Genomic DNA, 144179 nt, shown 5'->3' on the forward strand with positions numbered 1-144179 from the left:
CTGAGTTTGCAAAGGCACAACTCATATGCTGATTCTATGTTACTTGACACATACTAGTTGCTAATGCTCGACACATATAGGAAAACTGGCTCACTAGGCTCCTATAGTAATTCTATTTCACTCAGCATCTATAGTGATTTTGTTTCACTCACCATCTATACTTTTCTTAGCACTTGAACTTTGCTCAACATCTAAAGATTTCACGGCACCTAAAGTTCACTCATCACCTATTGAATTCTCTAGCTTGGCATACACTATAGCTCAAATTTTGTTTTATACTCAGCATCATCTTGAGAATTTGGTTAAGTGTGTTGACACTCAAATGTCAAAACCAATCTGAGACTAACAATCTCCCCCTTTGACATGAGTGGCAAAAACACTTAAACATTGTAAATCTGATCTTTACAAGTATGCTACAAATCCTATTTGACATATGTACAATACTTCAAAAATTTATTGAAAATTTTATATACCTCAAAATCTTGTGACTCCCTTTGAGCTAATGTGCCATTTCCATTCCTGTAACCAAAATTCTTGTGTGCTAATTGTGTTTCATGCTGATGTATCTGATACTCTTTGCCTTGTCTTCTCTTGTTCTTGTATCTATGTATCATGTTTTTGCTTCCTGTACTCTATATCTGTTTCTTATTCACATCTCCCAAAACATTATATCTCCCCCTTTCTAATTACACACTATGTCTCCATCTTTATTATTTCTCCCCTTTTTGACACTTATGTCAAAGGTTCCTAAGGGTGAATAGAATACTTTGCCAAAAATGTTTTATTTACCTCCATAATCATCTTGAGAGAAGCATCCCAATTATCTAAAGCAATTTCCAATGACTTGTGTTGGCTGGTTATCTCTACTACAAGTTGAACAAGGCCTTCTAAAGTAGAAAGATTAGGATCTTTCTTTAGAATAGTTTCTACATAGGCATGTTCCTTATGGAGTACTTCCAAATGTGGGGTAATGGAATATTGAATCTACATCAATTTGGCCTTGATATTGACCTCTTTTGCTGTCAACACAGCTAACTCTTTCTGTGCATGAAGCATAGCTACAAAATTCTTCTCACTTTGAGCTAGATCTTTAGGTAACTGAGTGCTAGAAATATTTAGATTTCATTCCAAGTTTAGTATGCTTTGGCTAGTCTCTTGTGTGAAGTAAGATGAATCACACAACTTGGTGTACAATGAGAATACATTCTCAAGTACTTTCTTCACTTTTTCAATCTTCTTTGCTAATTCAACTTGTGAAAGAGTTATTTCACTAGATATCTTCTCATTCACTTTCATCTAAAACTTCTTCTTTGACCATTCTAATAATTTAAGATTAGTTTCTAGGTCCTCATTCTGTACCTAGTCCACTATGTTGGCCAATTGCTCCATGATGGGCTAGGTTTCATTAAGTACTTGCAAGCTGAAAGCATCAAGAAATATGTCCTTGATTTCCACATGTGTTTGCTTCTTCTTATACTCATTTTTGAGTATCTCTTATCTCTTCATCTTCTCTAGTGCCTCTTGCACTTCATTTATCTATTGTAGGTTCATAGTTCTTGATTCATAACTAGGTATGGCTATCTCTTCATCAAGTGTAGGGTCTCCATAGTGAAGTACCCTTGCAACCTTGGTGGATCTTGAGCCTAGTGTTGAGATCTATAATGGGACTACATTAGTGCTTGGCTTCTTATTAGGTGTCCCCAAGGTAGGCAAGTTCACCAATGTTTGTATTGCCTCCTGTTCCTTAGGGGTTTACTCCACTTCTTTCTCCTCTTCTTTCCTGCCTTGATCAATAATCACAATTTGAGGAGGTGCAACTTGAATTTATGTAGTAGGAACATCTTGTCCTATTTGTTCCTTTTCTTGCTCCTCAGTAGTTGTTGTGACTATAATTGTACTGTCAATCTTAACAATTTTGTCTTGTTCCTTTTTCTCTTTGGGTTGATATGCTATAGTTGTGAGAAGTTGTGTAGATTGTTCTTGTGTGCTCTCTTTCTCCTTTTTTATCTCTACTATAGCTCTCTAAAACTCATCAACACTCACCAAAATTGGATTTGTACAAAGTTGTGCTTGCAATGAAGATTAGTGAAGGATCTTTTTGAGATCCTCTACAGTTAAAGGATCGATGTTTTGAGCTAAAGTGTTAGGAACATCCTTTACAATTACTGTAACTATAAGTATTGTATGTAGAGGACTTGGTGGTGGTATTTGGGTGTCTTGGACACTCTATTCATTCTATTGATCTTCAATTGTTTCCTTTTCACCATGTGTCTTCTCCACTGTCTCTTTTTCTCCTTCATCTTTTTCTTTCTCTCTTTCTTCTTCTTTCTCATTCTCTTCTTCTTCATCATTTCTACCCTCAAATGGGTCTTCCTATCCTTCCTTCATAGTTTTCAAACCATATATCAATTTCCACATTTGTGTAGACTTTTGGGCAACATCCTCTATTTGGTTTTGCAAAATTTTAAAGGCTCTATATTTGGGTGCAAATTTTCTCCCATGTTTCTTGCTAGCCTTTGTTATTTAACCTTTAGTAAGGTCTAGCATTACATGAGCCAATGTAGACTCCCTTATTTCTTTCTCCATTTTGAGACAGTAATGTCATTTTTTCTCAACTAATGAGCTTAGCTCCTTAGGCATTGAGTTGTCTAGTTCAAGTGGGGTGGTCTTGAACTTAGCCATCATAGTGTAGATGGACTCTTCCACTATATTATGTTGTTCCTTTGACAACTTATTAAAAACTATGGTCTTTAGACTAGTTAAATTTTCATTATCTCTAATATTATTGCAATTACCTTCCAATTTGGATGTGGTAGAATTGCTTACCAGTCTAAATTGATCTTCATCAGGCTCTATTCTCTTTTTGTTTGATTGAGGAGGTGCAAAATACTTTCTTCTTCTCTACAAGTCCTCCTTGTTCTATTGCCTTTTGTTTCTATTGCACCTTTTTCACTTGAGTTGTAGCCCTAGTATCTACCCTTTTAGTTGGCTTGGATGGGCTTGGCTTTGTAGCTTTCTTCTTTGCCTTGGGCTATGCAACTAGTTCTTTCTTTGCCTTTCTCTTCTTTGGCTTAGCCTTAGGTGCTTCCTTCTTGGCATCATCCTCTTCATCTACATCCTCCCCCATACCTTGGGTTAAGGCAAGTGGTCCTTAACCTTGTTCTTCTTCATCACCCTCGGCATCATCACCTTCTTCTTCTACTTCTTCTATAGTACCTTCCCCAAATTTAGCTTTGAGCTTCTTAACAAGCTTGTCCTTCTTTTTCAAAGTGGAGGCATTTTTCATTTCCATATCCACTTTTGATCTCACCACGTTATAGGTTCCAAAATGTGGTGCATCTTTGTCTATTTCCTCTACCAATAATGCAGTTATTGCTATTGATGCGTCATCTATGTTTATTTCATACCCAAGAGGTCTCAGCTATCTCACTCTTGGTATGGTAGCCTAAATATATGTATAATCTATTTCTACAAGAAAACATACATTATTTACATGCTTCTCCACTAATGAAACTAGAATTATGAGCCTCTACTTCATTGTCTTCTTAAAGTCCTCAAAATAGCTACTCATTAGGGTCTCAAAATTAGCTCCCATCTACTCTGTGTATTCATTGACTTGAGCTATTATTGAGCTATTAGTTTTCCATGCCACTTTACTAAAATAAGGAAATTCATTCTGAACATAAAAGAAAATACATGTCAAAATAGCACCAAATTTGCATTGGGCTCCCTTGGTTCTTTTGATTGCTGCTATATTTTCCTTGATCTGTTGCAGTTACAGTGCTGGTAGATCATATGTGTGATCCTTCTTCACCAATTTGTAGCCTACATCTACTGCAATGTAGGGAACACTGCTAAGTCTATTGGATTGATAGAATTTGTGTGCAATGACCCTAATAGCAAAATCAACTAGAGGGTCTTGGATAGTGTCAATTGTCATCCCTCTCTTATTCCACTTAGCACCTATATTTTTCTCAATTGCCTCCTTGGCATCATTCTTAAGAGTCTTTAGGAAATCTAGGGTTGGATACCCTATAACTCTATGAACAATTCTCTTGGTGATTTTTATAGGGACATCCTCCAACCATAAGCTACCATCATGCATTCTTCTCAACACTAGCCTAATCCATTCTGTCTTGAATACTATGGGAAATTCTAGGGCATGCGTTAAACCCTTATTTTCAAAAAAATTATACTCTTCCTTCAACACTCCATTTTCACATAATTTCTCATATGCCTCCCTCATTTCCATGTCACTTATAGCTCCAATCTTGCAATTATAGCATTTCCTAAATTCTGATCCATTATAACCTTAGGGGGTATGACGGATAGGGCTCCAGCTAGGTCATTTTTATAAGCAACTTCTGGGATTGGGTAGAAATCAGGTTGTCTGACCTCTTTTGACATTAGCTAGACTTCAAATGATTCCTTCTCTTGAGTTTTTCTAGAGCTAGAAGCCATTTAACACAATCTAGGGTTTTAACATGAAGAAAACATGAAATTGTGTAGCTTGACACAGCCATAAATACCTTGAAATTGATGGAATCATGTTGAAATGCTATAGAAATCTTCTTGTACACTAGATTCTCTACTTTGGATTATCTCTGTGTTCTTTCTCATCTTTTCTCTTTGTTCACAATTAGGAAAAATGATTGAGAATGAGATGATATACCCCATTTTTTCTACATTTAATGCTTAGTGTGGATATAGCTATCCACTTAGCTTTTAAGGATTACTACATTACTCAACTTCTATTGCCTTTTCATCACTCAGCTTCCATAAGAGTATTCTTTACTCTACTTCCTCTACCAACTTAGCTTCTACTAGTCATTCGGCTCCCATTATTTTGATAGTCAACTCAGCTTGTACTTGATTTTTACTCAGCATCTGAGGGAAACTCAACAACACTTGTTAAACCTTGAAATTTTAACTTTGCATCTTTGTTCATGTTGATCTCATCCTTTTAGTTCTTGCTTGTTTAGGAACTGATGTATGATAAAACTTTGTAGATTAGTTCCTCATGCCTTCTCTTTTTCTTAATTTGATGAAGTGTGACCACTTGACTTATTAGGTAAAGTGATCCCTTCATTTGATGTGCTACACCCATCTTTCTTCTTCCATGTCTTATTCATTTGTCCTTTGATGTGTTCAACATCCACCTTTTCTTTACCTTTGTCATTCTTTGAGTTGGGTACCTTTGACCTAGTTGGGACATTCTTGCTGATATGACCAATCTTCAAGCAACTAAAACATGTGATTTGGCTCAACCATCTATTGTAGTTTCCTCTAAAATGTGTCCTTATGCAATTTTTAGGAATGTGTCCATATTCCTGACAATAATGATAGCTATATCTAGTGTTGTAATCCCAATTGTAGTGATGTCCATTATTTTCTCCTACTGGTTGATTTGGTGTCCATATAGGCTTTGATCTACACTCAAAAGCTCTATGTCCATACTTCTTGCAATTGTAGCAATGACCTTCAAATCTTGGTGTCTTGATAGTCCTAGTCCTGCAGTCATGTGCTTGATGTCCTTGCTTTTTGCACTTATGATGGTAACTTGCATTCTTAGGTTTGTCATCTTGATGGGAATTTTTACTCCTGCATACATTTGAGGTATGTCCCTTTTAACCAAATTAATGACAAGTAGGTTTATTTTTCTTACCTTTGTTACTCCTTTCATCTATAGTCTTGGAAGATTCTCCTTGTTTAGTGCTAGTGTAACCTAGTCCTGAAGTATCATTGCTAGCCCTTGGTGATTTTAGTTTCTGCTCAAAGTATTTGATGGCTTCATTAGGTTTTTTGAAGCTTTCTACAATCTCCTTTTCTCTTTTTAGGTCATTTTGTTGTTGATCATTTTGCATCTTCAGTGTGGAGATCTCAATATCCTTGACATTCAGTTCATGATGTGCATTCATCATCTGACTCAAGGTGTCTAGCTGCATGTTTGAGATTCTTGTAAGATCAATTGATTTTTCTTCCAATTTTTTGGCAAGGTTTCTCTTGTCTTCTTCTAGCATAGCCTTGTCTTTAGTGGCTCTTTTCTTTTGTTTAGTTACCTCACAGAGCATCATGACTTTTCACTCTTGTTCAAGCTTAAGTGTTCTGATTTCTTCTGCTTGAGCTCTATTCTTCTCCATTAGGTTTTCTATTGCTACATCAAACTCTTTGAAATCTCCATTTGAAAATAGATCTAAGGTGTCAATCTCCTTATAGTGTGTGTCATTTTCAGCTATGGCAACTCTCTTCTTCTCTTTAAGGATTTTCTCAACTCCTCTCTAGCTTCTTCCAAGGCATGTAAAGCAAGTTGTATAGCAATTGCCTGATTCTCTATGATCTTCCCAAGTTTTTAGACTTCCATTTTCAGATCTTTTCTCCAAGTTGTAAGGCTTCTTCTTGGGAGAACTTGGCTCTAATACCAATTGTTGGAATTAACAAGTGGAAAGATTAACTTTGAGGGGGGGGGAGGGAAGGGGGGATGAATCAGTAGTAAATAAATTTAATCTTTTCAAATCCTTTTACTAAAACTATTTACATGCATCTAATTCATCTAGTAAACATGAAAGTAAAAGCATGCATGAAAATAGATAACACACAAATTTGGTAACCCAAAAACCCTCCAAAATGAGAAGGTAAAACTGGGGTGGGGATGACACCCAAAAAATATCACTGCAACAATGTGTAACTATTCAAGGTTAAAATGTTTGACCACTTCCAATGGTCTAACCTATGAAAGGCCTATCCTATTAAAGACTTTACACCCTATTAAAAGTGACCTGGTTAAAGGATTTTACTACCTTGCTAAAAGTAGGCCTGGTTAAAGGAGTTTAGTACATTCACTTGGAATACCACCCTATTAAAGGATTTACAAATGGTTGCTAGGCCAACCTAAGTCCATAGGATTTCCATTATCTAATACAATTGCTAGAAAGTACTAGAAAGTCTTTGACCTAATAGCTTTGCAATCTTCAATTGCTGATTCCAAATCCTTGTTCTGCTCTGACTGCTTTGATCCTTGCTTGATTTGATATGTCACTCTTCGTAACTATGATACTATATTCTTTGTCAACTAAATTTTGCAATGTTGCTCTATTCTTCACTAAGTCTTTAAACTTTCCTCTAAATTTTGCTATAGTTCACCCATACACTTCTCTCATTCGTGCATACAAATGGGTTTTATCCTCTTTGTAAAGATTTTGATGACTTGGGGTTAGGTACGAATCTATGATCAATATTAAATCTTCATTTCCCACTCATTACTTTCATTTTTCCTATTCATTAGATGTCTTCTCCATTTTTCTTATTGGTTGCATGCTGATTGCATAGGTAATGCCAAAGATTCATTCTAATCTTCAAGATCCTTCAAGATTCATCCCATGTTGGTTCCAAAAAAATAGTTTACATCTGAGTTTGTGAAGGCACAAACTCATATGTTAATACTGTGTTACTCGACAGATACTAGTTACTGATGCTTGGCACATATAGGAAAATTGGCTCACTCGGCTCCTATAGTAATTCTATTTCACTCAACATCTATAGTAATTATGTTTCACTCAGCACCTATACTTTGCTCAGCACTTAAACTTTGTTCAACACCTAAAGATTGTTCGACACCTAAAGTTCACTTGGAACCTATTGAATTCTTTGGCTTGGTATATACTGTAGCTCAACTTTTGTATTATACTCGACATCATTTTAAGAATTTGGTTAAGTGTGTTGACACTCAAATGTCAAAATCAATATGAGACTAACAAATAATTCATAGAAAATTACATAGATTTTCTACATTTTCCAAGGAATTCATTTGTATGCTAGGTCATATGAGTTCTCCCTCTAGTAGAGTACACTAAATAAAACATTTATACTTCCTCTATTTTTATTTGCAAAATTTGAATCTCTCGGTAACTTCACAATATGGATATTATGAGAAACTCATCTCTAGTAGAGTCACCAATCTATTGGTTCCTCAAATTGTTGATTAGAAACCCTATGAGCCTTTTTTCTCAATGCTGGGTAATCAAACACAATTTGGCCAATGAATAGGGTTGAACTTAGAGATCAAATCCTCTTCACTTTAGGATTTTCTGACCTAGGTAGGTATACCTAATACAAATCTTTTGACATATCTTATGTAGACTTATTGCTTGATTCTCTTGGGATAGATAGTTATTCCCAAGGAGAAATCAACTTTCTAGGGTTAAATGTTTTATTGAAAATATATTTTTTAAGGTATTTTGAGTAAGTATACTATAGTGCCCACTTGTAGTTTATTTTTCTATTATATTTATTAAACTCTTTTATACCTATTCCATGGATGTGTTAGTTTCAAGGATATTGGATTTATGATTATGAAATTATTTCATGACCTTGATTACACATATATCAATAAAGAATTACTTAGTTGATTTAATTTCACATTTTTATTGATGATTATGATTACTAGCACATTAATGATGCTTTAATGATGATTATTTCATATTTGTAATGATGCATAATTTTATCTAAGCATTTGATGTTTGACTTATAATTATTATGGTACTTACCCCATAATTGCATGTGTATGGCACGTGTCTGTTTTATCTTTCTATTTGTCATGTTTGATGTGTTTAAGGGAGGGAGTCATAGTCACCTGCTAGTTGGGATCTACACGATGTATTGATATATGAATAAAATGATCATTTGAGTAAGAGAATTTTTGAAGAAGTGTTTTCAATCATTTTCTTGTCACTAATGTCAAACCTACTACATGTTGGTAAGACAATTGCTTATATGTTTCAAGCACTATCACTTAGTTGATTGATGAGGATGATTTGATCAACAAGATGTAACAAAAGTACATAGAGGAAAGGTTGAGTTATGATTATGTATTGAAGTGAAAGAATTAGTTAAGATAGTGATAATATAATGTATTAATGATCTTCTTGAGGTTACAAAATGATTGGCTACACTTAGAAAGATCAAAAGAAGAAAGTTGAAAAAAAATCATTTGCTAAGCTTGCCCAAGTTGATAGAAGGTGTTGAGCAAAGTTAGTGCGAGCCAAGGAAAAAGTTAGTGCGAGCTGAGTGAAAGCAATTTCTAGTAGATGCCAAGTAAACTAGTGGATGCCAAGTAAGTTAGTAGGTGTTGAGCAAGATAGTTGAACTCGAGTGATTTTTAGTTGATGTCAAGCACTAGTAAAATCTAATAGATGTTGAATAACATAGTATGTTTCAAACATCAATAAATTGATAATGTCAATTTATTGCATTATGAAAAAGATCAAAGATTCAGCAATTAAAAGCTAACAAGATTGTTTTGTTGGAACTTGTGAATCAGGAGGAATATAATATTGATGAACTGGAGGTACAGAATCTTATGTAAAGCATTTTAGAGGTGAATTCAAATAGATTTTAGGAGAAGTTTCTAGAGAAGATAAGATATGGGGTAGATACATTTTATCCTACCTAATCCATCAAAAACCCTAATTTTCGATGGATAATGAGTGGGAAAAAGAGTTCTAATTCCCTATATGTAGGGATTTCTGGTCATGAAGCAAAGTTGGATAGAAGTTAGAGAGTTTTTGGATGTGAGAATCTGACAAGGAGAAGGAAGAGGGTTTGCTTCATCAAGTGACTCAAGTGAAGAATTCTACAATGGAAAGCTAAGCAAGAAGGCTAGAGGAGGATGAATGCTTAAATGGTGAACAAGCTATCAGAACTACAAAGATTGGAAGCCAAGCAGAGTGGAGGACTAAATAGTGATCTGTAATCTGCAAGTAAGGTTGTAAGTTGTATCAGATCAAAGCTCTACTATTACTTTCTAACAATTGTATCAAATTAGGGTAAATATTTTGGAGAAAGGTTGACTTAACAGTCATTGGAAAATCCTTTAATAGGGTGGCATTCCAAGTGAATGGCCTAAAGTTCTCTAACAAGGCTCACTCTTAACAAGGTGATAGAAATCCCTTAATCAAGTCACATTTAACAGTGTGTGTTGTAACCTTTAATAGGGTTGGCCTTTAATAGGGCATCACTTCAAAAGAGTGAAAAAGGAGTAGCTTGTTACTGGTGGTTTTTCCCAAATTGGGTTTCCACATTAAATCATTATGTCAAGTGTATTGATGGATGTGTTGTGTTTTATGCTTTACATTTCTGCATGTTAATGTTATAGTAACATATCAATTTTGATTAACACACAATGAATGCATGCATGAATGAGAAAGTTTTAAGGGTTCACTGAAATTTGAAAAGTTTTATTTTGTATATCTGGACCTTGAATAACTAATTCACCCACCCCCCCTTCTAAGTTATTCTGAAAGTATTCCAACAATTGGTATCAGAGCCTAGTTGCTTAAGAGGATTAGTTTTAAGGTACTAAAATCATAAAGGTCAAGATGTCAAAAAGAAGGGTACCCAAGTTGAACAGAGATAACTTTTATGCATGGAAAATTTTGATGAAGCTACACCTTGGAGGACTTGGATATTATGCACAATATTGCATTTTAGTTGCACATGTTGATCCTGTAGGAGCTCTAACTATTGAAGATCTAAAGAAAAAGAAAGAACACAATTAGGAAATGTTGGATATTGGCTCTACCCTAAGCTATGTTGAGTTTGATGACATCAAAGAACTTAAAAGTGAAAAGTAGATGTGGGATTTCCTAGACACCATCTATGGAGAAGACAAAAATGTTCAAAGATCCAAGGCAAAGAGCCTGAGAGGTAAGTTTGATAACATTAGAATGGAAGAAGGTGGAAACATTGCTCAATATGTTCCTAGAATGAAAGAAGTTGTTAGTGCAATCAAAGGTGCAACTAGTAAAATAGATGATGATATTGTGCTAAGTAAAGTCTTGAGAACATTGTTGCCTGTGTATTCCATTAGAGTGTCTACAATTCAAGATTTAAGATGTATGCTAGGAAATGATCTAACCCTTGAAGGTTTGGTAGGAAGACTCACTACTTTTGAGTTATCTAATTTTGACAACTACAAACTAGAGAGTATTGAATCAACTTTCAAAGAAAAATTGTTACTGAAGGACTTTGAGGAAGTAAAGCCAAAGAAGAAGAAAAGAAAGATGAAGTATGCATCAAGTGATAGTAGTACAGATGAGGAAGACATTGAACAATTGAAAGCATTTCTGATCAAAAAATTTCACAAAGGAAAAGGTAAATGTAAAGGCAAGCTGCCTATCATTTTTTTTAATTACAATGAAGTTGGCCATATTGCAGCAAGATGTATATAGAAGAAGAACTTCAGAGAAGCAAACAAGCACAAAATAGAAGAGAAGATGATGGAAGAGACTACAGAGACAAAGGCAAGAAGTCATGCTACATTATTAATGAAAATAATGATTAAGTGGTATATGTTGAAATGAAGGATGAATCAAATTTGGATGAGGCTACTACACTTATGACTTGTGTGAACAATTTTGGAATTTTCAAATGGGAAGAGTACTTCTAAGAGTGGGGGGCGAATCACAAGTAACCAATTTCTCTTTTCAACCCCTTAACAAAATTTAATTTAAATAAACATGCATGCAAGTAAATAAACATAAAATGAGAACATGCATCAACACATAATGCAAGTGATTTTGGTGACCCACAAACCCTCTAGGAATAAGAAGGTAAAAATGGGGTGGGGATGACACCCACAAAAAATTTACTACAGCAATGAGTTCAACCACTTCTGATGGTTTGCCCTATTAAAGGCCTACCTTGTAAAAGGCTTTACACTATGTTAATAGTGACCTATTGAAAGGATTTACAAACACATTACAAGAAGTGTCACCCCATTAAAGGATTTACATAAAGGTTGTTAAACCCACCTAATACATAGGATTTTCTTGACCTTCTCCAAAGGCTCTCCTACCTAGCTATTAAGCTAACCTATCACCATAAGATTTTATTCTCTAATAAAATTATGAAAGAGTATTAGAACATTTAACCTGATTGAATGCAATCTCAAATTGCTGGTTTTAGGCACTTGATCTACTCTTTCTCTTCTGATCTCTACTAGATTTAATCTTTGAATATGTCCCCTATTCTATTTTGATTAAATGGATATATAAATGCTATCCCTTTCACTAAGTCTTTTCTCTTCACACTGAAATTCCACTATAGTCTCCCCTTTTTTATTGCTTTTCTATCTATTTAATGGTACATTCATTCTCCTTATAAAGAATGTGAAGACTTAGGATTAGGTATGGATCTACGATCCAAGTTGAATCTCAAATTCCCATTCATACTTTTCATTTTTCTTATTGGTTGCATGCCTTCACCATTTTTCTAATTGGTTGCATGCAGATTTCATAAGGAATGCAAACAACTCGTCCTTATCCTTTTTCTCCTACAAAATTTCTCTAAGTTGGCTCCAAAAATGGTTTACATCTTAGTTTGTGCAAGTATAAACTTTTATGTTGATTCTGCATTGCTCAGCACACACTGTTTCTAGATTGCTCAGCATCAACTATGTTTCTTGGTTTGCTCAGCACCTAAATGATTCTGTTACTTCGCATATGAATAATTCCTAGATCACTCGACACATACTATACTATAATCTACTTAGCACTAACTATGACTCGACACCTATCAAAATTTTGGCTCGGCATCTATTGTGTACTCGACATGTATGATGAAAATGGTTAAGTATGTTGACACTCATTTGTTAATACTTTTTATTTGACCAACAATCTCCCCCTTTGACATGAGTGTCAAAAACACTTAACTAAGCATTTATGAACTTAGTCTAATTGAGTACATTCTTTACTTTCTTGGCTTACATGCAAAATTTCAAAAATTGTGAGTAGCAATATACCTTATAACTCCCCTGTGTTGATTATGCCTTTGAAATTAAAATTATGTGCCATTTTATGCCAATGTGCCTGATCCTCTCTGTCATTTGACCTATTTCCGAATTCTGACCCTGTATACTATATCTGATCTGTGTGATGTGCTTGTATTCCATGTGATTACCACAAGTTTACATCTCTTCTTCACTTCTTTATTCCTTGTCTCCCATTTTTGGCTATTTATAATCATTCCACTTTATTCTCAAAATGAATGAAAGAATGAAGTGAAAGAATGTAATCATAATGATCAAAATTTGTCAAAATATGGTAATCACCCATAGTATCTACATATCTCCTCCTTTTCTCATTACTCCCCCTATAATATATCTCCCCCTTTGGTCATTATCCCCCTTTTTGACACTAATGTCAAAGGGTTTTATGGAGTAATACCATGTTTGGCCAAAAATGAGCTATTGACTTCAAGGAGTATCTTTAGAGCTGCATCCCAGTTGTTTAATACAATATCCAATTACTTGTGTTGGATTGCAAGCTCTACTGCTAGGTCTAGAAGTCCTTTATGTATAGAAAGATTGAGATCTTTCTTCAAGACTGTCTCTACATACATTTGCTCCTTGTGAAGTACTTCTAAGTGAGGGGTGATGGAGGATTGAATTTGCATTAACTTAGCTTTTATATTAGCCTCCTCTATTGATAATACAACTAGCTCATATGAAGCATCTGAGCAAAATGTTTCTCACTCTGAGCTAGATTGATTTGGAGTTGTGCACTGGAAATCTTTAGATTTCTCTCCAAGCTCATTATTTTCTGGCTAGTCTCATTTGTGAAGTTTGAAAAATCACACAGTTTATTGTAAGGGGGGAATATATTCCCTAAACAATTTTAACGCTATCTATTTTCTTACCTAGATCAACTTATCCCAGTATGATAGTATTTTCTATCTTCTCATTGACCTTTCCTTGGAATTTTTTTTTTAACCATTCCATTAGTTTGGCATTGGTTTCATGGTTCTCATTTGTTACCTAATCAACTATACTTGATAGTTGCTCTATAATTGGTCTTGATTCATCTAGAGACTATAGACTGAAGGCATCCATGAATATGTCCTTGATTTTAGTCAATGCTTGCCTATATTTGTAATCCTTTCTAAGTGCCTCTTGTCTCCTTCTTCTATCCAATGCACTCTAAATTTCATTCAACTTTTCCTTAGTGAGAGTACTAGATTCATAATAGGGTGTCTTTATTTCTTCATCAAGCTTAGGAATTCCATAATGAATTGTCCTGGCTACCCTAATGGAGCTCCAACCTGGTGTTCTAATTTGTAGTTCTAGTGTTCTAGTGCTCACCTATTGAAGAGTATTTGTTGGAGTAACTATTTTTGGTAGTTCAACCAAAGTTTGTATTGAAAATTCCTCCTTATCTCTTGTCTCTTCTTTCTCTTCAGTTAGTTTCTCTTCTTCTACCATTCTAGTTGGGGGTGTACCTATTGACTGTACTGATTTGTCTTTATCATACCTTGCTACTGCACTCAGCTCCTGAAGTGCAACTGTGACTTCTTTTGGTGGAGATGGTGGTGGAAGAAGTAAAAGTCTAGAAGATTGTATGGTCACAGGTGGTTCTTGTGTTTGCACCTTGTTTTCTTTTAATTTAGCTACTGCCTTTTGGAGTTCATCAACACTGACCAATATTGGGCTTGAACATAGCCTAGCCACTTGTGTTGATTAGTCAAGGATCTTTTATAGATCCTCTGCAGTCAATGGATTGATGTTTTGACTAGAAGTTCCAATGCCATCTTTTATCTTGATTGTCTCTGTAGGTGTGATGGTAGAAAGAGGAGGGTTAGGAGGTGGTAGGTGTGTGTCTTGTACACTCTGTTCTTGTTTCTTACCTATCCCCTTTTGTTCTTCTTTACTAATTTCCTCCTTCTTTTCTTCTCCATCCTCCTTTTTTTCCTCTACTTCCTTCTCCTCTACCTTCTTTCTTCTTGCTTCTTTTATTGCCTTTGCTTTGGTACTTACTTCTACCTTGTATTCTTCATCAAACACATCATCAATTTTCTTGTAAATAATTTTCCATACTTTTGTGGTTTTTCTCACAACATTTTCAATTTTATTTTGTAAAACACTAAATGTCCTGTATTTGGAAGTAAATCTACTATTGTGCCTTTTGACTGCATTTTTTATTTGACTTTTAGTCAAATCGGGCAACATCCTTGCTAAGGTAGACTCCCTTATTTCTTTCTAAGTTTGTAGACAAAAATGTCATTTTTCTTCTACAATCTTATATAATTCCTTTGGCAATGAACTATCTAGTTCAAGAGGTGTATGTTTATATTCTACCATCATATCATAGATAGATATCTCTATTTTATTTTGCTCATCTTTTGTGACCTTATTAAAATTTACATTCTTCAAATCATTTAAGTCTCCATTCCTAATCTTAGCACATAATTTATCAATGGAAGACTTTGGGGAATGACTTACCACTTTCAATTGATTGTGGTCTTCTGATTCTATCTTTTCTTTCTCTGAATCAGGTTGTGCCACAAATTTTCTTCTTTTCTTTGGCTCTTCTTCAGTCTTCTTTGTGAGTTCCTTCCTCTTAGTTGCCTCTTCCTTTGTCTTTTGTGTAGTAGCCCTTGTAGTAGCTCTAGTTGTAGGCTTTTTAGATGCAAGGTTTGTCACCTTCTTTGGCTTGGGCTAAGGACTAGGTGGTGTTTTTTCTTTTCTCTTGGTGGCCTTGGTTTTGATGGGTATTTCCTCAGCTTCTTCTTTCTCTGCATCTTCCTCTTCATCTTCTCCTAATCCTTGAGTCAATTGTAGAGACTCTTGTTCAAGCTCATCTCCTTCATTGTCATCTTCTTCTTTTTCATCACTTATTTCTTCTGCTTCTTCTATAGTACCTGTCTCTCCAAGCTCTGCCCCAAATTTATTTTTGATCTTCTTAACCATTTTATCTTTCTTCTTTACCATTGTGGCTATTTTGAGGTCTATTATCACCCTTGATCTAACAACATAATGGGTTCCAAAGTTCTTTGCAATTTTATCAATTTCTTCTACAAGAAATGTTGTAATAGCTGCTAATGCCTGATCCACATCAAGTTCATAGCCCAATGGTCTAAGCCATCTGACTCTAGGGATGTCTACTTGTATATAGGTATAGTTAATATCCACTAGAAAACAAATGTCTTTTTCATGTTGCTCCACTAATGAGACTAGAATTCTCACTCTGTGTTTCATGGATTGTTTGAAATCCTCAAAATAACTAGTCATTTGGGCATGAAAATTTTCACCCATTTGATTGATGGAACCATTTATCTACTCAACAATTGTCTTATTTGGATCCCATCTCACCTTCCCTATTGAGGGGAATTCTTTCATTATGTAGAAAAACATGCAAATCAATATTGCACCAAATTTGCATTGAGCCCCTTTGGATTTCCTTATGGCTCCCAAGTTCTCATTTATTTGTTGCATCATCAATTATACAAGATCATAAGTGTGATCCTTTTTTACTGGCTTGTAAGCGACATCTACATCTATGCAGGGTACACTGTTTAACCTGCTGGATTGATAAAATTTTTGAGATATAATCCTCACAGCAAAATCTAGTAGGGGGTCTTTGATGGTGTCAATTGTCATACCCCTATTGTTCCACTTAGCACCAGTGTTTTTCTCAATTGCCTCCCTCTTATCACTCCTTACGGTTTTGGGTTGGTCTAGGGTTGGAATATCGGATCCCTATGTGTAGTCTTCTTTGTGAACTTTACTAGCCTAGTTTCTAACCAAAAAGCTCCATCATGGATTCTACTCAGCACAATGCATATCCATTCTATCTTAAAGACAATGGAAAAAACTATGGTTTTGGTCAGACCCTTCTTCTCAACTATGGAGAATTCATCTTCAAGTATCCCATTTTCACAGAGTTTATCAAATGCATTAAAAATCTCCAAATCTCCTATTGCACCTATTTTATAGTTATAGCATTTGCATACGTCCTGAACCATTACTACTTTATCAAGAATCACGAATAGGGCACCAACAGGATCATTTTTGTAAGCAACTTCAAGGATGGGTCTGAACTCTGGTTGTTTAACTTCATTACTAACTAGTTGGATTTCCAACCCTTCCTTTTCCTTTGTAGATTTAGAACTAGATGCCATCTTTAACCGAACTAGGGTTTACTATTTAAACTAACTTTTCAAACTGCATAACTCAACTCTTGAATGAAATACCTAGTAAATCGATCAAACTGAGTTGGGTTGTTGTCTAATTGCTTTAAATCACCTTTTGATCACTAGAAAATTTCTTAATCGCTCTGCTCGTCTTTGCTCTTTTTTCATATGATCAAAAATAAATGATTTTTATGTTTTATTAGGCTTAAAACCTAGCATTTATTGCTTTCATTCTTATAGCTATCACTTGGCTTCTAGAGGATTTTCCAACTCGGCATCAACTATATTTCATTCATTTGGCAGCTACTATCTCATTTCACTCAGCATCTACTGATCTTGTTAATTGCTTAGCAGCCACTAGCAAGTCTTACTCGGTAGCTGCTAGACTATTCAGCTCAACATGTACTATGGTTTTACTAGGCAACCAAAGGCAACTCGACATCATCTTTCAACTTTTATCCTGACATCTTTACTTATGCAAATTTCTTCTTTGCAGTGCTCCTATGTTCTTTTTGGGCTGATTTATGATACATCTTTATATGTATCAGCCCCATATGCCTTTCTAGTGCTTAGTTTGTTGAGGTGTGATCACTTGACCTCTTGGGTGAAGTGATTTCTCCATTTGATGTGTTGCATTCACCTTTCTTCTGCCATGTCTTCTTCATATCTTTCCTGATGTGTTCCACATCAACTTTTTCTTTGCCCTTGTTAACTTCAATTTTGGGTGCCTTGGCCTTTGTTGGACAATTCCTACTAACATGTCCAATATTTAAGCAACTAAAACAAGTAATTTGACTCAACCATCTTCTATAGTTTCCCTTGAAGTGTGTTCTTATGCAATTCTAAGGTACGTGACCATATTCCTAAAAGTAGTGACAACTTTGCCTTATATTATAGTCCTAATTGTAGTTATTTGAATAGTTGTTTTTCCTTGTACACTGACTAGGTGTCCACATAGGCTGTGATTTGCATTCAAATGCTCTATGTCCATATTTTTTTGTAGTTGTAGCAGTGACCCTCAAATCTTGGTGTTCTCATGGTCTTGCTTCTGTAGTCTTGTGCTAAGTGTCTTTGTTTTTTGCTTATCATGCTGAGAAATATTCTTACTTCTACACACATTAGAGGTATGTCCCTTTTTACCACATAAATGACAAGTAGGTTTAGTGTTTTTACCTTTGTTTCTTTTTTCTTCTGTAGCCTTCAATGATTCTCCTTATTCAGTGTTGATGTAGCCAAGTCCTATAGTGTCATTACTAGCCCTTGGTGATTTTACCAATTGCTCAAAGTACTTGATGGCCTCATTGGGTTTGTTGTAACTTTTTGTTATTTCCTTTTCTCTGTTCAATTCATTTTGCAATTGTTCATTCTGTATCTTCAAGGTGGAGATCTCAATATCTTTCATGTTTAGCTCATGATGAGCATTCATCATCTAGCTTAAGGTGTCTAATTACATGTTTGAAATCTTTTCAAATTCAATTGTCTTCTCTTCTAGCTTATTGATGAGATTTTTCTTGTCATCTTCTACCATGGCCTTATCTTCAATAGCTCTTTTCTTTTGTTCAGTCACTTCACAAAGCAATATGGCTTTTGATTCTTGTTCAAGCTTGATTAATCTAATTTATTCAACTTGTGCTCTATTTTTCTCCATTAATTATGATATTGTTGCATCAAATTCCTTGAAATATCCCTTGGCAAATACATTTGTGGTGTCAATCTCCTTGTAGTGTATGTCATTTTTAGCTATGATTATCTCCTTTCTTCTTTTCAAAGATTTTCTTAGTTCCTCCCTAGCTTCCTCTACTTTGTGTAGAGCTAGTTGCACATCAATCACCTAATTGTCAATGATCTTCCCAAGTTTGAAAACTTCCATCTTTTGAACTTTTTCTCCAAGTTATTAGGCTTCTCCTTGTGAGAACTAGATGCGCTGATACCAATTGTTGGAATGTTCAAATGGGAAGAGTACTTCTGAGGGGGGGGGGGGGGGGTGGGGGGGGTGAATCAAAAGTAACCAATCTCTCTTTTCAACCCCTTAACAAAATTTAACTAAAATAAACATACATGCAAGTAAACAAACATAAAATGAGAACATGCATCAACACATAATACAAGTGATTTTGGTGACCTAGAAACCCTCTAGGAATAAGAAGGTAAAAATGGGGTGGGGATGACACCCACAAAAAATTTACTGCAGCAATGAGCTCAACCACTTCTAATGGTTTGCCCTATTAAAGGGCTACCTTGTAAAAGGCTTTACACTATGTTAATAGTGACCTGTTGAAAGGATTTACAAACATGTTACAAGAAGTGTCACCCCATTAAAGGATTTACATAAAGGTTGTTAAACCCACCTAATACATAGGATTTTCTTGACCTTCTCCAAAGGCTCTCCTACCTAGCTATTAAGCTAACCTATCACCATAAGATTTTATTCTCTAATAAAATTGTGAAAGAGTATTAGAACATTTAACCTGATTGAATGTAATCTCAAATTGCTGGTTTCAGGCACTTGATCTACTCTTTCTCTTCTGATCTCTACTAGATTTAATCTTCAAATATGTCCCCTATTCTATTTTGATTAAATGGATATATAAATGCTATCCCTTTCAATAAGTCTTTTCTCTTCACACTGAAATTCCACTATAGTCTCCCCTTTTTTGCTACTTTTCTATCTATTTACAATGGTACATTTATTCTCCTTATAAAGAATGTGAAGACTTAGGATTAGGTATGGATCTATGATCCAAATTGAATCTCAAATTCCTACTCATACTTTTCATTTTTCTTATTGGCTACATGCCTTCACCATTTTTCTAATTGGTTGCATGTAGATTTCATAGGGAATGCAAATGACTCATCCTTATCCTTTTTCCCTTGCAAAATTTCTCTAAGTCAGCTCCAAAAATGGTTTACATCTTAGTTTGTGCAAGTAAAAACTCTTATGTTGATTCTATGTTGCTCGGCACATGGAGTATTATTGATGCTCGGCACACGCTATTTATAGATTTCTTGGCATCAACTATGTTTCTTGGTTTGCTCGGCACTTGAATGATTCTATTACTCGATATATGAATAATTCTTGGATCACTCGGCACATACTATACCTTAATTTGTGTCCTTAGCATGTATGATGAAAATGGTTAAGTGCGTTGACACTCATTTGTCAATACTTTTTATTTGACCAACAAATAAGAATGATAAATGGATCATTGATAGTGGATTCTCACATCACATGACTAGGGACAAAAGTAAGTTCATTACCTTAACGTGTTATGATGGAAATAGTGTAAGATTTGGTAATGATGCACCATGCTTGATAAATGGAAAAAGGATCTAACAAATGCACAGACAAGATTTCATTTGATAATGCTTATTATATTGAAAGATTGAATTATAACTTGTTAAGTGTGTCACAATTGAATAACTTGGGGTGCAAAGTTGAGTTTGAAAATAAATCAACCAAGATATATGATACAAATGGAAATTTGATTGGAAAAGGAGATCAAACTAGTAGTAATCCCTTCTATTTGGATATAGAAGATGCTACTTGTCTTATTGCAAAATTTGATGATTTATGGCTTTGGCACAAGAGATTATGTCATGTTAACTTGATAATCTAATTAGTATCAGTAACATGAAAAGAGTTAGAGTTTTGCCTAAGTTGAAGAAACTAGAAAATATAATGTGCAAACAATGTCAACTAGGCAAGATGACAAAGTCAAGCTTTAAAGTAAAGCTTATACCTCTAAAGAAATACTTGAAATTGTTCATACTAACCTGTGTGGACCTATAGAAGTGCAAAGCTATAAAGGAGATAGGCATATAATTTTTCTTGTTGATGATTACTCTAGGATGATGACAATCATGTTTCTGAAACAAAAATTAAATGCTTTTCAAATGTTTAAATGTTACTTGGCAAGAGTTCAAAAAGAAACAAGTAAGAGCTTGAAATGCTTGAGATCAGATAGAGGAGGTGAATTCACTTCACATGGGTTTGAGATGTTATGTAATGAAAAAGGAATCAAAGACAAACATCAGCACCTAGGACCGCTCCACAAAATGGAATTACTGAAAGAAGAAATAGATCTGTAATGGACTGTGCTAGAACACTCATGATGGAGAAAAATTTTGCTCTAAAATACTGGAGAGAAGCTATAAGTACTATTGTATACACCTTGAACTATGTGCAAGTAAAGAAAGGTACTCACTCAACACCTTTTGAACTATGGTATGGTTATCCACCTAGTGTGAAATATTTTAATGTATTAGGAAGAAAATGTTATATTCTTAAAGATGTTAGGAGCGGAAAGTTTGATGCAAAGAGTGAAGAAGGTACATTCCTTGGTTACTCCACAAGAAGTGAATCGTATAAGTGTTTAATTACTAACACTAACAAAATTGTGTCAAGTGCAAATGTGAATTTTGATGAGCTTGCAGAAGCACATGAAGTTGAAACTACAAAAGAATCAAAAGATTAGAAGACATTTGTGTACTATTATGAAGGAATGCCTACTGAAGAAAATGCTAGAAATCATCTAGCAAGTCAATAGCAAGCTTTAACAACTGTTGAGTCACATTCTATGAATGTCGAGTTGCATTCAGATGTTAAGTTGTAGAATGAAGAGAATGCACAATCTTACTTTGAGATTAGCACACATGAAAGAGATGTTGAAATGCCTGATAGGGATGCACATAGTGATACTAAAGCAGAGAGACATAATGCAACCACAAGAACTAATCTTAGACTATCCAAATATGTCAAAAGACACTATCATACAAATCAAATCATTGGAGACAAAGATGCAAGGCCAATGACAAGGAATAGATTGAGAAGTGAATCATGTTTATTAAACATGAAGGAACCTAAGACAATGACAGATGCATTGGGATTGGTACAAGGCTATGGAAGAGGAAATTTAGTAGATAGAAAAGAAAAAGACTTGGATCCTAGTTCCTAGACCAAAAGATAAGAATGTAATTGGCACAAAATGGGTATTTAGGAATAAGTTAGATGAGAACGGTGAAGTGACAAGAAAAAAAGTAACAAGTTATATGAGAATGGTGAAGTGACAAGAAAAAAAGTAAAAATAGTTTGCAAAGGATATGCACAAGAAGACGGAATTGACTATGGTGAAAAATTTGCCCCTATTGCAAGAATGGAAGCAGCAAGAATTTTGCTTGCTTATGCTATATATAAAGGTTTCAAAGTTTATTAGATGGATGTTAAGTTTGTATTTCTGAATGGTATATTAGAAGAGGAGGTCTACATAGAACAACTAGAAGGATTTGTGGATAAAAACAATAAGAACATGGTATGTAGACTACACAAAACCCTATATGGATTGAAACAAGCACCAAGAGCATCGTATGAGAGACTTCATACTTATCTTGTTAAGATTGGATTTGAAAGGATAGATGATAACATCAATTTGTATGTGAAGATAGATAAAGACAAAGGTGTACTATTATCTAAAATATTTTCTGATGACATAATATTTGGAGTCCAAAATGCTTTGTCTAAAGATTTTGCAAATCAGATGAAGCAAGAGCTTGAAATGTCAATGTTTGGTGAGATCAAATTCTTTGTGGGATTATAAGTCTATCAAATGAAATATGTTGTATATATCACTTAGTCAAATTATGTCAAGGAGATATTGAAGACATTTGGACTTGAGGATTCAAAACTAGTAAGTACACCTATGGTAACAACACTCAAGCTATCAAAAAATGATGATTCAGCTAAGGTCAATCAAACATTATATAGATCCATGATTGAAAATTTGCAATCTGTAGTACACAACAGACCTGATATTGCATTAGGTATGGGGATAGTTGCTAGATTCTCTACTAATCCTAGAGAGAATCACTTGATGGTAGTAAAAAGAATAATGAGATACTTGAAAAGAGCATAAGAGTATGTTTTATACTATAAGAAGAATGATAAGCTTCAACTGAAAGCCTACACTGATGCTGATTGGGCTAGAAATATTGATGACAGAAAGAGTGCTAGTGGAGGAGCATTCTTCTTAGGTAGAAGACTTGTTACATGGAGAAGCAAGAAAAAAAGTTGAACTTCCCAATCTACTACTGAAATAGAGTATGTTGTTGCTACTATTAATTGAATAAATATTGTATGGATCAAACAATTGCTAAAGGGAATGAAGGAAGAGATCACTGAACCAGTGACACTTTATTGTGATAATACAAGTGCTATAAATATATCAAAGAATCTTGTTATGCATACAAAGACAAAGCACATTGCAATAAAGTATCATTATGTAAGGGTATTGGTTCAAGACAAAGAGGTGAACATGAAATATATCAACACAAAGGAGCAAATTGTTGATATCTTCATCAAAGCATTACCTAAGGATTCTTATGAGTATCTAAGAGGTAAATTAGGGGGGATACCCTTGTCGAGGACTATGTATAAGACAGATGGAGTACCCTACATCAAACAAGTTGATATTCATTTCATACACCTTCATGCAATGGATCTTACTTTAGAAAATTGCCTAAGGTAATTATAGAGTTGGAATTACAAATCAATCACAAGTAAGGTGATAGAGGGAGAAAATTAAAGAGCCTGCAAGTGCATATACCAAAGATGCCAAGTGTTGAGTATATGTCTTTGTCATTGTTGTCAAAGAGGGAGAATATATAGTAAAATGATCAAGTGCATACTGATCAAGAGGGAGATGATCAAAGAAAATAATCAAGGGAGAAAGAAGAGTTCATTATCAAAAGATCAAAAGACTGAAAGAAAGAAAGAGGGAGAAAGCAAAAAACAAAAGAGCGAGATATTTTGATATTCTGTTGATCCATGATAGAAGAAAATGCTATATTTTGTAACCTAAGAGGGAGTTGTTGATAGAGAAAGAAGTGTTATTCACAAGCTTTCTTTTTGGTATTGCCTTACTATTTTGACCTAGTTAGTTTGATAGAACAAGATGTTCATCATTTGCTTGACTGGTTGATTAGTTTTGTTTTTCATCAATGCCAAAGATGGAGATTGTTGATATATGATTGAAAGGATCATTTGAGTAAGAGAATTGTTGAAGAAGTGTTTTCAATCATGCCTTGTCACTGATGTCAAAGCTGCTACATGTTGGTAAGATAATTGCTTATATGTTTCAAGCACTATCACTTAGTGGATTGAGGAGGAGGATTTGATTAGCAAGATGTAACAAAAGTACCTAGAGGAAAGGTACTTAATATGGAGAATATTTGATCATAGAAATTTGGAAGAAAATAATAAATTGAATGGTTAGGGTTTCAACTTTAAATTTGTCTTTAGAACCATGAGATTGTCATGCATTTTTTTAATATAGATAAATATTATTCTTATATCTAAAATAATTTAATTTAAAAAATTATTGAAAAAAGGAAAATGATTAATTGAGAGGAAAACATGTTGTAACTAAACTTATGCATGCGTGTGAAAAAAAATATGCTAAAAATAAAAAACTAAGTATAGTATGCTTACATGCATGTGAAAACAAATATGCTAAAAATAAAAAACTAAGTATAGTGTGCTAATATGCATGTGAAAAGAAATAAGCTAAAAATAGAAAGCTAAGTATAGTAAGGTTACATGCATATGAAAAGAAATAAGCTAAAAATAGAAAGCTAAGTATAGTAAGGTTACATGCATGTGAAAATAAATATGTTAAAAATAGAAGCTAAGTATAGTAAGGTTATGTGCATGTGAAAACAAATATGTTAAAAATAGAAAGCTAAATATAGTATGGTTGCATGATTTGAGAGATCAAAAACATGCAAAAATATTGATTGCATGTGTATTTTTATTGAATATAATTTAATTTTTAGATTTATTTATTTTTAAAATAAAATTAATTAAAAATAAATTAGTTAAATAAAAATAAAATTTTAAAATTATTTATTAATTTCTAAAAATTTAAATAAATATTATTCATTTAGTTAAAGTGAATGTTAGTAATATTAGTGATTCTTTAAGTCTAATTAAACTCTTAGTTGCATATAAATAATCTAATATTTATTAATGCAAGAGGGAAGTTAATAAATAAATATTTATAATTTTATTATATATTAAAAGAAGTGGTAGAGCTCACTTTGTAATTATTTAGTTAATAACTATTTGACTTTATGAGAGAAATTATAAATAATTAAATTAAATTTATAATTTTATCTTTAGTTGCATTATGAATTAAAGGAAAAATAAATATTAATATTAGACTTAAATAAAAGTCATATTAATATTTCAGAAATTCAAATTAATATCAATGTTTAAATATAATAATATACATTTATGTTATTAATTAAATCATTTACAATTTAAGATTATTTAAATTAATAACATAACAATATTGTATGATATTTTATATGCACAATAAGATTGGATATTTAAATACTTATTATTTCAAATGAGTATATCAACATAACAATTTATATTAACATATATATTCTTACTTTATTTCTAAACGCATCCTTAATACCCAAACTAAACAAGAGAAATTGGTAGATTTAAATCATGTGGCTGAAAACTATGCATTTTCTACTATTCTATTTGTAGTCTTGTGATGTTTATTTTCATGATGGTTTTTCGTTGTGGATTGTCTAGTTGGCCATGTTAGGATGTGAATTAGAGGCAGTTTTTGAGATTTCTTTTATGATTATTTGATTGGATGTAATGAGAACTTTATTATTTGAATTGAGATTTATGTTTTATGAGTTTTATGTTATTGAGCAATTTTGAGAACCAATGTTATTTTTTTGAGTTGCCTGTTAAGGAATCAAATTCGATCAATATTACTTTTTGTGGTATGGGACATTGTTGTGGTTTGTGATTTTTGAGAAGCTAGTTTAGGTGCATGTCTATGAGAGTGGCTTGCAATGGGGGTCGAGGCCCAAAGTGGCTTGTAGGGTAACTCATTGTAAGTTGTGTAATAAGTGATAACATATTAATTAAAGTATCTTACCTAGCCATTTTCCTTGAGATACATTAAAAATATAAGTTAGAGATTTTTCCTCATCCATGCCTTGAGTGCTTCTATAGACTAAGGATGAGATGGAGATGATTTCTTTAGAGGTATGACTAGTTTCCTCGTCTTCGTGGGAGGGTATTTTGGTTCTGCATAGAGTCACTAGAGGTTTAGGGACCTCAGAGACTACCAGGGTAACTCTAGAGTTGGCTCATATGATGGCACTCCATAGCATGTAGCTTGAGTCTCCTTCATAAATTTTTTAATATTTTCCTCTAGTGGTATACTTGTTAGATATTATTTTTTATAGTATATTTATTGTGAGTTGTTACTCATTGATTGGATTTCATTTATTGTTGATAGTTGAATTTTATTAATGAATGATCAGTTATTCATTAATGGTTCTTTTTATTGTTGGTGTTAGTAATTGGTAGTTTACTTTTATTGATGATAGTTGTTATTTTTTGGTTATTGTGCTTGTGTCACTTAACATTGATTTTGAGGTGGTTCCATATTTTTAGTTTTGGTATCTGGACGTTGACTTAGTATGTGGTATTGGTATTGGATGAGTGTTATTTCAACTTTGGTTATGTTTCCTTCTTGAGTAGTTTGTGTTACCCTTGAGGTAGTTTTCGCTATCAGGATTCTTTTCCTATGATGTTTTATGATTTGTTTATCTATGTGTGGATCGTACATTATCTCTCCTGTATGGTGGGAGTGGGAGCCTAATTAGGTGACCACGCGGTCGGGAGGTAGTGTATTCTTATCATTTGAGTCCCCCTCAGATTGACAAATGTTGGATGCTCCTTGATACAGTGGTTCCATTATCATTCTTCCTCTTATATTGAAGACTTCTATTCATTTGATGTATCTATGTATCATGAATTTTGAGATCCTATGAGATATTATATTGTATATTGATGTACTTGTATCTATTTTCACATACCCTGTGACATGTGTAGTGGATGTTATTCATTAGATGTACTTTCATATTATTAATTGTACTTATGTATTTGCTTATATTACTATGTATGTGTTTATTTATTTTATGATTATAGACAATGTAATTGAGACTTAAACTTATTAATAAAATATTCTTAAATGTGACTCAACATTAACGGACCCTTGAGGAATTGAAACTATGTTTGTAATTGACTATGTGTTCTTGATGTGTATGTATATATTGCTTCTATATTATTGTTACTTTGATGTTGTTTAAACTTTTAAAAAATAGTTCAGTAAACGTTGTAACATATTAGGTTTATTTCTTTGGGGTTCCCCAGTGGAGCATTACATATACATTGAAGAGTTACAAAGTATTTGAATATGATAAATAACTTAACCAAATTCAATTAATAATGCGCTTTATTGAGATTAACTTAGACTAGTTCCTTACCCTAATTAGGAAAAATAAACTTAATTTAGTACAAGATTAAAGACTATCAAAACTCTTCAAACACAATGTACACCAACCATCAAACACCAAACATAGAACTTGAATACAAATCCTATTTCAATTGTTTTTTACTTCAATCTCTGAAGACTAATTGAATAAATTACAAAAAGTTTGTAAATTTTAACTTATCAAAGGAATGTATTGAATTTCAATCTATCAATGGCATCTCAGATCCAAGAGGAATATATATATATATATATATGAAAAATAAAAGATAATTCTGCATAATTCTTGAAAGAAACAAAATATTTTTTATCAATTTAAAAGTTAGTACAATAGAGCGATGTGTGGTTGTGATATCCACTCAAAAGTTGCACAAATTATTTGATCCTATGTTATGCCTTGATTTGATGTCCTTGTTGGAATACTTTTAGAATAACTGGGGGGGGGGGGGGTGAATCAGTTATCCAAGGTCCAGATGTATAAATAAAACTTTTCACAACTTAGTGAACCCATAAAACTTTCATACCCATGCATGCAACTTACTAGATTATGCAATCACTAAAACTTGTATGTTACTATTAAATCAACTTTGTAGAAATGTAAAGCATGAAACATAATAGATTCATCAACACATTTTACACAATGATTTATGTGGAAACCCAATTTGGGAAAAACCACCAGTAACATGCTACTCCTTTTCACTCTTCCGAAGTGATGCCCTGTAAAAGACCAACCCTATTAAAGGTTACAATACAAACTATTAAATGTGACCTAGTTAAGGGATTTCAATCACCCTATTACAAGTGAGCCTTGTTAGAGGACTTTAGGCCATTCACTTGGTATGCCACCCAGTTAGAGGAGTTACAAATGATTGTTAAGTCAACCTTAATCCAAAGGATTTACCCTAGACTGATACAATTGTTAGAGAGTAATAGTAGATCTTTGATCTGATACAACGTACAACTTCTCTTGCAGATTATAGATCTCTATTTAGTCCTCAATTCTTCTCAGCCTTCATACTTTGCAACTCTGATAGATTGTTCACCCTTCAAGAATTCATCTTCTTAAGCCTTCTTGCTTAATATTCCATTGCAGATTCTTCTCTTGGGTCACTTGATGAATGAAAACCCTTTACTCCTTCTCTTCCTTAGGTTCTTGCACATGAGAACTTTGCTTCATGACTAGACATTCCTATAAATAGAAAATTAAGATATTTTCTTGCTCATTTTCCATCATCAAAATTTAGGGTTCAGATGGATTAGGTAGGATACAATGTATCTACCCCATATCTTGTCTCTTCTAGAAACTTCTCTTAGAATCCATTTGAATTTTCTTTAAAATGGTTTATATCAAGTTCTGTGCCACTAGCTCATCAACCTTATCTTTCTTCTAGTTCAAAAGTTTCAAGTAAACAAACTTGTCAGCTTAGATTTGGCAAATCTTCAACCTTTAACATAATGCAGTAGCTTGACATTATCAACATTCTAATGCTCAGCACATACTACATTTCTCGACATCAACTATAAAATCACTCAACATCAACTAAAGTTTACTAATGCTCAATATCAACTAAACTTTACTCAACATCAACTATCTTTCTTGACATCCACTAGAATTTGCTTTCACTTAGCTCCAATTGACTTTTTGCTCAGCTTGCACTGACTTTGGTCGACTCCTACTGTCCACTTGGTCAAGCTTTGTAGATAAACTTTGTGTAACTTGTTCTTCTAAACTTTCTAAGTGTAGCTAACATTTGTAACCTTAAGTAGATTATCACACTAGTACATTTGGGATCATTTTTTGACCCAAATTTTGACCAATTTTTGACCAACCCATTGGTCGATATTTTTTCAGTCAAAATTTTGACCAATCTATTGGTCAAAAACCTTGCAAAGTTATTATGTAAGTTCAATCAGGAATTGGTCTAAATTTTGACCAATGAAGGTCAAAATTTAGACCAACAAAGGTAGAAAAAAATTTACTCATTGGTGGAAATTTCAACCAATGAAGGTGGGAATTTTGACCAACAAAGGTAGCAAAAAAATTTAGGTCTTAGTGGAAATTTTGACCAATGAAGGTGGAAATTTCGACCAACAAAGGTAGAAAAAAAAATTAGGCGTTGGTGAAAATTTTGACCAATGAAGGTAAAAATTTTGACCAACAAAGGTAGAAAAAAAATTAGGCATTGGTGGAAATTTTCACCAATGAAGGTGGAAATTTCAACCAACAAAAGTAGAAAAAATTTTGGCATTGGTGGAAATTTCCACCAATGAAGGTGGAAATTTCGACCAACAAAGGTAGAAATTTCTTTTGGCGTTGGTGGAAATTTCCACCAACAAAGGTAGAAAAAACCCAAGCGTTGGTGGAAATTTCAACTAATGAAGGTGGAAATTTCCACCAACAGCTAGGTGTAAATTTTTTCCAAGCATTCTATAAAACAATTCACATGCCTTGCCTATGATATGACATTTTGCATGCATCCTACACTCTCTCATCCGACTGATGATGGATTACGCAAAGTGATCTAAAACCATGATTCTTAAAAACACACACAATCAAATCCAAAATGAACTTTTACTACAAATGGATTGTGGAACTCTGATATTGTTAATTTTGCATGCATTTCTACCAGGAAAAATATATGTTTAAGTTGTGATTGTCCTAGTAGACATGCATGCAATTTTACCAATATCAGATTTCCACAATCCATTTGTAGTGCAAGTTCATTTTGAACCAATTGTGTGTTTTTTAGCATCATGGTTTTAGATCACTCTGCGTAATCCATCATCATTCGAATGAGAGAGAGTGCAGGATGCATGCAAAATGTCATATCATATGCAAGGCATGTGAACTATTTATAGAATGCCTGAAAAACATTGACAGTAACTAATATGAAGAATATATAATTAGTTATATGATTGAGACAAATCATGTACATTCTATGAAGATAGTACATGGCTAACAAGGCCCACTAAAAGATAAAACATATGATAAAAATAATTATTTTCATGTTTTTAACATATGGGGTACACATAACATGACTTATTATTGCACAATTCAACTAAGTTCAATTAATTTCCACAGGGATTGTCCCCATTTAATGGTGAACATTTTGCCACATTTCAAGCCTTTTGATTATATAAAGAAATGGATAGCATGAAAAGTTTAAGTAATGTCAAGCCATTTATTTACTTGATATATAATGTGAATAGAACTATTTTGTTTCTCAACAACCACCAAATAAAATTATCATCATGTACCCAAAAAGGGATGGATGGAATGTCAGAACTGACCTCCAACTAACTACTATCACCATCCCTCTATATTATAAGTTATAGTGGTGCTCTATATTTTCTCTATTCCATCATACACTTACATATCATACACTTTACCATAGTCCATATCAACAAGGTTAGAGAGATCAATTTCATTTGACTGGTATGTGGAAGACCTTGATGTTGAGAAGTTGTGTGTTTCACGTGGAGTGGAAGGTGTTTTGGCCCCTTGGAAAGAAGCTTCATCTCTTTTACCGACTTCTTTACTTTTACTTGGAGAATCATATTGCTTTGAATTGTCTCCATGGCTCCTTGCAGATGATGCCAAGAGTGTCCTTGCTATTTTCTTCTACCATAACATAATGTTCACAAAGTGTTAGAATTGTCTCTAGATGAAAAGAAATTGTAGAGGCTTAATTGCCATGTGATCTTAGTTAATGTATTGTCTCACAATCAACTAGATGATGAGCTTCCTTGGAGCACTAAAGAGGTTTTAATCAAAATTTTGAACTATTTAAGTTTCAATACAATATATTAAAATCAAGAACAGTTTGTTGGAAAACAAAAGCACCTGCCAGAAGGACTATTACTAAGCACAATATAATAGAACTTACATTATATTAAAATTTGTGTGAACATTTACAAGTGATATCATAGCACCCACTTCCAATTATGAAGTCAACACCATACTCACAGACAGGAGCTAGACACCATTTGGTCTACAAGTACATCCAAACAATAGTTTTAAGCAAATTACTTATTTCATACTCTCTACTAACCCCAAAAAATACTTTGGATATGGAATAAAGATAAATCTATTAATAACAAACACAAGACCACAATGCAAAGAAAGTTCTAAATTGATAAACAATAAAACATTTAGCACAAAAGGAACAAATACTCTAAATTATGTAAACAACCAAGAACAAAAACTCTGTAAATTTTGTCCTTGAGGAAAATCATGAATTTAGATGAAATTTCAGTTGCTTTGCTTGTTTGGCTCTGCCAAGATCTAGGAATAATGGTGTATAATAATCATTTAGTTTATCTATTATTAACTGTGTCATGGTTAGTCTACAGTACCATGCAGAAATAGGTTAATGAAAAAATCATATTGTGAATAGTAGAAATGGGACATTACATTTTCCAAGTGAACACATTACAATTGGAATTAACTATTGTTTTTTAATAACTATTGAGGCCTGGAACAGGTCTCCCCTTCCACTTTATTTTTCTTCCAAAAGTAGTCAAAGTGAGCACTTCCTCTTCTAGCATAGCTTTCATAAACCTTTTTAGTATAATGTTGAGATTATTGATCTCCATGGCATCAGTTTTTTTTATTGTCATGTCAAGGCCTTTGCATGAGAAAATAAAGGGAGCTGGCTTTTTTGAGTGGGGAAGTTGTCTCATGGAACTGTATAGAGGAACAAAAAAGATAGAGAAATTTATAATTGTACTGATCAAACAATATCTTTGTATGGACACTAAATGTTTTCATATCACCACAAGTGAAGATGATATCATTATGTGCTCCTGTGATAGTTGAATAGGAAAATTGGTGGATGCCATCCAAATTGATGGCATAATGAGGAGGACTCCTTGCCTTTACGAATGGAGACAAAGGTTATATTGGTTAAAGGCAAGGTGATAAAGGTGTTCTTTGTGTGAATACTCTCAAATAAGCTTTAAACATGCTCACACCTAGAAGCTATAGGTTGAGGACAAAATAAGCTTAGCTAATCCTTGAACATTTAGTGGGCTAGCATTGTAGTCCTCCCACCAAAAATCTACAAATAGAATGAATAAAAAGAGAATAAATTCAAAACTAAAGATAAGTAACCAATTCCAAGGTGCCTATTGCCTATATCCTTCAGACATAAAATTGAACTGAGCATATCATACCTACAAGCAATGATATTTGAATGGATTTTTTGGTAGTATGCTATTAGAGTTCTATTTATCAGACCTCTATAATGATAAACCCAAAGGAATAATGTAGCAATACTATGTTATTGGGAATAAGGATTGAATAAGATTAGTGGGACATTTGTGATAATTTCTTATGGAATTTATGTTTAAAATTGTTATTTATCCTAGGAATCTCCTGCGCATATTGCATGAACACCTCATTACAAATAGTTTTTGCAGCCTTCACTTGATGGGTTGTGTTGGAACATGGAGAGTCTATCAATATATTGTTGACAAAAGGAATTGAGGTTACAAGGCTTTTTAAACTGAACAATTTTGTGATAAATTGGGCCATCTTTGCTCATAGAAACTTCTCTAATTTGTATGTTTTCCCATCAAACTAAGGAGTCAAGGACCCAAGTATGGTTGTAGATAAGTTTGTTAATTTGTCTACTATCTTTAACCATATTTTTTCCCTATTTAATATTCTCGATGTCCTTAAGCATCAGATCCATATAATGTGTTGTGCTATGAGTTTAGCAAATAGTGTGATGCCTATATTGAATAAGTCCCTCCATGACTACACTTGGTGTTTTGTGAGACTTGGAAAAATTCTCAACCCTAAGATGCGTTAAGGTTGTCATCATCTCTGCCATTGCTTTTATTGCACCCTTTTATCTTCTTCATGTCATAATTGGTAAGTAAGGGATCTAGTTCTCTTTGCTCTATTTGAGCCATCTTTGAGGCTTAGTCTCCTCCTTTCACCTACTTGAGGTCTCCCCTAGAATTATCACCATGTCATTTCCTATACTCTATCCTCATTTGGTGGCTACCGATCTATTAAATCTGAGGCACACATACTTGGTATAGTTCAGAGGAAGTATAAAGTATTGTTGATTCGAGATTTTTGCTGGGTTGTTTAAAAAGAACATTGTGGTTTTTGAGGATTTAGAATCTAGAGTATGACATTGTAGGCAAAGGTAGAGTAGGTGAATTTGAAGTTTTTCTAAAGAATGTATAATGGAGAACTTAATGGTGCATCCATACATCAAGTATATGTTTAAAATATCAAGTTTAAAAACTCTTATTTTGCAATGAACATTCTCTCAAGTATAACTATGGATCAATTCATATTAAGAGACTTCATACTAATTTATAGCATAAAGGATAGCAAATGATTTGATGTATTAATATTCTCTAATATATTTTATCATGCCATTCTAATACAACTAGGATTTAAAAAGAAAAAAATGTATGCTAACCTCATGGTTGACATTGACAAGAGGAGCCACATGAGTTGATGTTCTTTTTCACATAACAAGAGACCCTGTAGTAATGGAGTCATGTTTCCCTAGCACATGATCCAATTCATCATTCAATGCAAGACCCTGACCAAGAAGCTCCTCATTCCATGACATGCATCTTGTTCCATCACATGCACCCTCCCATCAGCATATCCAATCCAAATTCTTGTTCCTAAAGCACACAAACATTGAATAGCAATAGATGAATGCATGAATTCCTAAATACGATTACCCTAGCAATCCCACTACACAAGCAATCCATTTTCATATCCAGTCCAAATCATTTGATTGCTCGATGCTGCTAAAGTTTTCTTTCTTTTCATATCATCTTCAATTTGAGATTGTCTTGTAGCATGCCTAACGGTATCAGCAGCCTCCAAAACAACATTTTTTGAGCACTGGAAAATGCTCAAGGCACCCTTTTTCTTTTCCTTCAGAGAAACTTTAGCAACCTTTATATTAATCTCATCAAGCAAAATTAATGAAACAAAGGAATGTGGCATTTTTGTGGAGGCTACACACTATGGCAAGATAAAATATTCTTGCAACATGGTGTAGGATAGTCATGTGAACATAAGCAATACAAGTAGGATAGATTCTTGCAATTCTAGTCCTATAGAAGCTTAATTACTGAAGGTTGCATTAAGAAACATGGTGAAGACTAAGATAAAAGAAATATGTGGATGATTTTATCAAGGTATACATGTAGCTGGATAGCCACAACACATTAGCTTTCTCTTAAAAAAAACATGATCTGGGACTTTGGTACAAGAAATACAAGATAATTTCTACATGCTTTTGAAGAAGCCGAGGTGTGGTAGAATACCGATGGCTATGAGAAAGGTGTTAAGATCCCTGAAACAAGTTTCTCAAGAACACCAAAATTCATTGATTTCCAAATTCTAACACTCGTCCAAATAGTGAGGTTCAAGAAGATGGTCACCCATAGTCTTTTAAGCTTGGATGGATATGTGTTGCTATTGTTCATGCTCACTATTTAGTACAACAATTCTTTCCTGCTTCTAGTTTAACATAATAAATATGATATGATTGTGCACTTTGTTTTAACAATTTAATAGTTAGCAAAACTACCATGATAAGTGCTAGCCACTTAATGTGATGCATGATTGACAAACTACAATGGATGGTCCATTGAAAAGTTCATTGCTTACAAGTTTGCATTAATGATAGACATGACTAGAATTATTCTGAGTATAAATAAAATCCAAAATCAAAAGAACTAGAGAAAGAAAACATTGCCACAAGAGCTTACACAGATATACTGAGAAAAAACTTATGTATGGGTGAGAACTCTAGCAAAAGGTGATCTATGACTTAGATCCCAATTCCAATGGTAATTTATAGGTCTATCCTTCTGGAGTTCACTATAAGCTTAAATCACACTCTGACAGCCCCTATGACCTCTACAATGGTCTCAAAAGCTCAATCCCATGTGACTTTTTCAGACAGTCAATTCTAGAACTCACAAAAATTCAAAAATAGCTACTCTAGGTCCCATTCTATGCCCTCAGATTGCCTAGCATTCCCGACTTGGGTGTAAAATTACAACAATGAAAAAAATTTGAAGTCGTATGAACTGAGAGAAAACAAAGAGAAATTAGATGCCATGGGTTGTTCAAGTTGCTTAAACAAATACTATGAAAACAAAACAATCAATCATCTGCATTGTTCTCAAACTCCAAATCTTAATTAGCTTTCCTTGATGCAACAATTCATCCTAACTACTAAATTCAAAATTGTAGACCTTATATGTAGCCAAATTCAATCTTGCAAAATTCCAAGAATGTCATCCTCTCAATACAAGTGATACCTTATTCCAATATTGACAACAAAAGATGACAATCTGCATTAGAGAAATCTATACATGGGATAATCTGCAAATTCAATGTCATTTCTTGGAGATTTTCTTATATAGTATAATTTTTATATAAGACCAATACATTCATTACACAAATCATGCTTCAAAACCATAAGAAAGTAAACATTCAATGATGCAAACTTACTCTTTGTCTCCTAGTTTGATTTCACTACCACCATATTCAGGTACTAGAACATGATCACCTTCCTTCAAGCTAACAAGAATGGTGTTGCCTTCCCTACTGTAAGCCCCTAGTCCAACTGCTACAACCTTGCCAGAGTTCAACTAAACATAAAAAATTCAAACCACTTAATCCCAAACCATAAATAGAAATATTAACAACATGCTGCCTATGTATAAACCACAATGTAGGTCTTTAAATAAAGTTGAAAGAGGAAAGAATTTGGTATGCATTCAAACTAATTCAACCTAAATGGAATGTGGAAGTCAATTATATTTTTACAATGCACAAGAAAAAAATAACATCAAAATGGATGAAGAAAAGCCCACAAAACAAGCATAACACAAAAAATGGAAAATGGATCAAAGCTATAAGATTTCCAAAATAGCTTTTTTAAAAACAACATTTTGAATCATGATTCATGATCCATTGTTAGGATGGAAGAGAGCCCAAAATAAGAGATGAATAACTTATAGGGATTTAAACATTGATGGTAAAACTTTACACACAGTTGTACTCAAAAATTCAATAGCATTTAACTAACAATTTTAACTAACAACGAATAATAAATTTTAAATTCTGATAGCAATATCACATTGAATATTAAACTGACAAAATTTTTAACTCAATGTACAAATAATGTAGATAAACCTTGTCACTCCATGATACTGAGAAGTCCTTTGGCCAAATGTATTAATGGATTCTCTAGGAACTGGTTGCCTAGACCTTCCACCTGCCCTTCTTTTCCTGGTTTCAACTGTAACACAATCAGTACCAGTTGATTGTGGAACAACAATAATAGCACTAGACTGTGATCCATGACTCATGGTTAAAGTCAAGGCTACCTATGATTGAAAACTACTTCCACTATTGTTGTTATTATTTTCATCCTCCTTCATGTCAATGGTATATTGTTGTCTAAACCATGGTTTCATGGTAGATATACCCACACCATTATCCATGATTTCTCCCCCTTGGTGAGGATTGAACTGAAGACTACAATCTGTAAACATACTCTCCTTGGATGATTCATCCTCATCATGCTCCAATGCAGCCTAAAACAACATACTAGGCTGAGTTTCATAGGTGGTGGTGGTGTTGTTCCAAGCAGTTGGGACTTCCATGGGCCTAGAAAGAGGAAGCTGGTTAACATTGATCCTCAAGTTGCATGAATCCCTATCAAAACCAGGAGTGGTATTGTTATTATGTTGCTCATAATACATGCCCTCCATGCTCAGAGGCACTGAATCCCTGTTGGTGGAGTACTATCCTAAGAAGTCCTCCAGTTTAGGGCTCATATACCCTCTAGAATTCTTTTGAGGCATGCCATATTATGTAGTTTGTACTCTTGAAAGTCTCATGTCCATCATGTTTTTTGACTGAAGGCTTGTTGGTTGCAGTCTAGGGGGCTTCAAATCATTCCAATCTACAAAACCAAAAGAAAGGAAAAAAATATGGTTTTGGCAATACATAATATTTACAAAACCAACTCCAAATCATCACTCTATAACCTAAAACTAATCCAAATTCATGTTTAAAAGAACTATTCATTCCTACTAGCTTTTTCAAGAGCCTTTGATATTCACAAAGATAACCCATAGGTTTTGGTTATGGACTTTTTGGCTATAGTTTCTTTACCTTCAGTTTGGGACCTGCTGAGAACCTCCATGATAGATAGAGAACCATCAAAACTCAAGGGCATAGTAGTATAAAATGGCCCCCCTCCACCTTGTCCATAGCTATGATAAGTTATACTTGAAGGAGGATCCCTACCCCCTAAATGGGGTGAGAGGGAGAATGCAAGCCAGCTATTATTGTTAGCATTATTCATGGATTTCACTAGGTCTTATCACACAGACCACAATGCTTCAGCACCGATGTAAAGAATATAGCCAATATGCTTATGATTTCATTGCAAAAACTTCATCTAACTTAGAGAATTTCATACGCTAATCAATGCAGGTTAATCAATGATTTCATTGCCAATACTGTGTCAATGCAGATATAAGACAATTCTATTTTAAGAATTTGTTTATATGTCAAGTTAAAATTATATAAAACATGCATCCAAAACATGATACAAACTTGCATGGCCAATACAAGGAAATAAAGAACATAATGATATTTTCCCAAGATAATTGACTTCATGTCCAAACACGCATGAAGCAAAGTTATAATACCAGCTATTGCAGAGCTGCAAATCAATTTAGGTTTTTGATTAGCAAGACATGAAACAAATAAATAGAAAAAGAGTGTAAAGAACTTGGTAGGCCAATTATATAGATAACAAGTTGCTAAAGTCCAACATATCCAAATCAATATAAAACAAGTGCAAAGAGTGAAGCAAATTGAATACAAGTAGATGGGTTTAGAAGTTTGCAATTTTAAAATGTTGCTTCAGGAATGCAATATGTGGTACTTACTATGACAACAAAAAGCAGTCTGAATGATACAGACTCAGTGTTAACAACCCTTTTCCTAAATGAACCAAACCTTGAGCAATGTGGACCTACAATATATCTATTTATGTCAGATTTCTTGAATTAAGATTTGTTAGACATTGTTAAACCTAGAAAATAAAATTGCAGCATCAACATTAATAATTGGAAATATAAAATAAAATTGCAGCATCAGCATTAATAATTGGAAATATAGCATACACAGAATAGAAGGTTGGGATCTTTATAATAATAGCTTGATAGATTTCATAGCATGCTAGCTATTCGAGCATTATTTGTTCCAGCACCAATTAATCCTACAGCCAATCTTGCAACCTATAAATACACATTGTTATTTAGATTGTCAAATTTTAAGCAAATTCATAAGAAAAACCTTTCTAGTGGAAATTGGAAAGATTACAAAGAAATATTATAACAAATACCACTTACCATAGCAACTTTTGAATTAGTATCATGACTAATCCTACTCAAAGTATCCATCACATTGACCTAACGAGGATGTTTACATGTCAGATTTCAATAATAAACTTCTATCACATAAATAATCAAGCAAATTAAGGGGCCAAGAATTGAGTATTTAAGCAAACGAAAGGACAAAAAACTGAACATTACTTTTGTATTTGATATTGACAATAGGCCTAGAGCCAATGGAACTGCTCTTCTAATATTCTACTCTCCATACTACAAGAGATGCTCCAAAGAATGAATGGCCATTTCAAGTCCTAGTTCTTCAGCCATTGCAACTAATGCAATTCCAATTATAGTTGGTGCCTAATGACTTTCACCCTTCTCAAGGTGTTCTGTGTAGTCCTAGAAGACTTTGTACTTGATGGGAGAAAAATAGTTTACAAGATAATTAAAACTTAAACCTAAATGCGGGAAATATGTGTATACTTCATACAGTATTTTATCTTGCCAAGTTCAAGCTGATCAACAAGCACCTTGAGAACATTTCCCATGCCAGCATATGCACAAGACTCCAATGTGACATGACAATATTTTGAGATCTTCTCATTGAATGTTTTTTCCACTTCCAAAGTTGCATCCATCTTTTTCTATTTATTTTAACAATGGAAGATTAAATTTTATAAAGAAGAAAAAATAATCATGTAAAACACTACACATCTAATGACTCAAATATTTAATTTAAAAGCTATCAAAATCAGAAAACCTATCAAAAAAATCATGCGACATCATTGGAATCATGCCATATGTATTTTTTTATAAATGCACCAAAATGTCATTGACTAGCAATTTTCTTCATTCAGGCCTAAAATACCAATTCCAACTATTCTTAGTTCTCTGAGTTTCTTTTGCTCTAAAGTTAAAAGTAAGATTATGCAACAAAGGTAGTTTAAAACTATAATAATGGAACCCCATTGGAAATGATCTTTGCATTCATGGGGGAGACTTGACTATAGGTTGTTAAATATCAGAGAGAAATTATCACATATCCTTGTACATTACTATTTTATATGGGCATTTTGTGTGTTATACTTCATTTCATAATCTAAAATATATGAATGTTAAAAACCTTTAAACATTTTCCAAGATATGATCATTTATAGGCCATGGTCTCCTAGATAAATATTTGATCTCGTACAATAACTATGAAAGTTAAATAGTTCATGCACTTTACCCTGCTGCTAGAGTAAGCCGTGCATAATTTTAAAATCTTGTGAAGACAAAATCGGTTTCCCTTTATTGATTCTGCATTCAAATATGGTGTAGTTTCCCTTAATTGATCCCCATTTGAAGGTAGTATAGTCCACATTGTTCACTTTTACATGTGATTCTCAAATACCATAGGTGTATCGTATTGTTCATGAATGCTTCTTTACTTGACTAACCAGTAGATCATCTCATGACTTGTGTGAAATTGAGCTAAGAAAAGATAGGAAGACTTGTGCATTGAGTTCACACTCCAGTAGACTACATCTGTGCTAAGTTTTTTCTTTTCTCTTCTAATATATGTAATACGGCCTAGCTATTCTATCTAGAAGAAATAAAATAGCAATACAAATTTGTAATAGAAAAGAGTCTTATAAATATTACAATGAAAAATTTTCTTCTTTTCTCTTGATCCTGGTAAAAACATTAAACTTTTATCCAAAGTTATTTATCCTACATAACATGACCCACATCTAAAGATAGACATGTAATTGGCACGATAAAAACTATTCCTACATAATTCAAATATATTTAAAAATATGTTACAAGCACATACAATCACAATTAAGGTACATAAAGAAAAAGTTGCCAACACCTGAATTTATCTAGGATCATATAAGGCCAACTGATATTGTAGGGAATTCAACTAATAAAATTGATGAAATGAGAACAATTATAAAGCTGTGACAATTATAAAGCTGAGAAACCTAGAGCTTTAAAAAGCCAAACTTAACTGGATATATGCTAAACTTTTGGGTTTCTATATGGAATCCAGTCAAGTACGTTCCCTCTATAAAGAATTCAATAGAGAAGTTAGTTTGAGCTTCACTTGGTTTCAAGAATACTATAATATTCTCTACTTAACAAGGCCAACCATGTGAAGGTGGAAGCTCATCTGGCCTCACCCCACTCCCCCTAACATCAATCTAAAGTACCCATTATCATCTAATTACATACTTCATTCATTCATTCATAAGTTGTAACAGCCATAGTAACAGCCATATGAAAGGAAGGAATCATTGTTTGGTATGAAAAAACTCAGAAGTCTATCTGGACAAGCAATGTTTGAATGAAAATTTGAAATTTTCTTGCAATTTTAAAGGCTTTTGAATGCAGAAATCCTTCATTTATGTTGGTAAGGTATATTTGTGAAGTTTTGAATCAATTCTAGTGCATTGAATAACAAATCTCATACTTTATTACTGTTGTCATGTTAAAATACACAATTTGCATTATTTTCCATGGAGAAATGAGGGTTCCATCCTATTTGTGTACAACTGATCCATAGGATGGAACCTATAGTGCTAAAATGTCTAACTAACCTTTAATATGTAAGAAAAATGAAGATTTGCAGTCTAATACGAAGAATATGCAAGGTTGAGTGGTGGAAGGATTGATTTGGGTACCCAAATGAGTGCTAACTGTTACACAACCATACATCTAGCTGAATGAGGTATATATTTTATTTGATATTATTTGTATACATGATTAATTCATGGTCAATCCTGAATTTGGAGTTTTGGAAGTGAGTAATTGACCTAGATTGGTGATACACTAGGATTTGAGGGTTTTGAAGCATGAAATTGGGGATTTTATATCTAAACACCTCATAGAGTGAAATTGATGAGTGATTTGTCTAATTGGGCATGAAATATGATGATTCAATGAATTTGGTGAAATTTGGAGATGTATTTTGCATAGTTTCTTTGTAAAACCTCATGTTTTACCCCTTAAAAATTGAGACAGTCAAGATTGTGGACACATTTTCCAAAGAAGACAGTATTGATTTTTGAGTATGTTATAGAACTCATAAAATGGCATTTGGAAAGTTTTTTTTTTTGTGAAGTCATTTCAAGAAGTTTTGAGGAAAGTTGAGAAAACAGCCACTAGAGGGCTAATTGGGGCTAAAAGGCCTAATTGGTAGTTTTGTTGAATTTACTTGTTGGGAGTTGTTTGAAAAGTGAAAATTTATTGAAACCTATTTTATTAACCTTGTTTACATATTTTTCATCCATCTTGAAGATTTGGAGGCAAGAGTTAGTGTTTTGTGGGTATCTGGCTTTGGAGTGCCTTAGAAACTAGTGGGAAACCTTATGAAATTGAATAAGCTTTTGTGTGAAACCACCACTTCTATATCAATAATCCTAAGAACATTAAGAGTAATTAAGTCCATAACCAAAACTTTTCGATATTTGGCATCACCTAGAAATGAATGAAAGTTATATCTTTATTTTCAAATCCGAGCCCCATCCTATAGGATGAAGGGAAGGTTAAGAGGGCATCAATAATGATAATAATAAATCATAGTTCATAGTGCAGCCTATGGATTATCTCTCATATTCTACATAAATAACAAAGAATATAAAAGATTTATTTTTCTCCATATTCATATTTGAGAGACTAGGAGAGTTTCATTAGGACTAGCTACCCCATAGTATTGGAAAGACTTGTAACATATTATTTATCAAGGTATCATAAACAAAGATGAATACCTCACATTGAGTATGAGTATAAAGACATTCATTCACAAGTGGATATAATATATTAATCAAGATCAACATTTCCCCAATAAGTGTCATCAACTATCAATTGATACCATGGTATAAGTAGAGTTTTGGTTTAGAAGTATTCTCTTATAATCAAATCATGAGTGAATAGTCCCTTATTCTTTGAATATATATAGAGCAAGAACATTAGAGGTATAAACTGCCACCACTACAAGTATACAAGTAAATATCAAAGGAAGAGTCAGTAACTAATAGTTCCATCCATAGATATCTGAACGATTCTTTCCATAAAACATTATAAAGAGTATGATCTATTAGTAAGACCAAAAGATTATATTTGAAGGAAATTCTAAAACAAGATTCAGTGATCAAATTATTATACACTGACTACATCAAGTCCTTAGTCCTTATTATTCAGTCATTTAATTACATTAAACAAATATGCTCACATGCAAGATCAGGCTACAAAAAGACCTAGCACTTTCAATGCTAACTAAGAAAATGTAAATCATACAAAACAAAATCAAATCCTCTAGGCCAACTCTTTTTCTCACCAAAACATAAAGGAACTCCAAGAATTTAGTCTTCTAACAACTTAAAACAACACCATATCTATTAGTTCCCAATTTCCATACTCTAAATATTTAATGTGCATGCAAATTGAATCAGAATACTGCAACTTGAAATAAGGCTAATAAAAATGTCTACCAAGTTCATAGCATGTAAAAATGTAAATGCAAAATACCTTATTAGCGTATTATAAGAGATGTTGAGCTCTTTTTTTAACCAATTGACAACTAACTGCAAACATGAGATAGAGATCAAGAGGTCAAAAACACAACCAAAATGAAGCTTGGCATGCTCAAGAAAAGATTGAAATTCAATTATGCATTGAAAATAGAAAACAATAGTCCAACCTTTGAAAAATCTGGGGCTACATAAAGCCTTGAATAACGTTTACTGACAGATGCAAAGTCCCTTTCCACCTCAACAAGACTATATGGCTCAATATAGAAAACACAAAGATAAAAGTAATTAGATGATTAATTGCACTGGACTAGCACAAATGATTGTTGGTAATGGACATACACAAAATACCAGTACTACAAAACTAGACATAACATTAACATTACATTGTATCATAGAAGCAAACAAAATACCAATGAACCTTAAAGCCAAGTCTGATGAGGTAACTAATTTGAATAAAGATTCCAAGAAAAATAAGAAAAAAATGGATCCTTGTAGTGGTTGGGATGGAAATTTCAGCAATAAGAAGCTACTTCTATCAGAGACAATAATGATGGAGGTGTTATTGATACTTGGTTTCTCACTTCAGCCATCATAATGAAAATGGTATTTTAGATCAATGTAGCAATCACAAGGTGGAAAAGGCAAATATGTGTGTAAAAGTTGAGGCCATTTCTAAACAACATTATATTGTATAGGGATCACGTGACATGAGAATAAATAGAAACAAGGTTTCATATGGTGCATATCTTAAAGATTACTATTCAGGTATTATAAAATGTAATGAAGACTATGTTGGTGCCACGTATTGAAAGTCATATCTATTTTCAGCTTGTAAAGAGAGAAAAAAAAGCTATGTGAATGCATCTAAGACTATCAATTTAATTAGTTCAAGAAGAAATATGTGCAAAAGTGGATAGGAGATGCTACATAGAAAACAATCAAAAGAATATGCTTCAAATCTTATATTGATCTTGTTTGAAATAAAGGAAAGATCTTTTACCATCAGCTTTGTGCAATATACAGATAGCTTATCACAGGAATATCCATAAAGATGGCAATTATCAGCTGATAGATATTAATAATACAAAGTTACATGCTGAGTTGCAGCACACCAATTTTCATCTTGGTTAGGAAGACTAAAAATAGGAAAATTAATGTGTGTTTCGCATAATTCATAGTCAAAGTGGAAATTATATGGGCCTACTCACACTCCTGAGAGGAATATATTATAGGTGGTCTTCCCTCCCTGCACAAGAAACATTTGATACTCAAAACCTCAAAACCCTAAATGCGATCAAGAGTCAACATAACATGTACTTACCAATAACAAAAAAATAGCAGATGACACATTCAATGATATGAAATATTTAGTCTGATTAAGGACAGACAATTAATTATTAATTTTTTTTTATTTGAATCATATTATTGGAAGTTATTCTTGCCCGTAATTTCAATTTAATGCTTAAAAATTATGATAAATATATTAAGCTTGTATAATCATTATTTGTTAACATTTACTTATTGTACATCTAGCTTGCTTTTAACTACTATTTTTTAATAAAAAAACATTAATACATTAATTTAGAGGGTAGCAACCTAAATTAGTGTAAGATCATAACTAGTTAATAAAACTATAATTTGCCAAAAAAGTTGAATTTCACATGGTGTAAATATGTACAATGAACTGGAAATTAAAAAAATAATTAGCGTTCCTATATAGGAAGATGAAAAATTGAATGAACAGTTCAGTGCATGTTTTTTAGTTGATCCAAAATTATGGTATCACTTGAAAACTAAAATGATTGATATCATCAAGTGAAAAGTATACCTAAACCAAATTTATAAAATAAATCTAATCTACTAATAGAAGTGGCTGCAATATTCTAACAAAATAAATGAGCAGACATTAAGTTTACACAGTCCATGTTAAATTTATTTGTGTTGTTTCTGGACTAAAAGTTGTAGTTATAAAACTAAGTTATCCATCTTTTACAATTTTAAACTCAAATACTAGAGAAAATAAACTTAGAGAGATATAACAAAGCTCAAGTCAATTATACCAACTATCTTGGAAATGGATTTAACATATCTTATTTACTACAATCATGTTTTAACTTGTAGTCAAGGATTCAAGATGGACAAAAACATGGAAAGGGACTTCAAATCCTCCCACTGGTATCAAAAGAACCTAAGATCCTCATTAGATAATGTTATTCAAGTTGCATCTATTACAAGTGTGGTTGTCGTGTACCAAAAGGTTGACTTGTCAATGTCGATAGAACCACTAGACTTCTAAATCTGTAGGAGGTGGCTAGTCCTTTGTCACAAATCTTTAGGGGAATGCTAACCATTATGACAACAATCTCCCCCACAACATTACCCAAGGGGATCCAAACCCATGACGAAACTTTAATACCACTTGTTATAAGTGGAAAGTGGGGTTTTTGTTGCATCAAAAGTTCAACCTGTCAATGCCCAATACAACCACTAGACTTATAGAATCCATAGGAGGTGGTTAGTCCCTTATCAAGAATCCCCAAGGGAGCATTGACATTTTTTCCCACATCTTCACATAGAAGCCAATCTATGTGTAAGAAAGAATGGTGCATTACAATTTGGCTACATAAAGATGATTGATTCAAAAGTGGCTTGAACATCAATTGTGAATCAAAGCTTAGAATCAAGGTAGATTATTCCATTATCCATTGGCCTACTGAACAAGACCTATGATTATGTTTCATGTGGAGCTCACTTGGGTTCGAAACCTTGTGTGATCCATCTATCAATTACTTGTGTAATGTCAAAAGATTTGAATACAATAGAATCAAACTATAAAAAAAAAGTTCTTGTGCAAGCTAAAATAAAACCTCCAAATAGAGCTCAACAAAAGAGTGTGAAACCAACATTACCATCAAAAACTTGACTCAAATGTTACCAAAGCCTCCATTGTTTAATGATATTCTCCTTGACTAATTGATATGTAGATGCTCATTTTCTTAAGGATGACTTGATTTGACAGCATATACTTTGCTCAAACTTGATGGATTCTTGGAATGGATGAGGGAGTGGCTCAATTTATAGAATTTTGGAATGGAGAATGGATAGTAAAGATCTAATGATGAGATCATTGTGAAGGATGGTTGACAAGATCCCCGTAGGATGAAGGAGAAGATGAAAGGTGGAGATTGAAGGTTTTAAATTTTGAATAGCTTGGATGAGCTTACTAATCATAGTAAGTGGTTGAAACCATGAGGGAAATAAGGGATGTGTGCATCTAGATTGGATATATTCTTGGGCTTGGTGGAGAGAATAATGGAACTATAATAACAAGTGCCTTTTGATATTTTGATTCTTGGAACATTTTAAGGGGCTTTAGGCATATTTAAATACTAATATTATTAACCATTATAAAAGAATTCCATGACACATAATCCCTCTTGATTGTGGTGATCACTTCACTAGTTGGGTATTTGTCTTCTTTGGTCCCATACTAGTTGCTAGATAGTCGAGCTTGGTACCAATTGTCTACAACATTCAAAAGATACTATTATTTGGTTTATTCTCATGCTTTGGAGACAAAACTCATTGACCAAGATAGCCTATTGTGTACCTTGGGCTATTTAGTATTATCCTATATATGGGGCACAAAGTAGCAAAAATGTGGTGCACGTAAACTTTGGTTGGATAGATTAGGTAACTCATTATTAATAATGGGTTCAACGGGCTAAATGTGACAAAAAGTGGCGCTGACTATTTATCCTCCCCCAATACTACTAAATGAGGGAGATTATATAGGAGATTCATGTCATTGTAGAGGCATCACATGAGACATTTTGTTTGGTTAAGCTCTCATACTAGAAGATACATCAAAGTGACTCTTTTGTAAGGAATATATACAATGCAAAACTAATTTAAGGATATGCTTTATAATTTATTCAATGTTAAAGTACATTGATAGCATTCTCCTCACTTCTCTTGTGTGATTCTATTTTTTTGCATATCTTTTTCATTGTATGTTTCATTTTTTAAAAATACAAACATGCAATTCAAATGTATGCATGTAAAAAGTTGACAACAATAGGAGTATTAAATACAATATTGTAAGTGTTAATATTTTAAAATAAATTAATACAATTATGCAGTCTTAGTTTATAGTAAACCATCTTCCAAACTATGTAATAGCACAATCATTTTTATCATATTTTTGAAAGATTGCAAAGAAGGAAACTCAAGTTTCTTAGTAACTATTCATAAAATGAGGATCATATCAATGTCAAACATTGTTTGTACATTGAAAAAACTTGAAAGCCATAGTAACTTAGCATGTGTGGTTGAGCATTTCCCTTCAAGGTTGGATCATTAACATGTTCTAGAACTTAAAAATTCTTTACAGAGTAATGAAGGATTTCTTCATTTATTCTTTTAATGTATTTTGATGCCCTTTTCACTCCACTTTTCACATTTTCTCTACAAACGATGAAATTCTAAAGAGAAGAAAATGGAAGGTCAAATACAAAATGCTCAAATTTATCAACAAAAGCGATGAGTTAGACTAGAATAAAAGCAAAAAAGGTTTCAATCCGAGGGTTTGTATACTTTTTAGAGATTATCTCCATGTTTCTTTGGATACTTTTCTTTATAAAAGTAGATTGATAAATTGTTTTGTACTTGACTACTCACTTTCATGTTCTAAATGTTGATCTGCTATTTTGACATATTTCATATTTGTTCCATTTGATCACCAAATAAACTTCACTACCTATATAGCCCAAGAAATTTTTAAAATAAAATAAAGAAAACATGACAATATTTCAACATTGCATCATTTTCAAATTGTTGAGCCATGATTCTAAAGCATTAGAAGCTTTTCTTATATAAAAATAAGAAAATGCAAAGTGTAAAGAGTCACTAATTAGTATTTTTCCCCTAATATTACAAAATTCCAAGGCAAAATATTTTAGTGGTAAGAAAATATGGGAAACTCGTTTACATGTGCTTTACAATAACATCAAAATACAATATATCGAACTCACATGTGCGCAGCAAATGCATGTCGAAGAAATGAACTAACCGCTCCACAAATTGTTAATAGTCCATCAGTAAAGTTTGTTTTAGTATCTGGAATACTCATAGGCCTCCAACGCAATTGTGTAGGTGTGGCTAAATTTGATGACTAATTAAATTCACTAATCAAATAATCATGTGATGGAATCTTAGGATGAAAAGGTTCATTTGTCACGGAGGGCTTGATACGGTACCACAAACTGCAGATAGAAATGCAAAGGAATATGTTATCAGAATATTAATATAAAATCAAGAATCTTTTAGCGTACTGAACAAAATCATGCAGAGTGCTGATAGAACCCATAATACAACCTCTAATTAGAATAAAGAATTATAATTAAAAACCACACCCAGTAAAGTAAAAACCACGCCCACCACAAAGCTCTATGCACTTCAAATCGCTAGAGTAAAAATCATGCCCTACATTAACATATACTAGTAAAAACCATGACCAAATCACCAGAGTAAAACCATCGCTAGCTAGAACTTCATATCACCATTTACAATAAGAAAGACACCTCGATATTGACTGAAAACCCTAATTACCCAGCGCTCTTCTCTTCTGTGAATTGACCACAGGGAAAACCCTTAACTCTTTCGACAACAATTTTAGCGCCCTCATGTGCGTGTTAAAGAAAATAATGAAATAGCCTAAAATTTCCCTTTTTACATGTTAAGCTCGTGTTGGTCAAAATTTTGACCAACACGAGCATGGATTTCAAAAAAAAATATTTTTCCTTTTCATATTTCGACCAATCTAAAACATTTTAATAAATGGCTGAAAATTTTGGTCTAAAAATGGGATCAAATGTACTAGTGTCAATACATCATGTCATCATTGTCTTAACTAATCCTTGTACTTGATTACATAATCATAAATCAACCTTTCCTCTAGGTTCTTTTTGTTACTTCTTATTGATCAAATCCTCTTCACCAGCCAACTAAGTGATAGTACTTGAATCTTTTAAGCAATTGTCTTACCAGCAAATAATAGGTTTGACATCAGTGACAAAACAATGATTGGAATACATAGTCTTGTTCAATAATCTCCCTCTTTCAATAGTCTCTCTCAATAATGATTTTTTCTATCATATTTAAACAATCTCCATCTTTGGCATTGATGGCAAACCAAACTGATCAACCAAGTCAGTCAAATAATGAACATCTTGTTCAACCAAACTAACTGGGTTAAAACAGTAGGTCAATACCAAAAAGAAACTTGTATCAAAATTTATCCCTCTATCAGCAACTTCCATCTTCTAATTAGGTTACAAAACTCTTTCTTATAACTCCCTTTAAGTTCCTTCTTGTATCTCCCTCTTACTAGGTTGATTAGGATTTTTTCCTCTTTCTTACATCATTCATGTTTCCTCTTTGAATTAGAAACATCAACAATTATATGATCTCCCTTTAAGATCAATAACATTCTCAGCTTTTATATTTATCCCTCTAATGATGATCTTTTTCCCTCTATGATTAGTAGATCAGTTTAAGAATTTCTCCCTTTGATGATGATTAGTTTAATGTACTTTCTCCCTCTTTGACAACAATGCTAAAGACATATACCAAAACCTTTTCATCTTAAAACATTCAAATCTAAGCTTTTGTAGTTTCTTTAGTTTCTTCCTCTCCCACCTCGCTTGTGACTAATTTGAAGTTTCAACTCTGTGATTACTTTAGGCAGCTCCTAAAGTAATAACCTCTTCATCAATGTGTAACATATAAACATCAGCTTTGTTTGATGCAGGGGCACTTCTTCTATTACTTAGATAGCCTTTGATAGGAGTATCACCACTAGTTTGTGTCTTAGATGATGAGCATCCTTAAGTAATGGTTTTGTGAAGATATCAACAATTTTCTCCTTTTTGTTGACATATTCCATCATCACCTCTTTATCTTGAACTGATTCTCTTAAGTAATGATACTTAATTGCAATGTGATGTGTCTTTGTGTGCATCACTGGATTCTTTGATATATTAATAGCACTTGTATTATCACAATAAAATATCACTAGTTCTATAATTTCTCCCTTCATTCCTTTGAGTTGTTGTTTGATCCATACAATGTTTGTGCAATTTACAACAGTAGCAACATATTCAATTTCAATAGTAGATTGTGAAGTACAACTCTATTTCTTGCTAGTCAATGTAACTAGTCTCTTGCCTAAGAAAAATAATCCTTAACTGTTCTCTTTCTATCATCAATGTTTCTAGCCCAATCAGCATTAGTGTAGGCTCTCAATTTAAAATTTTCATTATTCCTGTAGTATAGACCAAACTCTTATGTTCCTTTCAAATATCTCGTTGTTCTCTTCACATCCATTAAGTGATTCTCCTTGATGTTAGTTCCTTTTTTCACCAAGGCTACATTTTTTAGATTTATGGTGAAAATTTTACTTGTTTGATAGGGTTGGTTTTTATTTTTGATCTATTCTTAGAATAAACCCTAGTTTTTACATAAACTTGGTGGATTTATTCAAGCCCTAACCGAAACCCTAGGCCATTTGAATGAACAAGTTTCCTATTCTTTGAATATAATGTTTCTTACAATGTTATGATGGAGGGTTAGCGGAGTATCACAAGCAAGGATTTTAGCCTTTTTCGATCTCATGATTGTTATTGTGTCATGTTATCATGGACAAAAAATTTAAGTCTCTCCAATCATATGATATCCTTTGTATCATATCATCATATAGCATTTTAAGTAGTTTACATTATTGTCTTCTTTGATATTATGATAAAAGGCTCATCGTGGTGTCGTGAGTAGTAAAAAGGCCAATTACGATCTTGCAACAAGGTGTTCATTGTGGGATTGTAAGAGAAATATGAAAGCATTGCGATGGCATGATACTTTGTCATCATAAGATTGTATGAATGATAAAGGCGAACATGGAAATGAGCTGTCAGACAGGTGTCTGCTTCCTTATTGAACAGAGAAAATGTACGAGTGCTAGCTATGTATGTTGTCAAAGTTAGTGGGACCAAAAAAGGCTTTATAATATAAAAGGAGTGACAAGAAATGGTCTCTAATCTTATGATGAATACTTCATTGTGAGATCTCAAAGTTATGAAGAGGGATCTCTGATCTTATGATTAGGGTATGATTGTAAAATTGCACAAGAAAATTAATAAGCCACCGATGATACGATATGAAGGTTTCAAGGTTGTTGTAACTTTGTAAAAGCAAATGGGATCCATTGTGATGTTACAAAAGGGTGAGCTTAACTATAATCATATGATCATAGGGTAAATGAAAATGAACCGCAATGTTATGAAGCTACTTATCATGAGATCATAGAATGAGATGAAGTTGATGCCAATGCTACGATACCAAAGGGGGTCGTAAGGTTGTAGGAGGTTTTTTCCATTGTGTCTGGCTGATCAACAAGAGCTTATCAAATGGTGTTCATAAGATTGGAAAGCCATTTTTGCAATAGTGCAACATTATGAAAGGTCTTTTCAACTATCTTTGTCATAATATCATAGGATCTTATTTTGATGGAAACATAATGATAGGAAATGGACAATGGGCTTCTCAGCCAATAAGATTTGAATGCAGTATGAAAAGTGCATAGTTGGATATTAATGGTGATGCTCCATGAAGTTGATAGAATAGATTTATATCATATTTCAAGCATGCTGAAATCAATGCAAGATAAATGTTAGTCTACATATATCAACTTATAAAGATTTCTCTTCTCCTAATCACAGTTTTCCATTTGCAAAGAGAAAAGAGTTCAAGCATTTCTTGTGTTTTCTTAGCTTTCTAAATTATCAATTCCATCTAGCTTATTAAGAATAGTGCAGTATCTACTTTGGGTGTTTTATTTGCATATTCTTAAGATGTTTGACCAAGCAGTAGAGGAGATTCAAGACTCAGTTATGGTAGTTTCAGAGACTTCAACTTCTAAGGGAGGCAAAACTAGATAGAGAAAACCTAGCAAATTTGTAGAGGAATGTATAAAACTCTTCCTGAGTTCTACTAATGAAAACTCTATAGATGATCATGCCTTCTTTGACCCATATGCGAGATGAAAAGATGCCACATGCCCTAATTTTATAGGGTCTGAGCTTTTTTATTTCTTTTATTGTAATAGGGAGAAGAAAATTCTTGTGTGTAACCCATGGAAGAAGAACCAAGATAAGTTGATTTTCCCAGAAGTCTTTGGGGATGTCAATTTAGTGAAGGCCTTGTTTTGATGTTATAATCTAGCCACTAAGTCTTTCCATAGGAAGGATGGAATTGTTCTATGTACTTTGGACCGAGAGTCTTTCATTGAGGCCTTTGGATTAACTAGTGCTATGGGTCAACCTATAGATTTAAAGGATTTAAAAAGGATATTTGAAGCAAACCCCAATGCTTTCATAGGAACATCAATGCTACAACATATCCCTGGGGATTTGAAGGAAGTGGGTGACTACCCAAAGAAGATTCAAAAAAAGATGCCACTAGATAAATTCAAAAGTTATTTTTCAAAACTATATATGATGTCCATAAGGTGGTAGGAAAAGATAGGTTTGATGAGGTCTATGGAGTAGAGTACATAATCACAAGGGATGTATAGGATTCATACAATACCTGTGAATATGACTATGTCAGTCATATTCTAGATATAATGAAGGAGAATATTGCTAGAGCCTAGATAGGAGATATGAAAGATTTCACTTTCCCATACTACTCACTACTAATGCACTTACTTATTTATAAGAATGTGGGGTATATTAGTTCTAATTTCATCTATCAAACTTCTAACTTGAATGGAGATCTGCCTATACAACTTTGGACACAGGTATGGGATAGTACTTACCATTTTTCTAATTCTGTATCATTTTTCAATAATTTTAGTGTTGTAATAATGAAAATGTTAGATCCAAGATACTGTAGGGCACCTGAAATCTTGAAAGGTCTTTTAAGACTAGCCCTACCTCCTAAGGGGAAGAGACTAGATCATAATTGGGGGTGATATTTTCTTGTTTCCCACTGTTTCATTAATGAGAGTCTATGGTTGTCCCTAGCCACCCCATATATTGCCAAAATTCATTCCTCCTAGGCTTGGAATAATTGAGTTCATTTGGTAGTTGTTCATGGTAAACAGGGAATATCTAGGGCCAAAAGTACATAAGCAAACCTTTTTATGTAGATGCTTTAGGATTGGTGATTTCACCATTGGTAAAGAGGCCCTAGATTCAATCTACTCCTATCTACACCATTATAATTTGTGCACAGGCCTCTATAGAATGTATGACTCTGAGGGTTAGATGAGGGTAAGACTCAAGGAAATGAGAAATTATGTCTTACCAAATTCCAAGGAGCTGCCCCATGAAGACGTCATTCTGAATATAGTAGCAAAAGAGGAGGTAGCTGATAAGCTTGCAAAGCTTGATGATGTGCTGAGGATAGAAAGAGAATTAAAAAGAATTGATCCTCAATTTTTAGGATTCTACGTGGAAATACCTTACCCCAAAAGAGTTAGGAATATGGTCATGGACCATGCAGAGATTATGGCCAAGTTACCAAAAGGTCCAATGGGGGAAAAGGACAGAGTTTGTCTTGACAGCCCTGAACTAGATGTAACTTTTGAAGTAGGAGAAGATGATGCACCTCAGGCATCTTGGATGGCCAAAGGAAATAAGAGGCAGAAGATTGTTCATATCCCTCCTCAAGTCAGACAAAGGACCCTATCGATTTTGCCAAGATATAGTTAGTATTTTGCTGACATGAGACAAAATTACCTACAGACTAGGGCTACTACAGCTGAGAACACCCTCATAGATTTGGAATTGGCAGCATCAAGATTAGATGATAGGATCATCCAGGCTCAACAATTCTTAGAAGATGATGAATTCATCAAGTCCAATGAATTCAAAAGTTTCTTATATAAAATCAAGTAGAGTGAACTTGTTTTGAGGATGAAGCCAGATGAATCTAATGAGCAAAGAATGGAATTAATTGAGAAACTATAGGCCTATGATCCTAAAAGTGAGGTGATGACTTTGGAAGAGGCTAGAGATCTAGTGCAAAGGAGTGGCATGTTATTGGTGCCAGGATGGGACTTGGAGCAAGCATTTATGCTTGATTAGATCAAGAGACAAGATAATGCCATTTGTTATGAGGCACTTGGTGCAGATGGATTAAAGAGAGGGATTGGTTTCAATATTGATACCAAATCCCTAGTAGTCTGGAGTATGGCCCCTGCTTCCAACAAGTTGAAATTGATGGATGTATAGAGCTCAAAATAGGGTAATATGATTATATGGACTTTACAGGGCACCTCTGGCATAGAAATATCCAAGGCACTAAAACATTTCTCATTTATGAATGAATCCAAGGTGGAAGAAATGGAAACAAGACTGGCCCAATCCATACGTGATTACATTGATGTTAGGAAGCTGTATGAGAATGAGCTTAGGAGTAGCCATTTATATAATGAAAAAATTGCCGAGCTTGAGGCCAAAATCTAGGGACTTGAGGATGAAATCACATCTCTCAAAGAGAAACTAGCACAAGCAAAATAGAGGATTGCTCCAGCTCAAAGAGAAGAGGGACAAGGGACATTAATTCCATTCAAGGACACTACTAAAGCCTTGATTGAAATAGAAGATATAGAGGAGGATGAATCATCATAGCCAAGAAGAATGAGTATTGATACTCAATCAGTTCAGGAAGGAGGAGATGTGAGGACAAAGATCCTTAGGAATATGATGAGCCATAGGGTTGATGTTTTGAAGAACATATCACAATAGGCTCAGAACTTATATATTACTTTACAAAATGCTGAGCAGTTTTGCAATGAAGCACTTTCATGGCTAACACCTACTTTCAGCCTATGGCGGCCTTATATTCAATTTTTGGATAGACTGATTGTATTGATGGCTAAAAATCTAGACTTGCTAGATAAGATTTTCACTCTAAAGGAGAGCCTAGAAATGGTAAGAGAATTGAGTGGCTTCTTTACTGGTAAGCTATAGGTTATACAAGGAAAACTAAAAAAATTATCTAAGGGAGTAGAGCCCTACATACCATCAATACTAGATGCTAACAATCTAGTAAGAGATTGGCGGGAGTGGTCATCTTCATTTGATAACATTTTGACCAAAGAGACTATAGTAGCAATTTTTGAAGATGTGTCTGATTCCCCATTCCATGCTTTAGTTGATTTTATTTTCAAGACAAAAATAAATTTAAATAAATTTATTGTTGAATCAAAGGCAATCATGGATGGTAGGTGGACCAAGGCTACTCAAGATTTACAAGAAGTAAAGAATACTGACTGGTCCACTAAGAGGGAGATTTTTGTTTGGGAAGCAGTAGGTGAAATAAAGGCTTTGTTGGTAGGAGGTAGCTGAGATATTTTGCAAGCAAGGAAAATGAAGTACAAGAAGAAGGAAAGACTAAAGGATAGATATAAATGTTTTTCTACCATTTTTATCTACCTATCTTTTTGATCGATCTTTTGGGAGATTGTCTTGTAAAAATTGTGGTTCCCATCTTCCAAAGTTTTTGTTTTCCATTAAAATTTTGACATGTGTCCTCCTCTCATCTGTAGCTTGTTACAATCCTATAAATGTATTCCCAAGATGAGAAGTAGAGGTCAATAATCTATAGAATTTTCATATATGTCATATTATTGTTTTGCAGTCCATTCGGAGTGTGGTGTCGTTATTTGAATGAGTTCACTTGTATGCATACTTGAATAAAAAAATGAAAACATTTTGGAAAAGACGTCTTATCTCTATGTTATATTATGAGTTTTATTAGCAATCGAGATCAAAGCAGAAGGATTAATCCTTAATTTTCACTATCTTTGAAGTTTTGTCTCTTTTCCATATGTCTGTAGGCTTTTAGACTGAATAAACATGTTTTTCTTCAATTTAATGCAACTCAATTCGTTGTACATCTCTTATTGATTGCTACTGATTTAAAGAATTGGTTAATGGTTTTCTATAATTGATAAGGTTTAAAGTTTATGAAAAGTATGAGAATCAAAATGAAACTAAAAGTTTAATTTTGACTCTCTTAATCACAAGTTGATTAAAAGGTTTAAGTTTGTTAATCTTTGACTCTATAACCCAACAGATAAGGCACTAGCCCATTCTAAAGATCAAGGGCACACTAGAATATTCGTATGACTATAGGACATTTATACAATAACAAATCAATTTCCCTTTTTAAGTATTGAAGAGATAAAAGTGTTGGTCATCACTTATTTGTTGTTACTTTTGGTTGTGATTAGCTACTATAGTCAGAAAGTTTGTCAGCAAATTATAGAAGAATATTGACCATGTCTACTATAGGGGATAGTCTTGCAAAGAAGAATATCAAGATAATAAGATAAATCCCTTAGGTTTGCCCACCTTATCTTAGCAGAGCCTAAAGAGAAGTGAGTCTTGATGACTCTATTATTGTTGGCCCAGAACTAAGATTTAGCCATGCTGAATATAGGATTTAGCTCATCCTTAGGCTTGTCCCTATCTTTGTTTCCTAGTATCTAGTTTAAATCCACCTGATATGTTCTTTACAAGAAAGAACTCCAACACTTGGGATTAGTAGAGAATCTTGCAACTATCCCTATAGATAATGCAATATTAGGTCTACTATGTACTATATATTGCAATTTTCCAATCATAGACCTATATAATGTTTGATTCACTTCAGAAAAATCATCATTCTTTGATAACCTATGTCCAAAAGTCTTCAATATCTCTTTGACATACTTTCAATGACTGATATATACACCATACTTCATCTTATATACTTACAAACCCAAAAAAAATTGATCTCTCCAAACATAGACATTTCAAATTCTTGCTTCATTTGATTTGCAAAATCCTTACATAAAGCGTCTTGTCCTCCAAATATGATATCATCAACAAATATTTTAGACAAAAAAATACCTTTTCCTTTCTCTATCTTTATGTAAAAATTGTTGTTATCGTCATTCCTTTCAAATCGAATCCTCACAAGATAAGTATATATGAAGTGTTTCATATCATGCTCTTGGTTCTTGTTTCAAACCATATAGAGCTTTATGCAGTCTAAATACCATGTTCTTATTGTTATCATCAACAAAAAATTTTGGTTGTTCTATGTAAACTTCTTCTTCTAGTATGCCATTCAGAAATGCAAATTTAACATCCATCTGGTAAACTTTAAAACCTTTATATGTAGCATAAGCAAGTAGACTTCTTACTCCTTCCATACAAAGGTTTCAAAGTTTACCAAATGGATGTTAAATTTGCATTTTTGAATGGCATACTAGAAGAAGAAGTTTACATAGAACAACCAAAACATTTTGTTGATGATAACAATAAGAACATGGTATTTAGACTGCATAAAGCTCTATATGGTTTGAAACAAGAACCAAGAGCATGGTATGAAACACTTCATACTTATCTTGTGAGGATTGGACTTGAAAGGACTTGCGATAACAACAATTTGTACATAAAGATCGAGAAAGGAAAATGATTTTTTTTGTCTGAAATATTTGTTGATGATATCATATTTAGAGGACAAGATGCTTTATGTAAGGATCTATTCCTTCTTCTTATGCATATCCTTTATAGACTAATCTTGCTTTGTTTCTTGTGACTTCACCATTTTCATCTAGCTTGTTTTTGAATACCCACTTGGTGCCAATCATATTTTTGTCTTCTAGTCTAGGAACTAGACTCCATGTTTTTTCCTCTATTTTTTCAATCTCTTCTTCCATGGCTTTGTACTAGTCCACATCTTCTAATGCATCTTTCATTATTTTGGTCTCCTTCATGCTTAGCAAACATGATTCACTTCTCAATATGTTTCTTTTCATTGGCCTAGCATCTTTATTTCCAATTATTTGCATAGTAGGATGATGTCTTTGACATATTTGGACAATCTTGGCTCAGCTCTTATTTCTTCATGTTGTCTTTCAACTTTAGAATCACTATGTATCTCTATGTTAGGTATCTCGGCATCTCTTTCATGTATACTAATCTTAGAATCAAAATGTGCACCCACTTCATTTTGTAACTCAACATCTAAATGTAGCTTGGTTCCTGAATGTAACTTGACATTCACAAGATGTGACTTGGCAGTTACTAAAACTTGTTTTGGTTTGTAACTTGATTTGTAGCATCTTCTTTAGCAGACATTCCTTCATAACAGTATACAAATGATTTGTATCCTTCTGGTTCTTTCATAGGTTTAGCCTCATGTACTTCTATATATTTATCAAAATTCACATTTTCACTTTTTGTATCAAGCTTTCCATTCCTAACATCTTTAAGAATGTAAAATTTACTTCCAAATATCTTAAAATATTTTACATTGGGAGGATATCCATACCATAGTTCAAAAGGTTTTGAATGCATACCTTTCTTGATTTTCCCCAGTTCAAAGTATAGATAATTGTACTTACAACTTCTCTCTAGTATTTCAAAGCAACCATTTTCTCCATCATGAGTGTTCTAGTACAGTCCATTATAGACCTGTTTCTCCTTTCAACAATCCCACTCTGTGGAGGGGTTCTAGGGGAAAATGTCTTTCTTTTGGTTCCTCTTTCATTATAGAACATATCAAACTCATTTGATGTGAATTCTCCTCCTCTGTCAGATCCCAAACATTTCATACTTTTACCTATTTCTTTTTGAACTCTTGCCAAGTACCACTTAAACATTTGAATAGCATCAGATTTCTCTTTCAAAAACATAACCGTCATCATCTTGGAATAATTATCAATAAATAGCATTATGTACTTATCTTCTCTATTGCTTTGCACTTCAATTGGTCCACACAAGTTAGTATGAACAATCTCTAGTATTTCTTTAGAGGTATGAGCTTTACTCTTAAAGCTTGACTTTTTCATTTTGCTTAGATGACATTCTTTGCACACTACATTATCAGGTTTCTTCAACTTAGGAAAACCTCTTGATTTCTTCATGTTACTTATACTAACCAAGTTATCAAAATTAACATGACATAACCTTTTGTGTCAAAGCCATACATTATCAAATTTTACAAAAAAACAAGTAGCATCCTCTATATCAAGATAGAATAGATTACTTCTAGTTTGATCACCTTTTCAAATTAGTTTCCCATTAGTGTCATATATCATAGCAGCCTTTTTTCCAAGTTCAACCTTGCATCCCAAATTATTCAGTTATGATACACTCAACAAGTTATAGTTGAGTCATTCAACATAGTAAGCATTGTCACATGAAATCTTCTCTGTGAGTTTGATATAACCTTTTCCTTTTATCAAACATGATGCATCATTACCAAATCTTACACTATTCCCATCATAACAATTCAATGTAATAAACTTACTTTTGTCTCTAGCCATGTGATGTGAGCATATACTATCAATGATCCATTTATCATTTTTGTTCATACAAGTCACAAGTGTAGTTGCCTCATCTTCATCAGATTTGTCCTTCATTGCAACATACACCACTTCATCATCATATTCATTAGAATCATCCCTGGTTTCTTCTTCAGCAATGTAGCATGACTTCTTGCCTTTATCTTTGTAATCTTTTTTGTCATCTTCGCTTCTATTTTTTTACTTGTTGCCATCTTTGTAGTTCTTCTTTTGTGGACATCTTGCAGCAATATAACAAACCTAATTGGAATTGAAACAAATGATGGGTAACTTACCTTTGAATTTACCTTTACCTCTGTGAAATCTTCTTGCCAGTGGTGCTTTCAATTGTTCAACATATTCCTCATCTATATCACTTCCACTAGATACATATTTTATCTTTCTCTTCTTCTTGTGCTTCACTTCATCAAATTCCTTCAATAATAAATTGGCTTTGAAAATAGATTCAAGACTTTCAGGTTTGTAATTATCAAAGTTAGATAGCTCAAAAGTAGTGAGTCTACTTACCAGACCTTCCAGGGTTAAATCATTTCTTGGAATAGATTTCAGTTCTTGAATTGCAAAAACTCTAATAGCATAAATTAGTAGAAGTGTTCTCAAAAAATTTCTTAACACTATATCATCATCTATATGACCATTAGCTCCTCTTATTGCACTAATAACTTATTTTATTTTAGCAACATATTGAGCAATATTCTCACCTTCTTCCATTCTCATATCATCAAACTTACCTCTAAGACTCTCAGATTTGGCTCTTTGAACATTTTTGTCTCCTCCATAGATAGTGTGTAGGGCATCCCACATTTTCTTTGCAATGTCATAACCTTTGATATCATCAAATTTGAGATAGCTTAGAGTAGAGGCAATCTCCAACATTGTCTGATTGTGTTCATTATTCTTCTTCATATCTTTAGCAGTTAAGGTTACAACTAGATCAACATGTTCCACTAAAATGGTAGATTGTACATGATCACCAAGTCCTCCAAGGTGTAGCTTCATCAAACTTTTCAATGTAGGAAAGTTATCTCTATTGAGCTTGGGTACTTCTCTTTTAGACATCTTGATCTTTATGCTTCTAGTACCTTGAAATTAGTCATCTTAAGTAGATGGCTCTGATACCAATTGTTGGAATACTTATAGAATAACTAAGAGTTGGGGGGGGGAGGGGGTGAATTAGTTATCCAAGGTCCAGATGTATAAATAAAAAATTTCACAGCTTAGTGAACCCATAAAACTTTCATACCCATGCATGCAACTTACTCGATTATGCAATCACTAAAACTTGTATGTTACTATCAAATCAACTTTATAGAAATTTAAAGCATGAAACATAAAAAATTCATCAACACACTTGACACAATGATTTATGTGGAAACCCAATTTGGGAAAAAACACCAGTAACATGGTACTCCTTTTCACTCTTCTGAAGTGATGCCCTATAAAAGACCAACCCTATTAAAGGTTACAATACACAGTGTTAAATGTGACTTAGTTAAGGGATTTCAATCACCTTGTAAGAAGTGAGCCTCTTTAGAGGACTTTAGGCCATTCACTTGGAATGCCACCTGGTTAGGGGATTTCACATATGATTGTTAGGTATATGATATATATGTTAGGGTCTTGGTACCTCTCCTTATAGTAAATGGAGAGGTGTGACAAGGCTTCAGACCCTTTCAAAAATTATTTAACTAAAACTAATTACAACATTAATTAATATTTACAATTTTAACAAAAATGGAAGATCTTCATAATCCTCATAGGAGAAATCCACAAAATATGTCGAGCATTTTTTTTATGTATGCATGTTCACCCATCTATTCTTCTCTTTCTACCAACATTTGTGAAATTGCATCCCTATCCTCTTTTAGCTCAAGCTCATGGTAGTCACTTGCATAACTGGAATTATTATTTTGAAGGTCCCACACAACTTGATACATGTTGTTAATGATGTCAAACTAGTATTCTTTCTTATTAGAAAAAATGGGCTTTGTCACTAGTTTAGGCTCCTCAATGGTTATTTTTGGATTGGCAACCCCATCCTTCACTTATAATCTAAAATTTGACACTTTGAAGAATTTTAACTAGGGAATGGATACAAAAAATTTCTTGTGCATCCATCTTGAAATGAGGCTTTAAATAAAATAGTGGCATTTAATAACCCATTAAATCAAAAATTCTATTGATAAAATTCCACACATGTTTGTTTGGGTAAGTACAACATTTATGTCATTTCCAATTAAAACTTTGCAAAATTTGTGTTGTACTTTTCAAGATATTTCAACAATGTTAATTTCACCTTTTTGAATGCTTATTTAACTCGCTCTTCTAAAACAACAATGATCATTAATGCACTGCAAAAACCTCTTTTTTCCATTTTGATGTATACCTCAAACAACACCTAGGATTTTGCAAAAATTTCCATTTCACATTATACACTCCACATGCTCCCTAAAAACTCAAAATCACCATTTCACAAGGTTGTGTCAATATCCCTTATGGAATCTCAAAATAATTATTTTATAGACCTTCTCATGATCTTCACTTGAAATTGTGACTTTGCATAGTTTATGGGAAACCTACTCCAAAATAACGATATATCACATTTTTAGACCATTTCAAATCCCCCTCTTGCAATTTGGCAAAAAAAATCCATTTTGCACACCTTCATTACCATGCTCGCAAAACTATGATTTCCATTGTTGTGCATCCCTCTTATGTTTATTCTTCTAAGATAACAAAAATAGAGATTTAGCATCAACTTATATCATAAATTTTAAGGTTCCACCAACCCTATTTAAAGAAATCAAGGATGTGACTATTTATAATTTATGGTAATACAAGATTATTTTTTGAAGAAGCTAAGGAGGAAAACATAAAGACTTGCAAATAGTTCATGTCATGGGTAAGCTAACATATATCCTTCTAGGAAAAATAGTTGTACCCAAGTATTTTAACCTCAATACTCTAGTAATGGGAGTCACTATTAATGTCACCTTAGTTATCTCATTGATTTGGGAGTTATTATTCTATTGATAGAACTTTGTTTCATGCTTTTCCAATTGAGTAACAATTATCATCGGATTGGAATGTTTGTCCAATATTGCCCAAAAGAGCAGAGAGAGGAGCACTTGACTCTCAAGATCCTATAGATCAAGTCTTGATCATGTCAGAAATAGGAAAATTTGGATGGAGAGGTAACTAAATTTATAATAAGGAAAAAAAGTCATCAACAATTCATTATGTACATTAGATTTTGGTTATAGGTTACTTGACTAGGTTGGAAAAATACCATAGGACAAGCCCAAAAATGTGTCACCCAAATAAAACTTGTAGCGACATGGCTCATGATGTTGAGTTGTCCTTATGTGATTGACAAGACTACTATTCAACATCCACTCACGTGACAAATGGGATTAATAAATGTTGGATCCTTTTGATGTGACAATCATTTAAATTGGAAATATTAGCAAATACATTGTGGATGACTTAAGACACTCAGTCTGAGGAGGAATGTTGCATCTAGGTAGATGAAGAAAGTGGAAAACCATCACTCACTATCAACCAAATTGCTACAAACCTACCAATGCAATTTCAAACAAGCCACCAATCAGCCTACCAAGCTAAGGTCATATATGTGCATGTGATATAGGAGCATCATGGTTTTTCTCAGTGACTACTTTGCAGGTAATTTTTGTTTTTATTTAGTGTTCTCGATTAAGCTTTGGTTCATGCTTACTAATTGAAGAAGCTTAGTCATCATTGGACAATTCTTAGTTGGAAGTAATGTAGCCTCACCAACAAAATTGGTGGATGAATGGACTTAATAATCCTGATGGAGCTCAGTCATCGAAAGGAGTTCGATAATGCTACGGAGCTTAGCTTGTATTGCTAGGTTCGGATTGTAGAATTGCCTGAGTAGCTTGGTTAATAAATGGGATTAGTTACTTAGTAATTGGTAGAGCTTAGTGATGCTTGTGGTTTTTCTAATGCTCAGACGTTGTTTCCAACACTCAATTTTTGTTTTGCTTGAGTTGTCTAGGAGTTGGTTGTTATTGTGAGCTTACTTGGAATTTAACTTGTTTGTATTTAATTTCTGTTGTAAGCTAACTTGTGGCTTAAATTTGCATTTAATGTAAGGGTTTATTTAATTTGTAATCTTGCTAGGTTGACTTGTGGATTAGTTGGGTATAAGTAATGGGGTCTTGTGGAGTCTTAAGATATTCATTCAAGGTAGTAGAGTGAGTTATTATTGAGTGTGGGATCCAACATGGAGAAGATAGAGTAGTTGAACAAGAAAAGTTTTTCAAAGTCTGTGGACAAAGGACCAAATATGAGAAAGTTTACACATGGATCTGGGTAAAGTTTAAGAAGGGCTAGTAGATGAGGCTTTGGAAATAAGGAGATTGCTTGGTGGGATTGCTAGCACAACTTTAGATCTTCCTTGGAGGTTTCTACTAAAGTGTGGATTTGGACTAGCTAGGGTTTGACTTTGGATCTTGTGAGATCTTGCATAACTATTACTTGCTTTATATTTGGTCCTAATCAAGAAGGCCTTATAGCCCTACATATTGCATGTAATCAGTTATTTTTTTAAAAAAAGTTACATTTTGTATCAGATTGTATATCTTATATTGCGTTTCCATTGTGTGGTTATGTGTTGGGGGCTAGGACATCTCCTTTGGGGATTTTCCTGCCTTGCACTACATCAAATGGTATCAGAGAACAGTTGTTCCTAAGCATGTAGATAGATCACCAAAGTTGAGGTAGTTTGCACCAAGACCTTATGTTGGGAGAAGTCAATCTGAGAAGATCTTGATCTTTTGGTGGATTGTTCTATCTAGAGTTCTAGATAACTTGGTTTTGAGGTGGCATATTGTGGTTCTAACTTACAATTATAGAGGACTTATAGATGGATTGATGGATGCAAAGATGGAAGGTTGATCTTGTTGGGGCATGATTACAATGGGTTTGTGTGATGTGTATTGAAAATCCATGTTCGTAGACTTATGATTTGTTCTTGGTTGTTTGTGTGAGGTGGAAGGTTACAATCTAACTTGCAGAGAATTTTAGTTTTTCATAAGTTGTGTGGGAAGGATTTATTGCATATGGTTTGCACAGATCTTGGAAGATGTCTCCAAGAATATTAGACCATAGGATGATTGTGAATATTTGTGATGTGATGGAAAACGGGCTTCTAGAGATGTCAGCTTGGTTGGAAGTTAGATTAACTGGTCAAGTTAAGGAAGGGATGGTTGAGTTTCCTAGATGTTTATGGAGTTAGATTCTATTGATCTAAAAGAGAGTTGTCGGGCTGGTTAGAAGACTTTTTCAAGAGAGAAGATGGCATAACAAGGTCAAGGTGGAAGAGGTTGGTTTTTTTAATCAATCTATTGAGTCTGATGCAGAACTTGCAAAGAAATTTGAGGTTATTAATGAGGATATTCCTAACCTTGTTGATGTTAGGATGGAGACTTGTTTTCATGATCATTTGGTTGAGTTTGACATGGAAATTGTAGAGCACTTGGTCATGGGTGATCCAGTTGTTATTGGTGATGTTTTATATGTTTTTGAGGAGTTAAATATTACTGCTAATGTGGATTTGGTCTTGGATCTACATGTTGTTGTTATGGATGTGGAATTGGATGCACTTTTTTCTGATATAGATTAACGTGATAAGTTTCATGTTGATTGGTTAGTGATGATTCATATGCTTCTAATATTTGGATGGATGAAGGAGATCTAGATGATGTGCATATTAGTTTTATTGTCCCTATTAGAGTGGATGCCTTTATTGAAGATGAAGATTGGATCAGATCTTTCATTGGGAAGTAAAGTGTGGGACACACTTTTCTATTTACCTGGGAAGTCTGATGCAGAAGCATCATGATTTTTCTCAATGGCTACTTTGGAGGAATTCTTGGTAGTTACTTTGGAGGTAATTTGTGTGTTTACTGAGTGTTCTTAGTTAAGCTTTGGTTTGTACTTGGTGACAGAAGGAGCTTGGCAATCTTTGAACAGTTCTTAGTTGGAAGGAATGTAGCCTCATTGATGAACTTGATGGATAAATGGACTTAGTGATCCTAGTGGAGCTTGGTCATCGAAAGAAGCTCAATAATGCTAGGTAGGTCAACTTTTACTATTGGGTTCAGATTGTAGTATTGTCTAAGTAGCTCGATCAATAAAGGGTTTTGGTTACTTGGTAGTTGGTGGAGCTCAATGATTCTTTTGGTTTTGCTAATGCTTAGAGGTTATTTTTGACACTCAATTTTTGTATTGCCTGAGTTGTTTGGGAGTTGGTTGTTATTGTGAGCTAACTTGGCATTTAATTTCTGTTGTAAGATGAATTGTGGTTTAAATGTACATTAATTTTAAGGGTTTATTTAATTTGTAATATTGATAGGCTAACTTGTGGCTTAGTTGGGTATAATTAAGGGGGTCTTGTGGAGTCTTCAAGAATTCATTCAAGGGAGTGGAGTGAGTCATTATTGAGTGTGGAATCTAGCATGGAGAAGATGATGTATTTGAGTGAGTGAAGTTTTTATAAGTGTGTGGAAAAAGTGCCAAATGTGAGGTAATTTACACCTATATCTTGGAAAAAATTTAGAAGAGCTAGTAGTTGAGCTTGGGAAATAAGGAGATTTCTTATTGGACTTACAAGCACAAGTTTAGATCTTCCTTGGAGGTTTCTACCAGAGTGTGGATATGAACTAGCTAGGGTTTGACTTTGGATCTTGTGAGATGTTTTAGAACTATTACTTGCTTTGTAATTGGTCATAACTGGGAAGGCCTTATAGCCTAACACATTGCATGTAATTAGTTATTTTATGAATAAAGAGTTACATTTAGTATCAGATTATGTATCTTTTATTGTCCTAATGATGTGTGGTTATATGCTAGGGGCTAGGACATCCCCTTTGGGGATTCTTCTACCTTACATTGTATCAACATGTAATAGTGACAACATGCTCATAATTTTTATCTTTTAGAGTAAAAAAAACCACCACCTAGACATTCATGGGGGCATGCCTACAACTTCTTTGGCCAAGAAAATGAAGCTCACCTAGTGATATCTTATCTCATGCTAAAACTAGGACCAAAACAAGGTATGAAAGGGTACCCATACAAGACCACCTCTTGGTAGAGAAAAAACTTTAAAAATTTGGAACAAATGGAGTTCGCTCCACCAAACCAAACAACATGCAATGAACTGACAATGGCCTTCATTAACAGGATGAGTTTTGTACTATGAATTCTAGGCACCCTTTATAAGAACCCATAGTCTAGAATGCCTAACTCATCTTATTAAAGGAAGACAAAAATAGCTCGACACAATACAAAGGGTGGAGCCAGAGCAGTTCTACCTAACAATGAATGAGAGAAAATGACAAAATTTGACACACACACAGACTCGATCGAAGGAAGAGTCACACGACCACTAAAACCATATTGAAGCAACGAGAAAAATGCAACATAAAAACAAAGGAACATACGAAAGAAAGAAAATTTAATCCACAAAAGGGAACCTAGGACATGACCTATAGATGAAAATAAATATAGAAAATTAGAGACAAAAAAACTAACCTAGAGCATTGGGATGGGGAAGTATTGTAATGACAGAACTTGTTCTTGTCCATACATGAACCAAAACTAGCTAATCCTTGAGAAGGCACCTTTGAAAATTTGTAGAAGAAACACTTCCAAGTAGGGTGATGACCCAAGTGACAACTTTTCTTGTAGAGAACAATTGTGATTACCAAACAAAGTGACAAATGATCCCTCTAAGTATCTTATTGATTAGGATAGCTAATAAAGTCTACTATTTGTACTTTACTTTCATTAATGAATATTTCCACACATCTATCCGTAGGACCATAGAAATTCCCCCCCACACCCCCTCCAATGAGGACACAAAAGAGTAGATTTTTTCCTAATCTGAGAGTAACATTTTATAGATACCAAGGACTTCCTACCTCGAGGCTAGGAATCCTCACTTCCTTCTTCCACACTGAAGGGTCCCATATCCTGGATAGGGATAAAAAAACCCAAAGGGAAAAAACCAAAACCAATCAAAGGAACCTACCTCAAATGAGGTAAGTCAAAAGAAAAAGGAGGGGACCTAACTTTTTTCTCACAAAAAAATAGGAAGTGTATGCAGGGCAGAACAAATGATGACTTGACTATTAAAATGCCTTGCAATTGAGAATTCCAAGACTTAGCCTTTGAAATAACAAGTGCCTTATTATTGTGAAATTAATTCCTTTTAGCATGAACTCCATACCTGAATATCCCAAATCACTATAACTCTTAAACTTTACTAATGTCCAATAGATAAGTGTGTGCTTTAAAGGGGGTTTATCATTTCAAGTCATGAAGGAAAAAAAAAACTCATTTCATCTTAGAATCTATGTGTCTTTCTTTTATTAGATATCATCCATTGTTCAAGAATTGAGGATCTATTTCCTCCATTCTTTTTGATATAATATTTTCAAGGCATGAGAGTGGTACTCCTTTCCTTGGTTGGAAAATTCAATTTATTCATGGTGGGGATAATTCTTTGACCATCCCATACTTACATTTTTTTATTGTGAGAATGAAACAAATACATGTTTCCCATTATATCCCTTAGCTTTAAATTTTCATCAATTTTGAGTAGAACTGGTCTATTCATTTTGTTCTTATAGTGATTCTTCTCTTCAATTTTCTTGCCAACTTAATCGACCATTTAGTTGTAGACATGAGAAGAGTTTTCTAGGTTTGATTAAGATTTTTCATATCATGGGTTCATACTTGTAGTTCAAAACTAGAAATAACAGAGCATAGGGATTCATCTAGAAGGGTAAAGGAATAATCAAACACCATAGATAGGATCCATTAAGTCATGCACTGTTATGTGAAGCATACATGCCTACTAGGAGAAGAATAAAGCATGGTCCACCAAAACATCAAAGACCCAACATACCAAAAATAGACAACAAGAAACCAAGACCCAACCCAACTTATTTACAAGGGCCAACAAAGAAAGACCAAAAACCACAAAGAAAGAAAAGGGACAAGCAAGAATTTATAGGGTTCACCTAGAGATATACGGGAAAAAATATTTAGAAGAAATTATACATGTGTTACAAAAAATGGGGAAAATGAACACCTTTGTACCGTCTTCTTACTCAAAATAGTATTTGAGAAGTAGTCCATTGATAGGAAATGAAATGGGTTGTCTAGTTAGTGTATTGAGATGATAGGTATTAGATCCACAGATCTTTGTGATCTAATAAGGCCCAAGAAAAGTCATTGGAACTTTGTATGTTTCCCTTTCTTCTCATGGGCCTTATCCTATAAGAGAACTAGGTCCAAAATTTGAAAAGCCTCAAATTGGGCTCTTTTTTCAGACCATCTTTTTCACATCTTCTTGGTGTTTGGTAAAATACTTGAGGGTTGCATCCATATGTTCTTGAGGTGAATGAGATTAAGGAGGTGGACCTTGATAATATTACCCGACTCATCAAACATCATGAATTATAGAAGTAAAATCTATAGATTCATGGGAAATACTAGGTTTTGGCCATAAACACCTCGATCAATTGAGAGCACCATGGCCCTCTGCAATGTTAGTGAAGTCCCCAATTTTTAGACCATCCTACAATTCTCCCTAAGGTAGCCTTATTTTGAATGTGATACCGAAAATTAAATCTTGTTGTATCAATCCCAAGGATTTCTCTCTTGCGAATATTTAGTAACCTTTAGGAGGTTCTTGTTGGTTAATTCTACTAATTTTATTACCTTGTGGATAGTAATTTCTTATATTACCATTACTATCATAGGCCCACTCTAAAAGTTGGGTAGAGGAAAATGGTGTGCCATTATCGCATATGAGGGTGAAGGGAATTCCAAAACTCGTAGCAATTTTCTCCTCACAAATTGAATCACTGAATCTTCTTTATTATTTTTGCAAGGGATATCTTTCAACTATTGGGTGAAATAGTTTGTAGTGGTCAATATGTATTGATTTTTAGTAGATGAGTTGGTGTTAATCTCCTTGATGAAACCAAATTCCCATTGCGAAAAATGTCTAGCCTCAAAAATGGGTTAAAGAGGCATTGTAGGATTCTTCTCTTTGGAAGAAACACTTTGGAAAGTATGACATTTTATCATGTGGTTATGAACTTCATGGAAAAAAAAAGTCCAATAATACCCATTTGAAAGAATATGGTTGGTCATGGCATCAACTGAATCGTATTAGGTTTTGAACTATCCATGAAATTCTTATGTTATTTTCTTGGTCTTCCCCTAGTCAAGGCACCTAAGATATATGCCCTCAAAATTTATATGGAATAGGGTCCCACCCTTAACCATGAAATATGCTCTCTTAAGCTGAAGTATGCAACATTTATGGGTTGGGAATCCTTCTCAACACTTGTTGTATAGCAAGAGATATATCAAATTAGTGTACCATGTTGATGCAAGATGCTCCTTTCAAAAAGGGGGTGTGATAAAAAAAATTTGAAAAAAAACTAGAGGAGAGAGAAAGTGATGAAAATTAGATGAAAAATAATAAAAATAGAAAAAATAGAAAAAAGGAGAAAAGAGGAATTTATATTTTCAAGGTGTATAGGTGGCATAAATAGAAAACAAAATAGTTGTCATCCCATTTATCGAGGTGTGTAGGTGGTATCTTAGAAGTTTGTGGAAAGTTTCATAAATCATGTATTTAATATTTGTTGTAATGCACAAGGGCAATGTAATTTTCTAATTGATCCACTTGGTGGTGGTTAGTTGTATTTGGGTACGAATTTAATATTTATTTTAAGGTAGTTGTATTTACCTTTTATCCCACATTGGTTGTGTTTGTAATATCTTGGGTTGGAAGCACCTATTTAAGCAAGACTTTTGATCATTTGTAATCAAGCTCTTAAAGTAAAAACTCTTCAAGTGTAAGCTCTTGTAATGAAGCTCTCAAGGTGTGATCTCTTCTTGTAGAAGCTCTTTGTGTACAAGCTAGTTGGAAGCTCTTAGTGTGGAAACTCTCTTATCTTATAAGAGTTTGGAGTTCTCTCATTTGGAGAATATTGTAAGAATTTTCAAGTATAATAAAAGAATTCTTTATGAAGCATTTTATCTTCTCTTTGTCTTCATATTTATGTGTTCTTGGTTTTGAATCTGTAAGGGTGGTGTGGCCCTTAGTCAAACGGTATCAAAGCACGAGTTCCTACGCATGTGGACATATCCCCCAACATGAGGTAGTTTGCACTAGGACCTTGTGTTGGGTGAAAGTTTGTCAAGAAGAAGTTCTTGATTATTTAGATAGATTGATGACTATGAGGCAATATGCATAAGAATCATGATTTTAGGTAAGTGTGTAGATAGATTTCTGACTATGAGGCTGTTTGCATGAGTTTCTTGTGTTGCACGATACTTGTCTTATGAAGACCTTAGCATTGAGAAGAGAAAGAAGAAGATGACTTTTGTTATTGATTGGATTCTATGGATTCCTAGACTTGAGAAAATTAGAGAAAGAAATCAAGAGGCATTACAAGTTGCATTCTTTTATTTACAGAAGCAAGTGAATGAATTAGAAATAGAGTTGTAGAACAGAAGAGCATGTCATTAGAAAAGAGATGTCAACAAATTCTTGGATTGTTAGTGTAGTTTTTTATTTTTCCTATTTTGCTAGGTTTTTCCTACACTTTTAATAATCTCGCTTAGGTTAATAAAGCATGTCTTATTAGGTGAATGGTTGTGAGGTGTCACCTTCCTACATGTGAGCTTCCATTAGCTATCTTGGGAAGATACTTTGCTATCTTTAGTCCGATAGATGGTTGCTCCTCATTGATTGGTGTTGCCACCTCCTCCCTCTTCCTAGCCTAAATAAGCATGCTACCTGGCTTGTATTTGCATCTCTTGTTTTTGTGTCCTCTTAATGCTATTTTGCTTCTAGCATTTGCATTACTCTCTTGGAGACTAACTCTATGATGCTATTTTGATTTTATATCATTTGCATTCATAGTTTAGATATTTACTCTTTGCACTAGTTTTCTGGGTTATTAATCTTATCAGATTCTAACATGGTATTAGAGCTTTTCTATGTGCAAGAGTAGATTTTAGTTTCCTTATTTGAGAGATTCGGGGGGTGCAAATAAACTTTATTGTAGTTTTTTGAAAAACGAAGTATGCTCTTCTCTTGCATCTTTGGATGATCCTGAGAATTAGAAAAGTTTTGACAAAAATGATTTTTCTTTGGGGTTTCAATCTCAAATTTGACAACCAACTTGCATATTTGGAGTTTTCAATCAGTATTGCAGGTTCCAGCATTCCATTGATGGACTTAGGAAGTTGATCCAGCATTTGCATGTCACATTTTGGTTGCTGGAGTCATTTTTTGATTTTTGGAGCCATTTTTTACTATTAAAGGCGTCTAATTTACACTACAGCAGCATCTTTTGTACATCAGAAAGAAAAATGCTTTTTGGGTTTTGTTCGCAGCCCCGAAAAATCATCTGGGCATCTTTTAGATTTTTCATGCAAGCTACATATTTTGCAGAATCGAGCATGCAAAGCTATAGCCATACCCCTCTCCATTGGCAGTCGCAGATTTGAATGCAGTTTTCAAATGTCTCGTTCTTTCTCATATGGACTCCGATTTTGATGATTCTTGTTATGAATTTGACTTTTTTTTTGCTCTATCCACTAGTGGAGTTGTTTTTTGATTTTCATGCATGAATTCTTCAGAAATTACAGATTCTCAGTCGTGACTGTGCACAGTTCTCATTTTGGAAACTTCAGAGGATCATAACTTTCTCATACAACCTCGTATCGAGGCGATTCTTTTTTTGAAAGTGCGTAATTTTTTGAGTAGATCGCAATGGTGCTATTTTTTTCCTTGATTACTGTGCCCAAGTTTCACTTTTAGAATATGCTTTTCATGAGGGTTTGTAATGCATTGAAATCAAGACTACTAAGTATTTCTTTCTAGTGGTAGTTGTAAACGCGCTAAAATAAAGTGCCAAATCATATTTCTTTGGGGGGGGGCATTGTCGTGGATGGGTTCTCTTCTTTCTAGCATTTCTTCTCTGCATTTCTTCATCATGGATCAAACAAATATGCCCATCCTAACTCCATACAATTACTTTGAGTGGAAATCACGCATAACAATTCACTTAAGGAAAGTTGGATTAAATAAGATAACTATGGGACTTGAAACTAAACCTGCTAAAGATAAAGATAAGCCTAAGTGGTTTAACAAATGTGATGAGGCATTTGGAACATTGTGTTTGTCTGTTTCTCTTGACTTTCTATTTCACATGAAGTCTTTGGATACACCAAATGAAGTATGGACAAAGCTAGAAACACTATTTGGCACACAAGATTCAATGAGGAGTCATATGTTAGAAAATGAATTAATTAGTTTGAGTCCAGGCAATTTCAACACAATCCAAGATTTCTTCACCAAATTGAAATCACTAAGGCTATAGTTAAAACAATGTGGAATTGAAAAGAAAGATGAACAACTGATTCTTAGTATTCTCTCTAAGCTAAGTTCAGAATATTCTGTGTTTGTCTCTACCTTCTATGCTACTAAGGGTGCACTTGGTACTCAATTCACCATACCATCTTTAGATGATTTTGCTGTCAATCTCACTCGAGAACAGGACAAGCTAATCCAGATGGGCATTCTTAAGTCCTCTAAGTCACATGCCTTGGCTGCCAACCAAGGCACAAAAGAACAACAAGGACAAAGTAGTAACAACAATAGTAAGGACAAGAAACAAAAGAATAGCGAGGAGAAGAAGGATTAGATGCCGACTTCTTCAAAAGAAACTATTGATACACCATCTTCCAAGGGTGATAAGCCTAAGAAAGAAAAGGTCAAATGTGTCTATTGTAAAAGACCTAGTCATGATGAACATAAATGTATGCAGAAACAACTTGATCACTTGACATACATTCTTGAAAAGAATAATATCAGTGTTCTTGAGTCTATGAAACAAAGTTCTAATGAAGGGTCTAACAAAGAAAAAGAAAATAACAAGGGGAAAGGAAAGGGCAAGGCTCTTTTTGCAGTTGCTTCCTCACCATCCACTTGGGTTCTTGATTCGGGTACTTCACACCACATGGCTTCATCTAAGGAAGAAATTGCATCCTTGGAGCCATGTACTATGCCTTCTACGTTGATGGGTGATAACACTCTTGTTGAGGTGTGTGGGAGAGGGTCTTTTGATGTGGGGGATGGGACATTCCATGATGTTCCTTTTGTACCCTCATTGTCAACTAATCTCCTATCGGTATACCAGATCACTCACACAAGTTTAGGCAAGCGAGTTGAGTTCACTCCTAATTTAGTGGAGATATGTGAGTTGCAAAATGATTCTACAGTTGCAGTTGGGAGAGCAGATCATCAGTCATGACTCTATATGTTTTCTCACTTTGTTCCTGATCCTCCTTTGACTATTTCACTCACTCACTCTAATAATGTAAGCAGATTATGGTATGAGCAGTTTGGCCATCTTAACTTCCACTACTTGCATCAGCTTAACCATCAGAGCATGGTCATAGGGTTGCCTTCTACTTTGACATTGGAGTCACTTGGAATACATGATAGATCTTCTAATGGGTCAGACTCACTTGAGCAGTCTTCTACCTCCACTTTTGATGAAGAGAGTGGTTCAAAGGACTCACCTCCTTCCTCTCCTAGTCATCATTCATAGGTTGATGATTCTCCTCTAGATTCTCCATCTTCTGGTCCACTTTGGGCTAGACAAACCTTGCAGTTTGTAAGTGATTGGGTTGGGGATCCATCAGACACCAAGCAGACTCGTTCACAATTCCAGGATGCTCTACATATCTTCATTGCTACTACCTCAAATCCACAGTCCTTTCATGAGGTTTTTGGTATTTCTAAGTGGGATACAGCTATGCAGGAAGAGTATAGTTCCTTGATGAGGAACCACACTTGGGATCTTGTCCCTTTTTCTAAGGGAAGAAAAATTGTTCGATGTAAGTGGATCTACCGGAAAAAATTTGCAAGCTTTACTGGGGGTATGGGATGCTTCATCTTTTGGGGGGGCTACTTCCTCTCACTTGGAGTCCTAATTTTCTTTGGGGAGTCTCTTTTCTCTCTCTTTTGGGGGAATTTTATGTACATGGGTACCTCATGAGGCTTGACTTGTCGGGACCCATTTCTACATCCACCTAAGCTTCACTTATGGGGGGTGTTAGTGTAGTTTTTTATTTTTCCTATTTTACTAAGTTTTTCCTACACTTTTAATAATCTTGCTTAGGTTAATAAAGCATGTCTTATTAGGTGAATGGTTGTGAGGTGTCACCTTCCTACATATGAGCATCCATTAGCTATCTTGGGAAGATACTTTGCTATCTTTAGTCCAATAGATGGTTGCTCCTCATTGGTTGGTGTTGCCACCTCCTCCCTCTTCCTAGCCTATATAAGCATGCTACCTGGCTTGTATTTGCATCTTTTGTTTTTGCATCCTCTTAATGCTATTTTGCTTCCAGCATTTGCATTACTCTCTTGGAGACTAACTCTATGATGCTATTTTGATTTTGTATCATTTTCATTCATAGTTTAGATATTTACTCTTTGCACTAGTTTTCTGGGTTATTAATCTTATCAGATTCTAAAATGGATGTGGAAAAGAAAGAAGATCCAATGGAGTATCACACTTAGTACAAAAGAAGAGCAAGAAGATAAAGATACATATATTTGTGAACTTGAACTTGAAGAAGTTGAAGACCATGAAAATGTAAAGATTTGTGAGCCAGAAGTAGATGAAGATGATTTGAAGACTACCTCCATGAAGAGAGCATGGTGGAAGAGTTGTAGGTGTTACACCTAAGGGTTTTAGAGCCCTCTAAAGAAAAATACAAGCATTGGAAGAGTAAATACATAGAGGAATACATCTTTTTGTAAGAGATGAAAGTGAGGATGAGGAAAAAGTAGAAGAAAATGCTGAGGCAGAGGTAGTTCTAAACCCAGAGGAAGAGAGGCTTTTTAGGGCCATCTCCAAGATTATAAAAAAACCTAAGTTTGAGGTTCCTACATTTTCAAAAAATCTTAACCCAAATGAGCTGATCAATTGGATCAATGAACTAGAGGAGTACTTTGAGTATGAAGCTATTGATAGGTGATCTGCTTGCCAAAGCTTGCATCAAATCAGGCACCCTGCCAACAATAGAATAGAGGGCCACTGCACCAAGCCCCACCCTAACCTCCTATGAGTGCCCTACTATTCTAAAGGGACTTTTTAGGTGCAGGTCATTTGGGAAACAATAGCCCATAGAATAGTAGGGTTGCTCTATCTTATATAGTTGGATTGGGAATAGTAGTTCTGCATTTGGGATCCTGATAGGGTGAAGTTTGCTAAGGCAAAACTTAAGGGACATGCAAAGATATGGTTGCAGGAGGTTCAATTGGAGTGAAATAGAAAGGGAATGGACAAAATCACCAGATGGGAATGGATGATACCTAAACTAAAGCAAAAATTCATTCCCATGGATTATGTACTTGATTTTTTGAAGAAAATATAAGGGTTGAAGCAAGAAAGAAAATTTGTTCAAGAGTATACTGAGGAGTTCTACCGAGTTCTCATTAGAACTGGCCATGAAAAATCTAATAAGGAGAAAATGGCCTATTATCTTAATGAGTTGAGGCTAATTATTTAGGATGAGTTGAGTCTAGTTCAAATAAATAGTATTTAGGAGGCATACCAATTTTTCCTAAGAGTTGAAGAAAAATTGTGCAAGAAATTTGAAAACGAGAATAGCGAAAGAGGTCATGGTGGAAGATCTAATTGACGATCTTATGGAGGTCATAATGATGATAAAAAAAAGGATGAGGCTAGAAGTAGTAGTCAGAACTAGAGGGGAAATAATTCCAATCATTTCCATGATTAGAACAATAGAGATCAAAGAGGAAGAGGTAGAGGATAAGGATCTGGAAGAGGAGGCTTCCGTGGGAAATGTTTTCACTACAGAGAAGGGCATAAAGCATTTGAATTTTCCCAGCACCAAGGAAGGACAAATTGAAGAATCAAAGGCTAGGCCAAAGTTGCACATGTTGATGGAGATGTTGAAAGAGGAGAAGTCCTAGTTAATAAAAGAGTCATGCTAAGTGGTGAGAATGAACCTAATCAAAGAAGGACCTTGTTTCACACAAGGTGCAAATGTGAAGATAAGTATTTGGATGTGATCGTTGATGGTGGAAGTACTAACAATCTAGAGTTAGAAATGATGGTCACCAAGTTGAAGCTAAAGAGGTAGAAACACTAACATCCATATTGTATTTCTTGGGTACAAGATGACCACAAGGTCATGGTTAATGAGAAGTTCTCAATGAAGTTCAAATTGGAAGCTACCAAGATGAGGTACTATGTGATATCATACCTATGGACATATGTCATATGCTACTAGGTGGATTATGGTAGTTTGATAGGCATGTTGTACATGATGGGCAAGCAAATACCTACACTCTAACCAAGGATGGAGTGAAACATAAGTTGAAGTCATTGAAGCAGAAAGAAGAAAAGGTGTGTAGTGCTACTAGAATATGTTTTGTTGATGGAAAAGAGTTTCTCAAAGGTCTAAAACATGAGCATATGTGTTTTTTTATAATTCCTAAATATAGTAAAAAAGAAGTAGAGGAGGTACCTGCAAAATTTGTAGATATGTTGGGAGATTTTTATGATATTGTATCAGATAATTTGTCTAATGGATTGCCCCCAATGAGGAAGATTAGTCATTAGATGGATTTGGTTCTAGGAGCTAGTTTTCCAAATAAGGCATTGCATAGAATGACACTAGAAAAAAGTGAAGAGTTGAACATAAAAGTTCATGAGTTATTGCAGAAGGGGTCTATTCAAGAGAGTTTGAGTCCATGTGTTGTACCAGCAATATTAGCACCAAAGAAGAATGGAGAATAGAGGATGTACACAGATTCTCATGCTATCAACAAGATCATAATCAAATACACATTTCCATTGCCAAGGATGGATGATACTATGGACTATTTGAGTGGATTTGAGTATTTCAAAAAGAGAGATCTGAAGAGTGGGTACCATTAGATTCGCATTAGAGAAGGTGATGAGTGGCAGATTGCTTTCAAGATAAAAGAAGGACTATATGAGTGGTTAGTCATGTCTTTTGGGCTAACCAATGCATCGAGCACTTTCATGCTACTTATGAATAAGGTACTAAAGGAGTTTATGGTAAGTTTGTCATTGTTTACCTAGATGATATTTTGATCTTTAGTAAGATATTGGAGGAGCATTTGATTCATATTTGCAAGGTGTTTTATAAGTTGAGGGAAGAAAAGTTGCTGATAAACCTGAAGAAGTGTAGTTTTGTAAAGGAGTTGGTGTACCTGAGTTTTGTAGTCTCAATAGAAGGTCTAAAAATGGACCCAGAGAAAGTGAAGGCTATCCTTGAATGGACTACTCCAAGGAGTGTGATAGAGGTAAGATCTTTTCATGGACTAGCTCATTTTTACAAAAAGTTCATAAGAGGTTTTAGCAATATTTGTGGACCCTTGACTAAAACAATGAGAGGGGATAGGAAATAATTTAAGTGGATTGTAGGAGTAGATAAGAGTTTTAATCTCTTGGAATAGAAAGTTACTAAGCAGCCTATTTTAGCACTTCCTAATTTACACAAGATGTTTCAAGTAGACTATGATGCTAGTGGTACTACAATAAGAGCTTTCATAAGCCAAGAAGGTAGACCTGTTGCATATTTCAATGAGAAATTGAATGATGCAAAAGGAAAATATTTCATTTATGATCAAGAATTTTATGCTATAGTTCAAACATTAAAGAAGTGGAGACACTATCTTCTTCCTAAGGAGTTTGTTTTGTATAATGATTATCAAGCTCTGCAATATTTGAATAGTCAAGTAAAATTGAACCAAAGGCATTTGAAGTGGGTTGAGTTTTTGTAGAGTTATACAATTGTTTTGAAACACAAGAGTGGGAAGTCTAACAGAGTTATAAATGCTCTTAGTAGAAGATAGTTTTTTCAGATAGAAATGCAGATAGAGGTGGTTGGGTTCAAGTAACTCAATACTTTGTATCTAAATGATCCTTATTTTGGTGAAGTGTGGAAGGCTTGTATAAAACTTGTTACACTTGATAGGAAAAAGTGGTTGGATTTCATGATCCAAGATTGTATTTTGTTCAAAGGAATCCAGTTGTCCATTCCCAAAAGTTCAATGAGAGAGAATCTCATCAAGAAGAAGCATAGCGGATGGATTGGTTGGACATTTTGACAAAGAAAAAACTATTGATTGGTTGCTAAGAATTATTATTGGCCACAATTGCATCAAAATGTGAAGAAGCTTGTACAAAGTTGTTGAGTATGTCAGATGGTGAAAAGAGTGAAGCAGAATACAAGGTTATATCAGCCATTACCTATACCAAAGAAGTCATGGGAGGATGTCAGCATGGATTTCGTTCTTGGGTTATTGAGAACATGTTGTGGTTCCACAACACACACCCCATTTCCTTTAGAAATGGGGACCCCCTACTTTATTTTTTGGCTCCTTTGGGGCCCTAGTCTAGGATCTAAGCCATTTTGCAATCTTCCCTAGTCCCCTAGTTCATGTCTAGTTCCTGAAGAAACCCTAAGGTTGAAAATTAAAGAAATTTAAGAGAACAAGTTATTATTAGGAATTTTGGTACATTAGGCACACCTCATAAGGTGTGCTAGTGCACCAAAAATTGGAGATGGGTTCTTGCACATTATTTATGTGCTACTACATAGTTGCATGCCTACATAGGTACACTAAGCTTTCTCAAAATTTATTTAAAGGGGGGTCCCCTCCCTCCTCACCTTGTCTTTTTTATTGTTTTTGTCTAAGTCTTCATCTCTCCTTGGTCATAGCTCAATTCTTTTCTCTAGTCTGCATCCCCATCTCCACCCCTGCAAAAGCCACCAACACAAATCATCTTTAAGGTTGGTGTACACCAACACACCAGATTGGGTGTGCTGATGCACACCTAGCTTTAGTCCCAATAACTTTAAGAATGAAGTCAAAATGAATACAATTAGGTTCGCATTAGTGCACGTGTAAAAAAAAAAGCAAGAAACTTTAAAAAGTAAACCTAGCTAAAAACATAGGTTTAGGTGCACTGAGGTGGTGATGCACACCTTAAACTTGATAAAGAACTCAATCACATTAAATGTTGTGCACCAGGTGCACCTTCTTGGCATGCCTAGTGTGCCCCTTTTTATTTTTAAAGTTAATTTAGGGTTTTTTCTTTGAAGCAGTTTTCAGGTTTCTTATTCTATCATTTCAGGGTATGGATTAATCATATTTTCTTCAAAACCAAACTAATGGGCATCTTTTTGTGTAGATATAATGGCATCCTCTTCATCTTCCTTGGGAGATAAAATGGCACCAAAACCTATGGTCTTTAAATTCCAAGGAATTCCAACAAAATCAAAGTTTCAAGATCACAACTCAGATATCAGAGTTACTAATTTAGGGCATACAGACTTGGGGAATTCTTGAAGATTTGTAACAAATTGACTAAGAGGTCCCAAATGATTTTCGTTCTCATCCAATTAGGACTCGTTAATGCAGATTCATACCTAGTGTTAGTACAATCTTCAAAGCTCATTATGATACTTATGAAACACTTTGTCCCTAAGGAGAGGGTTGTAAAGAGCATAATGAGAGAGATTGTTCTAGATCTTTGACCAAATAATATTGAGAAAGTGTTCCATTTCCCATGGGCAGATTAGTTTATCATACTTACCTATGAACCAGTAGAAAGATGGTATCAAGAACACATTGAGGAGGCCTCTAAAATCATTCATTCTTTGTATCTCATTGAGAAGACTCCTTTGGGAAAGAAAACTGGCAAAGTGGACATGACCCAAGGATACATGAAAGAAGACATTTGATACTTGAGCATACTTTTGAGTAGGGTTATAGGTCTGCCAGCAGTTGGGAATTTGAATATCTTCATGGTGCACTTTATTGAAAAAACAAGCAAAGCTAAGATGCCACTAGATTGGGCTTCTACTCTTAGTCAAAATTTGTGTGAAAATTTGTGGTGGCAAAGAATAAAAAGAAATTCTACATGACTTCATACTTGGTATACTTGTTGGCCGCAGAGAGTGACAAATTATCTAGGACTTTATAGGAAGGGAAACATGAAAGATGCTAATGCATGGCCATACATTGTGTACCCTTAGTTGGTAAAGGAGAGGCTCTCAAAGCAGAGAAAGGAATATAGAATTGTTAATGATGCCTTCATATTCACTATAATCTAATTCATAGAAGGAGATTATGCAATAAGAATATTAGAGGAGGTAGTGACACAGATTTCACTAGTCAGAGCCTACTACATCTAGTTCTATATATTCACATATTTGAGGGTAGTGAGTAGCATTATTAACCCCAAGAAGCTCCCTAGATATCCTAGTGATAGACTTATCCTCCTGGAGATCACCCGAAACCTCTTGTCTGCATATGACAGAGTTTAGAAGCAACATAAGATATGTTGGACATGACCTATGACTATATGTCCTTTTTAAGTGGATTGAAGACAAGACATTCTATCTTTTGAATGTGAATGGGATTAGTATCCCTTGGATAAGTACAATTCTCTATGGCCATATTTTGACAATATTAGGAGAGTGCAGTGCTTAGCAGGCAAAGCATTTAATCATGAGGAAGCAATTGAGGATCATTGGATGAATGCCACAAATGACTACGATGTTTGCATCAGGGATTATTGTGGGATGACTTTATATCTAGCAGAGAAGGACTTAAAAATAAATATTTCATTAAATATACAATAGCAAGATTTAGAGGAGTTACTTGATCCTTTTTTCAACAAGGATAAGATTGGCAAAAGGCCCATTATGAATGTTGAGGTTGAAAAAGAAGAGAATTTGGATATCAACCATCGAGCAAGACACATCATTAAAATGATGAAGGATTGGATCAATAAACCTTTCAAACTTGATCCAATTCTTGAAACAATAGTCTTTCATGCATAAGCTTGTCTAGAAACAGGTAAAGGGAAAAAGGTCACCGTCCCTACCTTTACAGCTTAGTCTCCAGTAAGGCTTGAGATAATGCACCAACTTGATAGGTTGGTTGTTTATTATAGGGCTCAAAAGGGTAAATGAAAGGGTAAAATAAAGATGAGTTCCCCTCAAAGAATTGAGCCTGAAGAAAGAGAAATCTTGGCACCTCCACAACAAGGAGAAGAAAACATTAGAGCTGGAAAATAATGAAGCCACACAAGCCCAAGATGATCCTCAAGTACCACTAGTTGCACCAAGCCAAACAAAGGAAGAAACTAAGATACAAGAGGTTTCCCCACCTTGGAAAATAGAACAGACATCTCCTTCAGTGCCAAAGACAAGAAAGATGAAGACCCTAGTGAAAAGGAGACAAAAGATGATCAAGAAAGTGATCCCTTTTCCATCCATCCCTAAACCCATCCTAGAAGAAGAAGAATAAGAGGATGATGAGGATGAAGAAGATAATCTACCCTTGAATCAAAGGACTTGACTAGCCAAGGCTATAGAGCAAGAATGAACAAGAAGATCTATGGTTATGCCACCATCTATCTCGGATGAGCCTCTACAAACCACTACATTTGAGGATAACATGCAACAGTGGAGAGATTAATAGTATGTAGAGGGAACTGATGTTTTCAAGATTTAATATTTTGACTTTATGCCCATGGCTACCAAGTTGGTTAGGGATAAGATCAAAGACATGCGCACCAATCAACCTCAATAAGATGATTGAATTTAAATGCCCCTAGAATCACAAGGACTTGAGATAGTTCCAAAAACCTAGCTACAAGTTACATTGTGCATTGGAAAGGGATCAGCCACCCCTCTACCTATTAATACATAAATTGAGTAGGTCCAAATAGAACCCAAAGAAGAGTCGCAACAAGTATCCATAATGGAGTGTCAGAAGAGGGACAAATAGATGAACAACCTCAATAAACTTCCCAGGACATAGATGTGAGAACTGTGGGCTCCATAGATAGAGGGACTATGGATAGAGAGACATCACAAACAAAAAAGACCTTGGAGTGGAGTGGTAAGGGAAAGGGTATAGCTAAAAAAAATCCATCATCCTCTAAAGGAAATTCCTCAGCATAACATGTTCCAAGGTGACTCTAGAAAGAAGTGATCAAGAACAAGAAACAACAGTTCACTACTAAAGAGGAGGATAGAATGGAACTAATAGAAGTATTAAGGAAGCCTGATTCACCTCCTAAGGATGCAAGAGCATTAGCCTTCATTATGAGTGATTAGAATCAAGAAATTTTTTCTCACATAGCTATCCCTTCTCTAGAATCAAATGTTGAAGAACTAACTCATAGGGATTACCAGATCCAAGAATTTTTGTTTAGGAGGCCAACCTTGGAAACTGTGAAGCATTATATATTATATAAAAAATGGATGGAGTCCTACTAAGCACTAGTTAGAGAGTCAATTTGTACATAAATATATTTTTTTTATTAGTTTAAAAGCATATGATTGCATAACGATATCTCTCACTCTCAACACAAATTGAGGAGAAGATTTCTTATAAATTATAGATTGTAATATGTAATCAAGGTCATCATTATTTTGCAATAATATATTATTTTGGTTCTTGCATTTGGAGTGTAGTGATTCTTGCCTAAGTGTGTTGTGTTTTATGAATGTATGTTCATGGAATGTAATTGAGCCAAAATTTTATTGCATTATTTCTAGTTCTGCAAATCTTTTAATTCTGGTGTTTTCTATGGTTCTACAAATTCCACTGACATATCTAGTTCGAGAAGAGATCATTCATTTTGTTCCTGCTCTCACATGAGCACACTTTCTATGGCCTTGTGATTTGATGAAAAGTGAAACATCTCACAGTTGCTGAAAATTCCATTGACAATTGCATTAGTGGAATTAAGGAAGTGTTGCTCCTATTTTCATTGGTTACCTACCAATCATTTCAAAGGCTTAACTTGCAGACATGTTGTTTTTGTAGCTTATGTCTGTTAGGATTTCATTTTCATGTTATTTTTTTAAACTTCTTATCACCCTATCTTCATTATTTTCTTTACTAACCCCTTGGTTAAACTAGGAATTCATATAGTTGCATTGTTAGATTGCATCCATCATAAAAATAGAAAATACAAAAACATATTTTCTTTTTTTGGGTGTTTTACTCTTTTAAAGCGGCAAATAGATTTTACATCTCATCCAAAGTTATCAGAGCCAACAAAGGCCTCCTCATGAACATTCATATTTATCTTTATCTGAGCAGATTCTAGGAGCTTGCAAGATCGCTTGGAACCTTGGAGTTGACCCTTGAATTAGCTTTTCAAGATAGGAGTTTGAAAGGATTCCTATTGTTAAGCATAATGCAAAATGATAGCTCAATAGGATGCAACATGGGCATGATTCTATTTTTGTGGTGGTTGATAGGTTTTCAAAGATGGCACATTCTATTCCTTGCAAGAAGACTAGTGATGTTGTTCATGTGGCAAAGTTGCTTTTCAAAGAAGTGGTAAGACTACACGGTGTGCCAAAGAGTATAGTTTCAAATTGAGATACCAAATTTGTTGAGTGTTTTTGGCATACATTGTGGAAGAAGTTGAAGAAAAATTTGAAGTTTAGTTCATCACATCATCCATATACTGATGGATAGACAGAAGTTTGGGAAACTTGATGAGATGTTTGGTTGGAGACAAGCCAAAAAGATGGGATCTGATTTTACCATAGGAAAAATTTTCATATAATAATTCTATCAACAGGAGTACTGGTCAATCATCATTCCAAACTGTATATGGGAGTAGTCCTAGAAATGCTTCTAAATTGTGGTAGTTGGATAAAGGAGAGATAAGTAGTGTTGAGGCAAAAGAATTTTTTGAACATTTGAAGAACATCCATGAGGAGGTGAGGAAGCATATGATAAAGATGAATACACAATATAAGGCTAAGGTAGATGTGAAAAGGAGGTATAAATAATTTTAGATTGGAGATGAAGTCATGGTTCATTTGAGAAAGGAGTGTTTTCCAGTGGGTACATATAATAAGTTGAAGATGAAGAGGTTTGGACAATACAAGATAGTGAAAAGGCATGATTCTGGAAATGCTTATGAAGTTGAGTTTCTTGTTGAATTCAATATTTCACTAGTATTTAATATTTCAAATTTGATAGAGTATTATGAAGGAAGTGATGGAGATAAAGTTTCAAAATCACAGTGGAGTATTCCAGCAACTAGTTCAACTACAATGGAGATTGAGGAGATATTACAAAGTTGTGCTGGAAAGAGTACTAGGAACAAAACTCATGAGGAATATCTAGTCAAATGGAAAGGGAGGCTAGTAGAGGATTCATCATGGCTAGCAAGGGAGGAGCTTAACCATCTTGATTTTCCTCTAAACACTTGAGACATGATGAGATCACTTCTCAAAATACCTTGAGTGTCTGATGCAGGAGCATCCTGGGTGTAAGAGAAATCTTTCATCACCCAAAAATACTTTCTTTTTAGTCTTTTCTATTTTAATAAAGGACTAGTAGATAGGGTGGTTATTATTTATGGGAACTTTCTATTTTTAGTAAGTTTTTCATATGAGCTTGGAATGTTCTCATTTTCTATAAGAGGGTTCATTTTAGAGTTATAAGCCTACCATAAAAATCTCATTGGTCTAGCTTAAGTATTGGAGAATTTATTGCATATTTTTAGTGGAAAAATTTGTAGAAAAATCTTCATGCTCACCGTTGGAGGCCTTAGAGTGTCAGATTAGGTCTGAAAACTCAACAAAAAGATGCTTGCACAATTCCAATCATGTAGATTAGGAGCTAGCATTTTTGAAAAGTGGTTATAATAGCCAATCAGAGCAAAAATTCGAGAGTTATGGCCTTTCAAAGTTGGGCTATCAAAATTTCTAAAAGAATTTGTCAAAGATGTATTTACCTAACTTTATATGTATTGTTAGAGTCGGTTAGCCCTAGGCATTAAGTTTGAGCATCTAGAACCTTCCTGGGTGGCATAAAATTTCCTATTTAAGAAAGGCCCAAACATTGTCTACAATAGCTCTGTGTAGTAGTTCACAGCTTAATCTTGTAGATTACTATAATGAAGGCACCCATGTGAGTTAACATATTGTACTTGTGAATTCTATAATTCTACACTTGTGGCATAAATAAGAAGTCCATATTTTGTTCTCACATTTTTTGTTGTTTCTTTCTTTCTATTATGAGTTTATGTTTGTAAGGGGAGCACCCATCATCACATGTGTCCTACATTATAATTTTGGTGTTGTAGGTCAGGCAGTCCATTTGGAGATCAGCTGAGGACATAGATTTTGATAAACCTTTCCCATGAACCAACTTCATAGGTTTCATTTCTAAGTCATACTCTTGGATGATAACCATCCACTTCCCATATCTTTCACCAAGTTCAATTTGCATGAGCAACAATTTGACTACAAGATCATGAATGATTGCATGCACCTTAATTTAGAGTATATAATGTCAAAATTTGTTTATTACATAGACAAGGTAAAATGCTTTTTTTTTGAGGGTGGAATATCACATTTTGAAATTCTGAAGGGGGACTTCATGAAAGAAATGGGTTTTTCTTTGCCTTTACCCTTTTGGGTTAAAAATGCAGCAATGGAGTGCACATTTGAAAAGGAATAAATATAAAATGGGAGGTCGTAATTAGGACTCCCAAGGCTGGGGCCTTGGTGATTTCCTATTTTACTTGTTTGAAGGAATGCTTTGCCTCCACACTCCACTCTATTTTACTATCCTTCTTCATCATTTTCTTTAAGGGTTTCACTACTTTGGCAAATCCTATGATGAAGCATCATCCAAAGTTTATCTCCCCAAAGAAATATCTCATTTCTTTCTTGCTTCAATGTATCCAAAAACTTAATAGAGCCTCCACTATGTCAAGTTCAATGGTGATACCCTTCTTATAGATGATATGTCCTAGTAATTTTCCTTTAGTGACCCTTAATATGCATTTATTGGGATTCAGGGTGATATCAAATTGTCAACATCTCTCACAAATCTTGGCAAGGTGGTCAGGGTGATTATTTATGTCCTATAAAAAAAATTTCATATTATACATGTCGATGATTATTTATTTGTTGACTAATCCCTCAAAAATTGTATCTATCTCCTTCTTGAATTTGGCTTGGATGTTGATTAGACCAAATGGTATGTGTTTATAGAAAAACATTCCCCACTTAGTGGTGAATGTCATCTTTAGCCAGCCTTTGTGATTAACCATGATCTAATTGTAACCAGAGTATCTATCTAAGAAGAGCATCATTTGCACCCTATTTATGATCTGTAGGAATTCATTTAGTGAAGGTAAGGGATGGTTGATTTTCATTGATCCTCTATCCAAGTTCTAAAAATCTATGAAAAACTTATTTATCCACGCTTTTTTTTGGACAGGAACCAAATTAGCTACCTAGGTGGTCTATTGGATGGGAAAGATTATTCTTTTGTATAGTATCTTCTTAATCTCTTGGTAAATCAAGGGCTCACTCACGAGGTTCACAAGCCGTTATTGTTAACTAAATGGTTTGACTCCTAGTTTGAGGGATATAATGTGTGTCATCATGGATGTGTCATATGTCTTTAAATATTTTTAACTCCAGGAAATGGCATCGATGTATTCTTAGAGAAGCATGAGAATCTTCTTCTTCTCTTTGAGGGAGGAGGAGCAACCAATAAATATCTTTTTCTCCTTGATGTCTATCCTGAGGTTAACCTTCTCATACTTCCCTCCACTAGAGGAAGGAGGAAGTCTATCTTTGACCCAAGGGTCTAAATTAAAGATTCCTTCAAGCCCTATCATCCCATTATAATCCCCTTTATTATGGTATTAGTTGGGAGATCAAGGATCTCACCAGGATCATTTTCCTATCCCATGTCATCGTGGATTTCTTCCTCCATAATCTAGTCTTTGAATATGCCATAGTTGGCCAAGAAAGACAAGATGTGTCAATAATCCTCAAAGACCTAAAAATAATTAACATTATCAAGAACAGATGGGGTTTCTACCATTTTTATATAAAATTGTCAGAGATAGGAACCAACCATGGGCTTGAGAGTGCTAGTAGATACAACAAGGGTATCTGAGACATAATTTATTTTTTGCAAGATGACTTCAATACCAAACACTTCAAATTACTCATGTAAATCCTAGACTTGGTTGTGGTAAGTTATTAGTTATTTATCATGGAATATATATCGGCTCTGAACCTATTTTACAACAAGCTCAAAATCCCCCAGTGCTAGGAGGTAGGTGATTTTCTAGCCCTATCACTAAAGCTTCATACTCAGCAATGTTGTTTGTGCATTCAAATTACAACTGATAGGATGCAAGGAAAATTTTTCCTTTTTGGGTCAATATGTTCTACCTTCCCACCTTCTCTAGCCTTAGCTTGGGATCCATCAAACTTCAGGGTCCATAGACCAATTTCTATAGGTAGGGGCTCACAAGATAGGGAAAAAGGTAATACTTGTGGAAGAGGAGATTTTTTTTTTTCCTCTAAGGTGGGAAAGAGTGGAGTGGGAATTACCTGTAGAGGCAAAACAAATAATGGTCTCTCAATAATTGGCCCTTCATATATGATCATCAAAGGGTTGTTTAAGGTGCAAATTTCTTCATATTTCCCTTCCTATGAAATATTAGAAAGGCCAACAGTGGCTATATTTATGCAAGGTTCACACTTTAATTTAGAATGTCCCTCTTAATAGACCCTGCATCATGAGTCAGACAAAAAATTAATTATTGATGCATGGTCACCTTGAAGGGTGATATCATGATTCAATTATGCAATGAGCTCATCAATTCTCTATGTAATAACCAATTCCTCATCACAAAGTGTCTCTCTTGGGATGAAACCTAGGGCTAAATTTTCTATATCTTGATACATGTCAAGCTCTAGTTGATCATAACAAACCTCACTCACCTAACTCTAGTTAGAGAGGACTTGCCTCATTTGTGGTTCACTATCAACCTCGATCTAATTTTCCTCCCATATCTAAGGAAGCTGTAGGTGGTAAATGTATGTGGATATATACCCATTTAGGCCCTTTGACCAATTATGACTTAGTAGCATCCCATAGGTTTTAGGGATGTCCACTACTTAGATGTCAATGATATTGGACACCTAGGGATCTTGGATGAGCTGGATTTAAACATTTTTTAGCTCATACACCATCTATATCATAGTCTTCTAAAGTTCCACCACAACACCTTTGCAAGGTGTCAGGACCAATATGAGCTTCTTTCATATGGAAAGGGACATGACATTACCTGAAGCTCCAAAGTCCACTAGGAAGTTGTGCAAATTCTTACTAAAGATTCTAAAACTAAGTGGAAAGGGAGGGTTTTTAGTATTTCTCTAAAAAAAGGCCAAATTGGCATCATTGAAGGTCACTTTTTTGGTAGTGACCAGTCACAATTCAGGAAAATCAAGTTGTTGTAGGAGGGTCTTCCACTGCCCAGGGAAACTTAATAAATATCCATCAAGGATATGATTGTATTGGTACTTTCCATCACTAGTTTGATATAAAACTTTACCCCAAAGGAGCCCAAGCATCATAGAGCCATGAGGCTACTAGGTTGGTCCTATTAGAGGAGGTGGATTCACATTATCATGGAGATCAAGGGGTATGGAAGTAGTCTTGGGTGGAACTAATATTGTGAACGGGCCCTTATTGAATTAGCTCCTTATAACATAAAGAGGTCATGAATTAGTGAAAGCATTGACCTCATAGGCACAGTGTTGGAATTCTTTAGAATAACTAAGAGGGGGGTAAATTAGTTATCAAAGGTCCAAATTTACAAATAAAACTTTTTAATTCTTAGTAGACCCATATCCATAAAACATTATTATGCATGCATCCATTAGATCATACAAATCTTAAACTTTATAGTTTACTGTACTAGGTCAAAACAACTTTGCAAAAATGTAAACATGAAACATAACAGACTCAATAACACATTTGACACAAGGATATTACATGGAAATCCAATTTGGGAAAAACCACCAGTATCATATTACTAATTCTCACTCTTCTGAAGTGATTCCCTATGAAAGGCCAACCCTATTAAAGGTTACAATAAATATTGTTAAATGTGACCTGATAAGAGGATTTCAATCACCCTATTAAGAGTGATCCTTGTTAGAGGACTTTATACCATTCACTTGGAATATCACCTATTTAAAGGATTTACAAATGACTGTTATGTCAACCTTAATCCAAAGGAGTTACCCTAGACTGATACAATGATTAGAAAGTAATAGTAAGGCTTGATCTAATAACAAATTATGACTCACTTGTAGATTACAAATCCATGTTTCAATCCTCCATTTTTCTTGGCATTCACACACTTCAGCTCTGATGGCTTATTCACCCTCCAATCATTCATACTCTTAAGCCTTCTTTCTTTGCATGCCAATTGCAATCTCTTATGTTCATCCACTAAATGAAGCAATACCCTAGACTCCTTATCTTCCTTAGGTTCTCACACATGACAATCTTTGCTTCTGACCAACTCTCTCTATAAATAAAGATTTAAGATCTATTATCCATTTTTCCTCCTCACCAAAATTTGAATTTTCAGCATGACAAACATGATCAATGGTCAAATTTGACTACTCAAATTAATTTTGCATGCAAGTCTAATGGGATATGTAAAAATTTGACATTTTCCTTATATCCCTAGGTCTTATTAGCTCCTTATTATATGGCTTTGTCTTTTGAATGGTTCAAGTTGCAACCATGAGACTTCCTTTCATCGCTTAGTCATAGGAAGTTAGCACTTAACCATCAAAAAAAGTTGTGGATGTGCGATACATTCTTTTCAACAGTCAGTGCAGCTTTGTGGTTTGGAGGGCTAGCATCCAATTAGCAGTTGTGATGTAGTGATTAACCTTGTTCACACAGTTTTAGGTCAAGTTTTTCCTTAATAATACCTCAAGGGGCCCACGATTCTCATGATTGTCATATTTGGTTAGATCAATGGCTAGCATATTTGTACTTTCTAAAATTGCTCAAGCTTTAATCAAAGTAGGGAAGTGATAGGCTACTACATGGACTTATGGGGCCTGATTCAGCATGTGGGTTGCACAATGAAATATGTGTCAAAGGGTTGATAGATTGGCGATGCTTGATTGGTCGAGAGTGCTAACTATGCTAGGATTCTTTTGTTATATTGCTGCCATCGAATGTCAGCAAATCTACATCTAGCCTATCCCCATGTTCTGAAAATGCCTAAAATTCATCCATTGTGATAATATGAACATACAATGCATTTCATGGTGGGCTAGGTTCATAAAGGATTCCTTTTTGCATCATCACAAGGGCCAAATACTTCATCAAGTAAAGGGTAGTCAGTTCAATCGATGTCATTTTATTGAAACAATGATACACATGGAGCAGACCATCACAAGGTTAAAGAAAAGGTTGTCAGGTTGCAATAGCATCTAACAAGAAAGTCTAATGGCTCGTAAAACTTTGTATAGTTAGAGAGTGGTTAAGCTTTTTAGGTTGTGAGGTTGCACTATAGTCAGAATTCAAGTTGTAAAACATGTGAGGAGTCCATCTGTAGTTAAGGCCTATGTTGTTGAATATTCATGGAGGGTTAAAGGATAATGCTATTTTAGGTTGTGATGGTGTGAATGCCTTGTTTTTTCATATGCAAGGGGGTAGTTGATGAGTTAATAAATATGTTGTGATGTTGTAAAATGGCCTCAAATAGTCAGGTATGGAAATCTTCATTAGGTCGCATGTGTCCAAGTTGCAATTCATTTTTTAGTCATGATCATGCAAAGGAATCATATGTAGTAAATATAACATCAATCGCAAGGTTGCAAGCATTTCATGCCAACCAAAATGTAAGCTACAAAGGGGCGATGAAGATAAGATAGCTTCTTTTGCATCATCACATAGTGAGAAGACTATTAGGTCTAAACCATAGTGATGGTGTGAAGGGAAGAATTCATGATGTTGCACTGTCATGACTATTAGAGAGCCAACATGAAAACAAGCCATAAAGCCATGAAATGGGGTAGTCAATAGTCAAAGAAAGAAGGAAGGCTAGCAAGGTGGTAAAATATTTGAAAGGCATTAGGCCACATGGCAGGGTTAGGCAGTTGAATTTAGTTCAATGATATTTCTGATTTGGCATAGAGAACACAAAACCAACACCTCAATTGATGGTAAATCAAATCTATTTGATCACCAAAAACCACTCTCTAGTGTTCCCCATGCCTATTAAATGTATTTTTCTTTCCTTTGTCAGTCTCTCTTTTCATCCACCTAATCTAATTGGTTATGGCTTCCATTTCTATCATTTAGAACTAGATTTGCACGCAAAAGATCAAATCTTCTTGTATGGGGATGTGCATCTGATCATGATCTCTTCTTCTTAGTAGTTATTTCTCCTTTGTAATCCCAACTCTACCTAGTTAGAGTTTGAACTCAATGTAGTTTCTCAGTTATGCTTGAACCATAAAAGAAAGTTTTGTAAACCCTCCAAGGGTCTATCTTTTCTTTGATTCTATTGCAAGTTGTATCATATTCTCTGCTACTATAATTTCCTTTTTCCTATGAATGAATATATCTCTCTACTATACCTTATTCTCCCATTAATATAAGTGCAAAGCCTTCTTGCCTTTGTTAGTGTATTGCTTCCATTCTTCAATCTGCATGATTGTGTCTATTTGGCCTTGAATGATATAGAGTGAAGGTGCTTCCTTATAGCATCCATTTGGTTCCTGATCTACATGTGATTATTGACTTAATGCAAAGGTTAAATAAATGTATTTTGAAAATGTATTGGTAAATAGTGCATTGTTAGGTAGAGATATGATTGGACAGACTATTTTGGTGTATCACCCCTCTTTAGATCAGATTAGGTAGTTTGATTTTCATGCATCTCCTTCGCTCTTTTCCTCTCAAGATTTTTTAGGTGCACCCTAATAGCAAGGAATTGGGCCTTATTTGGAGACTCAATTCCATTGTTCAAGTCCCACAACTTGGAGATAGTTTCCATATTTCACAAGGTTTCCTTTAGGTAAAAAGTCTAGGAAAGGGTGCAAACTTTTGTGACAAGATTTTTTGGCACACAAGTGTTTCTTAAGTCTACTAGTTCACTGGTGTCAAAGAAAAGAACTTCAAATTCATGTTAAAGAGATAATGTTTCTCTTAGCATTCCAGGCCTTCAAGAGGCTCACATTCAAAGCACTTGGAGACTCTACTCCATTTCTACATCTTGGTTTCTAGACCAAGTTGTTGTGATTCATGTCCAAAGCTCAAACATATGCATATTCTATAGGTACTTTTCAATATAATGAACTTTAATTTTCAAATCCTAAAGGAAGAAGAAATAGGCTCTCTCTATCACCAGTTAGGAGTTTAAAAGTAGCACATACACCTGTCAAATCTCTTTCTACTCCTCTTGTTGATAGATCACAAACTAAGGTACCATCTTTTCATTTGAATAGACCACTTTTTCACATGGCCCAATCTAGAGTACATTTTTTTTCCACCTTCAATGGTGGGAGTTCTCTAATTTTAGCTAAAAGACATGACATCCCAATAACTACTCTTAACAGTCTACCAGACTTCACTGCTGAAACCTCCATCTCTCCCATAGAGAACATTCAAGAAATCTCAAATACATATAATATTTGTGGTATTATAGAAGATTTTATAGCTCTTAGACTCTTAGCTTCATCTCTAAGGGGAAAGGCCTTACAATGGTATAGGGGATTACCACATAATTGCATCACTAACTGGGATGAGTTAGGGGAAATATTATGTAAGCATTTTGAAGATAAAAGTGATCACCTATCACTTTTAGAGTAGATTACTATCATTAAGAGAGAAACCCATGAATATATGACAAATTTTAACTACAGATTCCAAAAAACATGTGATTGAATACCTGTTGTAGTAAAACCTACCCCTGGTAATGCTTTCTTGCACTACCTTAGAGCCTTTAATTTTGATATTGCTACCACTTTACAATCCATGGTAGGGGATACTTTACCAGTTTCCTATGAAATTGTCATAAGGGCAGAGAATATCCTAATCCAAGGAGGGAAATTAGCTCTAAGGCCTCCAATGCCTTTCTTTCCTAACATGCCCAATCATCAGCCTACAAAAGCCCCAATTCTTGCTACATCTACATGACAACCTCTTGTTATAGCTCCAATAGATTCTACGACGTCCACTAAAGTGGATAAGATTGATACTATAATGCAAGCTATGATACTAAATATGGATAGCAGGTTTCAATATCAAAGTTCAGTAATGCAAAAAATGAGCAATGAATTGTTGAATCTAAAGAGGCAACAAGCTTAGGGTAGTAGGACTATTCAAACCAATTATTAGAATCCTCCACTCGATAGACCACCAAATCCAGGTCAGGGTCATGTCCCACATAACCAAAATTGGTTCATGGGTAATGCAGCTCCTGTAAATACAAACACAAATCCAAACAAGCATCAGTTCCTCAGAATAACTTCTCAATAGCAAGATGTTTGTCCTTCTTGCAACTATTCATATGGGTATTGTATGTGCTAGAAGGTAGAATCATTCCAAGAACTAACTATACAAGAGCAAGCAGCAAGACAATAGGCTAGTGTTGGCCAACCTACTAATGCTTCTCATCTATAGTAGTAGGGTGATTGTTCTTTTATGAACCATCAACCAGAAGAACATTGTCATGCTAGCTATGATGCCATAGCTCATAATACTAGAAGTAAAAGGAAATTTTTTGAGGATTCAACACCTCATCCACCAAATCAAGCTTCAATTTTAGGTGATGCTCCCCATATGACGCAGGCAAGGGGATGAATAACTAGGGCCAAGGGCTCACCCAACTATCCAAACCACCCTGCAAGAGTTAACACAATGGAAACAAACACAAATGGATAGCAAACAAAGGAGGAGAAGAGGAAAATATCTTCATACATGCCCAGCTATGAGGCCTTCTAGGTTACGGCCAATTACAATACATTCACATTCAAAGATCCAATAGAAAATTCACACTTTCAGTTCTGCTCCTCCAAAACTTTCCTTCTTCTCAATAACTTACTTAGCTCTAAGCCTAAACTCTCTATTTATACTTGCCAAAATGGCTTACAGAACATTCTAGAACATTACATAAGAGGAGGGCCGACCCAAAAATAGTCTGGACTCATCCCAAGAAAAGATCTTAACATAAATGTTGTGAATGAAATAAATCCCACAAGTCGGCTCGCAGAAATCATGTCCAAATACTGGCACTCGGCATACATTGAGTAACTCGGCACTGAAGAGTGTGACAAGAACTTGGCACCTTAAGAGTGCTACAGTAACTCGGCACCTAAAGAGTGTGATAGGAACTCGGCACGTGAAGAGTGCGACAGGAGCTCGACACCTGAAGAGTGCTATAGTAACTTGGCACCTGAAGAGTGCGACAGGAGCTCGGCACTTGAAGAGTCCAATAGGATCTCAACACTTGAAGAGTGCTACAAGAGCTCAGCACCTGAAGAGTGTGATAGGAGCTCGGCACCTGAAGAGTGCGATAGGAGCTCAACACCTGAAGAGTGCTACAGTAACTCGGCACCAACTGCAAAAGAAGCAAAAAAGAGTAGGATAACAAGGCAACCTAGGATGCTCCTGCATCAGACAACTGGGGTTGGAAGAAATGATTCTCCTAAATCATTGAGATGTCCTAACCTGAGCTGAATCCAACTCAAATTGAGAAATCTATGAAGAATCTTCAATAGGTCTATTCTTCCACTTCACCAAATATTCATAGTAATCTTTTCCTCTTGTACTCTTGCCAACTCTCTGATCCAATATCTATTCAACTTCCTCAATCTATTTCTTAGGATAATCATCTAGTATAACAACTTCATCCTCTGACTCATAATACTTATACAAATTAGCAATGTTAAATATAGGAGATATATCCATGTCATCAGGTAACTCAACTTCATAAGCATTACTACTGTCAAACTTTTTCAGGATCTTACAAGGTCCAAATTTTTTCATCTTCAGCTTGCTATATGTTCCAACTAGGAATCTTCCTTTCTTTAGATCAACCATCACCTCATCACCAACTTGAAAATCATGGTGTCTTCTAGACTGATCAGCATTCTCCTTATACTTCTGATTACTTTGTTCCAACCTCAACTTAACTTCTTTATGCAAGGACTCCATAAAGTCAAAAAATTCTTCTTTTGCAGCACTTTTCTTTTCTTCACCAACAACATCTCTCAAATCTAATAGACCTCTAGGATGCATTCTAGTAACAATCTCAAAAGGTGTCTTCCATATACTCTTATTCACAGAATTGTTATATGCAAATTCAGATTGTGCCAATACCATCTCCCAATTGCTTGGCTTATTCCCAACTAGACATCTCAGAAAATTACCCAAGCTTCTATTCACAACCTCTGTCTGTCCATCTATTTGTGGATGGAATGTAGAACTAAACTTCAATTTAGTACCCATCTTCTTCCACAAAGTCTTCCAAAAATAACCAACAAACTTACTATCTCTATCTGAAATAATGCTTCTTGGTAATCCATGCAATCTCACAATCTCTTTAAAGAAAAATTTAGCAACATGCTCAGCATCTGATGTCTTCTTACATGGTATGAAATTAGCCATCTTAGAAAATCTATCCACTACAACAAATATGGAATCATACCCCTTCACCATTTTTGGCGATCCAAGAACAAAATCCATACTGATATCAGTCCAAGGTTTCTCAGGAACAGTAATAGGTGTATACAAACCATTATTTTGATTCACTCCCTTTGCAACTTGACAAAATCCATAGCTCTTTACAAATTTCTAAACATCCTCATACATTTGTGGCCAATAATATTTCTCTTTCAGCAAACTCAATATTTTATCAATTCCAAAATGTCCAGCTAATCCACCACTATGCTTTTCCTTAATCAAATTCAACCTCATAGGACTTCTAGGAATACACAACTGAATACCTTTGAACAACATACCTTCTTGAATGAAATACTCATCATACTTACTTATGTGATCTGTCAGATTTGGTGCTCTGCACTCTCTCCACACCTCAAAAAAATCAGGATCAGCATCATATAACTCTTTCATCTCATCAAAACCAAGAACTTCAACCTTCATTTTAGTCAACAAAGAACATCTTCTACTCAATGCATCAGCAAATTTGTTAGTAACTCCACTCTTACAATCCATTATGTCATCCATTCCTGGCATAGGAAACCTATATTTCACTATTATCTTGTTAATGGCTCTGGAATTAGTACACATTCTCCATTCTCCATTCTTTTTAGGTGCTAATACAATAGGTACAGCACATGGAGTCAAGCTTTCTCTAATCAAACCTTTCTGCAATAGTTCATGCACTTGTCTATTAAGTTCTTCATTCTTTGCAGGTGTCAATCTCTATGGTGCTTTGTTTGGAAAACTAGCTCTAGGGATCAGGTCCATACAATGAATTATACTTCTTATTGGAAGTAAACCATCAAGAATATCTTCAGCAATAATGCCTTTATACTCATTCAGCAACTCTGCAATTTCTCCTGGCACTTGGTCAATACTACCATCTATCACTCAGTCACCACTGACTGGCACTCGGTTAACATTATTTTCTGGCACTTGGTCTCCATTGAAAAAACTCAGTTTTCTTGGAATTATAGAAAAACAAACTTGATTATTTTTTACTTCTTTTTCAAATTGTTTCCCATTAACCATGCAAATTTTTATAGCAGTACAATTAACCTCATCTGGAACTTCAATCAAAGGAAACAATGTTTGTTTCTTCCCATTTACCCAAAGAGTATATTGATTCAATCTTCCATCATGTACAGCATATCTATCATATTGCCAAGGTCTACCCAAAAAAATATGACAGCAATCCATTGGCATAATATCACACAAAACTTCATCAAAGTAATGTCCAATTTTGAACCTCACAAGGCATTGCTCACTTACCAATATCTTATGCTCATCTTTGATCCATGAAACATGATAAGGTTTGGGATGTTTTAGCCTCTGCAACTGCAACTTTGTAACCAGCTCTTTTGATGCTAGATTTGTAGAACTTCCACTGTCAATGATCACTTTACAGCATTTTGCAGCCATCTTACATCTTGTCTTGAAAAGACTTCTCCTTAGAATTGTTAGAGTAATTATTTGTTCTAACTTATTAATTAAATCACTTTGATTTAATTAATTAAGTTGCCTATTACTCTAGTTTTCTTAAGCTATCTTGTAGGTGCATATAATTAATATTTTATTAATTATATTGTGCAACCCTAGCTTTTTTAGGCTTTAGTTTCCCTTTTCGGGTTTCGTGATTCCTTTATAAGGATTCAGCTCTTTGTATTTTATTAATTCACTTATTGGATTATATGAGATATTGCGGTGGAGATTTTTTTATTTTTGTTTTTTATTATTTTTTTAATTAAAAAATAATAATTTTTTTGCATTTTCAGAGGCCCTGGAGGTTTTTTCTCCGTAACTTGAGCATACGGACGTATTTTTTTGATCCAAAAAATGCACCGAAAAGCTAGTTCTGAGATGAAGATGCTGGTACAAGTGTTTTTGGGTTTTGATTCAGTTTGGTTGCCTATTTTGGTAGTCAAAGCCCGATGTTCTATTTTGCACTCCGGGAGGCATATCTTGAGCTTCTGATCTCCATTTTTGGACTTCTTTATATCACTAGAAAGCTCTTTCTGTGCTCTTTCCAATGATGCTAGTTTTTGTTCTAGATTCTATTCCAGGCACATCCTATTCAGTCTTTTATGTTTTAGCATTCTGGTGGATATCCTGATTGTTTCAGGTCCGAAGATCAATTTTGTTGCTTCATTTGCTTCATTTTGGGCTTTACCTTCTGTTGTTTTAGCCTTATGTTTTTTTTGATCATTTTTTATATTCATTGTAAGCATCTTTTTGCAACGCACTGAGATAAAGTGCCGCCCTTGCGTTTCGGGATCCTTTTCATCATTGTGATTCATTGTACTCGCACTATTTTATAAAGTGCCATGGGGGGATAGTTGCTTGCCGCTTATAGGCCCTCTTTCTCTAATTCCTCATGAACTTTTGATGACACATGCCTTTATTGGTGTTTTGTACCTCACTCTTGATGTGTTTGGTTCCTGTGTTGTAGGAGATTCTTGGCCCATCTTTTCAGTTGCCTGTCACCTCACCTGCCTTAAGGGGAGGTTATATTGTTGTTCTATGCTTCTATGGTTGATGGTTCGTGCCTTCTATTTGCATGGAGGTTACTTTGGTTGATGGTTTGTGCCTTCTATTTCCATGGAGGTTCTACAGATCAGCATTTTGACAAAGTTTTGTGGTTCTTCATGCTTCAATGATTCTCTTCTGATCTCTTTGTTCCTTCTTTTGGAACATTCTTTGCTATCTCTTTTTAGAGTAGGGTTTTTCCCATGTGGTTTTCTCTATTTCTCCTCTTTATAGAGATTTTTTTGTGATTGGGTACCTGATCTGGCCTTTTTGTCGGGACCCAATTCTCTTTCATAGCTGTGCTAGGTTAGCTTCCTCCCAAGCTTCGCTTAAGGGGGGGTGTTAGAGTAATTATTTGTTCTAACTTATTAATTAAATCACTTTGATTTAATTAATTAAGTTGCCTATTACTCTAGTTTTCTTAAGCTATCTTGTAGGTGCATATAATTAATATTTTATTAATTATATTGTGCAACCCTAACTTTTTTAGGCTTTAGTTTCCTTTTTTGGGTTTCATGATTCCTTTATAAGGATTTAACTCTTTGTATTTTATTCATTCACTTATTGGATTATATGAGATATTTCTCTTTGCATGTCCATAAGATGGATCTGGCTTTTTGGCCTCCTTGATTTTTCCTTGCCTCTGTTCTTTGCTTCATCCATGTGATAGGGTTATGCATGCAGGTGTTTTTGGGAGATTAGTTTTTCACCTAATCTAACAAGAATAGGTTCCTCATCACTTCCCTTATTGCATAAGGTTCTTCTCACCATCAAATTTTCTCCAGCCTTAGGTCCACTTGGTGAACCCTCGTCATCTTCTTGACTCACAAAATTTCTATTATTCTACCCACCTTCAGAAGATCTACATTCAAATGATATATGCCCTTCTTTGCCACATCTAAAACAATTACCATGAAATCCACCTCTAGAATAAGAATTACCTCTTCCTTGGTAAGAATTAGTGCCTCCTCGGTAAGAATTACCACTTTTACATTTAGTCTTGCCTTTGTCATCATTCCTCCATTCAGATCTGCCTTTATCCTGCATAGAACTTTCAGATATATCACTTTCTCCATAAGATCTACCTCTGCCTCTCTAGAATCTACCACCTCTACCTCTCTGTCTTTGTTCATGCTTCTTTGTCAAGATCTCCTCAGCTTTCAAGACATATTGATATGCTTCTTCTACACTTTCTAGCTTCACAAAACTTATTTCATCTTGTATTCCAAATCTCAATCCATTAATGTACCTTGCAATTTTCTCAACATCATCATCCACATGTCGAGATCTAATGTCCAGTCTATAGAATTCCTCAGTATACTCTTTCACAGTCATGTCTTTTTGTTTCAAATTTTACATCTTTCTTAACAAGCTAACTTGGTAATCAGTGGGAAGGAATTTGTTCTTTACCTTGTTCACCATCTTTGGCCAAGTTCTAATATTCTCCTTTCCTCTCCTTTGTCTATCAGTTTGCAAGTGCTCCCACCATAGAGATGCATGACCTTTCAGCCTAGTGACTGCTATCTTCACCTTTCTATTATCAAGATTGTTTTCATACTCAAAGAACTTCTCCATATCAGAGATCCAATCCAGCACAACATTGGTATCTAATTTTCTATCATAAGGAACAACTTCTACAGTAGGCTTTGAATTTTCTCTAGACAATATTCTCAACAATCTTGCTTCATCTTGGTCTTCTTCAGGTTCTAGATTATGGTTTGGTCCTACTACTTCATCATCACTTACATCATCAAGATGTGCTCCTCTCCTCTGAGTTGTCTCCGCAGCATCTAATCTGGCTACAATTTGTCTCAACTGATCCAATATAGCATTATCAACATTATTTCCTCTATCGTGAACTATCTTTACAAATCAAGTTCTTGCAAGATCGTAACCCTCTGCAAGTTATAGGTAAAATCCACAGATCTACCACCCTACAACCAAATCCAAATTAGGGTTCTACATGATCCAATCTCCACAAGGATGAACCTCAAGCTTTGATACCAACTGACGCAGGAAAGGGGATGAATAACCAGGGCCAAGGGCTCACCCAGCTATCCAAACCACCCTGCAAGAGTTAACACAACGGAAATAAATGCAAATGGACAGCAACCAAAGGAGGAGAAGAGGAAAATACTTCTATTGATTCATCAAAATATCTTCATACATGCCCAGCTGTGAGGCCTTCTAGGTTATGGCCAATTAAAATACATTCACATTCAAAGATCCAATAACAAATTCACACTTTCAGTTCTGCTCCCTCCAAAACTTTCCTTCTTCTCAATAACTTACTTAGCTCTAAGCCTAAACTCTCTATTTATACTTGCCAAAATGGCTTACAGAACATTTTAGAACATTACATAAGAGGAGGGCCGACCCAAAAATAGTCTGGACTCATCCCAAGAAAAGATCTTAACATAAATGTCATGAATGAAATAAATCCCGCAAGTCAGCTCACAAAAATCATGTCCAAATACTGGCACTCGGCATACACTAAGTAACTCAACACCTAAAGAGTGCTACATTAACTCAGCACCTAAAGAGCGTGAAAGGAACTCGGCACCTGAAGAGTGCTACAGTGACTCGACACCTAAAGAGTGCGATAGGAACTTGGCACCTAAAAAGTGCGATAGGAGCTTAGCACCTGAAGAGTGCTACAGTAACTCGGCACTTGAAGAGTGTGACAAGAACTCAGCACCTGAAGAGTATGACAGGAGCTCGACACCTAAAGAGTGCGATAGGAGCTCGACACCTGAAGAGTGCAACAGGAGCTCGACACCTGAAGAGTGCAACAGGAGCTCAGCACCTAAAGAGTACCACAGTAACTCGGCACCTGAAAAGTGCTAGAGTAACTTGGCACCTGAACTTGGTACCAACTGCAAAAGAATCAAAAAAGGGCAGGATAACAAGGCAACCCAAGATTCTCTTGCATCACCATATACCAGTGATAAATACATAATCAAATGTTTCTCCCTATCAAAAGAAAAATATAAGTAACAAAGAGTTTACTGAACCTCATGCTGCTCAAATTCAATCACCAGTACCTATAGCTCCCAAAGCTCCAGTCAAAATAGTTGGTACTCCTTTTAATGTAGTAGATCAAATAAAAAATAATATGGTTAATATCTCTATATGGGATGTTGTTGACTCTATGCCATCACAAAAGAAGCTACTACAACAAGAGTTAGAAAGAATAGGGGTAAAAGATCAGTCAGTCAGCTTGAATGAGGCAATGAGTTTGGTGTAGTCAACAAAGGAAGGAGCTTCAAGTAAGAAAATTAGGACTCCACCTTTTTATTGATTTTAGGAGACAAGCTAGTCCACAATTTCATGACAGATTCTAGAGCCAATAGTTTTATGATGCCTAAAAGTATAGCTAATCTTCTTGGTATTAAGTATGATCCAATGGTTAGGGGTGTGCTCCAGTTAGATGGTAGCTCTATCAAAACTGTAGGGATCCTAAAAAATGTGGAAATAGCATTACATGCTTTCCCTAGCTATACTATCACTCTAGACACATCAGTAGATCAGGTTGAGCCATATTTTTCCATATGCCTTTCTAAATACTTCACTACAGACATAGATGGTCATATTGAAGCAAATTTATCTTATATGTTATTCAGGACAAGATATGGGACACAATATTATTTAAGGGAAAAACCTCTGGCCCTTAATCACATAGAGACTTATACTCCCAACCCCATAAATATGAATTATACAATTAGGGAGGAGGATGAGGAATGCATAACTCATGATCATGTTATTTCCTTAGTAGAAATGCCTATTTATCTTTTGGATGAATAAGAAACTAAATTGTAGTTTGATCCAGCACAGGAAGCTCTAGAGATAGGCCTTGGCACATATTATATATTGGAGAAAGGAACGCTTATTCCTAGTCTCATGAAAATAAAGGAGGACATTGATGGATTATGGAGCATGTTCTTTGGTGGCTCAAGAAATAAGAATAGATCAAGGGCTAGTGTAATGCTTGTCTCCCCTATTTTGGAGAAGTTTTACTTCTCTTATAGACTCCAATTCAATTGCACCAACAACATAGTAGAATATGAAGCGTTGATTCAAGACCCCCAACTTACTCACAAGAGAGGAATCAAAACTTTAAGGGTCTTTAGAGACACTGAACTAGTTGTTAATCAAATAAGGAGCCAGAACATCACCAAGAATAATCTTCTCAAATCATACAAACACAAGGTTTTGGATTTTCTTGAGGGTTTCCAAGCATTCAATATCCAAAGTGCCCTTATAAGAGAAAAAAAAACATCCTAATAGACTTGTAGCAATAGGTTCCCACTATGACGTACTAGAGCATGTTGAGGATAAAAGGGAGCAACACACTAGCCTAGTTGTAAGGCTCGCAATCCCAAACAACCATGCCAATTGGAAAGTATTTGACTTTGATGTAAAAATTGTCAACTTTTTGCAAAGTGAAGCAAAATTCTCTAAGAGGAATCAATCAAAGCTATAAGGCCAATATGGTGATTATATCATGAACCTCAACTCCAATAAGTTTCCTAAGGGGTTAATCACCTTAGAGAGTATTTTCAATATCGATGATCAAACAAGGAGTAGAAGTCTAAACTTGGCTACAAATAATGATAATCACATACAAGTTGTCATTGCTGATGCAAAGATTCTCAATTTGGGAAAGGTATGCTCTGAAGTTGAACAAGAAAAATTTGTCCATTTATGTCAAGAATTTAATGATGTATTTGTATGGACATACGATGATTTAAAGGGTTTTGACCCAAGATTGTTTCAACATAACATAGATTTAAATAGTGATGCAAAGCCTGTTAGGCAAAAGAAAAGACCAGTGAATCCTAAGATTGAGCCTATGATGAGAAAGGAGCTATCCAAACTTATAGAGGCTATTATTATTTTTCCTATCAAGTATTCCTCTTGGATATCCAACCTTGTCCTTATTAGAAAGAAGAATGGGGAAATTATATTATGTACATAGATTTTAAGGACCTTAATAGGGACTCTCTCAAAGATCACCATCCCCTCCCTTCCATGGAATAGATCTTGTCCAAGGTCAATGGCTCTGAAATATTTTCCTTCTTGGATGGGTTTTCAAGTTATAACCAAGTGTTGGTCCAAGAGTCTAATAGATATAAGATTTCTTTCATTGCTAAATGGGGCACCTATGCTTATAGAAAAATGCCTTTTGGACTAACTAATACAAGTGCTACCTTCCAAAAATAAATGGATATGGCCTTCAAGAACATGATTGAGAGGTTTGTGCTAGTCTAACTTGATGACATAATAGTTTACTCAAATAATGTGGTAGACCACTTTGGTCATCTAAGGTAGGTGATTGTCAAATGCAGAGAGTATGGTGTGTCATCGAGTCCAAGAAAGTGTGTGTTTGCTACTAGTCAAGAAAAATTACTTTTACATATTGTGTCTAAGGAAGGTTTAACCATTGATCCAGAGAGAACAAAGGAAATTCTTTGACTCCTACTTCCTACTCATAAGAAATGGTTGCAAAGCTTCCTTGGTAGAATCAACTTTGTAAGAAGATTTATCCCTAATCTTGCTACCATGATCAAGCCTCTTAAAATGATGTTAAAGAAAAATATGTTTTGCACCTGGTCAAGGGAGGGAAGGGCTAGTTTTGAAGAAATTAAAGCAGCAATAGCATCAGCTCCTACCCTTATCAATCCCAACTTCGATAAGGATTTCATTCTCTATACCCTAAGGGGTGAGTCAAGTATATCAGTCATCTTGACATAGCTAAATGATGTAGATGAAGAAAAACCTATAGCATTTTTCAGTGAAGGGCTAAATGACTATGAGGAAAAATATAGTTATGTGGAAAAACAAGTCCTCTCTATCATAAGGGTTTTAAATAAATTCAGATATATGCTATCACATAACAAGGTCCAACTCCTAGTTCTATATGCAAGTGTGAAGGATTTCCTCTTGAATAAAGATATCAATGATAAAAGAGTCAGATAGATGACCAAGGTCATGGAATATGAGATAGATATTAGGATCACCAAGCTTGTAAGAGGTAAAGGACTATGAGAATAGATGATTTCATCCTAGGAGACAACTGAGGAGGTTACTCTAGTTATAAAGGATGCAGAACCAACAATAATGGAAATCTAAATAGCTGGATGCATGATATGACAACCTTCTTGTTGGGAGGAGGATATACACAAGGATTATATAGGGCTAAAAGAAGGCATTTTGTATTATAGTTCATCTCTTTTGTCCTTGTGGATGGAATTATTTTTAGAAGAGATCTCAATGAAGCCATGTTAAGATTCATTAATCCTAATCAAACTGATAGAATGATCAGAGAGTTTCATAATGGCCCTGATGGCAGTCACTTCTTGGCTAGAACAAAAACCATGAAGATCATGATAGCTAGTTATTATTGGCCAACCCTATTCCATGACTATCATAAAAATGTAAGGAAATATGAGAAGTTTGTTTTCTTCTTAGGATAAAAAAGGTTAGCAACTCTTCCTCTTCGACCTATTCAGGTTGATCAACCATTTACCCAATGGGGGCTAGATTTTATTGGTCCAATCAATATGCCATCTAGCTCTAGTCACAAGTGGATCTTAGCTACAATATATTATTCTACAAGGTGGATAGAAGTAGTAGCCTTAAGGGATGCCATAGAGACTTCAGTGGTGGAATTCCTTGATGAAATTGTTACCAGGTTTGGTGTCCCTTCAACAATAATATCAGATACTACCAAGTCCTATGTTGGGACCCACATTTGTACTTGACCATGGTATATATATTTACACACTTCCTCAAATTACTATCTCCAAGGAAATGGTTTGGCTAAGTCCTCCAATAAGAACCTGATCAAAATTATTAAGAGGACAATCATAGGTGTTGGCATTCAAAGCTGAGAACGACCTTTTGGGATGACAGAATTACACCCAAGAGAGTGATTGGGAACTGACTCTTCATGCTAATATATGGAAGAGAAGAAAGGCTCCCTATTTCACTAGAGTTTCCCTCTCTTGAATTAGATTGTTAGTTGGAGTTAATTGAAGATAATGCCATGATAGTCAAGATGGCAGAATTAATGGAATTAGAAGAGAAAAGGAAATAAGCTATACAAACACTTGGGACACATCAGTAGTAGGTCAAAAGGAGTTTTGACAAGAAAGCTAAAGCCAGGGTTTTCAAAGAGGGAGACTTTGTTCTCAAATGGGATGCAAATAGAGCTAAACTAGGTAGGCACTCTAAATTTTATGTTGTGTGGAGTGGCTCGTATATTATCACCAGTTGTAAGGAGGCCAATGCTTTTTAGTTGTCCAAGCCTAAAAATGATACTTTTCCAATTCCACTCAAAGGAATTTACCTTAAGTCTTGCTTTTAATGAAGGTTAAGGGTTTATGTATATAATAGAGTAGGTTTTTTTTAGTTTTTTCTGATTTTTTCAAGAAGTGCATGACCACAGGTTGTTTCCCCATGAGATATCAAAGGTTCTAGTTCCTAGTTGTTTGCAGAGTGGGTTCTAGTTTTTGTGACTCCATAGCCCAACATATTTCTCAAAGCCACTGATCTCATGCTTAGCAAGAAAGTATCCCCTCTAAGTCACCAAAATTGTTAGTCATTCCCCCCTGCCAAAATCTAAATTTTCAGGGTGATAGACATGACCAATGGTAAATATTTTTGCCATGCAAGTCTAATGGGATATGTAAAAATTTGACCTTTTCCTTATATCCCTACGTATTAATATTTCCTTATTATATGGCTTTTCCTTATGAATGGTTCAAATTGTAACCATGTGATTACCTTTCATCTCTTGGTCATAGGCAGTTAGCACTTAGCCATCAGAGAAGCTGTGGATGTTTGACATGGTCTTCTCAATAGTCAATGCAGCTTCACAGTTTAGAGGGCTAGCATCTAGTCAACAATTGTGATGTAGGGATTAACCTTTTTTACATGGTCATAGGTCAAGTTCTTCCTTAATAATACCTCAAGAGGCCCATAATTCTCATGACCATCAAATCTAGTTAGATCAATGGCTGGTGTATTCACACTTTTCAAAATCACTCAAGCTTTAATCAAAGAAAGGAAGTGACAAGCTACTGCATGGACTTGTGGGACCATATTTAGCATGTGGGTCACACAATGAAGGATGTTTCAAAGGGTTGACAAATTGACAATGCCTAATTCATCAAGAGTGCTAACTATTCTAGGATTCTCTAGTTATATTTTCGTCATCAAATCTCAGTAGATCTACATCTGGTGTATCCCTACATTTTGAAAATGCTTGAACTTTAGCCATTGTGATAATATGACCATGCAACATCTATCATGGTGGGCTAGGTTCATGAAGGATTCCTTTTCACATCATCACAAGGGCTAAGTACTTCATCAAGTAAAGGGTGGTTAGTTCAATTGACATTATTTTATCAAAACAACAATACACACGGAGCACACCATCGCAAGGTTAAATAGTAAGGTTAAAGAAAAGGTTGTGAGGTTGTGATAACATCTAATAGGAAAGTCCAATGTCTTGTGCAACATCACATGGTCATTGTGCCATTTAGCTTTTTAGGTTGTGAAGTTGCACTACAGTCAGAAATCAAGTTGTGAACATGTGAGGAGTCCATCTACAGTTAATGGCTATGTTGTCACATCTTTGTAGAGGGTTAAAGGATAACCTTGGTTCTGGCTGCAATGGGGTGAATGCTTGTTCACTCATTCACAAGGGGTAGTTGATGAGTTAAGAAATATTTTTAAATGTTGCAAAATGGCCTCAAATAGTTAGGTATGGAAGTCTTTGCTAGGTCATAGGTGTCCAAGCTACTATTCATTTTTTAGTTATGATCATGTGAAGGAAGCATATGTAATAAAGATAACATCGATCACAAGTTCACAAGAATTTCATTCCAAAGAGAATGTAAGTTTCAAAGGGGTAATGAAGGTAAGATAGTTTCTTTTGCATCATCACATGGTTAGAATATTGTTAGGTCTAAACAACAACGATGGTGCAAAGGGCAGAATTCATGATGTCATAGGGTCGCGATAGTTAGGGATCCAACACGAAAACAAGCCCCAAAGCTATGAAATAGGGTAATCAATAGTCAAATAAAGAAGGAAGGGTGACAAGGTGGTGAAATATTTGAAAGGCATTGAGCCACCTTGTGGGATTAGGCAGTTGAATTCAGATGACTAAGTGGTATATTTGATTTGGCATAGAGAAAAAAAAACCAACACCTCGATTGATGGTAAATAAGATCTTTTTTATCATCTACAACCACTTTTTGGTTTTCCTCATGCCTAGTAAATGTAATTTTCTTTCCTCCATCGCTCTAGCTTTTCATCTACCCAATTTGATTGGTTATGGCCATTATTTATGTCATTCAGAACCAGATTTTCATGTAAAAGATCAAATCTTCTAATATGGGGATGTGCATTTGATCATGATCTCTTCTGCTCAACAGTTATTGCTCCTCTATAATCTCAAATCTACTTGGTTAGAGTTTGAACTTAATATAGTTTCTCAGTTATACTTGAACTATAAAAGCAAGTTTTGTAAACCCTCCAAGGTTTGGTCTTTTCTCTAATTCTATAGAAATTTGTATCATATGCTCTGCTATTGTAATTTCTTATTACTTATGAATGAATATATATCTCTATTGTACCTCATTCTCCCATTAATATAAGTGAAAAACCTTCTTTCCTTTGTTAATGTATTGCTTCCATTCTTCAATCTACATGACTATATCTATTTGGATTTGAATAATATAGATTGAAGTTCCTTCCTTAAATAATCCATTTGATTATTGATCTCCATGTGATTTTTCACTTAAGGAAAAGGTTAATTAGTGTATTTTGAGAATGTATTGGTGAATAGAGAATTGTTAAGCAAAGATAAGACTGAATAGACTATTTTGGTGTATCACCCCCCTTTAGATCAAATTAGGTAGTTTAATTTTTATGCATCTCCTTCTCTGTTTTGCTCTCAAGAGTAGTTAGGTTCACCTTGATAGTAAAGAAGTTAGCCTTATCTAAAGACAATCTCATTGTTCAAATCCCACAACTTGGAGATTGTTTCTATGTTTCACAAGGTTTCCTTTAGGTAAAAAATTTAGGCAAGGGTGCAAACTTTTGTGACAACAAAAATCTTTTTTTGCTTCATCATAATTGTCCATTTTAGGGTTAGGTAGGATTAGGTAAGATATAATAAATCTACCCACTTTTCCATTTGGTTCCTCTAGAAACCTCTTCTACAATCTTCCTTGAATACACCATAAAATTCTTTACCTTGAATTCTATGCCACCAACTCATCATATTTATCTTCCACATGCTTCATACAATTCAAGAAAACAAAATAGTCAACTTAGATTCATCAAATCTTTGATCTAACATGAATATTGGTACTCGACATCAATGTGTTGTCACTTGGCATCTATATTGTTCTTCCACTCAGTCAATTACTTGACAAACACTAAAGCTTACTAATGCTCGACATCAACTAAAGTTTACTGATGCTTGACATCAACTAAACTTTACTCGACGTATACTAACAATCACTCAGCTTGCATTGATTTTCATCTTTTCTTGACATCTCTTGATTTTCACGTGGCTTCCACTGATTTCTTCTCAACAAGGCTCGATATACACTTTTCATACTTAATCTTCTTCCAGTCTTATCTTGAGTAATCTTTCATTTCAAACTTTAAGTGCATAAATAATACACTATAGTACCAATGTCTTACTTTGTCTTAGGGCTTCTTTTACATACAAAATAACTCAACCTTTCTCTAGGTGGTATTTTTATCTCCTTTTCTCAAATCCTCTTCATCAATCAAATAAAGGATAGCTTTTAGACCAAAAAGAAATTGTCTCACCAGCAGGTAGCAGGTTTGACATCATTAACAAAATAATGATTGTTACATTACAAATTCTTACACTCCAAAACAATATTATATCAACAATCTCCTTTGGAATTGATAGAAAACCAATACCAACAACAATACCAAAAAAGAAAATTAATCTTTGAATTTACTCCCTCTATTAGTGTAGTTGTAGATGCTTAAAATTGTCCCAAACACTATATTAATTCATTTAATAATTCCTTTGACACTATGATTAATTATTTACTAATTATATATATTTGTCATATTCTTCTACTTATTTAATTAAATTTATTTAATTAAGTTCACTTCCCCTAATGTATTTAAATTTAATTTGAATACTTCCCCTCTAGTGTATTAAATTCATTTAATGCATAGTTAAACCTTATTTAATTTAATCCTAATCCCATCCTAAAACCTAGTCTACACCCATCACTCTCATCCTTCTAAGCCTACTGACTACTTAATCCCACTTATTTATCTTAAACACCTTTCTAAACACCTTTTAGCTCCTAAGTTTTTGTTCACACATGTGTGAGAAGCTCATGATCCAATAAAGCTTCCACTTCATTTACATCTCTTACAACTTTGTCCCCCCACTCCTTACCCAAAGGTTTCTCACACATGTGTGAGCAAACCTTGAGCTTATCAATCATAAAGGCTAGTTTTGACTTTTGCATGGCTTTTTCCTTTAACCCATGTGTCTCCCTTGTGGAACCTATGTGGATGCCACATACATGCCACCTCCCCAAGGCCTCTCTCAAACCTATAAATAGAGCCCTTGTCTCAAGCATTTTTCATCTCCCTCATTTGCATTGTTATCATGCTAGTTTAGCTTTTGAATTTTCTAGAGATTTTATGCTTAGAGCTAACCTTTGGTAGTTTTTTGCATTGTTTTAATTTCTAGATTTTTCATTAATTTCATGGTAGTATAATATTTCTAGGTTTCTTTCTTCATTGCATACCATTCATATTCACATCTTAGAATCCTTTGAGGATTGGCTCACTCATGGCCATTTCTTGGAGGTATTCTCCATTCATTTAGTCTAGATTCACTCATTTCATTTTACATATCATTTATCAGTCAAGGGATTCAATAGTTGTGTTTGGGAAGAGCACATCCACATCCCTCCAATCTAAAGCACACCAACAAGGCCTCTTATGGGCACCCTTATTGAGCTACTTTGAGGTTCCCTGAGGAATTGTAATTTGTGGTTTCATAAGTTGTTAAACTCAAGCTTATTTTAGTTGTATTCTAACTTGTTACTAATCTTTCAAATGCACCTATTACAACTAACATTTTCTTGTTTACGCATGCTCTTGACAGGTTAGATTTTCATGTATATAGTAGTATATGTCCTTCCTTTGTGTAGGGTAATGTGAGCTTTATAAAGTTCCTTTTACTAAATCTTATCCCATTGATTTATATCTTGCTCAATACTTTCTCCCCCTTACTAGGTGGATGTATTTCTAGTTGTATATCTCCTTCTTTGACAACAATGTGAAAGACGTGTCATCTTTGCATGCAGATATAATCAATTTTAGATTCTCCCTCTATCACTTGTCATGTGAGTGTAAATATTCTAATTCAGCTCCTTCATTACTTTAGGGAGCTCTTAAAGTAATATCCACTGGATCAAGTTATAAGATACAACATTTAGCTTGGTTGATGTAGGGCACTACTCATGCTTCCTAAGTAGCTTTGGATAGGGGTATTTGTTGATCTTAGACTAGTTTTGACAAGTGAGTGTCAACACACTTAAACCATTTACTTATTTCATGTCGAACTAGTAATAGATGTCAAGCACAACATGTAAAAAATAATTAAAAAGTATACACAATCTAATCCAGAAATTAAAACTCATAGTAATGGATGTCAAGCACAACACATAAATATTAGACCATGCTGAGTCTGAGTCACTCATGTTCCGAGTCACTCAAGTGCCAAGCAGATAGACCATGCTAAGTGATTCAAGTGCCAAGTAAATAGTGGATGTCAAGCAGTTTATGTGCCGAGTTAGAAGCAAAAATACAATGTATGCCAAGCATCAGAGACTTCATATGCTGAGTGACATAGTTTGGCCATATTTGTTTGTTATGCAACAAACAACTATGTAAACCATTTTCAAGCCAACTTCAGGATAGATTTCAATCTTTTAGAGACAAGGATGAATCTATGTGTAGATTTCCTATGCAATTGCATGCAAACAATTAGAAAATGGGAAGGTTTAAGTGGCAAAATGGATGAATTTCAGCCATAGATTTATACCTAACCCTAAGCCACTAGAGTCTTCATAAGGAGGACAAATACCTAAACTCTTAATGATTATGAGAATAGCGTACAAGGGATGAATGATCAAATATTTTTTGCAAAGCATTCAAGGTGACTTACCAGTAAGAGTGAATTGTAGAATTAGTTAGTGAAGAATAGAGGATAGAGAAGGATGCAGCATTGATACATCAAATTGTGAAGGATCAATCAAAGATTGTATAGAGGTGATCTATTATTAGGAAAGCAAGTTCCAACCATGGGATCCATGTTGAGACATTTTCATAGGTGATTTTAGTTAAATCTCTTAACAGAGTAGTCCTAACAGGCTGTGTGAAATATTCTAACATGGTGCTTACTTAATTGTAAGTTGAAGTCCTCTAACCAGGCACACTTCTAAGAGTGTGTTGAAATCCTCTAACAAGATGGGTCTTAACAGTCTTTGTAAGCCTTTAGTAGGGCAGGCCTTTTACAAGGCAGATCATGATTCATGGTCAAACCATTGTAACCTTAATTGGATACACTTTAATGCTATAGTAGTGAAGATTTGTGGGTGTCATCCCCACCCCAATTTTACCTTCTCACTTCAAGAGTTTTTGGGTAATCATATCTGGTGTTATGTGTGTGTTTGATTACATGTTTACATGATTGATGCATATGCTTTATATGTTATTTCAGTATATTAATGAACGTAATGTATGAATGGTGAAAGTTTTATGGGTCCAAGATTAAACTCCTAATTCACCCCCCTATAAGTTTACTCTCTTCTCACTTGTAATTCCAACAATTGGTATTAGAGCCTAGTTCTCTAGAAGATAAGCTTTGCAACTTAGAGGAAAGATCTTGAAATGGAAGTCTACAAGCTAGGAAAGACTACTGAGAACCAAGAGATTGAAATACATCTCATATTACATCAATTAAATGATACAAGAAAGGAATTAAAGAAATCCTTGAAGAGAAGAAATGAGATTTCTATTGCAAAGAATGACACACAATAAAAAGAGATGGACACCACCAAGCTATTTGTAGATGGTAACTCTAGTGAATTTGATGTGATAGTTGTAGATCTAATGGAAAGGAATAGAATCCAAGCTAAGGAAATTAGAAATCTCAAGTTGGAGCAAGAATCACAAGCTATACCACTATGTGAGGTGACTTAACAAAAGAAGAAAGCCATGGAAGACAAAGCCATGATTGAGGAAGATAAAAGAATTCTAGCAAATAGATTGGAAAAAAAGTCAACAGAGCTAACAAAGATCTCCAACATGCAATTGGATACTCTAAGTCAAATAATGAATGCCAACTATGAACTAAATGTCAAGGACATTGAGATAATCACATTGAAGTTATAGAATGAAAAATTGCAGAATGACTTGAAAAGAGAAAAGGATTTTTTTAAAAGTCTCAACAAGCCAAATGAAGCCATCAAATACTTTGAGCAATTACTGAGATCCCTTAGATCCAACAAAGATACAATAGGATCAGTCTACACAAGCATTGAAGAAGGAAAATCATCAAAGTCACTGAAGCAAGGAACATCAAAGGTAAGAACTCCAAACCTACTTATCATAATTGTGGTAAGAAAGGACATACTGCTAATGTGTGTAGAAGCAATAATATAGATCACAATGTCAAGCCTAAAAACATGACTCATTTTCATAAGTGCAACAAACAAGGTCACCAAGGGCATGAATGCAGAACTAGGACCATGCAAAAAAAAATATTTGAAGGATATTGCTACAACTATCATAAGTATGAACATAGAGCCTCTGAATGTAGATCCAAATCCATGTGGTCATCAAACAAGCTAGCAAAGGTAAGAAGCTATGAAAACCCTTATAATTGGGATTACAATACAAGATATAGTTGTCACTATTGTTAAGAATATGGAGGTGTTCCTAAGAATTGTATTAGAACACACTTTAGTGGTAACTACAAAAGATGGTTGAGTCAAGCTACATGTTTTAGCTATTTGAAGACTGGTCACATTAGTAAGCATTGTCCAACTAGGTCAAAGGCACCAAGTTGTGAATTTGATAAAGGCAAAGACAAGGAAAATGTTGAACACATTAGAGAACAAGACATGGAAAAAGAAAAATTCTTGCATCACATCAAATGAAGAAGGGATCACTTCACCCAATGGGTCAGGTGATCATACCTCATCAAATTAAACAAACAAGAGGTATGTGGGACTGATATTCAAGTGTAATATCATACATTAGTTCCAAAAGGGAGATAGCACTAAAAAGACTACATTAGCATGAATAAATATGCAAGATTTTGTAAATTCAAATTTAATCTTTAAAGTTTTAATGTTGTTTCAGAGCATGAAATGTTTTTTGTATGCCAAGTGGAATGGTAATTGATGTTGAATAGCAAGACTAGCTAGTTTATGTTCAGTTTGTAGTAGCTACCAAGTGATGATGATATTAATGGATGCCGAATGATTTGAAATCAATTTTTTTCTTAGTTTCCACCTGTACAAGAACTAAGCATTAAATGCAAAGTTTTCAAAGGATATATTATAAATTTCACTCATTATTCACCATTTCAATTTTGAGCAAGAGCAAGTAGAGCAAAAGGAAATTCAAAACCTTGTTAATGACATCTACAAAGAATTTGACAATAATCTCACACTAGTTCTCTAGATTTCACAAGGTATTTATCACAAGCTAAGCTACACAATTTTACTTTGCATAAACCCTAGCTTGACAAATGGCATCTAGTTCAAATAATATATAAGGGAAAGAGGTTTTAAATGTTCAACTTGTTAGTAATGAAGTTAAACAACCTATATTAAAGGTCATTCCTAACATAGCCTACAAACAAGATCCTTTTGGCATTTTATCCATGATCCCGTTGAATGTTATAATGGTGCAAGATGTAAGGAGATGTTATAATTGCAAAATTGGTAGCACTGGGAACTTAAAAATTGGAAAGCATATGATAGATTATGTGAAAATGGTGTTGTGAAGGAAGAGTATAAAATAGTCAAGAAGAAGGGTTTGACGTGTGCCCTAGATTTTTCTAGTGTATTTAAAACTGAATGGATTAGAATTGTGTTGATTTAAATACATGATGGATCTTTATGGCTAGAGGGTGGAGCAATTAAGATTACCAAGAGGATAATTCACAAGGTTACTAGCTACCCAACCCTAGATCAGCCTAAGACTCTAAGGAGTCATTCCAAGGAAGTAATAGAGAAAAAAACTAGAGCAAAATGGAATAAAAGAGGCATGACAATAGATATTGTTACTGATCCATTGTTGAACTTTGTTGTTAAGGTAATCTCTCACAAATTCTAGGTTGAATAGTTTACCCTATATTGTAGTAGATGTTGGCTACAATATTGTGAAGAAATATCATACTTATGATCTAGTTGAGCTTCAACTACAACAATTGATGAAAAATCTTGGAGAAATCAAAAATACCAAGAGTGTTGAATGTAAATTTGATTCAATTCTTGTCTATATATTCTTTTATGTGTATAATACATTTCCCTCCTTTGGTATAGTAAGATGGAAAACAAATAGGTCAATAGAAATGCAGATAAATGAATTTATTGAATAGATGGGAGGAAATTTTGAATCATTGATGACAACTTATTTTGAAGAATTTAAGAAATCAATGAAGGAAAGAATGAGGATACCTATTTCATTGGTTGAGCAACATTATAATGATATATTCTTTCTAGTTGATACTAATTACACCTTTGTATAGCCTACCACACCAAGGGTCAGATGGTTAAGGCCACTTGGGTATGAGATTAATGTTTATGAAGCATCAACAACAATAACTACACTTCTAGCAGAGGAAATTGACAAAAGTGCAAAGATATTTGGCAACTATGAAATGGTAAAATCAAAGATTACCATGGAGTTGAAAACCACCTCTACACTTAAGAAGAAAGATAAGCTAGTAAAGAAGCTAAAGGAAAAATTTGGTGAAGGTGCAGATGAGGGAGAAGAGGATGAAGAGGAAGAACAAGAACAAACTAAAGAAACTATTGCATTGACTCAAGGCATGGGAGAGGATAAGGAAGAGGAAGAAAGAGAAGGTGTTGAGGGAGAAGAAGTTGAGGAAGCACCCACACATGTTGATCCAAAGAAGAGAAAGGCTAAGACATAGCTAGTGGATAAGGAAAAGAAAACTATTAAACCAAGCCCAACCAAGCCAACAACACCTACCACTAGAGCTAGCACATGAGCCATAACACAGAAGGCCAAGGAGAAATCCAAGCAAATAGAGAAAGGTGGCCAAGTGCAAAAGAAAAAAAGAAGAAAATACATTGCATAGCTAGATTCAAATGAAGAAAGGACTAAATCAGATGATATAAGCCAATTCAAAGTGGTAAGCCACAAACCACATCCTAATCTTAAAATTTTGTGTGAAAATGTCAAGAATAATGCAGATTTATTTGGTTTTAGACATATAAATTTTGATGATTTGGGAAAATAAGAGAAGAAGCTGGTGGAAGAAGCCCTACATGCAATGATGTCTACATTTTAAAACAATGCCATTAGAATTGTCCAACTCAGTACCCAAGAAACTATATGATTTAGTTGAGCAAAAATGGCATTATTGTTTAAATTTTAAAAAAAAAAATAAGGGAAACCACTTTAGCCCAAGTAATCCCAAAACTAACAATAGGGCAGATTACTAAGGCTATTAAGAAATATGGAGTTAGCTTCACACCTAAATATAGAGCCTTTAGCATGCTTCAAAACAATATTGAAGATGTGGTCAAGAAATCTACCCAAATATGGAAACTTATCTATGGTTTGACCACTATTAAACAAGGTGAAGTTGACTCTTTTGAGGGTAAAGATGATGATAAGGATGGAGATGACAAAGATGATAATAGAGAAAAGGATGATAAGGAAGATGATACAATGGGGACGGAAAATGAAAAACAAATTGATGATAAGGAAACAACTAAACAACAACAATATGAACAGAGTGTGCAAGTGTAACATACGAATTTTCTTAACCAAATTATACAATCTTAAATAACTAATGTTCAAAAGTAATTCCAAAGTAACCAAATTCATTTCACATGACATTGATTTAAACCGTCTGATTATAACTAAAATGGAATGTGCATAATTTTGAGATATAAAAGAAATATTAAAGTATTTCTAACATTTAACTACTTCTAATTATCCAACTAAAATTAAACTAACGGCTAAATTATATCAATTGAAATTCTCATAAAGTAAATGAAAATAACCATCTAATCATTTGAAGGTTAAAAGTGAAAGAAACATATTGTATAAATGAAAGAATTTCTTTAACTTGTTGTCCAAGCCTCGAAATTGGTGAGAGGAGAAGCATTGACATAGACTTAACCTCCCAACCACGGATCATTACTTATCCCCACATATTCTAATTAAATAGAATGGCCCTCCCTACCTCAAGATCGAGCTTGGGATGTTCATAAGTCCAACCATTAGAGCAACCTAGTAGGTTGAAGTCCCAATAGTTATTCTCCAAAATAATTGAAGTGTATGGACAATCAACAAAGATCACATGTTCGACACATCTACCTAAATTCTACCTTGGCCAAGAATTTCAAATTGGGTCCACAAACCTGATCTCCACCACTCGACTTGACAACATATTGCATAGCTGGAACATGAATGAGCTATTGTATTATTTGACTTGTTATTTATTATATATGATGTCATTATTTTTTTTTCCAAGCTCATCTATGCCTCCTCACCTTCTCAAGTTACCATGCCAGTGATTCCTAGGTGCTCATGAGTGGTATCCACTATGTATTCTTTCCACCTCTTTGCCTATAATGGAAATTTCACCAGTGAATTCCTTGGTGTTGGTATATTTTTACCATGAATGTATTGATTTTTTAATAGAGTTATTTATTCACGATTATTATTGTATTTCCATGGTTGAAACACAAAATAAAACAAGGATTATTTGGACAGAATAGTTGATCTAAAATCTTCTCATTATCATTTTGATTTCAAACTCATAGAAAAATAGGTAGCTTCAGTATTTAAAATAAATATATTTAGATACTCAACTAGAATGGAAATAAATTATACATTTGCTCAAATTTTAAATGGTTCCACAAGATGATCATGACTCACAACTGGCATAGCAGTAAGATAGAAATATTATGGTTCTATGATGCAAAAGTTACTCTACAGATACTATAATCTAGAAAGGAAAGTTCAAGAAAACATTTGATGGCATATGATTCATATTCTATAATAGCATAGAAAAATAAAATAAAGGAAATGTTTCATATAATGACAATGATCTTACGTGAAGCTTCTATGGTTTCCAAAAGACTTTGTGGTCGCATACAAGAACCCCACAACTTGCTCTAATTCTCGCGGCCAAGAAAGAGAGATGGATAGATAATAAAAGATGATGGTATAAGTAGTAGAACAGATGGAATTTAGTTTTAGTCATTCTAGAAAAAGCACCAATAGTAGAGAGTAAAAGTTTAATGGAAGAATGCATGATACAATTTAAGATGTTCTATTAAAATGGAAGGAGCTTGACTCTACAGCTCCCTTCAGTTACAAGAAAATCCATTCAAATGTCATTCAAAATGTTTAAAGAGGAGAAGGAGGGAAGAAATAAAAATTTAAATAATTATTGTTATTATTTTATTATTGTCATTCATTATTAAATAAGCTCATGTGTATGTTTAGGTAAAGTGGCATCATTAGATAAAGGCTTATTATTATTCATTGGTGTCACTTTATTTTAATGTACATATGTTCGTATTTAAGTGTGAATAATAATAATTAAATAATGAATTCATTAATAATTTCATAAAAGGTATGAATTATAGCTTTAATTTTTAATTCGTTATTATATTGTTATTTTTAATAGCTCATGCAAGTTCCATATTGCAACATGTTATCAAACCTAGTATCCTTGCTAGAGTGGACTTAGGTCAAACCTGTCGATTTAGATGACTAGACTATTTGACCATCCCCTTCTAATGATCCCATTTAGAAATGCTTCCCCTCTCTTTAGTCTTCTTCCTATAATCATTCAAAAAAACATTCTAGCCAAAACATCTATTCAAGATTTATAAATGGTTAATTCAAAATCATCTGGTGAACGTTAGAGATTTCATCAATGTTAGAATAACTAACTCACTTTCACATGATTAGGAAAAGAAATAAATCGATACAATGACTATAATTAACTAACTCACTTTCACATGATCAGGAAGAAGTAAATTGATAAAATAGCTATAGTTAACTAACTCACTTTCACATGATTAGGAAAAGAAATAAATTGATACAATGGCTATAATTAACTAACTCATTTTCACATGATATTGATTCATTAAATCAATGGCTAAGTTCAATTTAAAAACTTAGGGCAAAAACTTGGGATGTAACAACAAGACACACAAGTACTGAGTATCAGTCCCCAACATGACACAGTCAAGTCTACTAAAACCATTATTGTTAAGGATGTCTCTGATCTTTTAGCTTAGAACATCAATCCCTTGACTATAGAAGACTTGAAGAAGATACTGGACCAATCCACATTGCAAGCCAAGTTATGTGAAAATCTAGTTTTGGTCAGTATAGATGAGCTACAAAAGGTAGTGACTAATGTCACAAGGGAAAAGGTGAATCCACAAGAACCACCTTTGGTCATCCCTTCAATTACTCAAGTACAATATTTGACTCAAACAATAGTAGATACATCTACTAAGGTTGATACATCTGTTAAAGTTGACATATTTGAGAAGAGGTAGACTGGAGAAGAAGAAAAAGACATTACTACTAAATAGCAGGAAGTAAGACAGATAGATTCTGCTGAACCTAAAAGACAAGGACAAGGTGCTATTCATGTCATTGTGTTAGATAAGAAATAATTTGAAGAGAGTGAGAAAACACCTAAGGTAAAGGAGCAGGAAGTTATCCAATCATTGGTAACTCTACCAACATCTAGCACTTTTCCTAGAAAAGTTCTTCAGAAGCTGAGAAAAGAAGCTATAGCATTGAAATCTCAGTGTCGGGCTCTATCTCTTCAAAAGTTGAAAAGGTAACTCACTATGGAGATATCACTCTTGATGAAGAGATAATCATTCCTAAGTTTGATTATGATACAATGACACTAGATTAGTTAAGCATTTTGCAACAAGCCTTATAGAAGAAAAAGCATCAAGAAATGCTTAGGAGAGAACACAGATAGAGACAAGTACTTCAAGACATTAAAGACATCTTTTTGGATGCATTTAGTCTGCCAACTCTTGAAGAGACCAAGCCACTACTAGAACAATTGTCAGATATAGTGGAAAAGGTTAATAATGAAGACACTTATACTAATGCTAAACTCTTAGAAAGGTCTGAAAAGAAATTCTCGAGCAAGGTAAATGAAAAGATATCTGGTGATATAGCACTCACTCAAGTTGCATTGGAATTAAAGATTGAGGATGTGAAGAAGGTACAAGAGAATATATTCTTATTGTACACAAAATTGTGTGACCATACACTCTTCACCCAAGAGACCAGACATCATATTCTAAGCCTGAAGAGAAATCTTAACATATCAAGTACAAGGTTACCTCAAAACCCTGCTCAGAGTGAGAAGCATTTTCATACACTACTTTAGACACAAAGTCAATTAGCTATGTTACTAGTAGAAGAGGCTACCATAAGAGCCAAATTGACATGTATTCAAGCATCCCTCACCCTACACATGGAAATACTGCACAAGGAACTAGGTTATGCAGAAACTCTATTGAATAAAGACCCCAATCTTTCTACTTTAGATGGCCTAGTGCACCTTGTTTCTAAGTTTTCTATCCAAATCAAGTCATTAGATGTTGCATGTGACAACTGGGATGCAGCTCTTAAAATCATAATGGAAGTCCATAAATCCTTTTTGGACAAACACACTATATGTGTGTAGCCCATTTGACATAAGTGTCAAAAAAGGGGGAGAGATAAACCATTTAGGAGAGATAGATGGGGAGAGATAAAGTAGAGATAAACCATTGGGGAGCTAGGAGAGAATAATGAAAAGGGAAGCCAGAAATAGAGAAATAAAGAAAGGGGGGATGAACAAAGGGAGAGCAGTGAAATAAAAGAAAGGAAGACAATAAAATAAAGTTATATCATTGGGGTGATATACATTTTTGAGATATTTTGAGATTTATTTTTGAGGAAAATAGTAAACAAATACAGATATTAGCTATGACAGGGCATATCAAATGAAAAGAGTATCAGATCAGATAAAAGAGTATCAAAAATAGTGCATTGAAGTCAAAGAGGAACATAGATTTTGCATACAAAAAAAAACACATTAACTCAAGGGGAGTTATCAATTTTGAGGCATATAGGTTATTGCACAATTTTGAAAATTCTGAAGTTTTCTATATAAGTTGAGTTATGGATATGTTATGCTCAAGAAGTTAAGTAGAATATTGTATATTTAAGTGTTTCTAACACTCATGTCAAAGGGGGAGATTTTTGATCTCAAACTAGTTTTGATAAATGAGTGTCAACACACTTAAACCATTTACTTAGTTCATGTTGAACTAGTAATACATATAAAGCACAACATTTAAATATTAGACCATGTCGAGTTGCAATGAGTGTTGAGACACTCATGTGCTGAGTCAATAAGTGTCGAGCAAATAGACCATGCCGAGTGATTCAAGTGTCAAGTAAACAATGGATGTCAAGTAGTTTAGGTGTCGAGTCAGAAGTAGAAATAAAATGTATGTTGAGCATCAGAGACTTCATATGCCAAGTGACACAGTTTGGACATATTTGTTTGTTATGGCACAAACAACTATGTAAACCATTTTCAAGCCAACTTCAGGATAGATTTCAATCTTTTAGAGATAAGGAGGAATCTATATGTGGATTCCCTATGCAATTGCATACAACAAATCAAAAAATGGGAAGGTTTAAGCGACAAAATGGATGAATTTTAGTCGTAGATTTAGACCTAACCCTAAGCCTCCAGAGTCTTCTTAAGGAGGACAAAGCCCTAAACTCATAATGATTATGAAAGAAGTGTACAAGGGGTGAATGATCAAATATTTTTTGCAAAGCATTCAAGGTGACTTAGTAGTAAGAGTGAATTGCAAAATTAGTTAGTGAAGAATAGAGGATAGAGAAGGATATAGGATTGATACATCAAATCATGAAGGATCAATCAAAGATTGTATAGAGGTGATCTCTTATTAGGCAAGCAAGTTCCAACCACAAGATCTATGCTAGGATATGTTAACAAGTGATTTTAGTTAAATCTCTTAACAGAGTAGTCCTAACAGGCTGTATGAAATCCTCTAATAGGTTGCTTATTTAATTGTAAGTTGAAGTCCTCTAACCAAGTACACTTCTAAGAGGGTGTTGAAATTCTCTAACAAGGTGGGACTTAATAGTATTTGTAAGCCTTTAACAAGGTACACCTTTCACAAGGCAGATCATGATTCATGGTCAAACTATTGTAACCTTAATTGGAAACACTTTATTGTTGTCGTAGTGAAGATTTGTGGGTGTCATCCCCACCCCAGTTTTACCTTCTCACTTGGAGGGTTTCTAGGTAATCATATCAGGTGTTATGTGTGTGTTTGATTACATGTTTACATGATTGATGCATATGCTTTATATCTTATTTCAGTATATTAATGCATGTGATGTATGAATGGTGAAAGTTTAATGGGTCCAAGTTTAAACTCCTGATTCACCCCCCCCCCCCCCCCCCCCCTCTCAGAAGTTTACTCTCTTCCCACTTGTAATTCCAATAGTATCACTCCTAGTTTACCTCTTAGATGCTCATGAGAAGCCTTAGGTAATGCTTTTGTGAAGATATCACCTATCTGCTCTTTTGTATTCACATATTCCATCATCACTTCTTTGTCTTGAACTAACTCTCTCAAGTAATGATACTTGATTGCAATTTTCTTAGTCTTTGTGTGCATCACATGATTCTTTGATATATTTATAGCACTTCTATTATCACAATAAAGTACCATAGATTTAGTGATTTCCTCCTTTATACCTTTGAGTAGCTATTTGATCCATGCAATGTTTGTATAGTTTACTACAACAACCACATATTCAACTTCAACAGTAGATTGAGATATACAATTTTTTTTCTTGCTAGTCTAGGCGACCAACCTTCTTGCTAACAAAAATGCTCCTCCACTTGTGCTCTTTTTGTCATCAATGTTTCTAGCCCAATCAGCATCAGTGTAGGCTCTTAACTCAAATTTCTCATTTTTCTTGTAGTATAGACCATAGTCTTCTATTCCTTTCAAATATCTCATAATTCTCTTAACAACCATCAAATGATTCTCCTTAGGATTAGTAGAGAATTTTGCAACAATTCTAATGGATAATGTAATGTCAAGTATGTTAGTTACTACATATTGTAGTTTTCCAATCATAGGCCTCTACAATGTTTGATTCACATGACCTGAATCATCATTCTTTGACAACTTGTGTCCTATCACCATAGGTGTGTTAATTGGTTTGGAATCTTCGAATCCAAAAGTTTTTAATATTTCTTTCACATAATTAAACTGAGTGATGTATATACCATATTTTATCTAATATACTTGCAAACCAACAAAGAACTTGATCTTTCCAAACATAGACATCTCAAATTCTTTGTTCATTTCATTTGCAAATGCCTTACATAATCCATCTTGACCTCCAAATATGATGTCATCAACAAAAATTTTAGCTAGTAAAATATCTTTCCCTCCTTTTATTTTCAAGTATAGATTTTTGTTATCATCAGTCCTCTCAAATATAATCTTCACAAGATAATTGTGAAGCTTTTCATACCATGCTCTTGGGGCTTGCTTTAAACCATATAAAGCTTTGTGTAGTCTACATACCATGTTCTTGTTGTTAGCATCAACAAATCCTTCTATTTGTTCCATACAAACCTCTTCTTCTAATATGTCATTTAGAAATATTGACTTCACATCCATTTGATAAACTTTGAAACCTTTATATGCAAAGTAAGCAAGCAAAGTTCTTACTTCTTCCAATCTTGCAATAGGGGCAAATGTTTCTCCATAGTCTATTCCTTCTTCTTGTGCATAACCCTTGCAAATTAATCTTGCCTTATTTCTTGTGACTTCACGATTTTCATCTAACTTTTTTATGTACACCCAGTTGGTTTCGATCACATTCTTGTCCTCTAGTCTAGGAACTAGAGTCAATGTCTTGTTCTTCTTAGTCTGCTCAATCTCTTCTTTCATGGCTTTACTCCAATCCTCATTTTCTAAGGCATATTTCACTATCTTAGGTTCATGCATGCTCAACAAAAATGTATCACTTCTCATCCTTTTTCTTGTCATTGGTCTAGCATCTTTATCTCCAATCATTTGTTCAACAGGGTAATGTCATTTGACATACTTTGAAAATCTTGGTTCTTCTCTACCTTCCTCATTAGGTCTATCAACTTTTGAATCACTATGCACTTCTCTATCAGGTAATTCAACATCTCTTTCATGTACACTAATCTCAAAATCAAAATGTACCTCAACTTCTATCTGCAACTTGGTTCCTAAATGCAGCTTAGCATTCATTGTATGTGACTTGACAGTCACTAAAACTTCATGTTGATTGACAACTTGGTTTACAACATCTCCATCAATAGACACACCTTCATAAAAACATACAAAATATTTTTACTCTTTGGTTTCTTCATAGGTTCAACCTCATGTACCTCTGCATATTCATCAAACTTCACATTTGCACTTTCCACAACTTTGTTAGTTTTAGTATTTAAACACTTATAAGCTTTACTTCTTGTGGCATAGATAGGGAATATACCTTCTTCACTTTTAGAATCTAATATACCATTCCATAAATTCTTAAGAATGTAGCATTTTCTTCCAAATATCTAAAAATATTTTACATTGGGTGAGTATCCATATAATAATTCAAAAGGTGTTGAATGAGTACCTTTCTTGACCTGCAAATAGTTCAAGGTATAGATAATTATACTTACAACCTCTCTCTAGTATTTCAAAGTAACATTCTTCTCTATAATGAGTGTCCTAGCATAGTTCATTACAGATTTGTTCCTCCTTTCTCAGCAATTCCATTTTGTAGAGGGGTCCTAGGTGCAAATGTATGTCTTTTGATTCCTCTATCATTACATAACATCTCAAACTCATTTGATGTAAATTCTCCACCTCTTTTAGATCTCATAATTTTCAACTTTTTGTCTATTTCCTTTTCAACTCTAGCTAAAAGTATCACTTAAACATTTGGAAAGCATCAGGTTTTTATTTCAAAAACATAATTGTCATCATTCTAGAATAATCATCAACAAATAGGATCATGTACTTGTCACCCTTGTAGCTTTGCATATTAATTGGTCCACACAAGTTAGTATGAACAATCTCAAGAATTTCTTTAGAGGTAAGAATCTTACTCTTAAAACTAGATTTTGTCATCTTGCCTAACTGACATTGTTTGCAAATTATATTTTCTAGTTTTTACAATTTAGTCAAACCTCTCACTCTTTTCATGTTACTAATACTCACTAAGTTATCAAAGTTAACATGACATAACCTCTTGTACCATAACCACACATCATCAAATTCTAGAACAAGATAAGTAGCATCATTCATATCAAGATAAAATAGATTACCTCTAGTCTGATCACCTTTCCTAGTTAGTTTCCCATTAGTGGCATAGATCTTAGTTATCTTGTTCTCAAACTCAACTTTGTAACCTGAACTATTCAGTTGTGACATACTCAACAAATTATAGTTAAGTCCTTCAACATAATAAGCATTGTCACACATGACATTTTCAGTGAGTTTGATAGATCCATTTCCTTTTATTAGACATGGTACATCATTACCAAACCTTAAACTATTTCTAGCATAATAATTCAGGGTCATGAACTTACTTTTATCTCCAGTCATGTGATGTGAACACCCACTATCAACGATCCATCTATCACTCTTGTTCACATAAGACACTAGTATAGTTACCACATCCTCATTAGAATCATCCTTCATTGTAACATACACCACTTCATCATCATGGTCATCAGATCGATCTTTGGTTTCCTCTTTTGCAATGTAGCAAGACTTCTTTCCTTTATCTTTTTAATCTTTGTTGTCCTCATCTCTTTTACTTTTATATTTCTCTCCATTTCTATTTTTATTTTTCTCTAGACATCTAATAGCAATATGAACAACCTAATTTCAATTAAAACACATGATAGGTATTTTACCTTTGAATTTTCCTTTACCTCTATGAAATCTCCTTGCTAGTAGTGCTTCAAGCTATTCTACATCCTCCTCACCTGTATCACTATCACTAGAAATATATTTTACCTTTTTCTTCTTCTCTTTAGGTTCCTTTAATGACAATTTATATCTAAAAGCATATTCAACATTCTCAAAATTTGAAATTATCAAAATTAGAGAGCTCAAAGGCAGCGAGCCTACCCACTAGACCTTCAAGAGTCAGATTATAACCTGGTATACATCTTAATTTGTGTATGGAAAAAACTCTAATAGCATAGATGGGAAGAAATGTTCTCAATACTTGTCTTAGTACAGTCTCATCATTAATTTTACTAGTAGCTCCTCTTATATCATTAACAACATCTTTTATTCTAGAGAAATATTGAGCAAATTCTCACCTTCTTGCATCCTCATGTCATCGAACTTACCTCTAAAAATTTCAGATTTGGCTCTCAAAACATTTGCATCACCTCCATAAATGGTGTGAAGAGCATCCCACATATTCTTTGTAGAATCACAACCCTTCATGTCATCAAACTTAGAATAGCTTAGGGTAGAGGCAATCTCCAACATTGCATGATTGTGTTCTTTCTTCTTTTTCACATAATTAGTAGTTAGGGCTCTAGTAGGATTGACATGCTTAGTGATGATGGTAGATTGTGCATGTTGCCCAAGACCTTCGAGGTGTAGCTTCGTCATACTTTTCCATGCAGAGAAGTTCTCCTTGTTTTGCTTGGGTACCTCTCTTTTTGACATTTTGATCTTTTGCTTCTAGTACCTTCAAACTAGTCCTCTTAATCACTATGGCAGTCTGACACCAATTATTGTAATTCTTTAGAATAACTGAGAGGGGGTGAATCATTTATCCAAGGTCCATACATGTACAAATTAAACTTTTCAATTCTTAGTAGACCCATATCCATAAAACATTATTATGCATGAATCCATTAGATCATACAAATCTTAAACTTTGTAGGTTATTGTCCTAGGTTAAAATAACTATGCAAAAATGTAATTATGAAACATAACAGATTCAATAATACATGTGACACAAGTATTTACATGGAAACCCAATTTGGGAAAATCCACTGGTAACATGCTACTAATTCTCACTCTTCTAAAGTGATGCCTTGTAAAAGGCCAAGCCTGTTAAAGGTTAAATACATACTATTAAATGTGACTTGGTTAGAGGATTTCAATCACCCTATTAGAAGTGAGCTTTGTTAGAGGAATTTAGATCATTCACTTGGAATGTCACTTGGTTAAAGGATTTACAAATGATTGTTAGGTCAACCTTAATCCAAATGATTTACCCTAGACTGATACAATAATTAGAACGTAACAATAAGTCTTGATCTACTAAAAAATTACAACTCACTTGCAGATTATAGATCTCTATTTTAGTCCTCCATTCTGCTTGGCATTCACACACTTCATCTCTAATATCTTGTTCACCCTTCAAGCATTCATACTCTTAAGCCTTCTTTCTTTGCATGCCAATTGCAGTCTCTTCTATTTGGCCACTAAATGAAGCAATGCCCTAGACTCCATGTTTTCCTTAGGTTTTCACACATGACAACCTTTACTTCTGACCATCTCTCTCTATAAATAGAGATTTATAATATTTTTTCTCTTAATCACAATCATCTATTTTAGGGTTAGGTAGTATTAGGTAGGATACAATGAATCTACCCACTTTTCCATTTGGTTCCTCTAGAAACTTCTTCTACAATCTTCCTTGAATACACCACAAAATAGTTTACCTTGAATTTTGTGCCACCACATCATCATAGTTATCTTCCACATGCTTCACATAATTCAAGAAAAAAAAAATTGGCTCAAATTTGTCAATTCTTCAATTTAACATGAATAATGGCACTTGACATCAATATGTTGTCACTCAACTTCTATATTATTCTTCCACTCATTCAACACTAGTTTACTCAGTGAACACTAAAGTTTACTAATGCTTGAAATCAATTAAACTTTACTCGGCATATCCTGACAATCACTCAGCTTGCACTAATTCTCATCTTTTCTTGGAATCTCTTGATTTTCACTCAGCTTCCACTGATTTCTGCTCGGCTTGCACTAGCTGCTCGACAAGGCTTGACAGACACTTTTCATACTTAATCTTCTTCCAGTCTTATCTTGAGTGATCTTTCATTTTAGATTTTAAGTAGATAAACAATACACTATAGTATCAATGTCTTACTTGGTCTTAGGGCTTCTTTTACATACCAAATAACTCAACCTTTCTTTAGGTGAAATTGTTATCTCCTCTTCTCAAATCCTCTTCATCAATCAACTAAAGGATAGCTTTCAAACCAAAAAGAAATTATCTCACTAGCAGGTAGTAGGTTTGACATCATTAACAAATAATGATTGTTCCATTATGGATTCTTGCACTCTAAAACAATCTTATATCAACACATGGATGGGACCATCAAAGAATTCTTGAAGAATAGGCTCCTCATCTTCTCACTCATCCTACCTGTAAAAGATAGTTTTGCAAATGAAAGCAGAGTTGGATGGTTTCGTTGAAGTACTTAGAGGTGTCTAGTTGGACTGCAACTACAAGTCTAAGTGGGAAATTTGTATTACCTTTTCTAAGTTGGTGCAAGTGGCCTCTAAAAGTGTTCTGGTATCATGTAACCAACACCAATTGGTCAATTGGTAAAATTCCACCATGAGGGCAGTATAACTAGGTCTTGTGTTCCCTTGGTTATTTGGTTGATTTGGGGGAACTCCCCCATTACTCAATGTTGTATTCCATTGTTAGTTACCTGACTATTGATTTTAATTATCATTATTGTTGTTGGAGGGACTAGAGCTGTAGGAACTTCTTTGTCTCAAAAAGATATTCCCCTATTATGGGGTAGCACATTATTTGTTTGTTGTTGCAGTCTTGTATATCTTCAACTAGTTCATGCTATTATCCATATTGGTGATAATTATCCAGAAGGCTTCCATGCCAAATGTGATACATGTAATTTGATCAAGTGGTTGGGAATACTGCACTTGCATGCCTATCAAAGTAATAGGAATAATAGGGTTTTGGTCACTTGGGTTGGTAGATAAAAAGACAAGGACTTTGTATGATGATGTGGCCTATGGGGCCGAATTAGAGAATGAAGTCCCAGGTATTGATAGTACCATTTTGATTCTAATGGGAATATTTTAGATTTGGGGTAGAAATGGTCTATGAGGCATAAGTATAATGAGAGGTGGGATAGGCAAGTAGTCTTTCTATAGGAATCATGTTATAGCTACCAGGGTGAGGGGTATATTGGGATTAACATGGCATACCTTGTCGAGCATCAAATAAACAATCCATAAGTTAGGTAGAGACTTCGAAGGCCAAGGCATAAAAAATTTTTGAGGTATCTTGGTCTTCTTGGGGTAGGGTCTATTTGATGAAGGTTGACACAACTTGAGGGATTGGATTTAAATATGTCCTTATTGCCAACTCTGGTGTAGGAGAAAAAGAATCCAAACATTATTTGAGAGCATATTGGAATCATTTATTAAATTCTAACGAAGTCTCATTTGGCCCTTTTAGATTCCTACAAACTTGTACTAGCACAAAGTAGGGCCATTCTCAAAATGAAATATCGTGTGGAAGGATTTTTTCATATCGACCCATCTGTTGATGGAATTAATAAGAAGATTAAGGTACTAGTTTAGCTCATTGGTAGTGAGGAGCATCAAGAATAAGAAACATAAAACATCTTCATTTTCTACATTATTTCAAACTAGAGCATCCTTAAATGATTGGACATGTTCTTCCACCATTTGGGGACCCAAATGTTCATATTTTGGACAAGTTTTCTCAAGATGTCATGGTAGATTATGCATTGCAAGGTAAGATACCAAGGGTGATAGTTGTCCCCCAAAATTTTCAAGTTATTACGAAGAAGCCATTATCTCTAGTGGTAAATGGGAAAAAATTACACTCTAAGTAGTGGTAGTAGGTTGGGGCTTGGAAGCCTTACCCTTCTTATTCTTCTTCTTGTCTTTCTTATTTTGGACTGCAAGTTTGAGTTCTAAAAACTCTACAGGGACAGTGGATGACCACAACTACCAATGTGAGTTATAGAAAAAGAGATGAGTCGACATAGGGTTTGGGGGCTATGATACTCATTGAACTATCATTTGGGTGAAAACTAGTCATGGTCCTCAAAACCAGAACCAAAATAGGATGGAGTGGACAAAATTGAACTTCTTGTGGCTAGTTTTTACATTACACAGGGTTGAACAACACCTAGACTCAATAATACAACACAAATGAATCACTTGAAGGTTCAAAAGGGCCCTCCTTATCATGTCATTTATTTTTTGATAGAACTTTTTTTCACACACTACAAACAAAGTAATAATTTTCGCTAAACTGGAATGTTCAACCAATATAGCCTAAAAGAGAAGAGAGAGGAAATATTGACTCCCAAGCTCCCATAGATTGGGTCTTGATCATACAAGAAATAGAAAAAATTGGATGAGGAGGTGACTAAATTTATAATATGGCCAATAGAGTCTTTAGTGATTTGTTGTGTATATTATATTTCTATAATGGGTCAATTGTCATAGGATGGGACCAAATGAGGGTTACAAAAAGAAAATAATAGGAAAAGAGCCTACAGAGTTAGATATTTAATCTACCTATAGTCTAATTTTGCATTGTTATTATCAAAAATACATGCTTGAATTCTATGATAACTTAACTACATACTCAATCAATCAATCTAACATTACTAAAAGTTGCAAATGAAATACTACCGAAGTAAACAAGATCACATAGATTTATCCAAACCAAGGAAGATAATAGCGACAAAATAGAAAGATCTCACTACTTTCAAAGATAAATGAATCCCATAGCAAACACTCCAAGATTCCTCTACTCTAATAACAACTTAAAATACTGATAAGCACTAGGTCAAACAATACTTCAAGGAAGCCAAATTGCAAAAGAAAATGGTGGTACTAATTTCATTCATAACAATGGTATTAAAATGAAATGGAAGATAAAATCATCAATTTTACTAACCCAAGAATAGTTGAAGATCTTCTTATTTATAGGCCACTGCCTACAACTTTAACTAGGAGCTAACTTCTTACCCTAACTAATTCACCTACATCCTTTATTTTTGAGATTTACAAAATCTATTATCATATTCATGCAAAACAATTGTAGAAGAGGAAATTGCACTTGAAAAGCCACAAAAGAAGGATAGAAAGGAGTGGGTAATGAGTAAACAGATTTTCAAAGGAAATTTTGATTCATAAATGTTGATCTTTTCACTTTTTTTGTCACATCTCTATAAGTTATCTCCTCAAGAGATCCATTAATTGATAAGAGCATTCCACATCTTTGACAACCTTAAATGCATCAAGTACATGGGGAAATGTGCATTTTGACAAAAGAGGAATTCTTTATCTGCCATCATTAACTGCTTGTGGCATCATTAATAAGTATGTTGGCCATATCAGCAAAGGAAGGTCAAATTCAAAAAAAAATCAAAGCACATTTGTCCATACAATAGAAGGACTAGAGTTCCAAAACCTTTGAGCATGGAGCATTGACTATCGACTACCATATCATGCAAGATCACCTAACCAAGTCACAAGGAAAAAGAATCCCTGACTTGGATTTGTATTCCACAGAGTTGTAGTACCTTTGAAAGCAAGTGAAACTCCTACTAAGCATGTATTGAAGATGGCCAAAAGGAACCCTATATCCAAAAAATATTGCTTGTAGTGGGGTTCGTCATTGTAAACTCTCCTAAATAATGACGCTAAAAGGGTTAGAAGTGGAAGGGGAAGCCTAATTGAACCCATAAGATAAATATTTAAAACTCGCTCATACTGAGTGTCGATTGTGCAAGTACCATTCTATTTTCCAACTCATTGCATCCAACATTTCCATTCTCAGGAAGCCTCACCTCCTATGTTGACACCTAATTCTTCCATGGTTTGGGTCTTGGGACATGACCGATATAGACCTATCAAGGAATCATATTCCTATAATTGTCTGGAGATGTCCTTTTTACTAGGAGACCTCCATGTTATCATGAATGTTGATGGTATTCCTTTAGGGGAGTATCCTAAGCATTGCTAGAAAACTTGGGGAGATTGTTAGCATGATTGACATGTTGCATTCATGACTGTATTTGTTATTGATGTCAACGTAACATTGTTGTTAGAGAAAAAGGTTAATTTAATTTCATTAATTAAATTAGCTTTTCTCCCTTCTTAAGATTTCGCTTTATGCACTTTTTGCATTCCTATTTAATAATTTATTAGTAATTATTAAATAGCATTTACCTTTTAGGTTACCCTTTGTACTTTTAGGTTACCCTTTTCATGTTTCGATCTCCTTCTATAAGGATAGATTGTTTTTAATTATCTTACATCTTTTTCATTAATGAGAATACAATTTGCATATTTTCTTAGCAAAACCTTTGCCTCTTCTTGTCTTTTTTCTTCTGTAACAGGTTTTTACATGCAAGTATTCTTCAAGCTTTGTGCATTTGTATTGATCAAATCCTTCATGGTATTAGAGCCAGATCTAATGTAGCATGTTCAATATTTGGAGAAAAAGGAGAAAGAGGGTTTGATATAATAGGTTTGACATTTTTCATGCATTTTTTCTTTGATTTTTGGAGGTGTGATGGTGGTGATTCAAAAAAAAAAATACAGAGGTGATTTTCAAACAACAATATCTCACTCATACAGACTACTTTTTTCGAGAATGTTTTTTTTTCGTTTTGGGGTAGAATTTCATGATCTACACATTGGCCTAGGTTGTTTGTGATCTTTGTGTCTAATTTTTTCTAAAAATTGCAAATGTCAATTTTCGCAACTTCAAAGGCTTCGTTCAGGCTCATATGGACACATATTCAAGTGCTATTTTTTTTAAAAAGTGAATGATTTGTTGTCTAATTTCCAAATCTTGTATCAGTTTGGAGTAATAATTGAGTGGACATAGTACTTTCAACAGTTGGTCATTTTTTGGCCTATAAAAAATAGGTATTTGTGATTCATATCTAAGTTTTTTCTCTTCTCTCATTTATGCATTCCTTCTAGCAGCTAGGGTTCAATTTTTTGCATTGTGGGGGGTATTTTTCCATATTGTTTTTTTATTTACTTATGTAAACTAGAAAAAAATTTAAAAAACAATTCAACACCTTCTAAAACAATGGCCGAGACCTCTTCTTGTCTAGAAATTTTGACCACTCATAATTATCACACATGGAAGACCTTGATGACATAGCTTCTTTGGTCAAAAGGATTATGGTCTTGTTTAGATGTAGTGCAGCTAGTTTTATAGAGGCCTTTTGAGGTCATGTAGCATAGGAAAAATATGGATGAGGCAATAGGATTGATTTCCTTATAGGTCTCTGATAGTCTATAGTTTCATCTTAATGGGTGCAATACCCCTCTAGCTATGTGGACCAAGCTTGAAGGCTTGTTTGGTATAGTGAATGGGTACAGGGAACTTCAAATTGAGATAGAGCTTACCTCACTTATACTAGATTCTTTTCCCTCCATTGAGGACTTCTTGATGAAATTCAAGCAACTAGAATCTTTATTGCGGGGTGGTGGGAAATTGAAGACTGACACTAAATGTATCTACCTGATTCTTTCTAAGCTCTGTGCAAACTTTTAGATTTTTTCTTCTACCTTCTATTCCACCAAAGATGCTTTGGGTAATACATCTTTCATGCCATCTTTTGATTTTTTTTGTGATTGGTTGACCCCAGAACAAGCTAATCTCTCTTAGTTGGATTCTCTCATAGGCTCACAAAGTCATACATTGCAAGCTCGACCAAGGAAAAGACTTAGAAATCTCATTCTATAAAGTTTTAGATTGATTCCAACACTCACATTTCATCAAGGCCACCTCCTCCTAAAGGGGATAAATCAAAGCTAGAAAGACCAGAATATTCTTATTTTAATAAGCCTAATTATGATGAGTCACATTTCTATGCGAAGAAGTTAGATGGCTATGCCAAACAAGTTTCATATTTGATAGCTCTCCTTCAGAAGAGAAACATTGATATTCCTTCTACTTGTCATAGACCTTCTCCATCATCATCATTTTAGTCAGATGGTAAATATATAGGAAAGGGTCATACATTATGTGCAAGTACTATTCCTCATTCTTCTAGATGGTTATTGGATTCAGGTGCTTCACACCATATGGTATCTTATCAAGATTTTTTCTCTTCTTTTGAGGCTTCTCCTACTCCACACATTTTGATGGGGACCAACACTATTATGGCTATATGTGGGAAAGGTTCTATTGAAATTGATGATGGTACATTTCATGATGTACTTTATGTTCAATCTTTTTCCTCTAACCTTCTTTTTATTTATTAGATTACACACAGTGGGACAGGGAAGACAATTGAGTTTACACAGGATTCAATGCACATTAGAGATAGTGAGATAGGAAATATTATTGCTACAAGGATTGTTGATCATGCTTCTCACCTATATTCCTTCTCACATTTTGGTCCACTATCTCCACTATCAAAGACTCACTCTCTTTTCTCACGAGAGTCTACCGAGGTGAAATCAGGTCTCTTAAACTTGTGTTGTTCTTGAGACCGGTGTTGTGACTTGTACACCTCCACCTCCTATTCAGATTCCATCTCTTGCATGGGATTACTCTTCATCATTACCTACTATTGTAGCACGAGTCATTGAGCCACCTACTACAATTTTCAAGGATATATCAGAGGACACACATCTCCTCTCATATGACAAATTCAACACATATTATTCCACCTCCATTAAAGATTCCATTCTACGATTCTCATACTTTCTCCTTTGAGCATTAGCTAGGACTTCCAGTTGCACCTTACATACATTGATTTTTTCATTCTTGTTCACTGCCTTTGTTTCCTTCAGATTGGAGCCACATTGGAATGTTCATTAATATAGGAGTTCTGCCATTCTAGCGAGACAATGGAGTCTCAAGCTTCTATCATGGAGGCTTTCATTTTACTTATGGTCTTGGGAGATTCTCCGTAGATGTTTCATTTGTGCATTCTTTTTTATCTCTTTTTGGAGTAGATTTTTTCCCACTAGGTTTCCTCTATTTCTCTATTTCATTAATTAAATTACCTTTTCTCCCTTCTCAAGATTTCACTTTATGCAACTTTTGCATTCTTATTTAATAATTAATTATTAATTATTAAATAGCATTTACCTTTTAGGTTACCCTTTGTACCTTTTAGGTTACTCTTTTCAGGTTTTGATCTCCTTATATAAGGATAAATTATTTGTAATTATCTAACACCTTTTTCATTTCTGAGAATACAATTTGCATATTTTTAGAGAAAAACCCTTGCCTCCTCTCATCTTTTTTCTTCTATGACAAGTTTTTACATGCAAGTATTCTTCGAGCTTTGTGGATTTGTATTGATAAAATCCTTCAATTATTTCTATGAAAACTGAGCAAGTAGTAGATAGAGAAAAAGGTCATACAAACTAAGTATTGATGATCAGGTCAAGCATAGTTAAGGATGTGTTCTACACTATATCCTAATGACATGGATAAGTGTACATATAAAGAATCAAAGACATGCATAAGATATGATTGATTCATAAAAGACAGTAAGAAGACATATTACCTAATAAGTGGTTCTTGATGATTGATTTGTATCTCTTTATTGAGATATAATCATGATGAGCATAGTTAGATGGTGATAGTATACAACCTGATGATGATGTCAACAAGTGCACAAGGTTTGAGGTTGCATGTGTGGGAAGTTGTAAAGACTATGAGCTAATAGTAATTTGTAATTGCAAAAAGATGTAAAGTTTTATTATATCTTAATGAGGTCATATTATAATTAATGTGGAAAGCCTCAAGACCGAGTCAAGGAATTACTTTAAGGATATGATATAAAGGAAGATTATTTTCCTTGTAATGAAGTGTTCTCAAGTGTGTGATATGTGAAGTATTTGGTAAATGTGAGTAATTGATCCAAGGGATTATTGGATGCAAAGTTATTGATCTAGTCAGAGGACAGAGAAAGAGCTATACATTTCTATTATTCTACAAGGAATGATACAAAGATCTTTTAGATAGTGAGTTCATTGGTCTTTCCCCTAAAGTGATTTGGACAGTGGGTCCATCTATCTTCTACAACTTCTTACAAGGATGGCACAACTCCTAACAAGGTTGGCACAACTCCTAACTGGGTTGGAATCTCCTAACCAAGATTTAAAGTCTCCTAATAGGGATTAATATGTACTAAATTTATTTCATTGGCTCCTAACATAGTCCACCCTCTAACAATGAACTTTTATAAATTAGTACATCATTTTTTGGGTACCATCCCCACAAATTTTTTTCCTCTAATCAAGGTTTCCCTAGTTAACATTTATCGTGTTATTGTGTATGAATATATTCTTATGGTTGCTCATTAGATTGGTCACATGCTTAAGGATTAATAAGTTTTATTAATATTTTAATTATTGGATAATTGATTCACCTTTCCCCTCTCAATTATCTTGGTGAACTTTACTTTCTAACACTTCATCCTATGGAATTCATATCAATCTTTGTCCATCTGCAACACCTAAAGAATTTTGTTGATCCTCCAAAGGCAATACCCATTACCACTTATAGAGACCATACACTCATTATTACCATGATCCTCTTTTCAACAACAATCCATTTATCAAATTTAAGATTTTTGGTATTTTGAGGTTCCATGCCTTCCCATTCTAACAAAAGATAAATGTGCCACATGGAGTAGGGACACAAAACCCAAAATCCTGAACAAATATAACAATTAACAAAAGAAAAAAGAAAGGTAACCAAAAGCCATACCTTGGGAGCATAAAAACTATATCTCACCAATAATGGGGTCAAAAATCCCTAAATCTTGAGAACGTGTAGTTCAAACTTTGTTAGTGCCAAAATATGTAGTTTCAAAAGCCAAAATCATATTATTTTCTCTATACGAGAAATCCAAAAATTTGTTGCCTAGAATAAACTTCCAATGATGTGGCTCATGACACTAAGTTTTCCTCATACAATTGACAAGACTACTATTCAAGATCCACTTATGTAACACATTTGATTAATAAATGTTTGGTACCTTTGATGTGATAGAAATTTAATTTAAAATACTAACAAATACATTGTGAATGACACAAGACACTTAAGGAGGAATGTTGCATCTAAGTAGATGAAGAAAGTGGAAAACAACCACTCACCACCAAAAATACTAAGAAAACTATTTTTTCAAAGTTGATCAAGTTGTCACTTACCCTACTAAGGTTGAGGTTGCACATGTGCATGTACTAGGGATAACATACCCATAATTTTCATCTTTCAAATCCAAAAAACCACCACCCAAACATCCATGGGGGCATGCCCACAACTTCTTTGGCTAAGAAAATGAAGTTCACCTAGTGAGATCCTACCTCATGTAAAGACAAGGACAAAAATAGGGTACCTAGATGACTAAGACCTCCTCTTGGTAGAGACAACAATCAAAAAACAAGAAGAAATGGAGCTTGCACCACCAAACCAAACAACACACAAGGAACTGACTATGCCCTCCATTACTGGGAAGAGTTTTGCACTATGAATTATAGCTACCCTTTATAGGAACCCAAAGTCTAGACTACCTAACATATCCTATTAAAGGAACAAAAAAACCATCTCCTTGACACACAAAGGGTGGAGTCAAAGCAACTATGCCCAACAACAAATAAGAGAAAATGAAAAACACAATGCACAAACTCAACTAAAGAAAGAGTCACATGACCACCAAAGCCATGCCAAAGCAACAAGAAAAATTAAATTAAAAAATAAAGGAACAAATGAAAGAAATAACAAACCCCACAAAAAGGAACACAAAAGACATAATCTGCAGACAAAAAGAAATGCACCAAAGGTGACACAAGATAACTAACCTAGAGCACTAGAGCAAGGGAGTATCACAATGCCAAAACTTGTCCATGTCGATACATGAACCAAAACTAGCCTATCCTTGAAAAGACACCTTCATGGATTTACAAAACAAACACTTCCAAGTAGGGTGATGACCCATGTAATAACTTTTCTTGTAGAGCATAATTGTGATTACTGAGCAAAGTAAAAATCAATCCATTTGGGTGTCTTAAATAACATGTTGATCATTATAGCTAAAAGGATGAATTAATTGTACTTCTCTTTCATTAATGAATATTTCCACGTGTCTTGTCTTAGGACCATAGAAATCTCCCCTTGTCGTCAAGGACACATGAGAGTAGACTCCCCCTAATCTGAGAGAATTTTTTATGAATACCAAGGACTTCCTGCCCTAAGGCTGGGAATTCTCACTTCCTTCTTTCAAACACAATGGTACCATATCCTAGACAAGAATATAGAAACCCAAAGACCAAAAAATTGAAACCAAACAAAGGAACCTAAAAGTCAAAATCAAAAAGAGGGGACCCAACATTTTGCTCATAAAAAGTAGGGACATGTATGCAAAGCATAATCCATTCATGTAATGACTAAAGATAGCATACATCAACTAAATCTTTGTAATTTAAGACCATCTCCTATTTTTATATAGTTAATTGATAGCTTCATAGTATTGAGGATCTTTTTGTTACCTTAGACTCATGGAAGTGTCATGTTGACTTCATGATATTTTCTCCTAAAGCTACTTTGTGGTGATACTTATCATTATATGGGGACCATGGTTAGCTATTTTAGATGCTTATATAGGGTGTAGATTTGAAGATATGACTATATCCCATGGAAATAATAGTAAAAGGTTGATATTATACCCCCTAATTCAAACCCATGGAGAGATTAAAACCTTATTTGACCTTAGCTAGGAAGGGACCAAGTGGATGAAGTTGACTCTTTGGACACCTTAATGATGATAGATATAAGCCCATTAATGTAAATACAAGAGGATGACCAAGCCTTGACTCATCTTATGAAAAATGATAATGAACTTGACATAGAAGAAAATGCTCCTCTAATTTTTTCTCTATTTCCTTTGTCATTTTTCCCCCATGTACACTTTGTATTCATCCTTTATTACTTCCTAACTCTTGCACATAATATTGCCTCATAAGTTTAAGATGGTAGTTATGAATGTAGTAATGGCCAATCTCACCAAATAGTGACCAAGGTATAATGATCTAAAATTGCATTATAGAATCAATTAAAGGAGAACAGAGGAAGGAAATAGTGAATAGTAGAAGAGACATCTGATCAAGAAGGATCAAGAATACATTAGTTTAGAGGTGATGTATTATCAAGCAACAAAGTGCTAACCATAGGATCAATGTTGAGACATTCTAATAGGTGAATCAGTTAAATCTCTTAACAGAGTAGTCCTAATAGGCTATATTGAAATCCTCTAACAAGGTGCTTACTTTATTGTGAGTTAAAGTCCTTTAACAAGGCACACTTTTAACAACTTATCACCACCTAAGGTAAAATCACACATCCACTAGAGGTGGATCATACTCTAATATGTAATAAAGTATGTACAAAAAAGGTGGAGGTTGATACACTATTAATACCACAAATGATGGATCACTCAACTAAGGTAGAAAAGTCCATCCATTATAAGTGACTATGATAAAATAAAAATATGATAAGTCCACATAAAGTCAAAATTCTTCAACTACTCCTATGTATTTCCATAAGCCTAAGTAAACTATAAAAATTAACTAGATGTGAATTAATCAAGGAAAAATATTTTAATTAGATTAACACAATTATATTCTTATAGTCAAGTATACAAGGGGATACTTACAAAGAATGCTTTTAGTTTGAAAATTAATTTAAAAGATAAAAAAATGTAGAATGTAAATCAAAGGTATCAATAATCATTTAATAAGTTTTTAAATATTGAAGTGAATGTAACTATTTACAATAATAATTTTTTAATCAAAGAATTTACACAAAAGCTATTTGATCAAAATCATTATTATCGATCAGATAATTTAATAGTATATACATTTTTTAATATTATTATATAATTTGAGTAAATGAACCACAAAAAAGAGGAAAATACTATACCCAACCTAAAAATTATATTGGCTTGATCAATGGTGGGAATTCAAAGCAAATAGATTAATAACGATGAATTATAACCATACTACCTCTCAAAAAAAGACAATTTAAGTCATTAAAATTTCTACTCCCAACTCCACTACTTGGCATAATATCAAAGGAAGTTTGGGAACCTAAAATGGGTCAATGAAAATTGTATAACCCATGTCACAACCTCAATTACATGATTAATTATTTTTTATAATGTATTTTGTTCCAATATTTTTAGCCTCCTTACCATTCTTGTTCTCTGCTTATGAATCACAATACATTAAGAACAAGACAATATCCTCTATAAGAAGAGTGAGTTATAATTTATAGAACTTACAAATCATTTTTATGGAAATCCAAAGATAGATTTCTTTCTCTTAAAATCATGAAGGTGCTCCATTAAATAATCAAAATGTACCTTAGTTAGGTAGTCAATGTCTACAATGCTTACATGGAGAAGCTAGGGACCAATTATTGTTGAAAGAAAACACACAAATTTGAGACATTGAGCAACATCTAATGAATTTCATTTACCCCTTGTGTAACATAGATCCCATTTTTTTTTCATTTTCAAATAAATACTCACCCTTGGACAATGGAAAAAGCTAGTAATAATATAGATAAATAGGTCATTCCTTTCATTTTTGAGAAAGTAAGGGTAAGAATAAACTCATTATTGAAGTTTTTTTTGTTTCATGTAATATAAATGATTCCCAAGAGAAAAAAAAATCTGGTGCATTTTTATATATAGCTTGTAAGATAATTTATATAAGAAATTAAATAAATACGCTCTCTCCTCGAAGTTAATCTCATATATTGTTAAAGCTGTGGTCCTCTTGTACTAATGATAATGCTTTCAAACATTTGTAATACAATATCTTGTCTTTATTTTGTGTGCCCAACAAACAATTAAAATTTATTACTTTTGGTGTCATTGGCTTTCTTTTGATCTTTCATCTATATCTATATGATAAATGAATAGTTATGAAATATCATCTTTATAGTTAAAACCTAACAGGTGAATGAACTCTATTTCCTATTTGGCTACCTACAATTTATTTTATAATTATTTTATTTTTTATTTTTAAGTACATATATATTATTTTATGAGTTAATAAATATTAAGTATTATATTACTTTTAAAATTTAAGTTTTTACAATATAATTTTTATTATATGTCTGAAAAAATTAGTTTCAATTTTTGTAATAGTTATGATATTAAAATTTTCATTCATGTCACTTATTTTTAGTCAATTAATAAAGTTGAATGTCTTCAAATAAGTCTACAAGATAAAGCATTCCAAAATATGTCCCTCTAAGACTTATAATTCCATAGAAAAGAAATATAAATTTACTCATATTATAAGATTGGGGTCAAATTTATTAGTTGTATAATTGACAAAAATTATGATATCTTTCTTTACTATCTTATTCATAAAGGTTTAGTTGTTAAAATATATAATCAACTAAATTCATTTCTTAACAACTTTAAAAATTAGTTTCCTTGTGAATATTAATTTAATTATATTAACTAAATTATATTATCTATCCAATATTTGATAGAGATTGGGTATCTCCTCTAGTTAGTGTTCCTAATAAAGGAGGAAAACGGTTATGTTTGGATTACATAGAACTCAGTTCAATAATAAAGAAGGACCACTCTTCACTTCCTTTCATTGATCAAGTTTTAGATTCTCTAGCAAGAAAAACATATTTCTCATTCTGGGATGGTTTTAGTGGATACGATTAGATTAAGATTATCTCAGAGGACTAAGAGAAGATGAGCTTTTTTATTTCCATTAGGAAATTATTCATTTTTTTCCCCTTCCATTTGGTTTTTGTAACACACGAATTTTTTTAGAGGTAAATTATCAATATTTTCCCGATATCATAACTGTATGGAAATATATAGATGACTTTACTACATATTGGGAGGATTTTCAAGAGGTATTGACCAATCTAATTAGGGTGTTGTAGAGATTAAAAGAGCATAATATTCCCCTAAATAATGAGAAATGTTTCTGTATGATGTAGGAAAAGTAGTTCTAGGACATAACATCTTTGACAAGGGTATTTCGATTGATCCCCCCAAGATTGAAGTCATCAAAGATCTAACAACACCTACAAAATAGAGATTTTTTAGAAGTTTTCTTGGATACATGGGTTACTATCGGAGTTCCATTAAGAATATTAGACAAATATTTAGTCCACTATATGCTTTTATTGGTAGGATGTTGATTTTCAATGAACCCCAACTTGTGAGAAAGCATTTGAAGATCTTAATAATTTTTATTGCTTGGAATTTTATCCTTAAAAAAGTGTTATAGAAAAAGAAATGTCAGCAATTATATATGCATTAAAAAATTCAAATATTACATAACTATATACTAGGCATTTGTCTATATTAATCACGCTTCCATAAAGTACTCAATGAATTTTGATGCAAGATTTTGATATGACAATCATAGATATGCACTAAAATCTCTCCAAAGATTATCTAGTGGCACTCTATCAGATTTGATACCATGTAGGTGTTTACTCTAAAGGTATTCTACTAGAAAGCACAGTAACAAAAGATTATAAATATGATAAGAATAAGTTATATCCCTATCAAGAATGTAATACAAGTTAATAAAAGGGATTGAATGGATGATAACACATAGTAGATGTAATTCCCAGCCCAGAGATCCTTGTAACAAGGATAAACAAAGGCTTATATATATATGTAAATATAAGATGCAACCAAAATAAATTACACTAAAAAAAAATGAAAGATTAACCTAAACCAAATGCCAAAGATCCCCAAGCATCACAACTTACCAACTTAGAATCAAATATCATATGAATCATAAGAATACCCAAAGGATATGTTCTTTTTAAACCCAAAGTAAAATTTCCTAGCATGGTTAAACATGCATGTCCTTTTCCAACTAACCTTAACATAATCAAGAATAGTAAGAAGAGACCCTCGAATGGTCATTCACAAGACAACAACTCAATTTAAAAATAACTCATCTACTAGACACATGCTAAAAGACATCTATTAAATCCTAAAATTTGGCTAAGTATGAATTCTTGAAACCTTGAAATTAGGCCAAGTCTAAAATCTTGTCAAATTTAGAAACCTGCAATCTTTATCTTAACTCCTAGATGATGGATCATGTCTCGAATGAATCATCATATATATAAAATATATCTTAAGTATAAGAATTATTTCTTATACTTAAATGATATATTTTATACACCCCATAACTAAATGTTGAAGGTATAGCTAGAAACAACTCCCAAAAGGTTATCCAAATCACCTTTTTGAACACATCAAACAAGTCATAAAGTACCCACTATTTGGCCAAATAGGTCTTCCAAAAAACCTAGTATGATACTTCCTATTACTACCAGACAATAGACTTTGTAATACCAATATGATACCATTCTAGTATTTTATGATAATCTACAAGTACTAGTACAATACTTGTCCAGTATAATATGATAATCTTCAAGAAATAGTATGATACTTATCTTTATCATACAATAATCTACAAAGAAGCAATAGAATACAAAGACAACATCGTACAAAATTGGAAAAGGGTCACCCAAGATACTCACAAGGCCAATAAACCAACTCAGAGAACAAAGTATGGTTAAAACCTCCACACCAGAGAGTACCAAAACCACCAAAGTCAAGGAGTGATCACTCAAAAGCATAAAAGAGATAGAATAACCCTAACATACTATAATGCCAAAATAATAACATCTATTAATCTAAGTCAAGCATTATAATAAAAAAACAT

This window comes from Cupressus sempervirens, chromosome 2, assembly GCF_028749045.1.
Source record: "Cupressus sempervirens isolate cs-2001-9-10 chromosome 2, ASM2874904v1, whole genome shotgun sequence".
Classification (NCBI taxonomy): Eukaryota; Viridiplantae; Streptophyta; class Pinopsida; order Cupressales; family Cupressaceae; genus Cupressus; species Cupressus sempervirens.